This window comes from Panthera uncia, chromosome C2, assembly GCF_023721935.1.
Source record: "Panthera uncia isolate 11264 chromosome C2, Puncia_PCG_1.0, whole genome shotgun sequence".
NCBI classification, from domain to species: domain Eukaryota; kingdom Metazoa; phylum Chordata; class Mammalia; order Carnivora; family Felidae; genus Panthera; species Panthera uncia.
In genome coordinates, this window is record NC_064810.1 from 27,449,333 (window position 1) to 27,592,202 (window position 142,870).

Genomic DNA, 142,870 nt, shown 5'->3' on the forward strand with positions numbered 1-142,870 from the left:
AGGAAATTGTCAGAGTCACCCTGAGCCGGGCAAGCATGATGGCCCAAGCAAGGGCAGCGGGGCAGTGAGAGTGCAGACTGAGAAAATGCAGACCACGGGGCACGTCTCATCCCTCCTTTCTGATCCGCTGTCATACCAGGGATCTAATCAGACTTATGTCTGCCTCCTTCTTGAGGAGGCCAGAGATCCCATCTGACAGCCACCCTACAGAAGCTTCCCACTCCGGGTGGCCCTGTGGGAGCACCAGACCAGGGTCGTCTCCTGAGAGGGACATTGGCAAAGTAGCCAAGTTTATTGGTGCTGGGACTCACAGTCGGGGTGGCTGGTTCAGGGGCTGGCATGGAAAGGTATTTGGCAGCTTGGTCATTGGTTATGCCCAGAACCCATCTCTCAAGCAGAAGCTCTATTCCTATGCCATTCTGGGCTTTTCCCTGTCTGAAGCCCTGAGAGTCTTCTGTTTGGTGGTCGACTTCCTCATCCTCTTTGCCATGTAAGACTCCATGGGGGTCACCGACCCATTCCTGCTTCAGGCCCATGCGTGCTGTTGGAGTGTGCTAAGTTTTACCATTAAACACAACGTTTCTTTAAAAAAAAGAGAGAGAGAGAAAAAGAAAAGAAAAGAAAAGAAAAAAAAAAGGAAAAAGGAAATTGTCAGATTTGGGAAGCAGAAGGACATTTGAGGGAAGAAGAATAGTATAAAGAAAGCTCCAGAGGCAGGATAAGCCTTCACAAAGTGTAAGTGCAGTGAAAAGAGGCCCCGTGAAGGCAGAGAGTACATGCTGGGGATTGGAGGCGGACAGCTGGTGGGCTTTGAAAGCTCGGTGGAGCTTATAAGCTAACTGCATGCACACGGGGGAGCACATCCAAGATCATCTTTGAAAAAGATGAGAATATGAGGCTTAATGGAAGGTGCAACATAGAAAAGCAGCAAAGATGATACCCATATTCTTGGCCTCTTGCCCTGGAAACCAGAAGGATAATAATATTCCTGACAAAATGGAATAGATAAGCAAGAAAAACAGGTCTAAGTAGACAGGGAGTAGATATGGTCACATATTTAAGTAGAAATTTCCTCTAGAATACTGGAAATACATATTTTAAAATATAAACTGAAATGGTATCAGGGTCAGGCCTAGAGTGTTCTGATTTTAGATCTCAGCAACTGCTGGTATCGTATCAGCCTGTTATCAGTAAAACAAACTCCCCCATACCATCTAGTTTTTCCCAATAACTTTCAATTCAAAATCTATGAGGTAGTCACCTGGAATGATTAAAAGCTAACATGTAGGGGCGCCTGGGTGGCTCAGTCGGTTAAGCATCCGGTACTTGATTTTGGCTCGGGTTCCCCAAGTTGGGCTCTGCACTGACACCACGGAGCCTGGTTGGGATTCTCTCTCTCCCCCACTCTCTCTCTGCCCCTCCCTCGCACATGCATGCACACACACACTCTCTCTCTCAAAATAAGTAAATAAACATTTTTTAAAAAGCTAGCATGTAAACATAAAGAGCACTAAATCACAGATGGAGCTCAATGGCGTTATTCTTGCAAAAGAATTTGATCTCTAAATTGATAAACCCAGCATTACACTTTTGGAGCTGGAGAGCGCTTCACACCCCCCACCCCCGGGGAGGGGGGGTGGAGCAGAGGAAGCGCTTCGCCATACTTAGGAAATTCATCAAGCACTGGCTTAAATCATAGTCCAGCTCTGCCTGGGGGAGTTAGGATGATGCTGTCTATGGACAAGCACATTAGTTCCAACCATTAGCATACATAAAACTCTAGGCAATGAAAATGACTTAAGAAAAATTATATATCCTAAGGGGCGGATGGAGTTAATCCTCCTTTAGAAACCTGAATTTTATTTTTTCCTTTTAAAGCAGGATCATGCTCATCATATTGCAAAATAATTTATTCATCATAAGTACATATGTATTAGTAATTTATAGCTTACAAATATTGTCTCTGGGAATCTTTTCTTATCCATAGCGCTGTGTAAATTGCCTTTATTAGGACAAGTGCATGAGATGTAGCTGCTAATTCTGAGGTTAATGCAAGAAACATGTAGGTTGGCCCCTCGGCCCTACTAAAAATATTTCCTTCTTTCTATCTCAAATTTTATTCTCTTTCCCTACACGAGTATCATCATCTTGGCACAACCAAGTTTTATATTTCATATTAATAAAAGCAGAGAGATTTTTTTTCCCAGATGAGAATAAGACACTAGCTTAGTACCTTGCTCAAACTTGCTTTATTCCTTCCATTCAAAGTGTGTGTGTAATATCTTGTCCCAAAAGACATGCAGTGATTGTCCAAAATGGTAGGTGCAAAGTAATTTATCAGCTCTTTCCCCAAGTATTTGGAGAAACAATTCTAGCCACAGTCCAATAAAATCCCTTTTCATCACCAAGAGGGTATCCATCCTGCCAGTGACTGACCAAGCACAGGTGGCATTCACTGGGACTGAGAAATGAAATGCTTTCCCCAGAGTGAACAGCTTCTTACAAAAATATTCAGAGTACAGTGTGTTCCTGGCATGTAGCACCTGTTACCCACTTGTTTAAATGTCTCATGAAGGGGACAGAGAAAAAATAGTTTCTCCCTGTCTCTGGGAACATACATAAATTTAGCATACAATTCTTTTTTGGCCAAGTAAAAGTTTGGATTACCTTAAGAAAGGCCATAGGATATAATTTCTTGAAGATGCTCTTCATGTTACAATTTATTATATAATATGACTGAGAGGAGATGGTGGCAGGAGAAAGAAGGGGGAAAATGAAGATAAAAGAAACGAAAAATAAAATGGAAAGCAACGTTATAAATCCAGGCATGAAAAACAAAACTCATCAATTTATCCCTACTGCTAATGTTTGCTTTATATCCAAGTGTTTGGTTGTCTGTCTCTGTTTGATTATGAAATATGTGAGATCCAGGCAACTGCTTTTTAAATATTGAAAAACCACTCTCTGTGTATGAAGATGTTATTGACCAGCTTTCTTCAAGAAGTAAGCTGAGTTTATATTACATTTCCTGCATTTTGAGATAAACTCTGTCCAAGAAGGCAATCTGAATGCTTTTCCCCCACGAGACAACCAGTCTTATCCTTGTTAACATCATAAACAAAAATACATCGGTCTAACATTATTTTATTATCATCATTGACATTGCTGAAAATATAGGAAAATTAGAATGATTTTAGAAACGAAGTCATTGCTGTATCGGCTTAACTAGTACCATGTTCTTAAGTAAGCGTTATTTACCACGAAATGCACAAAGAAGCGAGTACCTTCTAAGTATGTGCGCGTGGGTTGCACATGTGTACCTATGTGCGCTCACAGGGACACATACACACACTCCACAGTGTTCAGACAAAGCTGTGGATGCTAATCACCTGATCTCTTCAGCCTTTCATAACAATATTGACGCGAAACGTCTCTCTGCACACTTTAGACGACTGTAACTTTTAGAGCACTGTTTATTAATAGCCACCTTGTGAGTAGGTCTCCAGCCTTCTGAGGCTGCTTTCAGAATTACAAACATACTCATAAGAAGGGAATTCAAGGTCAGCCATGTGTGGTAAGCAAGTCCTATATTTATAAAGTTTCTAGAAATGGATAACTTATCATTCTTGCTCTCCATGCTCTCTGGGCACAGGACCAGCCGCTATTTTCACAAAATCTCTTTTTTTAACGCAGGGATGAACATCTAACGTGCGTCTGTGGTTCCAGCTCACCCTGAGGGTTTGTGACTTTGGTGATTGGCTAAGGACTAACACTTTGGAATCAGTCCTGCCTTCTCTTCTTGCCAGTATGGCTCACCTCAGGAGCAGGTGCAAAAGGCACAGCAGCATCCAGCCTCAGAAGAACTCATCCTTTTGGCTGCAGCTCTGTTCAGGAAGTCTGAGAATGTGTGGTTAGAGACATATATCCTTGTTGTAAGCGTGTATGTGCGTATTTTCATGTTACAGTTTTTTAAAATGTGTGTTTTGGGGGGCACCTGGGTGGCTCAGTCGGTTGAGTGTCCTACCTGGGCTCAGGACAGGATCTCACAGTTTGTAGGCTCGAGCCCCGCATCGGGCTCTGTGCTGACAGCTCAGAGCCTGGAGCATCTTCAGATTCTGTGTCTCCCTCTCTCTCTGCCCCTCCCCCACTCACACTCTATCTCTCAAAAATAAGTAAACATTAAAAAAAATAAATAAATAAAAGATCTGATTTAAAAAAAATAATAAAATAAAATAAAAATTTAAATGTGTGGGGTTTTTTTTGGCTTTTTATCAAACTTGAGTTAGGGCTTGTCCTTAGTTTTGAACTCCGACCAGCTCTTTCTTAGCAGACCTCTTCAGATACAAAAATTCCTTTTTTTTTTTTTTTTTTGGTAGAAAAATAAGCGATGGGGATTTTGCACAGTGTTGGACATGCAGTTAATGTATGATACGGGCAAACAAAAGATTTATGCACAGAATTATGAACAAATCCAGAAAAAGTCATTAATTAAAATAAAAACTATAGAAATCATAAAATGAATGTAGCCAGCCACATGTGACACTTTCCAGATATAAGTCAAGTAAATAATTGGAATCTCTTTAATTTCATCCAGAAACCTGGTGCTTCCCTGAAAGCTCGCTCAAAATACGTAAATTTGAATTATAACAAATATGTGACAAAGAATGATGCAATAATAATAATAACTCATAAGACACACTACTATATGGTACACAGTAGGCACTGAATACATGTTGGTCACTTTCTCACCCAAATAATTGTAAAATCTATTGTTATAATAGATACCAGTAGTCTGTATGAAGAATTAAAAAAAAAAAAAATCTTTCTGTGTACTACCAGAATTCTCCAGGGGTGAGAGTTGTCTACCTGCCCCATGTAAGCATTCTGTTTGTCTTAGGAGGCACTTACTTACATGGGGAACTTGGCGTTAGTGTAAGATAATGTGATAATGTTAACCAGAAAGATGACTTAATTTTCTCTAAACTGACTCAATACCCACCAGAAATGTTTAGACCTTAGTTTTTTTCTTAACTTTCCTAATGGGACACGTTTGCTTTCAGCAACAAATAGAAATACTCCAATTCACTTTATGATAATTTTCCCAAGCACCAACTAATATTTATTCTGTGTAATTTTTTTTAATATGTATTTATTTTGAGAGAGAGAGAGAGAGAGAGTGCCAGCAGGGGAGGGACAGAGACAGAGGGAGACGCAATCTGAAGAAGCAGGCTCCAGGCTCTGAGCTGTCAGCACAGAGCCCCACACAGGGCTCGAACTCTCTTGAGATAATGACCTGAGCCGAAGTCGGAAGCTCAATCGCCTGAAGTTCTAGTGATTCTGCTTAAAAATACATTTTGGGGCTTCTGGGTGGTCCAGTTGATTAAACGTCTGACTCTTGGTTTCGGCTCAGGTTCTGATCTCACAATCCATGGGTTTGAGCCCTCAGTAGGACTCTGCACTGAGCCCGCAGCCTGCTTGGGATTCTCTCTCTCTCTCTCTCTCTCTCTCTCTGCCTCTGCACCTCCCCCCTCTCATGCTCTGTGTGTCTCTCTCTCATAATAAATAAACATTAAAAATACATTTTGACCATTTTATAATAGAATACATCCCTCAAAATTTGATTACCAGATTTGTGATTTCCAATTGGGGAAATCAAGACATTTCCATCCCCTCTCCTCTCAAAATCCAACCCCTTAAAATCCATGAAGACAGAACAAAAACAAATCGATTAAAGCAAACAAATTGAATATCTTTTTAAAACACCAGCAGGTATCTATTACCCCAAGCTATAATGCTTGAAGACTAAAGTTCAGAGAGAATTATCTTAGAGGAGTGGAAGGAATAAAATCTTACACATGGATTTACTAATACATTGCACCCTAACAACCCCAGAAAGGCTTGGGAATTGGAAATATCAAGAAGCTATAATTGGAATTTGAAGCTATAAAGGACAGTATTTGAAAAAAAAAAAAGCACTTAGGGAGCAATTAGCCCCAGATCCCTGCTCCCCACTCACTCTGAGTTCAGATAAGAATCCCACTTCTAACACAATTGCAGGCACGGGCACAGGAGACAGCAAGGTACCATATTGGGGGGAAAAGTGGTATTAAGCTAACGTTTGGTTACTCAACTGTGGACCTGAGCCTTTCCTTTTCACCAAATGCCAGAAAGCTGGCAGCCATGTTAATTCCCCTTAGGTAGGTATAAGAGAAAACATGCTGTACTCTACTGCTTCACAGAAAATCCCAGCAGGAATACAGACATTTGGGGTTTTTACAACACAGAAGCTGGCTGGTCAGTCATGGTAAATACAGGAGCTTCAGCAGCACAGAAACACAGCCCACACCCACAGAATTTCCTACGCAATTCTTAGGGCCTTGATCTTAATTAGAAACAAAACCAAAGAACTGAAAGCTTCTAAAATTAAAATGAGAAAAGAATCAAAACAAATTCAGGGAGCAAAAAAAACACTGTAATTAATATCCTTGGAGAGATAAGAGAAGTATTGAACCCATGGAACAAAACCAAAATGCATAAAAAGGAACATTCATGGAACAAGAAATAGATATTAGAGCATAAAAAGATAACCGCCTGAATAAAAATCCAACAAAAGAGTTGGAAGATCAAAAATACAAAGAGATAACCAATAGGAGGGAAAACATGAAAGGAAAATAATTAAGCAAAGAGGCCCAACATCTGCCTAACAGGAGTTCCGTAGAGAAAACCAGGAAGTTCCCACCTCTGATGGATATAAGTCTCGATTTTAAAAAGATCTACCATCAACTGCCTATATTTGAAAAAGCTATACTTGAAAAAAGGGAGGAAAAAGAGGAGACCCTCCAGAGTCGAAGGAGGGTATACACAAAACAGGAATAAAAATTTCTTTTCTTTCTATAAGCAACATAGAATGCTAGAAAACAGCAGAATGATGAATTTCAAAATTTTAATGTGTATGATTATCTAATGTAGTAGTCTACCTCCAAACACACTACCAACCATATATAATATTAAAAATGAAATAAAGGTTTTAAGAAATGCTGTGTCTCAAAAAAAATTGATCTTTCGTACTCTGTTTTTCCAGAAGCTAATGGTGTATTCCATCTGTAGCCAGGGATAAACCAAGACAATGGAAGACCTAGAATCCGGAAACCAACCCAGAATGGAGAGATCAAAAATGGACAGAAGAAAAAGGGATTCTCAAAAGACGGCAGAGCATTCAAGATGACAGCGGGGCAGAAACTTGCACATTGAACAGAGCCATTCTAGGCTGGACAGAAGACCCCAGGAAAGAAAGATGGAGAAAATTGATAGATTAACAGATTTGACTGTATGGGGATTTGAATGAGGCAATATTTTACATAGTTACTAGAAGGTAGATAATTTCAAGGTAAACTAAGGAAACAAGAAAAAAAAAGCTATTCATTTCTGGGAAAAATTCTAGAGGAAGGCACTATCAATCCAGCATGTGCTTGGCTCAACAATGAATAGTGTTTGCATTTTTCATGATAATAACACTGACTATGGATTTACCAAACTGTGAGTGAGTTGGATAATGTTTAAAGTTAATAATCAAAATCAAGCAATATTGTAGGTTATTTAGAAATAAACATTTAAGTACCAGAAGAGCTGAGATGGCATTTCTTGTCTCCAAAGGAGGACCCCTGTCGTGAATAAGCTAGTGGCTGGGAGAAAGTCCTTTTAGCAATAGTTTACTTTGAAAATATATAATCAAAATAAATTAAATTTTTAAAAGCTTATGGTCCCACTAAAAAACAAACTAATAAATGCAAATTTCTAAACGGGCAGTCAAGAGCCAGACTCTGAGCCCCACCAAAATATAGATACTCTGGGAAATGCTGCTTGAAACAGCCCATCAACTTCTCCTTCATTTATCTGGAATCTGTCATTGTTGTCATGCATTCACCATGTCATTGAAGGCTAGGTAGGGAATGAAATAGAAAACGTCCTTGCCCTCATGCAATTTATATCTTGTCTATAAGAGGTTAGATATAAAATATCAGTTCTAATTCAAAGGGGGAACGGGCCAGAGGGAGAGAGAGTTCCTTGAAGGGGCATAAGGGATTGATAGAACAAATTAATGAACTTGAGTACAAAACACTCTTAAGATCCAAATAATTCCTTCGTGGTGAACACATTTTAAAAATGAGTAATATAGAAATATCCAAATTTTTAGAGGAATGTTGTATATTTAAAAATTACCAAATCAATTCCATGGTAACTGTACTGTGGAAGAAAAGAACCCACTTTCTGAAAAATTGGAAGTGAAGTTCAAACACTTTTGGGTCAAACGATGTGGGACAACTTTCCCTAACCTGAACCCTAAGTGTAAATGAATTCTCTTTGGGGAGAAAAAAGATCACAACCAAAAGTACTAATGTGTCAACGTGTTAAGGCAATTATTTTTTAAAGCCTATGCCAAAGTGATATTTAATACCTCATCCTTATTATCTTAACAAAATGAATTGAAATTCACTGTGCACACCCATAAACAAGTGTGCTGTTATCAGAGCACTTCTGTTCCCAAGCTCTCTATCCGCTGAAAGCATCTGAGCTTTAATCAACAGCAGCATCTTACATTACCGTTCATTTGTGTGACACTGTGTGACACAAGACTGTCACTGCAAAACCTTCATTTCACTTTTTATTCATTTATTTAACCGTTATGGACTACTCCAATGCATCAGGCACCGTTCACAGGCTGGAGATAGATGGTAACCAGCACAAAACTCACATTCAAAGACGAGGAAGCAAATAATCCACAAATCAATAAGTAAATATCCTCAAAATCTTCAAACAGAGATGAGCTCCATGAATAAAATACAACGCAGAGAACGATGGTGCTGACTTAAATGAAGTGGATCAAGAAAATACTCAGAGCAGTGGGTAACCCATAATGTCACTTGGCCTGTTAACATGCCTGGTAAGTTCCATGCCTTGGGCCAGGGCATTTCCTTTTTTTTTTTTTTTTTTTTTTTTTTTAAATCACCTAGTAAGCAGTTTGATAAATTATCGTTTTATCCCCATGGTCCAACATAGAAAGCATTTCTTGGCCTGTTCTCTGGACTTTCTCCTCTGAGAATCTGAACTGCTGACTCTCAATTTGCTTTCATCTAGACTTATTTTTTCACATTCTTTACCTAGACAGCAACCTCATGATTTTTGACCCAGCTCACATGTGATTTGATTCTTGCAAAATCCCTTTGGGAACTCAATTCCTTTTGGACCTGGAATTGCATTTCCATATGGCTGTAAAGAACTGCATTCTGAATGGGAGTTCGATAGTTTTCTTACTGCAGAGTGGAGGATGAGAGTTTTTCCCACTGCTTCCCTTTGCTGGTTCAGAACACTCTCAAACTTCCCATGTGGTGTTCAGCCCTTTCTAGCATACAGGGTGATAGGAATTCAAGTCTTATTGGACTTTCATTCCTCAGGGGACTTGAAAGCATTCAAAAATCCATTTTACTAGCAAAATGAATTTTATTTTATTCTTGTGGGTTTTGTAACACTGATGCTAGATTTAATTAAAAGTGAAGAAATCCTAAAAAAATGAATTTTGCTAGTTAATTTTATGGGTTTATATAATTATTATCAACTAGTAAATAGTTGGTTTCTGAAGTGACAGAAAATGAGACAGCAGTGTAAATAATTTTCTACATAAAAGATGCTAAACGAAAAAGGCAATTCAGAGCTTTATAAGCTACCTACAGAAACAGCCCATCACAAATGCCTGGGCAGTGGCTAAGTACTACTCTTAGGCATGCCGTCTGCTAATGGGCTTCCTAACCCCAAATTCTTCTCTGTGGTTCCACAAGGAACATAGTCATGATCTCATTTATGTCTCCCTGTTGTGTCTTTGCCGCAAAGTATAATCTTTTCCTGTCTGGGGTTCTTCTCAAAATGCAAGCCACTACATGCTTTCTTTTTACAAGTTGGATCCCAGGTCTGAAATGCTCTCTCCTGCTGTGTTGAACATCTGTTCAGAGTCTTCCTACTTATTTTTCTTTCCCCACTTGCTTTCCCACTGTTTATTTCCCACACCAAAATTACTTGACGAAATGGGGTTAGCAACATTAGTTTGCATACTTTCCCTGACCTAGGTCTTTTTTTTACATTTGATAATATCCCATAGCACAGAGAATAATAGCATTCTATGCATATTATGATTCAACAATTTGTTGAAAGAAGAAACAGAAGGATGGATGCCTCCTTTTTGTAACTCCCATAAGTGACATTCAACAGAAGTGACCCTCTACTAAATAAAATGTTTGGACCCCATCACCCTATATACTTGCTGATTAACAGAAAAGGGTTTTAAAGGGACTAGACTGAGTCTGGTCAGCCCTACGAATTGGAAAAGGGGGGACAAAATATGCAGCAAGAGAAGGCATTTTATTTTATTTTTTTAAAGTTTATTTATTTATTTTGACAGAGACAGAGACAGCGGGAGTAGGGAGGGCAGAGAGGAGAGAGAGAGAATCCCAAGCAGGCTCCACACTGCCAATGCAGAGCTTGATGAGGGGGCTCGAACCCACAAACCCGTGAGATCATGACCTGAGCCGAAACCATGAGTCAGACACTTAAACGACTGAGCCACCCAGGTGCCCCGTGAGAAGGCAGTTTAAACAAAGATATGTTGAAAAAGGATAAATCGGACTGACTTTACACCACAATAATATACCAAAAATTGCTTTAGGCCAAGTGATAGAAAGTATAGGAGTGGAAAAGGATAATAGGGGTATTTAAAAAAAACAAAACTAAACAAAGCCATCCAAACATTGCTCAGTATTATGGTAAATCAGTTACACAATCACAGTCCAGGGAAAACCTAGAAATCATTGAAGGTGTTATTAATCAGTGGCAGATAATCCTTTTTACAAAACAAAACTCCTTAAATAGAAAATGCTCACAATCAATATAATCTCATTTGAGATATAAAAAAAAATTCAAAGCAGCTATACCCTTCATAATATATAAGAGGAAAGGAGGTTTCCAACAGCCCTTTGGCCCACATCCGTATCCCTATCTGCAAAGCAAGATATAGAGAATCTTTACTCTATTCAAACTTTCTTTTACAAATCATGAACATGAGATGTAGAATTATATTTAATGTAAATATTATCAGGGAAACCAGATCACTTTTTTATTCCTAGCTTTTGCCTAAACATATGTTTTAAGAAATGCTCATCATTTAAAAAAATATTATTGGAATGAATTTCCATACGAAACCTCTGGATCTGATCATGGAGTGCCAACCAGAAATTCCAAAGGCAATCCTGGGCACCCTTTCTTCATTGTTTGACAATGGATACATGGTATTGTGGTTCCACATTCGCTCCAGCAGGAAAAGGCTGCACTTTAACCCCACATTTCCATAGGATGAGTGGATCCCCCCACTGAGCAGATGCTACAACCTTCCATCGCTTTCTAGGTCTCCAGGACCTGAGCTGGAACAGCTGGCCATCAACTTGCTATTGGCTGAGTCCAAAATGTCTAGTCTTCCACCTTAAGGGAAAATTTGCATATATCAAAACCTTACCACAATATAACTAGTCATTCTAAGCCATGGGCTTTGATGAGTTTCCTACAGAAGCAACACACAATATGTCCCCTCAGGCCTGGGATAGGTGTCCCCTGAACCTATTCTAGAGCAACTCCGACACAAAGAGAAGCTGAGTGACAAGAATTGCAGGGTACGTGGGACAGTTCCTGGACATTGGGAGGCAGAAGCCAATGGTAAATATTTCCCTTTTTTTCCCCTTTGAGCAGATGATCCTGAAATATGTGTCATAAGGATTCTCAGGCTATTCCACAGTATTGAGCAACTCATCAGCCATAGCAGTGACCAACTGGATTAACATCCTGGGTCACTTTCCCTTCTTCCATATATTTCTCTGCCTGTTCCTTGTTCCTGTCCCCATGGATTCCGACCCCAAATATGCTATCTAAACGTAAATACTTGAAGCTGTGCTTTCAGGGGAACCCAGGCTGAAAGGGCCATTCTCTGCTTACGCTGTAAGAATTAGTGTAGCAGGACATGAGCTACTGTGAGTCTAGCTGCTCTGTGAGGCACCCCAGGCTTCCCTATGGAATGGTAAGAGAATGGAGATGTACACCACCTCTTGTCCATCTTTGGCTTGTAACGTTTCCCAGGTAAACCCATACTGTGTGTGGTCGTATCATTTGCCCTGACCCTCCCCACATCCTTGCCACACGGACAGTTACACAAGAAGTCCAAGTAGTCATTTTTGTGTCTTCCAAAGCTTTTAACTAAAGTCATACAGTTCTCCAGAAAGGTGTACAGAGCAAAACGCACAAGCGTGTGTGTGTGTGAATGTATTTGTAGACTCGTCTCGGGGTTGATTGGTTTGAAAGTGACTTTTAACTTCAACAATTAGTTAGACTGTTAGAGTAAATTGAAATGGCGTGTTCATCATGAAACCCGAGAATGTCCGTAAACCACAGGTTGCTATCTCTTGCATCTTTAGCACACTTAACCATTTATCATTTACTTACCAAATGGGATAATCTATACAGCATGTAGCACAATGTGAAGCCCATGATAAGCCTTCGTTAAGTTTTGGTTTCCTTCCCCTACCACCACAGTAATTTACGTTTCCTTTCGCCAGCTCTGTGAAAAATAACTGAAAAAGTAGAACTTCCTAAATATGACATACATTCAGAAGTTTGCATTACACTTTTGGCAGGTGCTATTAATGTCAGTGAGCTTCTCCAGAAACCTGTATTGATGTCATTTTAATATTTGAAATGGTTCATTGGCAAACATAAACAGCACCGATAGGTTTGATTCTGTGGCCTGTTGTCTGGATAATGGATGTAACACTAGGTCCTAACGATTTATTATAGTTGTTGTTGTTGTTGTTGTTGTTGTTGTTGTTGTTCTGCTCTAGGTTCTTAAAATTCAGGTAGCACGTCAGAAAAAAATGAAGCTTGTAAGGTCCCTGTTATAGATACTATCTTCTTTAAGGACCAGGAATGCCTTGGGCCGAAAACTTGTTCAGTTTTCTTTTTTCTTTTTTATCTTTCCCCCAACTTCTCACTCATCACTCAGAACTATCCCCCTCTGCCAGAATCTGCCAAGAGCTGGAGATGAAGCTTTAAAACTTGATGGTGCATGGATTTATTTTGTCTTCTGCCTTCCCCTGCCTAGAACCTAGAGTTCATTTGCCCACATGTAAATGACCTTTTTACATTGTCATATCCATGTGGACATGTGTGGTATTTTGTTTTTGCTTATAATAAGATTGACTCTCCCTTTTGTTCCTGGAATACACAGGACTATGGAGAAGTCTTCTTGGAATTTCTACTTAGACCATCATTTCAAATCTAAGATAATATCTACTGATTGGCATCCAGCCTTCCTTTCTGATCAACTCTTCTGTTTGGAAAAATATTTCAAGCTTGACTAAAAGTCTTTAGGTGGCTCGTTGGTCCTCCACTCTTACTCATGACTTATTTCCTTCACGTGCAACTCATTCTATTCTAATGACACCAACTCCAGTTCCTCGATGGAAATAATGGGATTGTCATTTAAGATGATGTTATTTAGAATACATTCAGTTCTGAAGCCAAAATATTCACAGTGAGCAGATGGTGACCACGCTTACCGCAATGAGCATTTTGTAATATATACAATTGTCAAATCATCATGTCGTACACCTGAAACTAATATATTGCATGACAACTATACTTCAAGTAGAAACAAAAATATTTGCAGTGAGGTTTGTTTTTGTTCCATAATAATGAACATTATCGTAATACATGGCCAGAATAAGGCCTCAGTATTGTGTGTACTCCCTAAAGCCATATTCTTTAGAAAGTCTTTGGAATACAACAGAATATCACTTTCAATAAATCAGCCTATTCTTTTCAGTGTATATTAATAGTAGCTGTTTGTTATATTTATTTTTATTTTTCTGGTGATATGTTTCACTCTCTGTATTTCCCTATGAATTATGTTATCTAAGAGAAGGAAATACACCTTACCCATTTAAATATTTATAGCTTTGAGTGTATACCACAGCCTTTAAATGAATTATTGATTTGATGAATTTGGTCTTAGTGACACAACTTGGAATGTTAATACAGAATGGAACAATTTCCCAAACCGAATATTTGAAAGATCATGTACATCCCGCAAGTTAGATATAATCAACAACTTCATTAATTTGAGGATTTCTGTACCTATTAATCAGTCGTCCATGTATAAAATAACATCGTGTACAAAAAGTACAGATTCTTCTATCTCAATGAGTATCTCTCAAAATGTGTCCTAGGAATAGAATCGTATAGGGGGGATCGTTAAAAATCGGTGCAGATTACTTGGCTCCATTCCAAACCTTGTGATCAGAATCCCTAGGGCTGGAAGTCAGAAATTTCCATTTTTAATAAGCTCCCTGGTTGGTTCTTCAAGATACAAAAGTATGAGAACCACTTATCTAAACGCTTACATAAAATAAGTTTAAAACTCTACTTGGCGGTAGCAAGCTGTCACCTTGTTTTCCACACTGAATCTGTTACACTGAGGTACTCTACAACATGAGAATCAGCACTTTTTTTTGCAGAGTAAGACTCCCCCTATTTGCTAAAGTAAATAATAGCAAAATTAAGAATGAGCTATAAATTGTACTAAATGCTGATAACTTGAAATCTCCATAATGGAATAAATTACTGACGATTGCATTTTAAATGGACATTAAGAGTGTTCCAAATTACCAAATGTTTTGCCATTTTGATAAATTGGTTTTAATTTTTTATCAGACTATATTTAAGTACCCTCCTGTAACACGCTCCAGACAGTTCCATTAGGCATCCTCAATTGAATTTATTTTCTTTAACATATAAATTGTATAAACCAAAGATAGTTTGGAGAGCCTGATGCCCCCTACTCCATTGCACCGCTAGGAATAGTGTCCCCTAGGTTTGGCGCTATGTTAATACCGTGAACCCTAGGAAAAAATACTAAAATGCAACAGAAGGATAGGTTACAGTATCATTATTCTTTGATTTGATTTTGCAAACAGTCCTCTTGAATACAGAGAAAAACTAAAACCTGCACCTGGTGAAAAATGAAACAATTTGATAAGGGATGAAAAGAGGTTTCTTCTACTGGATGCAAAAGAAAGGGGCAGAGAACATATAATAAAGGCAGTCACGTCCTGACAGTCTAAGAGAGCGTAATTGACTCCTTGGCACCATGAGACAGACTCTGCCTGTATGTGGTTCACTGCCAGTAAAGGACAAGCCTGGAACCTCTGGCCAAGAAGAATTACAGGCATTTGCTGTTACTTTAAAATATTCATGTTCCAGCTACAACACCACACATTTGCAATTGACAGCTATGGAAAAAAGAAAAAAACAAAACAAAACAAACTTTTTTCCTCCCTTTCCTGGCAAAAGAACCCTACATAATTAACTCTTTCATTTAACAAAACTGATAGTCCCCTTACAAATATGGATTTTATCTTGATATCAACATATTACATGAGTTGTTTTGTTTTTTTACTCACCTTTGGAGATTGAATTTATCCACTTAAATCTGGTTGACACACATTAGTGCATTTTGATTAAAAACCGAACTCTGATGTTTCAGAGATGAAAACCATGGAACTGGCAAAAGGAACAGCCTATCCAGGCTCACTCCCTGCTAGGTTGGAAATAAAAAATGCACAGAAACCAGTGGTCAGAACTTTGAAGGCTCAAGAGACTCGAAACCCAAGCCTGCTGACAGATCCTAAAAACAAAGGATATGATCCGGATGCAAAATAAAGATGACAATATAGAATTTATACACATCTAAGCAAAAACCAGGCTTAGATATGTTCTTCTTTCATTTTTCTTCCTATGGAAAGGAATTTCCTTCCGCTTTTGCATAAAAACTGAAATAGCTTTCATTTCACAAGAGCCAGATGTAATTAATGCACCTCTAAGACTCAGCACTAAGGAAGAAAAGGAAAAAATTGGGGCTCCTGGGTGGCTCAGTTGGTTAAGCGTCCGACTTCAGCTCAGGTCACGATCTCACGGTCTGCGAGTTCGGGCCCCGCCTCGGGCTCTGGGCTGACGGCTCAGAGCCTGGAGCCTGCTTCCGATTCTGTGTCTCCCTCTCTCTCTCTCTTCCCCTCCCCCGTTCATGCTCTCTCTCTGTCTCAAAAATCAATAAACGTTGAAAAAAAAAAAAAAGGAAAGGAAAAAGTTACGTAATGGGAGTTTTTGGTTAGGTTACTAGTTCATCACTATTGATACCAGGTGCTTTGGGGATCAAGACTCAAGGAACAAAAAATCTCTGCTTCATGAACTCTGCATTTGAAGAGTGGGCCTGTAATTGGCAACATTGTCTCTGGAGTGGGCATATAAGGATGATATTCCACTATTTTCTAATAAGGCTCTCCATCTCGGTCTCTGAATTTATTCCTTTTATCTTCAGTTTCAGGTTAATCACTTGGGTTCTTTCATCTGCAGGCCCCTACAAACAAAACCGGTATTCCTTATGGATGCCTTTGTCCATACTTAACACCATACTTAACGATATGTTCTATTGTTAAAAATACTAGGCATAAACATTCAGGAGATGTTGGTATTGTTTTTTTTAACTTACGTGGTTATTACTTCCTTTCAATGAACTGCACATGATTTAAAGTCAAAATGTTATCAGTCACTTAGAGTAGACAACAATAATAACAATTGACTTAGAAAAAAGTAATAATTGACTTAGCATTTTGGTAGAACTCGAAAGTTTTCAAGGTTTCATGGAGATTACCTCCTTTGATGTTCCTAAAAGCCACTTATAATATATATAACACCAACATGATCTCCATTTAAAGAGGAAATCAGATATTCTAGTGGATTATACAATAACTATTATAATGGACTATACATTAGCTATACATTCTAATGGACTATCTAATAACTATATACCTTAATTTATTTGTGCAAAATGAAAGGGAAATTTACACTTTAAAAACTGTTATCTGGGGGACCCCTGGGTGACTCAGTCGTTTAAGTGTCCAACCTCGACTCAGGTCATGATCTCGCGGTTCGGGACCTGGAGCCCTGCGTCGGGCTTTGTGCTGACGGCTCGGAGCCTGGAGCCTACTTCGGATTCTGTGTCTCCCTCTCTGCCCTTCTCCCGCTCATGCTGTGTCTCTCTCACTCTCAAAAATGAATAAATGTTAAAAATTTTTTTAAAAAATTGTTATCTGGGAGTACCTGGATGGCTCAGTCAGTTAAGTGGCCGACTTCATCGCAGGTCATGATCTCACGGTTTGTGAGTTCAAGCCACGCATCAGGGTGCTTGTGGTGACGGAGCCTGCTCCAGATTCTGTCTCCCTCTGTCTCTGCCCCTCCCCTGCTCACACTCTGTCTCTTTCTCTAAAAACTAAATAAACATTAAAAAATTTTGTTTAATTGGTATCTGAATTTACCTGTATTTTAACGAAACGTGATACTCTCCACTCCTCACAAAAACTTTGTGATTTTTTTTTTTTTAAGAGAAGAGGTCTCGACCTCAAACAAGACAAGGTTTCTGGTAATGGTTAGCCTATGCTTTCTCCTACGGAAGATCACAAACACTGGGAAACAAGGGCATATATTCTAAGGGGAAGGGGAGGGGTAATAAGTTCTATGAAGTTTGTATTTTATTTTTTCCAAGTTTTATTTAAATTCTAGTTAGTTAACATACAGTGTACTATTGGCTTCAGGTGCACAATTTAGTGGTTCAACACTTACATACGACACCCAGTGCTCATCACAGCAAGTGCACTCCTTAACGCCCATCACCTGTTTAATCCATTCCCCCTCTGGTAACCATCAGTTTGTTCTCTATAGTTAAGAGTCTGTTTCTTGGTTTACCTCTCTTTTTACCCCCATGTTCATTTGTTTTGTTTCTTAACTTCCACATATGAGTGAAATAATATGGTGTTTGTCTTTCTCTGACAGACTTATTTCACTTAGCATAACGCACTCTAGTTCTATCCATGTCGTTGCAAATGGCAAGATTTCATTCTTTTTGATGGATGAGTAATACTCCACCGTGTATATATACCTATCCATTCATCAGTCGATGGACATTTGGGCTCTTTCCACTTTGGAAAAGAGTATGGGTTTTCCTCAAAAAGTCAAAAATAGAACTACCCTACAACCTAGCAATTCCAGTCCTAGGTATTTACCCAAAGGATACAAAAGTACTGACGTGAAGGGATACATATACCCTGATGTTTACAACAGCATTATCAACGATAGTCAAATTATGAAGTTTTTAATTCCAGATTTTCATTTCACTGGCTATATCTCACAATCTTTTTGCAGGTTATAAACACATAACCTTCCTCGTTTGAAGGAAGAATTTACAATTTAAAGCTTCTGTTTTTGTCAGCTCCTCTGCCATAACAAAGTACCCTAAACTTGGCTTAAACAACAGAAAGTAATTTTCTCGCCGTTCTGGAGGCTACATGTCCAAGATTAAGGTGCAGACTTATTGAATTCCTAGTAAGAGTTCTCTTTACTTGCCAATGACCATGTTCTCCCTATTTTCCCATGGCCTTCTCTCAGTGCATCTACACAGAGAAGGAGTTCTCTGGTATTTCTTCTTATAAGGACAGTAATCCTATGAGATGAGGGCCCCACCTTTATGACCACACTTAGCTTTATTATTTTCTTAGTGGCCCCATCTCCAAATACAGCCACGCTGGGGGTAGGAACTTCAATATATGAATTTGGTGGAGGACACAACCATTCAGTCCATAAAAGCTTCTTTCGTAGAATGTGACTTTAGGTTTTGAAGTAATTGTTTTTCAAAATGAGGACTTAAAACAATTTTTAAGTTGTTCCAAAATAAAACAATTTTTTCCTCTAATAAGTTTTTGTATATTATTTAAATGTGATAAAAAAGGGGTTATTTTATTGATGTTTTCACGGTATGAACTATAGCATAGTGGCTAAGAGTATAGATACTTAGAGTCTGCCTATCTGATTTTAAACCCTAGCTCCATCAGTTCCCATGTGTTGTGGGCAACTTACCTAATTATCTTAGTTTTCTCATCTATAAAATAAAAATAATAGAAATAATCTGTATTAAGGTAATTGTAATAATTAAATGAAATAATACTTAAAAAGGATGTAGCAAAGTGCCTTGGCATATTCTAAGCACATAATACACATTATTAATAATATTTTTATCAAAATGATCCTAACATTTACCCTAAAAGCATAGCAACAGGTTTGTAGCACACAAGCATGGTCACCTCAATTAGCCAAAATTTCATTTTTACTTTCCCTAACTAATGTGTTCACTCTCCATTGATTCTCCATTAGAAATTATTCTTCATCAATCCCATTTATAGGCTTGTTCTCTTAAATAATGACTGCTTTTGGTAGATGAAGTTGTTTCTTATCTACGTAACTATATTATGCCCCTAAATATTCTTGTTTTGATATCTGGCTTTTCAAATATATCTACATCAAGATGATTGGACATACTCCCAAGAATTTATGGAATGACTTGAAATTTTCCCAATCTATGACTAAGTAGCAAAAATAGGCTAAAACATATGAAAACCCCCTGAGTTTGGCATCATGTGAGTAACATTACTATTTGGGGGTCTTAGTGCAACACTGTAGACATTCAGTAAGAATATTCAAACACTAGCTACTTTAAAAGATTACTAAGCACATTCTTCCAATTAAGCGTTGAGAATGATTTTGTATAGTAGCCATACTTTAGTCTAAATATTTTAATCAGTGCTTTGTTTAGTGTGTGGATATTAAGAATATTCTTTAGCATATCACATTCTTAGCAAATCAAAGGCATCTGTCATACAATTATTTGACGTTTGAGTCTCCTTTCTCTAAGCATGGAAATACCTATCTACTACCTATCTACTCACTTATCTTAGAGTTTCCTTCTTCTGTCTCCTATCTCTATTCTAAGAAGACAAGTAGATTAGATCGGACAGAATAGCTTTGAGGTAGTTGTATAAAAGAGTCCAGTGGGTTTATGTGGTCCATATGCTAATGTTTATCCAGTGTTGAATTTTATCTTCTCTCTAGGATACTGTTATTACCTAGGAGATAGAAAGATGCGTGATTCTCCTTTATGCACTACATACCTAACATTAATGGTCATTTTTTTTTTCCTAACACTGTCTCCAATTTTCATGCCAAAATCTCATAGGAAATGCTGTCAAATAATTTATCCTCTGACAAAGCTTTCCATATGTGCTTCGTTCTTTGCAGTCTGGCATGCAAGTGTACAATGAGGTATGTACCCCAAGTCTCTATCAGGTGAAAGAATGTGACCTGGAGACTATAAAGCATGGAGGCATATCTTAGGCATGTCTAGTTATTATGCATGGATTCACATGGTTAAAATAAGAAGAACTTCTTTATTTATCTAATATTTGAATTTTCTTCAATTTGGTGGAAATTACCCCTTAGGCTCTCTGCAACCGTAATAGACCAAGGACGTCCATCATAAATTTCTCTTGAATTTCTCTTCATGAATCTCCTCTCTGCTGTCCTCTTCTATTGGCCCTTCTCTCGCTTGTTAAGAATTCCCCAATCTTTTTAGAATTCTGTTTTGTAGACACTGCTGAATGCCGGAGACCTGAGTTCCAGTTTCCTCTATATCCTTTATTAGCATATGAGCCTAGGTAAATTATTCAATATCATCAGAGCTTGGTGGTCTCATCCACAAAAGGAGACTACTTTATTTGCCTAAAAATAACACCAAATAATTATTGGTCTCTCTTTGATCTAACATATTTCAGTTATCTGTTCCCCACATAGCGATTCTCTACCTTCAGGCATCTTTGCTCTAGTGGATTTATGTCTCTATTTGCATCATCTGCTTCTCCAAATTATCTAGTGATCTCATCTTTGACAAAATTGCATTGAAAACCTATATACCAAGATTAAGTATTCAAAGACATATGAGAAATCATTTCTTCCCCCAGAGGACCATGAATTCTACTTAAAGGTAAACTATAAATAGTTTTAAAAAGATAAATATCAGTACTAAGTGGCATGTGTTTTGTCCCAGTTAGTGACAGAGCATTTTATGCCTTAAGACTTCAGAGGGCTGGGCTGATATTAGAAAGCTTCCAGAGGAGGTGGGATATGAGCTAGGCATATGCGATATGGAATGACCTAGAGAAATGGACAAACTATAAGTGCATGTCTGACTTCTGGGAGAACAGTCACAACAGAGTTCAGAAGCAGAAAGGTAGTTCTTTGCTAGTTTGACTAGAGTGTCATGTAAGAAAAGTGATACAGATACAGACTTAACGGTTTAGAACTGGGCTGTCCATTATAGTATCTCCTGGCTCCATTTGGCTATATAAATTTAAATGTTAAATAATTAAAATGAAATAAAACTTAAAATTTACTTCTTCAATCATGTTAGCCACATTTAAATTACTCAATAGCTACATGTGACTAGTGGCTACCCTATTGGATAATGCAGATAAAGAACATTTGCATCACCCCAGAAAGTTCCGTTGGACAGTGCCATAGTAGACTTTTAAAACACCTGAACTTTTATTTGTGCACAGACAACTTTTCTTCCCATTGAGGGAGAATAACTATCTCTTTATATCTGTAAGACTAAGGAATTTTCAAATTGCTTTTAAAGACCCTAAACCTATATTTGTAAAATTTCCTTTTGGGATGCCTGTCTTATACATATCCTATCTTTGGAAATCTCTTTCTCCTTGTTCTCCAAAAGAGTAGGTCAAGGGTGTTCTTGCTTTAGAGGATCTTTTGCATTCCTTCTATTTTTGGGGGGGAATAGAAATGGATACCTGGACCCTGGCCAATCAGACTAACTCTCCTAGGTATTTCGTATGGGGACACTTAGACATGTGACAGTTGTTGGGGCTCTGCATGTGGGATTTTGCAACCTAAAGCTAGTCTACCACTTTCCAATTTATACAGAAATAAAAAGGAGGGGAGTAAATAGTAGCACTTCTTAACCTGACGCCAGGTATCTGGATTCAGGAATAGAATTCAGGGTGCTCATGAACTTGGAAGGGAAAAAATTACATTGATATTCACAACCTCTAACTATATTATAAATTTAGACAAAACTATAGCAGAATTAGCATTACCTATGATTTTATTTCCAGTAGAAATTACAGAGATTTTTAGATTAGAATCCTCAAAAAAGTTATACCTATTTTGGAATTATGGTACTTACTGACATACTGCCAGATCTTCTAATTGACTGTATTTTAAAGAAGCACAGATATTAATAAATTGCAAAAAATTAAATTAAGAAATCAAATCATATTCAATATCAATATTTTGTAATTGTGTTCTAATATATTTGGTTTCCTTTTTTTCCCTTTTTTTTCTTTTACTTTTTAATCTTTATTTATTTTGAGAGAGCTAGAGAGCAAGCAGGGGAGGGGCAGAGAGAAGGAGACAGAGAATCCCCAGCAGGCTATGCACTGCCAGCACAGAGCCTGATGTGGGGCTAGAACTCATGAACCCTGAGATCATGACCTGAGCCCAAATCAAGAGTTGGAGGCTCAACCAACTGAACCACCCAGGCACCCCATATATTTGGTTTCCGTTCTTTCTTTCACATTTTTTTTAATGTTTATGTAGTTTTGAAGGAGAGAGAGACAGAGCGTGAATGGGGGAAGGACAGAGAGAGAGGGAGACACAGAATCCGAAGCAGGCTCCAGGCTCTGAGCTGTCAGCACAGAGCCCCAGGTGGGGCTCGAACCCATGAGCCATGTGATCATGACCTGAGGTGAAGGCGGACACTTAACCGACTGAGCCACCCAGGCATCCCTATTTGGTTTCCTTTCTAATCCTACATAAGGTTTTTTTTATAAATTGAAAACATTTTCTGAGAAGGCTCCCCTAGGTGTCCTCAAAGGGCCAAGGGCATCCATAGCACAAAAAAGGCTAGTAACCCTTGGTTCACATAGAGAAGAAAGATGAGATAGACATAAAGAGGCAGAGATGAAAGATTGTACCTCAGGGGAAAAAAGCTTCTGGTGAATTTCTACTTTCCATTTTCAATATGGTCCTCATTTTGCTGTAGCTAGGCTGAATCCATCTTTGAGATGCCTTTATACCACCAGTGTCAGTAACGTCATAATTAGCCCAGTCCTTTCATTGTTGTTCAGTGAACATGTTTATCAAGCAAAAGAAATGAATTCATTCAGATAAAGCCAGGTACAGATTCGACTTCCACGCCATTACAGTTCTGCCAGACTAAGTAGTAAATCATCACTTCTTAAGTAACCCCAACTCTTTTTAGACCAGTTCCTTGGGCTATAAAAACAACCCCCAAGAGAAAAATAAACGCAATGGAGTAGGCGGAAGGCCAATATCTATTATGTTTGCTGAAATGCAGAGCTACTCCGAGCTTCCCTGTTTTGTTTGGTTTGTTTGGTTTGTCTTTTTTTTTTTTTTTTTTTTCATCACACAAGCCCATAGAACTTGATTGACTTTTATAGACTCCCTACTTTGTTACATATGCATCATTATCCTCTGTCTTCTAATACTATGACTGTTGAGTTTTCTCTTTAGACTAGTACAGAATCTTACCTCCCTTTTTAAGAACAAAAATTGTTTGTGATGTTTTTCTATTCAGTCATAAATATTCTCCTAAATTTCTGTTTTTCATCTAACACAGCCGAGTCATCGGTTGCTCAACACCTATGCTACAATCCAAAAGGCATTTGACTTTACAATGAGTCAGAGTTGACTACCTACACCTCCAGACAAAAATCATCTTTGGAAAATTAGGAGAGAAGAAAGACAAGAGGGTAGAGGCAATTCACTTTTTCATTTTGACACATTTAAATACTGAATTCCACTTTCCTGTATTAGCGCCTACTTCCCAGTAATGTGTGTGCTGGTCTAAATTAATCTGTCACATACCTTCTGTTTGAGCTGGCACAGCAAGGTAAGCCTTGAACTGCCTGTACCTCCCATAAGCACTTCTGCTCTTTTTTCTCTTTTTCCAGAAAACTGAAAACACTACCAGGGTCTCTCCTTATTCAAGATTCAGCTTAATTTCTACTGAGCCTGGAGAAGAGGAATTTGATCCCTGATCAAAGAGGCAAAGTGGAGATGCACACTGATCATACCAGCGGTAGTAGAATTTGGGCTCGCGAGCTTCCCTTTTAAACAAGAAAATCTGTCTCGTTCATACCATGGTGTTAATACATTTAACTTGTTAAGGTCAAGACTCTAAAAACATTGTCTTGGTGTTGAAAAGATCAGGAAGATTTTGTGGGAGCGAGGGATATGGAGAAGGAAGATGGAAAAGACAGAGGAGGGAAGGACTCTCAGCAACAGAGCAAAGGCACTGACTATCTGGGGGTGAGAGATAAGGCACAAGATAAGATTGAGAAGGGAATGTGGATAGGCAAACTTTGTTTAGTTTGCAAGTTTACCAAGAGCTTTACCTGGCAGAGCGCGTATACTGTTGCAAAAGAAGTAGGTTACTAATTTGGAATATTGCCATGTGATGAGATAGTACTGTTCTTCCTCTGAAAGAAAGAAGGGAAGCAGCATGAATCCAGAATCCAAGTCTGAGTTAATCACCACTAAATCCACAGCAAGGGGCATAGGTCTTGACATGTTATGGGTGCTCTGATGCTGACTAAATGAGAACCACGTCAGTTTTACCTTTCTCCTCTTCGTTACTTTGACTCTAGAACACAGTATAATGAGGGAGATGGTCTGTGTCGTAGGTCATCGCCAAAGCTGTGGTCTTTCGCCCAAATCTAGCCTGCCATCTGTTTTTGTAAATAAAGTTTTATTGAAACACAGCTGTGCTCATTTGTTTACATATTGTCTGTGGCGGCTTTCACACTACAACTTGCACACCGAGTAGTTGCAACAGAGACCGCCTGGCCAGGAGAGGTGAAAACATTTACTGAAAAAACATTTGCTGAATCCTTAAGGGACTGGGAGTTTTCTTTGAGGTTAAGATAATTTGGGAATCAGAAGAGCTTTGGAATGCTTCAGGATAGTGTTTAGAACAGAATGAGGGCTCTGGTTCTCACTGGGGGGGTCGAAAATGGAGACCAAGGAGGGAGACCTTCTGTGCATGCGGAGAGGTGGCTGGAGACACGGTAACTGAGATGGAAGGTTGTCAAAGTTCCCTCCCTTTGCTCTTACTAAAATAAAAAAATACATAAAAAAAAAAAAAAAAAAAAAACTCTGGTTGACCTGTTCTCCACAAACTCTAGGTATCCATACTCTAAGGATTAAGAGAAAATACTACTAAGTTCCTTGAAAGAAAGAACCCTAGCTAGTGACAGGTTCAGGCAACTGCTTTCTAATTAAATTAACCTGCCCTAAAAGAGAAGTGGATTTGATTTGAGTCCCTGCTGTATCTTATATTGCAACACATAGACTTTATTATCAAGGGACTCTGATAGGAAAGTAGAAAAATGAAATTTTGTAGCCTTCAGTTTCCCAAATCCAGAGAGTGAATGACAGATCCAGAAAGAAATCTTAGCAACTCCTTACCATGCTCTCCTCTTTTCTCCCTTCCTCCTAGCTGCCAAAAATACCAAGGATGGCTATGTTTAAAAGTCGTGCTAATTTCAGTCATTTATGTGCACTGCTTGTCTGTTATGCCTTTATTATCATGTAGCACACTTACAATTAGTAATTCTATTAAAGATGTATCCATTAAATTGCCAATGATTTTATTTTCCATTTCTGTGGAAAAGCTCAGCAATATGCAGAGTTGTAAATGCATCGCAGTAAAGTAGTAAGTCAAAGACCTCTATTAAAGTCATGATTATTTCGTTTAATCATGTGTGATCCTCGTAAATTAACTTTAGTTCTAGTTTCTTCAACTCTAAAATGAGGGTCATAATATCTTACCAAATTCACAGGGTTGCTGCAGTTATTAGAGGAGATGATATAAGAGGTGACAAATATGAGGTTAGTGATATTTTGTTCTTAGAAACTGGGGGGTAGGGGGGAGGCGTTCCTCCTAAATATATATACGTGTGTATATATATTTCTTGTGAATTGGTAGAATCTAGTTGGAAATATTCTCTTGCCTTCTTCTCCCTCCCACCTACCATCACTCCTTCCTTTCACCTTCTGCTGAAACCACTCCCAGAGTGGAGAAAGGCTATGTGGTGGAGACACTCCAATCCCTCTCTACCAAACTCCAATCACCACTTCAGGAAAAGATTTAAAAACAATTGAATACGATGAAAGATTATATTTTACAAATGACTGTTGGCCAATTCTTAGACAATTAATCAACGTCAACGTGTATATGCTGATCTAGAGGGAAATGGCTCTAGGAGGGGAGATGAACAGTTGACTTTGAAATGAGAACATCCATAAAATAAGGCTGCTTAAAAATCTTAAGGATATATTTTATTTATTCCAGCACCAGTTTTTAGCTTTCAGGTGTTGTTGTTGTTTTAACGTAAGAACTACAATGATACTGAAAAAAACTTTTATAAAAATCTGACTTTTATAAGTAACTTCTAATAATAAAACTCCAAGTCATTCCATTTCATGTATTAATTAACTTTAAGTTTTTGAGAGGAGACTTTTAAAACTTGGTATCTTAAGAGTTATGCAAGTTTTAAATTCAAACTAGTAAAAATTTTTCTGCATATTTCTGGAAGTAGTCAACCCTGTTAACTTCCACTTAAAGCCCAATTATTCAAGAACGTTATAGATGACTATGGGTCTTTGGGGAAAAATCAGCAAGACTTTAAGTGCCCATTAGCTAAAGCTAAATGATAGTGAAACACCTAGAAAAGTGCATGTGGTATCTATCTATGTGAACACTAAATTAATTCAGCATACTCGCTCAGCTAAGATAAAATATTAACAAAACATTTCCTATGGCATGAAAAAAAGATTGAAAGTTGAAATATAAAAGCGGTTAGGCTATACCACTTGCCAAAGAAAAGTACGTTTAAGAACATTTACTGAATGTTAATGAAATACCAAAGATTACTTAAAATGTTTATGTTATTGAGAAGTGTCCATTCTATAACAGGATAGGCAACTATCATGTAAGTCTTTTTTTTTTTTAATGTTTTTTATTTATTTTTGAGAGACAGAGTCGGGGTGGGGGTGGGCAGAGAGGGAGGGAGACGCAGAATCTGAAGCAGGATCCAGGCTCCGAGCTGTCAGCTCAGAGCCCAATGCAGGGCTCCAACTCACAAACCGTGAGATCATGGCCTGGGCCGAAGTTGGATGCCTAACTGACTGAGCCCCCCAAGGGCCCCTCATATTACAGAAGTCTTTAATTGTAGTGTTCTTAATGAGCTTCATTTTAACATGAAGAAGAGCAGATAATTAAATTCCAATAACACTAAAAATATATATTCATCACGTTTCAAGATCAAGAACTGGGTTTAAGGTTTATTTGTTTTTGAAGGAGATGGAGACAGAGTGTGAGTGGGGAAGAGGCAGAGAGAGAGGGAGACACAGAGTCCGAAGCAGGCTCCAGGCTCCGAGCTGTCAGCACAGAGCCCGTCACGGGGCTCGAACTCACAAACTGTGAGATCATAACCTGAGCCGAAGTCGGACGCTCAATCGACTGAGCCACCCAGAAGCCCCATCAAGAACTATTCTTAACGCTCCAAACACATTTGACAAAACATGTAAGATTTTTTCTCCCCTTCAGGATTCATACAATCTGGTTGGGAGGGGGTAAATACATATATATATGAGAGAGCAGGAAAAATCGTACCCTATAAAGGTGTAAAAATAACTGCTAGCATTTGTATTAGGTCCTCACTACAAACCAAGCACTGAACCAAGTTCATGGAATCCTCTTATTCACCCTTCATAGGAATCGATGAGGGAAGTTCATCCCTTCCCTTGCATTGAGGGAAGTGCAATCCTTCCCATTTTACAGATAAGCAAACTGATGATTACAGAGATCACACATCCACCCCACATCCCCCACCTCGCTGGGAACCACAGAGCCAAGATTCACGTCCAAATCTATAGATACCACTCTTTCCGCATTTTACAAATTCAGAGGCGTGGTTAAGACTGTGGGCTGGGTGCCAGGTTTTGCATTGTAATTTTTCCCATTCCTTGCTTGGTGACCTGCAGAGAACGTTTTAACCTCTAATGTTAGTAATAGGTTCGGATGGTCAGAGGTGAGTAGGAGAGTACAAGCATGGCCCCAGGAGTGGAGACAGGAGGAATGCATGTCCCAGGGATTTTGGCTGGAGTGAAGACTAGATACTTCAGCGCCATGGGAACTAAGTCTGGAATTAGGGAGAAAGCGGAGCATGCTGGGTCTTAAAAGGAAAGGCATGGGATTCTCATTTCATGCTGTTAGCAACTGGGAAGCACTCGAGGTTGAAAATAAGAGCTTGAGCTAATATGTTCTGTATTACTTTTCTATGATCAGGCCTGAACAAAAGTATGACCCTCAAACGTCCTGGGTCCGTGTCTCAAGAGATTTATTTTAAATGCATCCACACAATGCAAGGTAAATATTTCTGTGTTTATTGTATATTTCTATACATTATTAGTTCAAGGCGGGTGTTAAAGATCTAGTGAATGAAGTAGTTCACATTTCAAAAACAATAAAAAAACATTTTCACACACTGTACCTGCTCCCTTGACCCCTAGTAAATGACGGGAGGAAAATACCCAGTGATGTAAATTGTCAGTATAATCTTATTGAACTACTTGTTATATTCTAAAGTATGTGTTATTTTCCAAGCTAGTTAATTTGATTAATAGTCAGTAGACATAAGAAGATAATCTTTGGCAGGCACCTCAGTATCCCAAGAAATGTATTTTCCATGCTATCCCATATATAGCAGTTAAGTAAATACATTTTTACCTCTCCCACGAGACCAGCCTTTGAAAAGGAACTCAATGTATTTAGGTTGTGAGAAAATAAACTGTCTATATTCTCATGGTTTTTACATCATTCATCCCTCAGATGTCTTCTCTATTTTTCAGCCATTGTAAAATGCTGATTGTCTAAATTCTATAATGCAACCTGAAATAGGGAATCAAACCTCTAAGCTCCATCTCAGATTTGAAGAAAACATGAATCCTACTACAATTTGGTCTTTTAAGAAATTGTTTTTTTTAATGTTTATTTATTTTTGAAAGAGAGAGCATGAGTGAGAGAAGGGCAGAGACAGGAGGGGCAGAGGATCTGAAGCAGGCTCCATGCTGACAGCACAGAGACTGATGTGGGGCTTGAACTCACAAACTCTGAGATCATTACCTGAGCCAAAGTTGGGCCGCTCAACTGACTGAGCCACCCAGGTGCCCCCAGTTTGGTCTTTTTAATCATGCAAAGTATTACATGCCATTTGCTAAAGTCATTTCTGAAAAAAGAAATGATCTTGTTTTAAGGTGTTTGCATTGTTTTCCTTGTATTTTATACCACATCAGTACAGTTTAATAACTGCAATATCCTCAAAACACTAAGTTGAGGAAAATATTACACGTATTACAGATTGCTGCACAAGAACTGAAGACATTTTATGATTTCCACTCTAGGCAACAATACAATGGCCAGAATTTCACCTCTCCTCCTTTTTTGCTCTATCCTCTTGCTTCTGAAATCCTACTAAAAATTTTCAGGGTAAAAAACCCTAATGATAAGTTAAGAGAAAGTTTCTCACATCATGCTTCTATTTGGTTTTATGGTGGCAGGAGTAGGAGGGAAGAGTAGAGAAACAAATTTAAGATAAATTCAAAATAAACTTGAGAAAGCTTTTTTTCTAGTAAAACAAAGCTTTTAATCTGTTCTTATACGTTTGGGAATTTAAGTGGTAAAGTATCAGTAGTAGCATTTTTAAAATTTATTTTACCGCAGGATCCTCCTTTCACAGACCACCTGGTGGAACCAGGGTTCCAGGGAATGCACTTTGACAAGTGCTGACGTAGAGTCATAGAGGACACACCCATTTTCTCTCAGGGATATAGAGGAGGCCGACTTGAGGGAGAACTGGTTTCCTGAACTGATATTCTTTCTTAATGTGACCCATGGTAACCCAAGGAACAACCTCCTATCAAAGAACAGCATCTTCCCTTTCCGGTTTTTCAAAACAAATGTCAAGACCACAGTACAACTAGGGCCTTGCTCCAACAGACCTCTTCAGTAGGCTTTGTTCTGAACGATTTCAGAAACGGAACCCCCGCCATCTGCTGAGATGCCAGTCATTGCTTGAAGAAGGGACAGAGCAGTTAATCCAGTTAATAAGGGGAAGGTTCCTCCCGGCATTGACCCAGAACCTGTCTCCTTGGTGATTCTGTGGGCCTTTCAGCTGAGCAAAGGCCACTGAACTCCCCCACTGGATCCTCTGTCAGCATTTTACTTGGGATTCAGTTCCAGAAGAAGAGAAGGAGCCAAGACGTCTTACAAAGTGTTTCTTAACAGGGAAGAAAAATTGACATCTCAGGTGCTTAGTTAGGAATGAAAAAGGCTGTGAGTCATACCTTCTTCCACGTTGCTACATTTTGCTAACTAGGTTGCTTCACCCATTTAGCTTTAATTTCCCAAATATTAAAATGAAAAAAAAATAAAAGTAAAGAAACAACCACCATTCTTCATCTCCTGCTGTGAGGATTTAATGAGGTAATAATATTTGTTACAATTTAAGCTTCTCGTTGTTATAAGTTTATATCTTGAGGCAAATCACTTAACCTCTCTGGGCCTCACTTTCCTGCAAAATGGTAACAGTAACGCTTTTCCAAGCTGCTTTTTAAGGTTATAGTTGAGGAGTTAAGGAAGTGAATGTCCTTGAAAATTTATATATTCGTGGACATCTTTGAGGAATTTTTAAAAAATCAGAACACAAAAAAAAAAAAAGCAAAAGAAAATCCTCCTTTACAGCATTTAGGGTAATAATCTGAGTCCTTTTGGCTGACCTCCCATAGAGTTTGGCTGCATATCACTATCAAAGGAAAAATAAAGTTTATACGGAATTTTTAAAATTTAAGTATATACGCATATATCAAAACAATTGTTTTCTGGAAGTTTTCGTTTCTTGATTCTCTTTGTTTTCTGTTTATTTATGGAAAGATGCAACAGTGAAGGCCAGGATCACTGCACCTTCAGACGTAGGTCACTGTGTTCCACAGGTCGTGGAAGCTGACGGGAACACACATCTCTCGGGCTGAAATGTTCTCGGCTATCCCTGATTCAGGTTCCTCCATTCCTGCCCAGAGCTGCTTAATGTTCTTTTTTGGTGTCACTGCTCCTTCTGATACTCTGCTGGTGGTGTGTGTGTGTGTGTGTGTGTGTGTGTCACAGACTGGATCACCACAAGCCTGCATTCGTCTCACGTTTCCCTGAGATGTGACTTGCATTGTACTTGTGGCTCTGGGAAAGGTTTGCCTCAAGACAATATTCCAACATTAGCCCACTGAACCAAAGGCCCTGCACAGACTTGGAGGAGGCGGAGGGTGGTGGATGGCAGAAGGGATGACTTCACCAGGCATGAGTGTCAATTGAAGGGACATGCACTCACTTCCTACGGCTGCAGTAACAAATTACCACAACCTTGGTGGCTTATCACAACATACTTTTATTATCTTATAGTGCTGGAGGTAAGAAGTCTGTAAAGGGTCTTACGGGCTAACATCAAGATGTTGGTAGAACTGCATTCCCTCTGGAGATTCTAGGGGAGGCTTTTTCAGCTTCTGAAATCTGCCCACACTTCTTGGATCGTAGCCGTGTCACAATTCTGTTTCTGTCAGCAGATCTCTGACCCTCCTACCTCCCTCTTTCCTTTATAAGGCCACTTGTGATTACGTTGGGCTTAACTGGAGAACCCAGGATAATCTCTCCATCTGAAGATCCTCAATTTAAATCACATCAGCCATATCCCTCTTGCCATGCAAAGGTAACATATTCACAAGTTCAAAGGATTACGATGTGGACATCTTGGGGGAGGGGGAGTGCATTACTCGGATGCAAAAAAGAGCTAAAAGTGGGAAAAGAGAACTCAAGACACCTCAGGACCCAACCAACCACAGAAGAGATAGCAGAACTGATACCCTCTGAATGAGTTTTTCCTCCCGGGGGCCCGACTGCCCCCCTTCCCGGGCTCTGCCTAGCTTTGTACTCTGTGATCTCATCCTCTTTTTCCCACTGAACGGAAATTGTTCTGAAGTTCATCTCAAAGATAATGAGCTAATCTAGGCTAATGTGCTCTTCAGGCAGAGCAGCATTATCACCAAGACTTTCTATAGAAGAAGATGCTCCACTTTTATTGACCTCACCACTTAGTGAGTTGACTGTTGAGGATTTGTGGCCAGACAGAAAGGGAAGGAGACCCCACTGGGAAGATGTTTTGCTGAGAAATCCTCTCAAGTCACTGCAGGCAAGGAGTTGCCTTAATAGGCTTCCTCTTATGGAGGCCTGGCTCTGGAGACAAAATTGTTCTTCCTACTGAGCAGAAAGATACTCCCAGGCTTTTTCTGACTACGACTTCCTCATATGTTCATGAGGAAAATCATTCCCATTGGTGTCAGCTAGTGACTTAAGGATCCCCAAAAACTTCAGCCACAACACTTGACTCAGAACATAGAAACTGAGTTCTCGGCAATTTCTCATATACACTAAATGATCCAGATATGGAAAATTATCTATAATTCCCTGTAAACTTGGTTCTTTCACATAGCTTCTGGCAATGCTGTTCCCTCTAAATGCAATGGTTTTTCACCTGACTTTTGCTTTTTTAATCCATAGTCATCATGGTCACAGGGAAAGTTGCCTTGACTTCCTTGTTCTGGAAGCTTGGATTAGATCCAATGCTTATTTGTATACTGGCACACATCACATTATTATTTGCATGTAAGACTTCTGCTGAATGGTAAAGTCCCAAAGACAAGTCATGTGCTTCAGCTATCTGGAGATCCTCATCGGTGCTCCATAATGGCTTGATGAACAGGTAGATAAAGGAGCCCTCCCAGAACTGGCGGTGAGTTGCAGCTGTAGAAAGACAGAGACATGGGGCAACCCACAAAATAGCACTGGGAATCTGTGAAGAGCACCAAAGAGAGTAAGGAAAATTCCAAAAGTGATCAGAGAGGCACAGATCTGGGAATTAGGTTCCCAGTGCTTTTGCTTTGAAATATTTTAATGAGATACTACATGTACTATCCTACATGTGCTTGCTATCTTCCCCATTCAAGCTCCCACCAAATGCCTGGCATACAGTAAGACTTAATATGTGTTTAGTGATTGGTTTCCTATTTCTGGCTCAACATGACCCAGGAGGTAAAGACTAAGTCAAGAATTATATAAAATAAAGCTAAAAATTGCATTATTCTAAGGCCATATAATCAACATGATAATAGATAATGAGCATTTTTTGGTTTCCTACAGTGAGGAGTCCTTCGTTGTAGCTGGCTAGCATCAATAACAAAAGTATAAAATAGATGAAATCTGCCCTCAAGCTTTGCACTGTTTACAGAGGAAACAGGAAAAATAGATACAGTAAAAATGATGCAACAATATATAATAGAAGTTATTCTGACCTTGAGGATACTGGGAAATATGCCCAATTGGCCTCCTGGAGTCTAGATCAGACCATGGCAAACCTGGGTCATGGGAAGAAGAGATTGCATAGATTCCTTCCCGAAATTCCTTCAGGTTTCCTTCATTGGGTAACACTCATGAAATACAGCTCATGCAGTTGTTCCAAGAATGGATCCACCCTCCCTATTAGAGGGTGGCCCAAAGAAATCAAAGCCAGGAATTCTGTTCAATGGATGTAACAAGGCAGCATATAACTCCTGATGTTGTTCATGGCTGTCTTGCAACTATGGAGAAACCTAAAGATGAAGCCAACACAGAAGGAGCAGAACCAAGAAAATCACAAAGAAATGGAACAAGAAATCCAGGTGCACTATGTCTGAAGTCTTCTCTACTCAGGGCTTTTTAAAATCCTTTTATCCAGTTCGAGCTGGGTTTCTGTTGCTTGCTACAAGTTTAGGAAAGGGAATCTATATCCATCCTTATATGTCCTCTAGTTGATCTAGTATACAGAAATGTGTGGGGAGCCTTTTGAAGCCACCCTGCCACAGAAAATATTAAAAGTATTAAATGTCCATAAGAAAAAAATACAACACGTGGAAGAGACAGTAACATTGGTGTAGAATAACAGATATGAATATTACTGAAATGCAAGAGACGCTATAACAAAGTCAGGTGAAATATACGGGGGAAAAAACACTCTTCTATAAAAATCGTCTGATTCTTCGTCTGAGGGTTGAAAGTGATCTCTGTCTGGTTGTTCCTAAAGAACTCAAAATGCAATCACATACTTACGGGAGAGGACAGGAGCATTTAAGGGTCAGTGAAGGTTGAATTGTTTCTCTGTATCCTTCAATCAGTGATCATCACTGACAGGATAGTTGTAGAATTTTTACTAAAGAATACTTTTCATTGAAAACAAAGATGATTCACTAGATAAATATAAAAAAAGAAACAACAGGTGGTGAATACAACTCAAGACATTAAATTTCCATGAGTCACTGAAGCCAGATGGCATGCATTTGAGAATTCTAAAAAAATTTAAGATCAAAGCATTTTGGATAATAACAATATGGGCAATTTATCATATAAAACAACTATCAGACTTAGGGAGATTGCCAACTGTATTATATGACACTATTAGGAGAGCACAAATTGTTCATTCAATTCAATTAAATGCAATGAAACTTAACAGGTTTATTGGCCACCACCAAGTGCAAAGCACTGTTCTAGGCCCTGGGCACTCAAAGGAGTTTAAAACAAGGTCATGTCTGCTTTAACCCCACAACTGAGAAGACAGCACATTGTCAGTAACAGTCAACAATGCAGAATGTCAAACATACATAATGATTTTATAAGAACAGTATTTAAAGAATTCTCATATAAAGTCTCTTTCCATTTGAAAGGTGAATTAGACATCAGATGAAGATAACTGGTACCATTTCCAGGTAGGTTAAAAAAAGAAGATCTTGGTGCTTTAAGATTTGTAGAAAGATGGAGGAATGGACCCTAAAATTCCTCCCAGAACAACGTTATTGGTACTTCCATGGGAGACAAGGCCTCTGTGATGGTCAAGAGATTGGAGAAGCAGAAGGCTGCTAGCTCCAGAGCCACTCTGCTACCTCTTCCACAACCTCTGCCAGCACACCGAATGTCCCCACACTGCCTTTCAACACCGTCAGGCTAAAGACTGGACATTGACAACTCTACTATAGCTGCCCCAGAAGTAACAAACACCCAAGGTCATGGTTGCCAGTGGAAACAGCTGGTATCCACCTCAGGATGTCCACTTCCACCTTCCAAAACTCAGGGGTGTACGTTTGATGAATATCTGCAAGGAAGTCTGGGAAAGGTAGATTTTTAGCACTATTGCATCGTAGCACAGTATGGGATATAGGACAGCTAGACACGTTGAAAAGGGCTGGAATGGAGGCTGATTGAACTAATCCGTATTCTACCACAAAAGACCAGATTCTTGGCCTCCCTACTTACAACCTGGTATTTCTCTATGTACTTCCACTTACGAACTCACCCCCAGGCAATGCCTTTCCTTGACTCTCCTGTTTATTATCTTCAGCATTGGCCCAAATGACTGAGACAGAGAAGTCTTGGAGTTGGCTTCAGCTGCTCCCTCATTCACTGGACTATCAGTCGTGTGGTCAATAAATGCTGTTAGTTCTCTTTCAAATGCCACCGTCTTCGTCCAAGCCCTGTTCACCTTCTCAACAGAGTATTATTAAGTTTCTTTACCAATAATCAGGCAGGTTGTTCCCTTTAAAGAAATCTTCCATGTGAGCTAACTTTCAGAATTGTCTTTCTCTTTAAAAAATATATATTTTTTAGTTTATTTATTTACTAAGAAAGAAAGAGAGAGAGAAGGTGGGACAGAGGTGGAAGGGGGAGAGAAGAGCAAACAAGTAGCGCAGAGCCTGATGCGGGGCTCAAACTCACGAACTCTGAGATCATGACCGGAGCCGAAACTAACACTCCGACACTCAACTGACTGAGTCAGCCAGGCGCCCCCAGAATTATCTTTCTAAGATCAAACTTTCATCATGTCCCTCCTTTGTGTAAAACTCTCCCAAAGCTCCCAATTTCTTGCACAGTGAGATTTAAGCTTCTTGGCAGGGCGATCAGATTCCTCCCAAGTAGACACTTGGCCCACGTCTTCGACCTCTCTATTTCCAGTTCTATAGGCTTTTTACCCTGTCTGGTAATTCTATACTTCTTACTACTCCCCAAGTACACTGGACCCATCCATGACTCTGCTCCCCCAAATATATTGTGGGTTTTTTTTGCATCCTGGATTGTCTTTTTCCACAGTTAATGGGTATAAATGCTACTTCTGCAAAACTTTCCCAAGCAGAGTTCATTTTCTCTCCTCTTCACCGTTATCACATATTTCTCACGCTGCTACTTGAGTGTGTTTCATTATACATACATTTCTCTCATGCTGCATACCCTCCACTAAACCGAGAGCGCCTTTAAGGCCAGGGAAGGATCTCAACTAGATTTCCATATCATTCTCCATCCCAGACCTGCTTCAGGTGTTGATACATCAGAACATTTATGTATTGAATGACCAGATGACGAAAATATAAAGGCAGTTATAAAGAACTTTTAAAATAAAAGAAAACTCAAAGACTTAAAAATATAACAACCCTATTGTGATAAAATAGTATTCATCTTCTCTTATCTGACTCCAAGAGAAAAATATAAAGATGTTAAGGGAATAGGTGTAGTGCTCTTTTTAAGATTTGCTCAGTCTCTAAAAGATGTAAACTTGGCAGCCTGACTTGAAAGAGTCAAAACGAGTACACGGGAGTTTCTGACAGGCAGCACTGGCTCTTGACCCAGAATGAGCCAGCAAAATTCCAGAAGCCTATATACAGTTTTTCTTGGACTGTGGATATGTTTATATTATAGTAGCTGGATGGCTCCAGGGAAAGTTATGGACTTTCATGCAAAACGCAAAAGAAAGATACTGCTCAAATGCAGAAAGAACTTATGTCAACAACTAAGCTCATTTTGTAACAATGAAAATAATGATGAGGCGATCACAACTTGTAAATACAACCAGGAGGGCTCGTAGACCTACATCTGTCCCCCAAAGGAGAAGCAACAATGGGGGTGCCTGGGTGGCTCAGTTGGTTGAGCATCAGACTTCAGCTCAGGTCATGATTTCATAGTTCGAGAGTTGGAGCCCGGCATCGGGCTCACTCCTCTCAGTGCAGAGTCCGCTTCAGATGCTCTGTCCCACCCCCCCACTTCCCCTGCCCCATCTGCCCTTCCCTACTCATGCTCTCTCTCTCACAAAAATAAACAAACATTAAAAAATATTTTTTTAAAAACCCAACAAACTTTGATTGAGTATTATTCTTATAAGCATTAGTTTTATTTTTTTAATTAAAAAAATGTTTATTTTTGACAGAGAGACAGAGAGAGAGAGAGAGAGAGAGAGAGAGAGACCATGAGTGGGGGAGGGGCAGAGAGAGGGAGACAGGATTCAAGATGGGCTCTGCGCTGAGAGAGGAGTGCCCGATGTGGGGCTCAAATTCAGGAACCATGAGATCATGGTCTGAAATCATGGTCTGAAATCGGTGGCTTAACGGACGGAGCCACCCAGGTTCCCCTTGTAAGCATTAGTTTTAAAGCATAGTTTCTTAAAGTGTATGCTAAAGAACACTAGCTAGGGAGTTTGTGGTTGAGAGTACAGGAAATGAACATACTATATTGTCTTCTGGGAACATCGCAAAGACGCTTGGCATAGGAAGCCTCTGAGAAGTCTGGTAAGTGTCCTTTAGATCTAATGTTTCTCAAACATATTTAGTTACTCTTGTTTTCATTTAACAACTTACCAGCATCCAGCAGAGAGCCATCACTTGATATGATGCAGGGAATGGAGAGGACAATGACATGAAGTTAAAGTGGACAGTCCTGTGATGAAAACTATTTGTTTGGAGAGGAGTAGCCCCCTGACTGCAGAGACACAGGAGGAATAAGACGAACTCTAGCGTGCTTAAAATAAGGATGCCCCCCTGCAGTGGCTCCCAGGAAGACATGCCCACATCTTAATCCCTGGGTCCTGTGAATATTAATATTACCATATATGGCAAAAGATGCGATTAAGTTAAGAATCTCAGAGGCAGAGCTCAGCCTGGGTTACAAATATAATCTCATGTATCTTTGTAAGACAGACACACAGGGGAGAATGTGTTGTGAAGACAGAAGCAGAGTTGGGAATACCAAGGCAAGCACCAGAAGCCGAAAGAGGAATGGATTCCTCCCTGGAGTCCCTGGAAGGACCGTGCCCTGTTGATACAATACTTTGATTTCAGACTTCCGGCCTCCCAAAGTGTGAGACAATAAATTTCTGTTGTTTTAAGCCACCAAGTGTGTGGTAATTTGTTACAGCAGCCACTGAAAACTAATACACCCCAGTTAAGCACTTCTACGACTGAGGCACTAAGCAATGTTCCGCCAACCTCCACAATGTTCCCGAAGCTAAGAGATGAGCCTGCCACTTTTGCCTCTGGCATCCCAATTTTGTTTAATAACCTGCTATAGGCCTTCTTGAGCCTATTTATATATAATAGCCAATATAATACCTTGAGGCAATGCGTTTCATAAATTTACTACCCACTGTGAATAGCATCTTGGTGTATGGACTTTTTTATGGCACAGCGCATTTTCATGATGAATCCATTTGTCCCTTTTTTCAACTTTTGCTTAATGCTTCTATCATTAGCTTAAATAAATGTGGAAGACAATTCAACTCCACTAAATAGGACAAAGGTCGGAGAGGAGAGCTTGGAACGGTTAGACCATATTCATGAGACACATAAAAGGCAGTTCCTTCTGAACTTGAAGGCTTCTGTGCAAACTGCCGTGGCTGTTTGGAGGGCCGATGTTCGATGTTCGTGCTGGCGGTGCTATCAGAAGAGGGCCTTGAGGCAAATATTCATCTTGGAAACATTTCCACAGGAGATGGCCCAGAGACAAAATCATGCAGAGACACAGAAATTAAGCTCAGCACAGAAATCCACCTCTGCTGAGCTATAGGACACATTTCCTTTTGGTCTTTAAGAGGAAAATAACCATATCATTAGATCAGCATTGCATAAACCCCGATAAGGTTGGTGGAACAGTCTTAAGGATTAAACCCATAAACACGTCTTCCTGCTTTTTTAGACCCTTGCATTCCACCTGCCACCAAAAGAGTCTAATTTGTAAAAAGGAACAAATAAATTTACTATAAAGAATTGAAACTTGGAATTTATGTATTTAAGTGTCAAATAGATATTATAAAGCAGAACATATAAAATTTTGATTACTCAGCATTAGTTCAATGTAAAATTCAAAGACATTTAGTCCAAATTTTCTTATGCATGAGAATCACCACTTAGCAAGTTAAAGTGTAGGTTCCTGGGCTTACCACCCCCACGCCCCACCCCCCATTTTTCCTGATTCGGCAGCTGAAGGGAAAACATGAGTGATGTACAGAGTGCCATGTGTTGAGAAATGTTGTTTTAGAATGGGTGTGTGTGTGTGTGTGTGTGTGTGTGTGTGTGTGTGTTAAATTTAATAGTGTAGTGGTCAGCCCCCTCCTCTTTCTATACATGCTACTATTTGCCTTGGGGGTAAGACAAAAGGGCAGAAGAATGTATATATTCTTAGAGAGAGAGAAAATTCAAACACCTGGTACCAACACACAGCTATGACAAAAATTAAATACATAAATCTGTTCAAACTATCATCTTAATCATCTTGAAAACAATTGCATTAGACACTCAAATGACACCTCTTTTATAAATCGTTATACTGTTGCAAGAGATTTATAGGCTCAGAAAGAATAAAAGTAATGGCTAACATTTAGTGAGGACTTTCTGCATGCCAACACTGTTCCAAGTTCTCCGTGCCCTGTAACATTTTTAATTCTCGTAGGAATGCAGAAAAAGAGGTGCCATGTTTTCTCCTCTCTTATAGATGAAGAAACAGAGGCCAGAGTTTTGATGGTGCCCCCAGGGTCACATTACTTCTGAGCAGTAGAATAGCTGTCTCAATTCAAGCAGAATATAAGCATCCTTTAAACATTTGCTTTCCCTGGTTTAATTTATTGAATTTCAAACCTTTGTATATCATTTTGTCATTGAAGGAATTCTACACCGCTATTTCAGTTTTCTTTATTATTTTTAGCCACATTTGATTCCCTCTCTTGTGACCTCCCAAGTTTGCATTACTACATAGTACTGTGTTGAGACTCCAGAATACAAGGGGACAATTGTCACATTTCCTACAATCAAGCCTGCCAGGAACTTGAATGTCAAAGACACCTTCATCCCATGTGAGGTGGATGGTCAGGGTGCATTCTGGAATGCTACAACTCCATCTTTTCTGGGGTCTTTTAACATACAGCACTAAGAAATCTCTTACAGTTAAAACAGCATGGGTCCCAAACTACAAGGTTATAAATATCTTTAAGACCACACATCCCTTTCATTAGCAAGAAGGGATAATATCTCTATGACAGATTAAAAACACACCCACATTGAACTTCCCTTCACAGAATTACTGGTCCAACCCTTGGATTTTTTTCTGACTTCCCTCTCACTTTTCAACTTACATTACTTCCTTTCTGAAGCCTTTTTTTTTCACACTGACCTAGTGCAGAGGAGTGATCTTATTTTAATGGGAATAAAAATAGTGTCCCTCTCCAAAGCAAAGCTGATAAGTGTTGATAAATGATGTCTTTCCCTCCCTTCTCTCCCTGTTTTATTTCTTAATGTATATTTCCATTTCATCCCCTCCATTTTCACTCTCTCAAAGCCTCTCTCACATTTTGTTTTATATCACACCTTTAATACAGATTCCATAAGCATCATGTCACTAAACAATAGTCACCTAACTTTTGGAATAGGGACTCCACACGCTCAGAAGCCATCTAGCACTTGCCAGAATAAGGGTACATAGTACTTCTTGATGGTACCAGGTTTACACTAAGCAAAAACATCAAGGAATCCAAGGTCTCCAATGGCCAGATGGATCCCTTTCTGCTTGAAGGATCATCCTGGTGGGAATACAAACAATTGAGATGATAATGACCCTGTCCTCACAGCCTTTACAATTTAATCAGGAGAGAGAATCATGCAGAAAGTACAGTTACAAAGGCAACCAGATGTCAGAGGATAAAGTCCAACCTCCTCAGACTTTACACAAGCCCTTTGGGATATAAACCTCTGTGCCTCTGAAGCCTCCTCTGTGACTAATCCTGACCCAAGTTCCTGTGTTCTCAAGGGCATCAAGACCCTTCCTGCTTCTACACTTTGTATCTGTATCTCCTTCACTTGGAGAGCCACCCGCTCCCTCATTGGCCTGACAAGCTCCTTCTTCTCATTTCAGATTCAGATCTGTCACCTTCTTTGGTGAGTCTTCCTTATTTACCTAGGTAATGCAACACATTTCACCATTTATCTCTTTGCCCACGGGGGCAGGCTGGAACTCCATTCTTACTGTCTCCAGCATTTAGTCTAGCCCCTACTAGGTGTTTAATGAGGGTTAGGTATTTAAGTAGCCAGAAGCACAACAGAGTAATTGTTTATGTTCTGCTTTTAGATAAATCTGAGTTCACATTCAACCCTATACTTATTACTTAGGTGACCTTATGGAATTTCCTGAAACTTCAGTTTTCTCCTCTATAAAAGAAATAATATCTGTATCAGAAAGCTGTTACTATGACAAAAAGTGACATGTGAAGGAATGCGGTGAGACTTGGAAAATGGAAGTTAATATTGTCTTTATTTTTAAAGAATAGCTTAAATCTAATATAGTTAAATTTCACATACCTATGAATAAAGTAAAATTTCATATATTTGTGTTGAGGATGTAATGAATAGGAAGAGGATGGGTCACATGTAAATAAACCAAGTCAGAGTTTCTGGAGGAAGGGGATTTTAAACTTTAATGGTGTCATGCAAATGGAGGTCATGGAATGAAGGGAAAAATTACTGGAGGTAAAAATAATGATACCAGGAGTAGATAAGTAACATTGAAACATATTGAAGGAGAGTATGTTGAGAAATAATAATAATGCTGAGAAATAATGGTGAGAAAATGACCAAGGTGGAACATGGTCCCCAGTGAAAGCTCTTGAGTCATGAAATGAAGTGAGTTTTGACGATTTCAAACACAGTTATGTATAGGTTCTATTGAATCAGGAAGAAATTTGAAGGCAGAAGAACAAATAAAAGACCATAGTATCCGGGAACCCCATGTGGATGCCAAAGGGTTGTCCCTAACAAATGCTAAATGAGTTCACGTTGGCAATTTTGGGTGGAGGGTTTTTCACACTTGCTGACGAAAAGCCACTTATTGACTGAAGTTGAAGCAACCAGAAAAACAGTTTTATTTGAGAATGCCTCCAAGTGAGTTAATGGCCAATCCCAAGGGGAGGAGAGTAAGCACTTTTCAAGCATTTGCTGATCAAGACTTTTGCATATCTGAGCTCCTGCACATCAAAGAGGACTGCCCGCTGGGTTTGCTTACCCCTTTAAGTCCTTGAATTTAAGGACAGAAGTTCCTATAAATGGAGAATTTCCAATAGTCAGAAATTACATTCAGACCAGTATAGCAGTTCTTCCTGTTAGAAAATGGCACAGCTGGTGTTATTAATCAAGCAAAAATACTGCCCACCTAGAACCCAGTGACCTTCACCGGGTGGTTGCAAAATTGGCAGGTTTCAGATTTCAAATGAGAACTGCCTCCTAGCTATCCTGAAAGACTGGGATCCAAAGGTCAGAAGTTCCTTTACCAAGAGGTCAGGTCACTAGGGTCGGGATGTCCAGGGCTGTGTCTCAAAGGTCAGAATGCTCTGCCAACAAGACTTCAACCAGAGTGTGGAACTGGAAGAAACCCATGCGTGAGGGTGTAGCAAGAGAAAGATCAATAGGCTGATTTGCCAAGGTTAAAGAAATATGGGCCATGGAATCTGGCAAACCTAAATGTGTTGGGAAACATGCCTTTAAGTTTAAGCTGGGTTCATAAGAATTTGACTTATTTCAGAGCAATAAATGTGTGCTGGTCTTATCTAAAGACCAAGGTGTCAATTTTATTGCTTGTTGCACACAGTCATGACCACTGGTGCCATTTTGAGATGATTATATTCGTTAGAAGCTGATGACATTAAGACTCGGGGTGCCGACAATTTCCTAGCGTTGTGTGCCATGTATTTACAGAGATCAAAATGAGGCATTAACGACCTTACGGTATTACCTTTAAATATGTATAAAGTACACTTTAAGCAGTTTATGCCTGAGTTTTTAGTTGTGTTTACCTTTCTTTCCAAGTTATTTTGAAGGGAAAAAAAATAAAGTATCAATAAAGTATCTTAATTTTAGGTCTTTTTTATTTCACTTCATATTTTATTGTGAAAGCTGTAGCACCAATAGATTGGATAAAGACAATAATTTGGAATCACTCATTAAAATAGCCAAACGAAAATTTACAAGAAAAAAATACCACATGTATACCACATTTTTCACTTAAGACACACGAGTCCAAGAAAGCTGTTATTATGAAAACCTTGTATTTTGTTCTGTGCTTTTTAATTCACAGAACATTTTAATATATATCGTTCCATTTGATACCCACTAGGCACCAAATATAATATATAAGTAATCAAGTTAATTGTGAAAAATTTTGGTATTAAATGGCACTTGGACAAGTTAAAGACAATGAACTATAGTTCCATTTTTGGCATGTGATTTCAATTAGCTCTAATAAGATTATATATTTTATCCAATGTGCATTGTGTAAAAAATAAATTCATATGACCTAATGTCATTAAAATGTTATCATCTTTGGCTCTTCTCTCCTCTGGAATGTGCTAGGCATCATGCAGAATATTGCAAGTTTGCATAATACAGGATGGCAGCATAAATGTTGAGATGTAATTCTGTTGTCTTTTCAAGATATACTGCAGCACGACTAATGACTATACATCTCAGCTTTAGCAAGATCCAATTTTCTCTTCTAAACTAAAAAGTCACTCCCAAGATTTAGGCTTTCGTTTGACAAAATTGTTCCCTTAAAAATACAGAAGAAACGCCAAGACTGTAAACTAACAAAAATGTGTGGCGACAGACAGTTGGTGCCTCATAATGCACTGGTGTTTCATTAATCACTGTCACAAAGTGTACATTCCGATGTGTATGTGACTTCCAGGGTAATATATTGAGTAGTGAAAGTTGCATGTGATGATCAATTTAATATTTCAGGACAAGGGGAAAAGTTTGTATTTGTAAGGACGGATAATACCTGATCAGATATTAAGATAATGTTCTTATCTTGACAGTCCCTTCTCCAAATGACCTGGAAGACTCCTAAAATCCAGGCTGTTATCCTAAGAAACATGTTTAAAATACTTCCCTTTAGTCAGATTCTGAGGTTTCTTGGGAGTAGAACCAAACGTTTGATAAGTACCTTTGTTTTGTTTCAAAATCTCTTTTGGGGTCAGATGTCTCCACTCATAATGTTTAATTCACTTGAGATAATGTGCCACCAAAGCATTTATCATGATTATGGTGTTTAACCCAAATTAGTGAGTGAAAGGATTTAAAATGATATCATTTGCTAGAAATTTGTGGGATTTTTCTTAAAGAAAGAAGTCTAACTCAGCCAATCAAATACATTCAATGTTCTCCTAGACTCATATTTAATCTTACATACATTTAAATTGTTTCATCTTCTTAAAGTAAGTTCTTAACTTTTCAACTAAGTAAATCTTCCCCAGAGGTAAAATCCCAATTCAGTGCCCATTTCTCTTAGGAAGTCTTACCTAACTGCTCACTTTCACTTAAAATATAGTTTGTACCACCTGTATTAATCATATTTCACTAGTTTATGTATATGTCACATATGTTGGTCATGCTTCCCCAACTAGATCTTAATTCATAAAGGAGAACAAGGAAGAGAATCAGTGCTAATTGACCTGTTATAAACAATGGAATGTGCTACATATTTTGTATATGTGATCCCAGATTACAAGATCAAGGTTTTACACTTCTTGTTGAATTCCAAAATACAGGGCAAAACTGGTATTCAAGAAATGCTTGTTCATTTAAAATCAGTCTTTAAAGTTATTTCCTCCCTAAGATGTTATTAATGCTAGTTCATTCTATCAGCCATTAGTAAAGGTCTTTCTAAGATTAGCCAATTTTCATATTCATAAGAATTTTAGTCTCATCTTTATAAAAGCTAACAACTCAGAGGAGGTATCATGAAGTGAGACAACGACAATAACTTTAATGTGTTTTATGATCTTTTTCTCTTCCTTCCATCCCTTTCAAGGACTTAATGTGGAAGAAAACGTTTACGACACATTCTCAACACAACTGTTAAATTATAAACTCTTGATTAAAAATGCCTGGGTTCAAATTCTGACTCCACCATCATGAGCAAATTATTTAAACAGTGTACAGCCAGTTTCCTTTATCTGTAAAGTAGAGATAACAGCACATTGTCAGAGGTCTCTGTGAGGATTAAATAAGATATTGTGTACCAAATGGCTGGCCCTTAATAAGCACTCAATAAATATTAACTATTTTGTATTGTTACAAATTGTCTTTCCTCATTTCCCCATCTAAAGACTTGAGGAAAATAAAATCACACCTTATCCAAATAAGTGAGTGAAAATGTAATAAATACCTCAGATGCTTCATTCTCATCAAGCTAATATGAAAAATGGAGTGAGGGGCACCTGGGTGGCTCAGTTGATTAAATATCAGACTCTTGATTTCAGCTCAGTTCATGATCTCATAGTTGTGACATTGAGCCCCGAGTTGGGCACTGTACTGAGTATGGAGCCTGCTTGAGATTCTCTCTCTCTCTCTCTCTCTCTCTCTCTCTCTCTCTCTCTGTCTCCCTGTGCCCATCTCCCTCACCTGTGCTCTCTCCCTCTCTCTAAATAAATTAAAAAAAAATAATGGAGTGAGTAAAGTTTATCAGACCAAAGATTAAACTTATACAGTATATGTCAACTTATCCCATACCTCACTTTGATCCTCTTGTCTGATATAACCTATTTCTCATACTTGGTTCACTCTGGTCCAATTTACTAATATAGATAAATCACTCATATGAACGTTCCCCACCATTGTCTCATTCCTGCTTGCTGAAGAGGATTTGACATTTCTTTCTGAGTGTCTCCCAATGCCTTCTGCCATCTGAGGAAAAGCCTCTTTTTCAGATTGTTTCTTCTGAACTTCTGTCATGCACATTCAGAAGCAAAGTGGTAGAAATAAAACAAACAAACAAACAAAAACAGGGCCCAGACTGGGTCTGGGGAAAGCTCTCAGGAAGCTTCAGAAATGAGAAACACGGGGGAAACCGCAGTGTGTGAAACTAGAGTAGAACTGGATTTAAAAAGTCACGCCGTAGACTTGTGTTCTCTTTGTGGTGTTCTAGAAAAAGAAATAAAGATATTTGATTATTTTGAAATGACTTTTTAGTTTCTGAGTTTTTCTTTAACGACGGTACATTCTGAGACTGGACCACAGGCTTCGTGGCTTTATAACTATTACCCAAGTTAAGCACATGGCTAAAACTTACCATAAAGTGTAGGAAGAAAAATTTGAGGGCACAAAGTGTTGTAGTCGTGTAATAAGACAATTCACGTTGCTCAGCTTGGCTAAATAGCTTTCAGCCCTGGGCTCAAGCAAGCAGCAATCAATCACTCCTCTCCACCATCTTAAACAGCTGCATTCACTGAGTCACTTTATCCATCTGCATGTTTAATTTTTCGTACAAATTTCAAAAACACTTAATATTTCTCTTCCTTTGTATTTCAGCTCACGTGTTTCTGCTTCTGTATATTTAAGATGATCTTTAAATCCATAAGCACTTTTGGGAAGGTAGTCTTTTTCCACAGCAATCATTATTAGCCTTTTGAGTCTTGAGAATAAATGGTTCCTAAGAAACACACACAGAGTATAGGTGCATTATCATCTTGAGAATTCTAAACTGGATGTCTCCCCATTCTCCTTCTAGTGCTTTCTCCACAAATCCTGCAGTTCATTATCCTAAAAATGAATTTGATTGCTAAAGGGTAGCAGACTATGCCACCTCAAAATATGCCAGTTTGGTATAAAGATTGTTTTGAGCCGAGGGCAATTGAGAAAAAGCAGATACAAGAAAAGCTCTATGCCCTCCCCCTATTTCTCTAAAAGCAGGACATAAATTGTAAATATGTCTCTCCTCTCCTCTCCACCAGGAAGGACAGAAGTTAATCACTAGAGACAACTCTAGATCCTTATCAGCCCAGAGATGGCACCAGATGAACCCACATAACAAATGTGTCCAACTAGCCTTTATCTTCCATTAGTTCCCCAATACATTTGCCTTCCCCCAATATGCTTCCCTAAAAGCCCAAAGTTGTTTGTCCTTTGTCTTGTCATTTCTCCAAAAATGCATTGTTCTTCTGGTAAGATGTCATATAAGCCCAAGCTCTAATCACCCCTTTGAGTTACTCATCCCTGGGTACTTCCACGTGTAAGCACACATGAATACACTTCTGTTTGCTTTTCTCTTGTTAGTCTTTTGTTAGTCCAATTTACAAGGCCTCAGCCAGTGAAACTAAGCTAGGTAGAGGGAAAAGTTTTCCTCCCCGACATCACCATACTCATGCTTAAAACCCCTGTTGGCTTCCTATACTTATGGAATAACCCATCTCTGCAGATGACCCTTCACAATGAGCCCCAACCTGTCTCCCCAACCACTCTTTTCCAGCACTTTCTGTAGGGGGCCACACAAAACTTTTCCCTACTGCTTGAAGACACTTTACCTGGAAACTGGGGAGGAGCTGCTCTCATATAAACTGTTTCTTGTTTCTAAAATGTTCTTCTGGGAAAATGTATACTGCTAATTACGCATGACTCACTCAACACTTGACTCAGTTCAAGTGTCCTGTCAGTGGTGGCTTTTCCTCAACTTCTCCAGGTAGTGTTAATATTCCTGGGGCACCAATTTTTTATTATCTCCTTTAACCATGACAAGAACCAAAGAGAAATTCTTATTAGCCTCATTGTACAAATAATAAACTGGGACTATAGAATGTAAAGGACTTGTTTTGAGGGTACAACTGGCAAATTTGCCCCCATTGCCCCCACAGCCAAGGAGCTGTCCCTCCTCTGTGCTCTTGTAAATTTCTTTTGCAGTCTTTAGCAGGAAGTATTGAAAATATCTATCTCAGTCTGTTTCCTCTGCAGTTCTAACTGGATTCCTTCCTGAAGTTAAGACGTCCATAGTCCCAGGACTACCTATAGTTTTTGGTGTTCATCTGTTTCTTGAGGCAGTGCAGCAATCAATCAATGAAACCTTTTCTAATTGAAGAACGAAAGGAAACATGAGCTGATAGTTTAATGAGCACCTATGCTATTTACCAGGCATTATGCTGATTCTACAAAGCTCATTCAAACTATTTAATGAGTTTTATCAAAAGTCCACTTTTCTATCAAAACTTATTTATATTACATAAAATATAACACAAATTTCTAACACTTTAACCAGATGAAGTAAATCTGCTAAACTTTCAGGAATTAGAGGCTTGCTTAGGACTTATTATGCAAATTGTTGAAGATGCATTTCTTATGTGTTAATAAAGAACAAAATCAGTGAAAGCCAACTAAGAACCAGAGCAAAAAAAAGTGCATTCAATTTGTTCTCTTTACACAGATGTAAACCCATCAGCCTCCATTTCTTTTTCATTTATTCATGTAGTGGCAGTAAACAGGCAACCCAGTCTTCTGTGTGTTCTGTTGTATTTTAGGCTCTTTTGGTGACAAGTGGAAGACCAGTTCAACCAGCCTAAGCGAAAAGGAGATTTAATTATAAGAATTCAAGAGGGTCTCACAAATTCTACCCCTCTAAAGGAATTGGACTCAGAAATAAAAGCTGCTAGGCAGTGACTCTCTCTCTCTCTCTTTCTCTCTCTCCATGGTCTCTTATCTCCACAATTCTCTTTGCTGGTTTCCATCATTGCTTTTTGTCATTTCTCTGTTTCTCTTTCTACATAGTGGAAGATGGACAGCTCACCCAGGGATATTTTACATGTTGTGTGTCTCTAGCCATGTTTATAGACTAATGAGATGCCTCTAAGAATCAGTTTCTTAGAGAATCTGATTGGCTCAGCATGGTCAGGTGTCCACTCTGGGCCAGTTGCTAGCAGTCAAAGCAACACACACAAAGAAAGAATAACCTAGGGGTGAATTTCTCAGAGAAAACGAGTCAGTGTTAACTGAGCAGATGCCGCAATAATTGTCCATTCCATACATGTTCTTATCCAGCTTTCTTCTGGCACGGAAACCAGTTAGAATGTCTGTTATGTTACAATTTTGCCAAATACTCAAAATACACAACATTGAGGCATCAATTTCTCAATTTGTAGTAGATTCAATCCTAAAAATTTAGACCACTATTTTCTAGCCACTATAAAATCATTAGGAATGATTGAATCCATACCTTATCTGGTTGTTAGGTAATTTTCTCCACTTTCCCAAGTAGATGGATGTTTTCAGTTCAATGTAACTACAACTAAAGAAAATGTGCGGAGGAAATGTCTTTTCTTATTACATTATAATCGTGTTTGTGTCATAACAGAGTGGCTAAATGAAAGGGACATACTCAAATCACTGCAGGACCAAATTAGCAAATTGAATAGTTTTGGTGTGTTCACAGAATAACCGATTAAACCATGTAACCTCGAGAGAGGCAGTTTCCAATACACAGAAACATCGAATAGGAGGGGCCTCTGCTCTGAAGATGTAATTGGACATGGATGAAGGGGTAAGTCAGAAAATGCTCACCTAAATCCCTCCCTAATTTTGCCTAGTTCAAAATGATTAGCCCCTCGCCTTTAAATACAGAAATAAGTATTATCGACTTGTTGTTTTTCACAAAAGTAAATTTGTATAAATAAAATTGCTCCCCAAATTACCAAGTTTCCAGTCTCCAAATCACCACAATTGCTGACGAATAACTCCTATGACTAGGCAATAAACTGAGTGCACGATGTCATCTCCGCCCCCCCCCCCCCCCCCCCCCGCCATTGAAATGACAGTAAGGTGTTTAAAAGAGAATGAATTGGTAACATCATAAATGGGGGGTTATAGAAAGTGCAAGAGGTGGCCTAATTAGGAAATGAAAGCAGATGGGGATCGCAGGGAAGTGTACCCCCAGGGTGAAGGAAGCCACACACTCAAAGGTAATATACACTTGTTGAAGAATGCTGTATTTCAGGGAGGACCCTTCTTAGGTGAAGTTCTGGAAAAACTCTAAAGAATCAACAGATTAGAGGGAAGCAAAGGGCTGTGGAATAATGCCAGTCAGTGTCTAACCAGAAAAATAAAAACCTTGGGACACCTGGGTGGCTCAGTTAAGCATTCAACTCTTGATTTTTGGCTCAGGTCATGAGCTCCCGGTTTGCGGGTTCGAACCCTGCATCAGACTCCGGCTGACAGTGCGGAGCCTGCTTGGGACTGTCTCACCCTCTCTCTGCCCCTCCCCTGCTTTTGCACTCTCTCTCTCTCTCAAACACAAACAAACAAACAAGAAAAACCTTAAAATGAATATAATAAAAGGGGTGGGTTTTCTCTGCCTGGAATTGTGTGGCAATTAAAGAAAACCTTTAAAAGTTATCCTAAACTAGAGAAATCAACTGCTACAGAGAATGGGTTATCCTGATCATGGGAAGAACTGGAAATGCCCAAGATCTTGAGACGGTGATGCAACTCAGAGATTGGCAATTGCAGTAAGCCTCTACCATCCCCAAGGGCTAGAAGAGCCAAAGGACAAGGGAGTGTTAACAGAGCCCAAAGCTATCGCCTTCTAGCAGAAGTTGAAATGGCCTCAAGCCTGCGCGGTTGAAGCTGAGACCATAGAAGAAAGGACGGATTGGCAGGAGAGGTATGAAGAAGGCACTGCCACTTCTGCAAATGCTGCCTGCGATACTACAGCTGCCTGGGACACACAAACAGTGATAAATACCCTGGTTTCTCTTTTTCTTCCCACCCTCCAGTCTTCCACCTGTACTTTCAGCTGGAGGAATCTATCCAATTGACAAGGAAGCCTAAGAAATAAGGCTCAGGTGCCTGGGTAGCTCAGTTGGTTAAATGTCCAACTCTTGGTTTCAGCTCAGGTCGTGATCTCATAGCTCGTGAGTTTGAGTCCCGCATGGGGCTCTGTGCTGACAGTACAGAGCCTGCTTAAGATTCTCTCTCTCCCCTTCTCTCTTTGCCCCTCCCCCACTTGTTCCCTCTCTCTCTTTTGTCTCTCTCTCAAAATAAGTAAATAAACTTAAAAATTAAAAAAAAAAAGAAAAAGAAGTAAGGCTTCTGTTCTGTAGAGCAGGGCAGGAGGAGATTGAGGAATACCTTTGAGATCATATAGCCATATGGCAATCTAGGGAAAATTTTCAGGTAAATGCTTTCCAAAGGAACTAACTCCCTAACAAGACAGAATTCGGGACCCCCGTGGGAGTTAATACCCTAGAGCAAAGCCTCGTTCTCATTATTATTTTTTTCCAAGAGTGGGGAGGAGGTCTACCCCTAAATGGTAAAGTGCACCTGCTGTTTTTTACACACACAAAATTCCTGGCAGAGAAAACCCTCCCCTGTTATTACATTCATTAATTGAACCTTTTACTCACAACTTCGAGTGGACAAACCGAAGAATACTACTTATTTGAGGAAAACCAGGGGGTCAAAAAAAGGGGGCTTGAACAGAAGCAAGTGACCCCTGAGAAACAAATAATCCATGGAATGGAATTAGTCTTTCAGAGAGATTCAAGAATATGTTGCTCACAAAAAAATAAATAAATAAAATAAAACCAAAATCCAAAACCAAACAAACAAACAAACAAAAAAAAAACCCTAGCACATCAAGAAGAGATCACTATGAAAAAATACACAAATAGAAAATGAGCATTCTTGGAAATTAGATGTATGAATGGCAAATTTTTAAAAATAATATAAGTCAAAATAATTCTAATTTGAAACCCAGAGCCAAAGCCTCAAAGATTAAATATATAGGCTATATATATTGAACGGTAAACTGAGGCACATTAAAATTTACACTACTTTCTTTGCACAGACATCCATTCAAATTAGGCAGCACCGAACAAAGTTAAGAGTGTTCCCCTGACAAGCTGGGAAAGGCTTTTGCAGATGGAAGCAAAGTAAGGGAATTATTTGATTGGCTACCGCTTAATCAGTTGCCCAATTTGTGGAAGCCTAGTTGGATGTTTGCGATTAGATGTTCTTAAGTTTCATTTTCTCGGATTCAAGTTCATTGACCCTGACTTAGGTTTCAGTGTGTTATACAGGCTACCGAGATCTTAGACCACCTCAGTTTAAGTTTCCTTGTACATATGTGATTAATATATATGTAGCTTTGTATAGAAATTTATACATGTAATATATTTAAATGCATATAAAATGCATGTTAATTTATAATATATAACTTTTTAAGATATACTTTGTGTTATATATATTTGTATTATATATTATACATATATCTGTAAAGAAAAATTAATAGACATGGAGACTTAATCAAGAGGTTCAATATCCTAAGAGAAATTCCCAACAAAGAGAACAGAAGTGGGAGACATTAAGCAGGAGGCAGAGAAGAAGAAGCAAATTTGCAGGAGCTCAAGAAATGCCCGAGTGCCAACTGGGCATAGGATGAGGTATTCATATCTATACCAACAGGAACTAGTTATATCCTTCAGCGTTCTCAGTCTGAGGACAATTAAAAATGTGAGGGTATAAAATAAAGACATTTTTGAACACACAATGAGTTATCTTCATTTACCTTTTCTTATAAAAAAAAAAAACAGCTGTGGTTTCTTTTCAAAACAACAGAAAAGAAATTGAAAAAAGGGAAGCCATGAGATCCAAGAAATAGTACACCCAACACAGAACTACAGTGAAAAGAGACTCCTTCAAAGCAGGCTCTGTGGAAAGTGAGAAGAAACAATGGTCAAACTTGGCAAATGAATATGGAAGGTTTTAACCACAATGTTTTCATGTTGACATATAATGCAGCTAAAAGGCAGGATCTTTGTGGGGCTGAAATAAAGGTTTATGCTGCCTCTTTAAATAAACGAAAGTAACAGAAAATTAGAAGCTCAAGGAAGATCAAAGAACTCTATAAGGAAGCCTTGGACTAAATATGAAGAAAGGTGCGATGTGGAATAACTTTGAGGTCCTCATGGAGTGGAAGGAAAGAGATCCGCTTGACCTTCATGATTAAAGTGGCCCATGTTTAGTGAGATAAAATTATATCATTCTACCATGTTCCATGGTGGTTAATAATTGCTGCAATTAGAATATTGAAAACACTTATTGGGTCTGAATTCTAGCCTATAAAGTATAGATAAATGGTTAAATATTTAATTAATTATAACGGTAATGCAGAATTTAAATAGTACGAATTTGGTCAGTGTAAAAATAATGACATAGTTTACAGAGCTAAGTAAGTATAGAGAAAAAGTAGGAAAAATTGTGTAAAGAAGCACTAATGTTTCTATCTTAATAATGGGACCTACGGAGTAATGAATATCGATTTTGATGAATAAAACATGAAGTTTAGTAATCATGTGACAAAAATTTAAGGGACGGAAGTCCACTGGAAGTTAAGAGAGTATAAGTTAGCTAATTCATCAGCTTCCATATAGAAAAATAAATATTTTAAGGTATAAATTTGAGGGTTTATAATTGTTAAATAATTTTAAGTGGTTAGTGTAAAATAGAGGTATGAATGTGCAGTTTAGCACAGGAGTTCCAAGTTGATGGCCCATAAGCTAATTCTGCAAGAATCCATTTTTGTTGTTGTTGTTTATTTCCCATATAATGTTTGTAAAACTTGAGAAGCTTAACCAAAACATTCAGATTTCTAATTTATCTTTAAAAAAAAAAAAAGAATGTAAGAAAGATCTAGCAACGCTGAAATTGCATTCCTCCGTGGGAGCAATCGGCCAGAGCTAGCAAACAGGCTTCCCTTAGATGGAGCCTGTGCTATGCCTTTGGCAACATTCTACAGGCTTCCAGGTATGTTACTTATGCCCTGCTTTCTTTGTTTACACCAACTGCCTAGCTTTTGTGAGAGTGAAATCTTTGACCCCTCATTGAGAGTTACAGAGTTAAATATCGGAAGAACTATACCTGTCTCAAGGTTGGTACCTCTGGGGAAATGAGATCAAGGGTGGAAAGATTTTAGTTTGGGAGATAATAATCTTTCATTTAAGGACAGTTTTAACCAGCTCTTTTATTTCTATGTCTATTTGTCCATGTATTTCTATGTCTATGCCTATATCTTACCTGGCTCTAATCTGGCCACAGACTGAGTCAGAGATAATAAAATTTCAGAAGAAAATGAAGAGACCTTATGCTTATTGAAGGGTCAACTATAAGTAGGAAGATGGCTTTCAAGGCAATGGTTCAGTATCTGGGGGTTCACAGATACTATAAAAAATAAAATAAAAAAAAATTAGAACAACCTATCTGCCTAGTGGAAGTAATATACTGTTTCTCTGATTTTGCTTGTGGCCAACTGTTAACTCTCACAAATAACCATGTGCCCCTCTACATTTCCCAGCCGTCCTTGTAGGATGTTGCAATTATGTGACTAGACTCTAGCCGACAGGATGTGGGCAGATGTGATGTAAGCCGCTCCCAAACCTGGCCCATAAACTCTTCCCAAGCAATCTTACATATGTCTTTCCCTTCCTCAGCAATTTGGAAGCCAGGTGTTCAAGATGTCTCAGCTGCAAGACAGAGGGAGCCTATCTGACCCATATTGGACTGTGATGTGAACAAGAAATAAGCCTTGTTGTGTTAAGCAATTGAGATTTGGGGATTGACTGTTCCAGTAGTTATTGTTAATTACCTAAACCAGTGACTCTCAAACTTAGCATGTTTCAAAATCACTAGAAGAGCTTGTTACAATACAAACTGCTCACAGGTGACTTAATATGAAGTCTCCTACATATTAGCATTGAAGCAATACTTACAATAACATGAGTCCACTGAAATGAAGACGTAGGATGAATGGATGATGCCAGATTTCCGAGATCAGCATAATGGTGCTTGTATCTACACTGAGGTGTTACAGGCAGTCTGGAACATGATGACTTCAAGTTACCATGAAGCACAATTTCAATTACAGCATAATTATGATCTGGGAAACCAGAAGGCAGATGGATCAGCCTCCTGTGAGGTCACCTCTGTTAGGGAAAAGCCCAGGTCAGACTACAGGTGAAAAGTATAGAAGAGAAAATGTAAGCAGACACTGCAAACACATACCACGGGGAAGTCACATATTGGAGTCATGATCAGTGTCACAACCTCATACCTACATGTCAATCTCTAACAGTTCCAAACAGGACCTTTTCATTTCTGACTAGGAGCAATCATAAAAAGTTTCCTGCCAGGGGAAGGAAAATACCCAATAGGAATCCCATGATTTTATGTCAAGAACACTGGCAGAAAACAAATGAATTTCTAATGACCTAGGAGCGACAGACTCAACCTTAGAGGTTAAAAGCAGTGATTAGACAAAATTCAATTTTCTTCTTTTCTTTTTTCAGATATACAAAATGTGCGCCTATGCGGTGGGTATTTCTACAGTACTTTTCACAACATTGATTTGATTATGTTGCCTAATTTGTCACTGTTCCTTCCCAAAAAGATAGTTTTCCATCAGCCTCTTCAATAACTTCATATTCTTCTTGGATCCCCTGCCATGAGCCACACAGGCTAGTCTTTCTACTTATACAGAGAGATAATAAAACTCATTTTTCTTTTTGTCTTTGACTTACTAATATTTAATTTGTTAATTATCTCACCATAATATGATAATAAATTATCCATGTTTTCCAGACACTACTTTTTCTGTTTCATTTCTTTCCCTTGGTTTCTTGCATAGATCTGATCACAGAAATTCCTGCTTGGACAATGCTGTTAATATTCTTGAGGAGAACTTTGTTACTGCAAGTTATTAATGGAGAGTCAAATGAGAACGGTATGATTACACTATTTGATTTTTCCCATTCTATTTGCAATCCAATGGGATATTCACTCTTGATGTTATTAACTCTTCACATTTAAATTTTAATCCTCATTTATAAGCCATCTGTTGTCCTTAACTCTACAGGTCAAAAAAAAAAAAAAAGAAATTAGATTTTTCTCTGTCCTCTTGAGAAATGTGACTACAGGAAATGATGAGCAAAAATGAATTTTATTGCAGTCTTGACATTCAAAAATTTTAAATGTCTCAAAATATTCAGAAAAAGGTAGCCTTTAATTCTACTTCATTCATACTGTCTTCACAATAAGTATTATTAACCATCTGCTCTCTACAAAGCTTTGTGCTAGGTGTTGAGGAAGATCCAAACATCAACGAGACACAATCTCCTGTATCTTCTTAGAACTTAAAAGTAATATACATTCATAAGTAGTGATGGTCTTGATAGTAAATGTTAAAGTCTTTAAGAAAAGGAGAACTTAAAAGCTATATATCAGAAGGTAGATTATTTGGAAGAGGAATCAGTGACAGTTGCATGGACATCTGAACTAGTTCTTGAAGAATTGTAGGATAGTGATTGTACAGGAAGAAAGTGTAGATGGGAGAAGGCAGTACTATATGGAGCATGTTTGGGAATGGGGTAACTTTGGAGGAGGCTATCAAGACAGCATAGGGTATCATTAGGAATAAGGTTGACAAGAGGCAAACTGGTACCAGATTACAGATGTTTAAATGTAACATTCAGGAATTTAGAAGTCACCCTGTGGTCCTGAAGGGCGTGACAGAGTGTATGAGAGTGACAGTTTTGTTTTCAGAAGATTGATCTGGTAACAGGCATGTAAAATCTGAAAATGAGATTCAAGAGATATTGATGGAAGAGAAATTGTGTGGGTCAAGCAGACAGAGAAATCAAAGATGACTCTGAAGTTGAGAGCCTGACTGACTGGGTGGGTGGTGACTACGCGCAGCAAAAAGCAAGTCAGAAGAAGCAGCTTGTCTGGGGAAAGGTGTTACTACAGAATAGCTGAGTTGAAAATGCCGCTTGGGAACCCAGACAAGGCCAGTGCAGAAATAGAGCTGAAGCTCGAAAGAGGGCTGGTTGTTAGTGTTGAAGATTTGGAAAGAGATTAAGACCAAGGGAGGGGAGAAGCAGTAATTAAAATCACCGAATGAAAGAATATGGTGACAGAAACGTAGAGAGCTAATAATTATCTGGGACTAGCATTACCCGATTTACTTCATTCACTCACACTAAATTCAGAACAGCTCCTAGAACCTCCATCATAGAGAGAACGGTCAACAATGTTGAATGTTACAGTAAAAGGTAGATCTGTGGATTTCTGTTTGCCTTTGTGATTAAAGTCATGATTCTGAGAATCTACATAAGCAGTCTTTTTATTTCCTCCCGTCAAGTGTAGAATTTGGCAGTTAGGTAGGTCATTTGACATAGTCAGAAATCTAACTGGGTAACTCCTAACTCACCTAACTGGAGTTTGAATCATTCATTTGGATTTTCTAGAAGTGAACACATTGTTTTCTAACTCTGTGTCTTCTGGCTACACTCTAAGCTCCTTAAAGGTAGGGCTTGGGTCTTGCAAGGGCAAGGCCCTTGAAGGAAGCTTGATACTTGCTTTTGTTACGTATAGTAGTAGAATAAAAATTGGCCTCTACTCTGTGAAATCTTCAGCCATTTGCAGGAGTAATTAAGAATAAAAGAAGAGAACCAAGGATTCAGCATAATGTGTGTGCCAGGACCAGTAGAATGCTAAAGAATGGAGAGTTAACAAAGGTAAAGATGACCCTCGAATTTAACAGGAAGTCAGACTTCCCCTAGCTACTGGAAAGACATTCTTTATGGATTAAAAAATAACTATTATTTTCAATTTACAAATGAGTTTATAGAGGCAGACAGGTTAAGTCACTTCTGGAAGATCCTAATGTGTCAGCAGGAAATCAAAGCCTGAAGTTCAGAACTTGCTTACCACTAAAGGGCTCTGAGCTGTAACCTAATAGAGAGGTTCCAAACTTTCCTAAAACTTCGCTTCTCAGGTCATGGGTCGTTATGCTTTTCCCCGAGGTTAGTTTTACATGAAGAATTCAGGGGAAACCTGCACTGTTAAGTGACAGAGAATTACAAATGCTATTATCTTTTTAGAAATCATATGGGGCTTCCTTTCTCAAAGCCGAAGTGGGAATGATCCATGGGAAGATAAAACATCCTCCCCACTACCATCCTCCTCCAAAATAAACATTTACTGCATAATGAACAAATGTGGGACAAACACATTTACTTGCAAAATGATGAAGGCTATTGTTGCTTCCCTTGGAAGAGGTTTATTAGATATTGGTTGAAAAGGTTCATCTCTTGAATAATAACCAGGCATAAACTGTGTCCATGTTACCGTGCAGCTTCTTTTCATTTTTAGCCTCACTGCAATCTTGAAAGAGGGCAGGGAAGAGTTAACCTAAGGCCCAGACAGTCCCCTGCTGATCTGTAATGAGTGAGAGCTGAAGCTGAATGTCAATAGCTCCTTGTGAACTTGGGTAACCCAGCTGAGCCCTCTGCTTGCCAGAGCTGGAGGAGGTAATCAGCTTGACCTGTGTGACCTTCCTGAGGCTGTGCTCTGTCCTGCATCGAGAAGCTTCTTTGCATATGATTCCTACATGCTACTCAGTTGAACTTCTTTTAGGAGAACTGATCCTGAGTCAGCCTTAAGAGGAAACAAAATATAAATTAGTCAATGCTGGTTGCAGGTTGCACAATATAGTAGATGCTTTAAAAAAAAAAAAAAAAAAAAGTAATAGGAACACATCCTGGAAACCTCAAAAAGATTTCCAGGAACAGCTATGACATCTGCCCTTCCAGCGTTATTAAAATAAATTGAAGGTTATGTAACAGTTCTATCAGCACTTCAGATTTCTTGTGGAGTTGTGTTTCATCAAGTGCTTTCACCTTTCTGGGTTTGGTAAGTGGATTTACTTTTGTTTTATTGTTTACTCATCACTGTTTTCATTGCATAGTCCCAAGGATGCCGTACACACAGGGTTTACAGTATAGACTCTAAGTATACTTCATAAGATTTTCTTTGAATTTCTAACAGCATTTTGTCCTTATTCTGTTCAATAAATGAAACTTGAACAATAACTCAACTTCTATCTGGGTCTAAATATGCTGTTATTAGAAGAATATTATTCACTGAGAGAATGAATGTAATTCTGCTGCTAAACTGCATAACTTACATAACCATATCGAAAATGGCACAGTACTTCCCATAAAAGTAAGAGTGATTTGAATCACAAAGATTAACCTATCATAGACTATACAAATCCATACGTAAGTCCCATAACAAATACAGAGTTTATATTCCCAAGAAAATGGGGCTTAAATGTAACAAAAATGTTCAGTTAACTTATGCTCATAGGGGTGTCCAAGTATTCCAAATCAAAGGCACATTATTCCTCGAGGAGCTAGAAGCTTTATTCCTACCCTAAAGCAAACTTACCTCCAAGTATATCTATTATGCATATTCAGTCTTTAGAACTGAGGAATCCTTCATCATGACAAATGAATTTTGCCTGGAAAAAATAAATGTGTAAGCTGTAGTTTTCCCTAGTTTTTATAATAATGAAGTTTAAAATTCTTAGTAAAGAATTGCTCCAGAAAGGTGATATCTTTATCAAATACAATCAGCCACCGTCATAACTTTGCAGGTTAAAGGAACACAGAAGATACTGCTGCAGGGTGGGCAAAGGAAGCCAGTAAAGTGGGAAGTCACAATCTGTCGTCAAATATTGTAAAATACTTTGTCGCCTTCTTTGGACAAATGCACATGGTGAAACTGTGGGATGGGGGGGAGAAAAAAGCCTCCAAACAGTTCTATATTAAGCTTAACATTATACTCTCAGCTTGGTCCTAAGAGAAACAACACAATTATGAACCCTCAGATGAGCCGAGGCAACAGATGATAAAGATTACTTGAGGGAAATGACTCCTATATATTTGACCAAAACTGTCAAACACACACACACACAGAAAAACTACATAACCACTGCACTTTACCCAGACTTGCCCATTTCTGGCTCAAGCGTCGTGTTCACTGACAGCTTGCACATCTCTGGATAAATATCTTAAGAGGACAATTCCCAAAGGAGGTTGATTTTTCAAAACACATGCCACGTGCCCAAGTAAATCATGTATTGAGACTGGACTCTGACAGCCAACTTAAACGAATGAAATATATTTTCCTTGCCGATTTTTAAAAGCTTGTCAAGATTGGCTTGCATGATAACTCGTTATTTTAAGCAAAGTCTAAATTTGTATATAGAGTTAGCCTCTAGAAAGTATCACGTTTGTTTTGCCCCTAGAATATTTTCTTATTACAAAGATGTGTGGAATTAATCTCTGTGAAAGTAAATGTAAAAAGCAAATCTTCTTTATCTCATGGAATCGCATTATAACTGCACAGGAGCACTTCGCTGCTTTATTTGGAGTGACGTTTTTTGCTCCCCTGTCCCATGTCACCAGCTCTACCACCCACACCTCCCTGAAGGGAGAAGAGCTCTGTCAAAAGACTGCCTGGTAAATCAAAGAGCGCTTCGTGGACAGTCATACTGTGTGTTGCACCAGAATGAGCCCTAGTTATGCAGCATTCTCCAAATGACTTTCTGCTGGCTCTCTCTTCAATCAAATGCCTGATACCTGAAATGAATGAGGAGACTTTGGAAATTGCTACAGTAGCTAGGTTAAGCTAAACAAACACACTTAAGTTTTGCCTAGTTCCATAGTTCTATAGCCAAATGTGACTTGCACAGATTAGCTGCCAAAATATACTTTTCAAGCGATCTTTACTGAGCTCACAAACATGACCATTGTGCTAGGTACTAAGCAACATGAAGACTGATAATGCTACCATCCCTCAGACATTTTTAAGGGCCATACATGATGGAGACTCTGTCACACTCTGTGTGATGAGTAAGGGGAAAGAAAGACAATTAAGATAAGATGTCCAATCTACAGGAGTTTCCACTCAAGCAAGAGGAAAAGAGAAGTAATAATTATAATAAATTGTACACAAACCATAAAAGAATTATAAGTCATGTACTGAGTACCCAAAGATGGGAGAAGTCGTTGTTGTTGTCTGTTTTTTCTGAGCCACTCAGCAGAGGTGGCCTGAGTGAGGCCTTCAAAGATGGCTTTGAACTAGGAACTGGAGATGCCCAATGCTACTTGAGGATCCATATATTAGTAGGTAGCCCACTACTGGAAATGCTGAGACTCACCCTGGGTAAAGGGGAAGAACAACAAAAGCTAGAAGACAGGGCAACCAATTTTTATACTGTGTTTATTATGAAAGATTCCTAACATTCACAAAAGGGAGAGAATAATAAAATGATCCCTCAAATAAATGCCCATCACCCACATTTAAAGATTATCAAATTGGTGGCACATTTGTTTTATCTACTAGTTTTCTTTTCTACCTGAGTTTTTAAAAAAAATTTTAAGTGTTTTTTATTTATTCTTGAGAGAGAGAGAGAGAGAGAGAAAGCATGAGCGGGGGAGAAGCAGAGCAAGAGAGGGACACAGAATCCAAAGCAGGCTCCAAGCTCTGAGCTAGTAGCACAGAGCCCAATGCAGGGCTCGAACTCACAAGCCATGAGACTGTCACCTGAGCTGAAGTCGGACGCTCAACTGACTGAGCCACCCAGATGCCCCTCTTCCTGAGTTTTTTGGGGTTTTTTTTATTTTTATTTTTTATTTTTTTTACCATTTATTTATTTTTGAGACAGAGAGAGACAGAGCATGAACGGGGGAGGGGCAGAGAGAGAGAGGGAGACACAGAATCGGAAGCAGGCTCCAGGCTCTGAGCCATCAGCCCAGAGCCTGACGCGGGGCTCGAACTCACGGACCGCGAGATCGTGACCTGGGCCGAAGTCGGACGCTCAACCGACTGAGCCACCCAGGAGCCCCTTCCTGAGTTTTTTAAAAAGGATATCCCAGACATCTATCAGTTCACCTCTTCTGATTTCAATATGTGTCTCTAAAATGAATGGGCATTATCTTATATAATCACAATGCGGTTATCATGAACAAAATTAGTGATAATTCTGAAGTATCACCTAATAGTAGGGCCATATTAAATTTCCCAATTTTCCTCAAAACTGTCTTTTTACATGGCTAATATTAAGTTGGTGATGGGTTTTGTTTTCTTAAGCTCAAATGCCATCCCATGGAGTTGGGTAGTATCTCATAGGCAGTGGGATTTGCTGGAGGGCCTGGACTATATCTAAATCCTTATTGAATTGCCCTGTACCTAGCACAGTTCCCAGCCCAGGATTAACCCTACACAAATGTTTGCTGAACTGCACTGACTTGAACTGAATAAAGCTTTTAAGTAGATTGGCATCTCATCAATACTCAGTTTTAACACAGTGTTAGTGGCGCTAGGAAGGGGCATTGGAAAGCCTGTCCTCACAAAAACTCTGTACGCTCAGGAGGTGGTAAGACATGTGGTCAAATTGTAGGTGTCAAAGTCCTACAAACCATAAACTAGAACTTCATAGAACAGAAATTTCTCAGTTTATAGATTTTCTGAAATGACAAGTCTGTGCCTTCTGGGTAGAGGCCATACTTTACTTACCCTTGCATACCTGAATAGACTAATATCTGAACAAACAAATATCAAAGATAGATGTTCCTCAACCAGACCAAAATATTTCCTTCTGATGATTAAAATTTTAAAAATATTTCTTTCAACAATATTTCGGGTGGGTTTTTCTTGGACTAGCCTGTGTATTCTTAGTACCTAAGTAAAGAAACCACCTGAAGAGAGAGAACTCTATCCAGGAAGAATGGTACTGATCACTGTAGCAAAGTTTCATTGCCTTATACTTTGACACACACTTATACATTTCTTATCCCATTGTTTTGCTTTGTTACTCACAATTAGTGGAATATATAAATAGTATAGTATTGTCTAACATTTAATAGGTAAGTAAACTGAGGTCCAGAGTAAGGGAGTGCTGTAGTCAAGGCCTTGAAGCTATTTATTGGTGGAGGCAATTTGAAGTCAAGTCTTTGGATACCAAGAACAGCGCTGGTGGTTTTATGTTTCAACAATTTTCTTGATTTTAATTTTCCATTCTTAGCATTGTTTTGATTTCAACTGTTCGATGGCACCAAATCTATTGAGCAGAAGAAGCTGGAAGGCAGCGAAGGCTCCCTGTCTTTGTGGGTGAAACAAATAAATAAACTTTAAGCAGTTTGGAGTATCTTTGATGGCTGACAATGTCCTCTTCATATAATTTTTATAGATTCTTCAGGATCCATTATTATTTTTGAAGCTCTCTTCCAAGAAATAAACAGAATCCTATTTCCCCAATACAGTAGGCCTCTACTTGTAATTAGTGATGTGTTTAATTTGTTCATAGTATCCATAATATATGTATTGTATGAATAGATAATCAGATATTAATACTGCATTGACTTGACATTAAATTTTACTATGAAAATCTTTATAAGATCGGGTTATAGTATTAAAATAAAATGCAGAGAGCAACAATTAGTTCTGGTTCAGTTATCCCATGGCAAATTATCTTCAATTATTATGAATAAATGTATATGGATCTTGCATTATTAATATGCAAACTATGAGTTCTGCATTCAGCTTTGTATTGTTGTTCCTTGTATGACATCCATTTTGGTCAGCTCGTATTCTTATTTCCAGTGCTACCTGAGTTTCCAATTTTTAAAAAAAATTTCCCTTGAGGTATTTTATTTTAGAAGGTTTTCCCAATTTTTGAAAATGGAATTGTTTTGCACAAGTACCTGTAGAAAAGACTGTGTAATTGTCAAGTGCTGTGATTTCTAAAACCTAAAGAGATTGGTGTAAGATATGAATAAAGATTATTTTGGATTTTCTTTTATCTAAAAAGCCCTAGAAATTTAATTGTAAGATCAATTGTCTCCACTTATGAGTCAAGTCTGCTTATGGGGGCTATATTTAGTTCCAAAATCTCATTGCAGAAGCTTCTGATTGAGATCACACTCTGTATTTTCACACAGTGATTTCTCAGGACACTCCACCGAGATAGGTGCTAATTTCTATTCTTCTTCATTTCCTACAAGTGGAATTAGAGTGAGAATGTTCAACCAGCCTTTTTTTTTTTTTCCTTTTAAATTAACTTTTAGCACTTGGAACATTCTTGGAAATGAAGGAAATTCATCCACCTAGATCAGGGAGGTGTGCAGATTTACAAGACTGAAGTTTTTTTCCTCATTTTGTTACAGGATTTGTTACTGATGGGTACCAGGGGAGATGTCCATTGACACTGAAAATATTCTTTAAGGAAGGGGAAGGATGGATGCTATTTAACTTATCAGAGTTGTTGCATTTTGAAACAAAAGAAAAGATTTTCTAGAAGAGTGGAGTTAAGTTGTACACAAAACGTATATTATACACAGTATGGGTGGGGGGGGGGCCTCTGGTAAGGTTCAGGCAGTAGGAAGTTTATCTTACAAAAAAGATGGTATTTGGGAGGGATGCTGAGAGGCTTACAGTGACTATGTTTCATCTCTTTCTGTCTTGACCACAGCACTGAACCAGAGGCCTTGCATAAAGTAGGTGTTCAATTAAAGCTTGCTGCATGAATAAATGCATGAGCCCAGGTTTATTCTGAAAGAAAATTTACATTCATATGACATAGTATCTATTGGAAGCTCTCAATTTCAACCCCTACCTCCTCTGGATATCTAGAAGATGCCAGTGTGAGCTTTCTAAAATGCAAACCTGGTCCTGTCATTCTTTTCGGTGATCACCTTCAGTGGCTCCCATTTGCCCATAGGAATCAACCCAAATCTCACAGTGTGACATGGGAAACCCTTGCCTGGGACTCCAGCTTCATCTCTTACTCCCCCTCCCCACATTCCACCCCCCGCCCCTGCAAATAAATTAGATGCATTGACTTGTATTCTCTTTCTGTGTTTTCGTGTATGCTGTTCCCAGCTTTCATATTTTTAAGGTACCTGGCTAATCACTACCTATCTTTTAGTGTCAGTTCAAAGCTCACCTCTTCTGAGAAGCTCTCCCTGAAACCCTACTTCCTACGGCTTGGCTGTCTCTGTCTAGCTATGGAGAAGGTTCTCTGTATCCAGTGGGGTTCTCCATATCTAGTGTGGCTTCCTGTCCTGGGTCTCTCCCTGATTTGCTCTCTGAATAACCCAGGTCTTTTCACCTTTAAATTCAAGGCACTCGGCATTATAATACCAGGTATACAGTAGGAGCTCAAACATGTTGGAGAAAAAAAAAAGGGAGCATGGGAAAGAGAAAAAGGAAGAATGTGAGAAGGTGGGGGAAGGGAAGGAGGAAGGGAGAGGGGGAAAAAATTACTATTTGTTCAGACCATTTTTCTAGGCTCTCTAAGCCAGAAATGAGCTCTAAGTGGAAAACAATGCCCAAAATTAAAACAAACAAACAAACAAACAAAACTTCTAAACATAAAACATACATTTTAAAGAATTAGCTCTTATATTTTGTAACTTGTTCATAAGGCTTAAAAGCAATAGTTTTGATACAATTCCTCTTGAGTGGCTACATGATTTAAAAAACAAAAGCAATAATTTTCTCATTAAAGCCTGCACTTTGAAATCAAAGAAAGCATAATTATTTTCAAGTTTATTTGACTCCGATGTTAAGACATAAAAACAATTCAGAAATAACCGAATTCTCACTCTAAAATAGTTTGCTTAAATACCAAGTAAAAAGTCAATTAGTTTGCAGTATCCGGTGTGTTTTGGGGTCATGAGATCAGTCCATTTTACTTCCTCTTTAACATGGGCTGGAGGCTCTTAACTATTTATGGATTTCACTGATCAGCAGGCTCGGCGAAATTCCAAGTAGCTCTGTATTTTAATAGAAGTGGGGTTTTCTTTAAACAGGGGTGCATTTAAAAAGAACTTCAGATAGGTCTGAATATTTTCCTTTATGATATGTAAACGTGCTATCATTTTGAGAAAAATACGCAAACTAGTCTTGTTAATTATAAAATCTAACACTACAATATGAATTCCTAAGGAAAAATTAAGACCTGGTGCTGGGCGTGGGGCGAGAGCATGCGCAAAACACTGAACACTGGCAGACTGTGAGTAGATGATCCCATTTGCTCCTCACGCACACTCCTACCCCTCTCCAGACTGCCGAGGTTATCAGAGACCTCAACAAAACAAACAAACAAACAAACACATACACTGTACAGGGCCGAGAGGATTGGGGTTTGACTTTAAATGTGCCGGTGAAGGTAAAACTCCTTGGACTGATTGTTCATGTATGACAATCTTGCTTTGGTTCTAATACTGCCCTTCACCCCTTTGCCACCTGTCCGCTTACAAACATTGAGCCCGGCAGTCGGGAAATCTGCCTATCTCTCAGATCAAGAAACCCTGCCCAAATCCATCCAGCCCAAGGCCGTTCAGTGCAGAACAGCAAGGCTACGGCAAAACTGAGAACCCAGGCCCTGGATTCCCAGTTGGTCGGACCACTAGACCACATTGCACCATCGGAGCAAAGACAAACATGAATTGTTCCAGGGCCGCCTCTGTTTGTTTACGAATGTGTTTGCAGCCGTTCTGAAGCTCTGTTGTCCTCATTTCTCTTTCCTGTTTGCAATTTGTAAGCATTTCTGTCTTCCTTTCCCCTTACCTAACCTATTTCTATGATCACTTTCATTCTTCTGTTTTAAATGGATTATGGAGCAAGTGAAGAATAAACTAGAACCCAGTAACAGGTTCTGGTTGTCTGGACGTTTCTACCAGGGCATTGATACCTATCTTTCTACGGATGATGTTAAGGAAGTGCATCAGTACCAAAGAGTATCTTACAAAACAAATAAAAAAATAAAAGGTGCTTAGAGCGAAAAGCAATCTCCAACTTTCTCTACACTTTGTGAGTCAAAGAAACTCAAGGCAGTGAGGAGGTGATGGAAGTTAGATCATCGATTATGCTTCTTTTAACCCAAATGCAATGGTGAATTTACCCAAACTTATAATGATGTAAATGAAACCTTTCTTTTCAAAGTGCCTATTTAAACACACAGGGTGTATCCAGTATCTGGAAAGATAGACCCACAGGCAATTTGCAGCTTTAAAAAACATGACCAATGAGACAAAACTGAAAAGCCTCGAAATAAAGTAGGGGGAAAAATTTAGCACATCATGACTGCTAACACTTGAGGGAAAAGCAGACACGTTTTAGAGGAGGTCAAGAAGGTAGACAAATTGCTGTTGAACTTTGAACTTGAACCCTAAGCGTCCAAGAGATTTTCAGCTTAGGACACTGGTTTTATTTATATCTAATTTCATCTGACTTTATTCCTTGATAAAGGAATTACAGGTTTATCTGAACACTGTAATTAAAAGCCATGGTCAGGTCAATATTGGGCTCATGAATGTAACGAATATATAATATTTCTATCAGAAATCAAAAACATTCTCGTAAAGGCAAAATTGTTTTCTCTAGTCTGTAAATCTTAGAGCACTTTTCTTATTCTCTCTTGGTTTCTAAGGTCTCTTTCTATTTCTCTTGGTTTCAAAATCTGTGTTTCTGGCCTTGAACCCAGGAGCACATGAGGAGGGCCGCTCAGTCATTGAAGCATCCATCTGGTCACCATGACAAACTGGTCCTATAACTAATAGAGCCGGACCCCTAGGTCTTTGCCCTTGTGTATCTGTAATCTGTGGCTAGTGGCTTCAGCCTGGGCTGAGTGGCAGCAGACAGCCACAGTGACCTCTTATGAGTAACCTGGCCAATAGCCCTGACCCAAGGGTGGGGCTGGAGCATTTCAGTCACGTCCATTGCCTAATCCTCCCAACTCCAGCAGAACCTAAAAGAAGCAGGAATGGGGATGACTCTTACCTCAAAAATGGGTGTAGAAGGAAGAAGGAATATGGCCAAGTAGCCCTAGGGGGTTAGAGGTTCCTGGCCTCCATGTCTTCCCTCTTGGGACAGGCAGAACACTTCAGCTCTAACCGATGGTTAAAGAGGATAAGACCTTTGGAACTGGGAGCTAATGGCCAGATTATTCATTTGTCTTAAAGGAAACAATTTAATTAGGAGCTAAACCACTCCTGATATCCACTCCTGAGAGGAAAGGGGCTCTCAGGATCCCTAGGAACAGAAAGAAGAATGAAATTCCACAGTTGGTTAAAGATTTTAGGAAGCCAGTGCTCCCTGTGACACACCCTGGTTATGATAAAATTGTCAGACTAATTCCTTGTAGTGGGAAAGCTAGAAAGAGACCAGAGAGCAGTATGCTGGTTTACTAATTCCCATGAGAAGTTTTTGGTCCCTTTCGTGTTCCTGATGGCTCCCTGAAATATTTTCACAGTTTGGTCTTTGATGATCTTATCTGGTCCTGGAGAGAAGTCCCAACAATTGCACATAAAAGAAATCTCATGAAACCTTGCTATCATAGAATATTCTTTTGTGTCCTGGTGTCCTTGGTGTTTGGAATCCCAGTAACTACACAATTATGAGCAGAAATTCCCCCACTCAAATTATCCTGGTCATGGCCGTCCAGAATGGACACACCTGGAAGAACCAGCTAGTAGAGCTCTGAGTTCTCAGTGGGCATGAAGAGAAATAGAGAGACAGTGCTATTTTGCTAACAGAATTCCCCTGAGGCTCACTTCTTGGTGACTTCCAGCAGACCTCTATCAAATTCTCTGATGTAGCTACCCAGCCCAATTCCTTGATGTCGCATATGGTCTGGAGGAAGCTAGTGCTATCCCAAATAAAAGGGGAGGAAGATTCACTCATTCATCCTCTTGACTCAAATGCCTAAAGAAAGAAGAAGCCCTTCTAAGGTCGTAACCCCATTCCGTCTTTGCTTTCTCTTCTTCCCTGGGCTTCAGCTCCATTTCCAAATAAAGACAAGTTGGAGAATCTGGTACTTTTTCATTTCTTTCCTAGAATCTAAGGACATGAAGAACCCATAGAGACTGGTTAACTGCTTGTTCAATTAATTCATTTATTCATTCATCCATTTAGCAGGCATCTCTTTAGGACTTGCTGTACCGTAGGCACTTTTGAGGGGGGGGGGAGGAGTGTGTTGAAAATGCAAAGACAAAAAATATCAGTTTTTGCCCTGGAGAAGCTCATATCCAGTGCCGGAGGCAGATATGGAAACAAATGCTTTGGGTGTGGCTCATGACTCACCAACTGAGGTGTATGTGCAATAAACATCATGTGTCTGTTTTTTCGTTTGTTTGCTTGTTTTGTTAAGGAGATTAAATGCTACTCTGAACTCTCATCTTACAGAGCATCTGAGAGGTTCAATTTCAGTCATCACTGAGGATCCCTTCCTGCTTTGTCCCTCTGTCACGCAAAGGTCCTGTGGTTTTTTTTTTAGCCCAGAGCATGTGAGGAGATCCCCTGCAATCTGTCCACACAGACTATCCTGGATGCCCATGGTCTAAGCCTGGTTGGTTGCTTCAGGTCTAGAAGCCCCATTACTTCCATGGTACAGATAGGCTACTGGATCCTTGAGGACCTGGGAGCCAGATCCCTAAGATCAGGTTCTTAGATATGAAGGTAGCCACCCCTTCCCAAAATGTGGTTCTGCTATCTTGTAGGGGCCCTGCCAAGGTCCTGCTGCCCATAACACCATCCAACTTTGCTCTCTTCCTTGTGTGGGGGCATAGTTTTCTCTGTCTCCCCCATCTGTATTTTTTCTACCCTCACCCTAACAGAATCTGCTCCAGGAGATGATATGTTCAAGGAATGAATAAAAAGTAAGATCTTAGAGATTATTCTGCCCCTGAAACCCAAGAGTGAGTGTCTCCTCAACTGTTCTGACCGTGGCTCATAGCCTCATCCTAGTCCAAGGCCAGTATCAGAGTATAAGCTTGAGTAAGTGATGCAGGAAGGGAGTAGCTACCTGTGGAGCATTTGGGACTCAGAGAAGTTGATGTTTCCTTGAAATATGCAAGGGCACGGGGATGGTATCTGGGGTCAAAGAACAGAATGTGGAAAATAAACAGAGATAAAAGAGCCTTGTGTATTCCAGCCAAGGTGAAAATACTTCTGTAGCTAGTGAGTGTGTCTACACGTGTATGTGTGTGTATGTGTGTGTGTATGTGGTGGGGGTGATAACAAGAAACGAGGCTAGAAAAAAAGGTTGTGACTAAATTCTTATGGTAAGTAAGGGGGTTTTCAAGGTGAGTTTCTAAGGTAAATAGTTTAGGGTCATTGCCTACACTACAGTATAGAGGGGAATCCGTGAACTTTGGAAGCTGTCAGATGTAGCTTGAAATCCAAGCTCCAGTGTTCTCCTGCCATCTGGCCTTGGGCAAGCCATTTAACCTGTGCTTCGATTTCTATGATCTGTCAAATGGACATAGATGATGGTAACATCTACTTTCAAGGTTTTTGTGTGTGTGTGTGAGAATTGAACAAGACAGCATATGTAAAGCATCTGCATAGTCCTAGGCACCTAGAAGTATTAAATAAATGTTAGCCCAGTAATATTACACTTGTAAAATTATTTTTATGCCACTAGATTCACAGCAACATGGAGAGGTAGGGCTGGCATGTATTACAGTACCATCAGGCAGCTTATAGAAGCATCCAGGGATCAGAATTTAAAGTGCTCATTGGACCAAACATACTGGCAGACATAAGATTTCATGTGACATTATGGATGACAATGGCCCCAAAGGTCAGAAGAGATGTACTTCAGGAGCAGCAGGTGGAGGGTGACGGGGGTGATGATTTCACCAGTGGAAAGGCAGTGTCTGGCACCCAGACACTACCCAAGTTGTTTTGAGATTCCCCAAAAGAACATGATAAAAACAAAAATGAGCAATCAAAAGATGGCAAGTGGTGTCTTCGTTTCCAAGGTCTGCTGTAACAAAGTACCACAAGTCAGATTTAAAACAGTAGGAACTGGGGCGCCTAGGTGGCTCAGTCGGTGAAGCATCTGACTTCAGCTCAGGTCATGATCTCGCAGTTCGTGAGTTCGAGCCCCATGTCAGGCTCTGTGCTGACAGCTCAGAGCCTGGAGCCTGCTTTGGATTCTGTGTCTCCTTCTCTCTCTGCCCCTACCCCACTCACACTCTCTCTCTTTCTCAAAAATTAACATTAAAAAAAAATAGAAATGTATTCTCTCACAGCTCTGAGGGCTAAAAGTCCAATATTGAGTTGCCAAGAGGACCATGCTTCCTCTGAAATCCCGGGTAGAATCCTTTCGTGCCTCTTCCTAGCTTCTGGTGGGAGCCAACAATTCCTGGGACACCATGGATTGCCTCTATTGTTACATGGTGTTCCCCCGTGTGTCTGTCTCCATGTCTTTTTTCTTCTTCTTCTTTTAACCTTTATTTCTTTTTGAGGGAGGGAGAGCATGAGCAGAGAAGGTGCAGAGAAAGAGGGAGGACAGAGGATCTGAAGTGGGCTCCATGCTGACAGCACACAGCCCGATGCGGGGCTCAGACTCAGGAACTGTGAGATCATGACCTGAGCCAAAGTCAGATGCTTAATCAACTAATCCACCCAGGCACTCTTCTTTTCTTCTTCTTGTCATGACCTCAGTCATATTGGATTAAAGGTCCACCTGCTTCATAGGACCTCACTTTAACTTACGTCTTCATCATGTCTACAAAGACTTTTCCAAATAAGATCACATTCACAGATGCCAGGGCTGAGGACTTCAACAAATCTTTTTGGGGAACATAATTCAACCTACAAGTGATGTTATGGAAAGAGAACTGGGCTGAGAGCTGTGTCTGTGGTAAAGTTACCTCTTGGGGGTCAGGTGTATATTTGTGAAATTAGGAGTGGCTCCAAAATGCTGTGATTGTCTGAGCCTCTCTTGATCCTAAAAATGAAATACATCTAGAGGCAAAAACTGAAGTAACTAATTGAAACCATGTGTTCAAATCAAAACTGCAGTTTGAGGAACCAGGGATTACATAACTAATAACCTAAGCCCTTACTGACCCTGGCTACATTAGGAAGCAGTGCTTATGAAAGAATGCACTTCATTTGAACAATTTCTTCAGTCGGGCAGAGGATAGATTTTCTTGTGTAACTGACATTTCCCACCCCTCCCTTAAAATGTGCTTTGGTAAATACATTTGAAAGAAACAAATGAAGTGCAAGAAAATTTAATTTACTCTCTAAATCTCATCTTCCTATACAATGGAAGTATAGGAATTGTGAGTGTTGGAATAAAACTGTTTTCAACCCCCCCCCCCCACCTTAGGTTAATTGTGAAACAAAGACCACTGAAGACCTTCCATTCATCATTTACATCTGCCTTCTCACCTTCCTTAACTTTCATCCCCGATTACAGTAATATATACATTATATATATATATATATATATATATATATATATGTAGTTTTCTCAGTAGTACAACTGATGCGTGGGTCATGTTTTCCAGTGTGATTTTTGTCCTCCGAACATGCCACATTGTAATGGAATCTTGCCTATTGATATCCAGCCAACAATTCCCACATCATATTTTCTCATCATTACATGTTTTATGATTTGATTGTATATTTGAATAAGGGGCAACTGCTAGGATTCCATCTTGGGTTGACACTTACCCAGTCTTCCTAATAAAGATATAAAAGTTTGGTAGATCTTAAAAGGTAGTTCAAATGGGAAGAGAATTCTTTTAGGGGGATAGTTTGAGAAGAGACTTAGGGGCTGAAGAACATAGCACGTTTTTGAAGGAAATTGTTTTATTTCATTAGTGATCTAGTCTCAGATGAGCCTGTAAAAGGCATGGTGGGCCCCAGTTACAAAAGGGCTTTGTCTGCAAGACTGAGAATGTTGGAATTTATTCTGTAGGCAGCAAAGAGCCCATGAAAGTTTTGGGGAAGGTGGTTAACATTTGAGTGTTTTAGGAGGCTATCCTGTTAGCAACACAGAAGGTGGGCTGGTGAGGGAGAATCTGCATTTGCAGAGACCATCTGTGAGGTCATTACAAAAGTCAAAGCAAGAGGTAATTCCAGCCCGCACCAAGCTAGTGATGTTGGGAGAGAAATGGAAGGTATAGATATAAGAGACAGGGCAGACCCAGAAACAATTGGCCATTGGCACGAAAGTGGGACTTCTGGTCCTAGCAAACGGAGGAATGATGTGACCCCATGATGTGACCATGAATGTGTGAGAAGGACTGTGTTCTATTTTGGACGTGTTGAGTTTGAGGTGACTTCAGGACAACCCAGTGAAGATGTTCCCTGGGAAGCATGAGGTCACTATCTCTGCTCTGGCATGTTTATAAAGAAGAATCCCAAGGGCACAGACTACAGCTCAGTGTCCTTTGCTGAATTCAGATGCCCTGCACTGTGTTTATTGAACACGTAGGGGTCACACAGAAAATCCAGGTTAAGATCTTTACACAGCATTTTTCATCGAACATGCAAGAAAGTCATTAGCAACCCCACCTATCTATTCAGCCATAGATGCAGAAAACTTGTAGTTCTAACATTCTTAGTGTAGCAACTTTTGAACAGGACATCCTTCTAAAATCAGCTTTTTACTGGGGAGTGAAAAGTGATGCAGGAATAGCCTGAAGTCACGTGTTCCATATCCCAAGAAATGGGAGTCGATTTCAGAAGCCTGAACTCCCAGATGCCTACTTTCATCAGGTTCCTTTTTTTTTTTTTCCTTTGGTAGTTGATATATTAACATTATACATTACAGTAGTTTCAAGGATCCTGTTTGAGAAGAATGATGAGAAAAAGTGTTTTTTACCCATAAAATGGTGGTAAGAGGATGGGGGGAGAGAAGGGTGGGTTAGATGCCAAAAGCGATCATGTGTTCTAGATATGCCCTTGGTTGGTATGCTCATAAAAATAATTTACAGGGGGAAAGTTGACATGGGGCCACTTTGTGTCCTTACAAGCAGTGCCTTCTGACTTCAGTCAAGAGAAACAAAAATATGAATAGGGCAGAGGTAAAGAAACAACATGACATGCTGACATGTGGAGACGCAGCACCAAAAACAGTTATCTTGCCCCATTTGACAAAGGAAGTTCATTTGCTTTTCTGTCCACTCAGGCAGGATGGAATTGGAGAAGGTATTCTGCACCAGAAGCCAGGATCTCTGGGTTCCAGTTCTGACTGTGCCCCTAAAGAGAAGTTCTGCTACTCACCTTGGGTAAATCACGTCACCCTCTGCATGGTGGCAGTTTGGCTATAATTTTCTCTCCTTCACTCGTCACCTTCTCCATTGATTCTCCAACCCTTCAACCTTCTTTAAGTAACCACTCATGAGATACATAAAATACCTCTATATTTTTGGATGTTGTATATTTCCTACTGAGAGAAGCTCCTCTTCTTGTGGCGAATAATGAAAATTACAAGTGCCTGGCTCATTTGTGTCAAGATGATATGAGGAAACTGAAGGTCACTCTCAGCATACTTTACCATGCCTCCCAGGCATTGCTGATAAGAAAAAGACAGAAGGACAAAGACAAAATTAACTTTTAATTTCCCATCCAAGCTACAACTAACAGAAACAGAGAGACGGGGAAGACTGTCTTCTAATATACAAGGGAGAATTATATATTAAATATCTTATCTGATTTAACTTATCAGAGATAACCAAGCATGCGACTATTTAAATCTATATTTATAGGGAAGGTCTCTAGCTCTGAGCTCCAATAAATTTCAGTGACACATTTTCATATCTAGTATCAGTCCAAAAATCTTTTGGCCCTAAATTAGATGTATAAATAAACAAATCAGATACATTAATTTTCTCTTTGGAGTAGTTTTCTTTCCAAGCAATCACTCAAGTTATTTACATGCTGATAGAAGACATTACTTAACATAATGAGTAATTTTCTCACTCTGCAAGGTATTAGCCACCAAACAGGCTTCAGTAATTTTTTTTTTAATTCTATAGCCTCACCAGGTATCTTAGTAAAGAACCTGATTTTTTTTTGTATCTGACTTATTTTATGAAATTGGATCAATAATTATGACAGCTAAAGCATTAGCCATATAAGCCACCAGACAGTATTGTCGAGGATATATATTAACTATGGGCAATGAATTAATTTTGCAGAATACCCCACCCATAAATTAGCTATGAAGCTTAAAGAAAAGGACTAGCACTTTCAAATGATAGATTTCAAGACAATTTTTGTGTGAGGTCTTCTTATAGAAACTTTTCATCTTCGCAAAGCGTGTCTTAATTCCACCCATTTTATGACCGCAAGCAAGGCACATCCTTGGCTTCAAAAAAGTCCAATTCAGCAACAAAGTTTAAACATATATATAAATGAATTAATTATCACTTTGTTGCTTACAGATTTATTCTTTATTTTACAAATGTACAGTTTACTCTATTGCATTTAAGTCTAATCTGATTTCTATAATAATGATTGCTCAGAAGCCCATTTATTGTATAAAACAGGTTTTACATTTGCTCTAACTTTTTCAATACTCAGGATTCCTACTGAATAGCAATGCACCACTCAAGAAATATGTACGATACCAGCTTTAGATTTGACAAGCTCTGAAACAGGCAAAGGAATAAGCATTCCTCCAAAGACAGTAGTCAAAAGCTACATAATAATTCTACTTTATCCTAAGTCAGTGCAGTGTAGGAATTCACAATGAAACAAGAACTCCAAGGGAAATAATAATCTTGGACTCTATAGTCCAGGCAGTATACATAGCACATACAATCTGACTATTCAGAGTTTCAATCTTCAAACTTCCCCTTTGCTGAGAGAACGTTAAATATTCTTTTAGAAGTCATAGGCTTAGTCTTAAACAGTAGAAATAGAGGTGATATTTAAATAGAGAACTATGCGAGGAATTAAAAGTATTTTCATTTTATGTTTAAACAAGGTGTGTAGGTTTCTGAAGCATGGACTTTTACAAAATAACATTTAAAATTGTTATTAGTGGTAATAGTCCATCGTAGAAAATAACAGATAAGCAAAAAGAGTAAAATAAATGTCGTCCATAGTTCCAAAATTACTAATATACATACATTCTGTTATAAGTTGAGTTGTGTCCTCCCAAAATTCAAATGTTGAGGTCCTAACCCCCAGTACCTGAGAATGTTCCCTTCTTTGAGGTAGTCTTTACAGACACAGTCAAGTTAAAGTGAGGGTATTAGATTGGGTCCTAATCCAACATGACTTACAAAAAGGAGAAATTTGGTCACAGACCTACTGCACATAGGAGGAAGGCAATGTGGAGAGATATAGATAAAAAACACTGCCTACAACCCAGTGAGAGAGGCCTAGAACAGATTCTTCCCTCCCAGCCCTCACAAGGAACCAGTCTTGCTGACACATTAATTTTGGACCTATAGTCTCCAGAACTGTGAGACAACAAACTTACGTTGTTGAAGCCACCTGGTCCGTGGGGCTTTGTTATCGGCAGCTCTAGAAAACTAATACACTGTTCATCTTTTTGCTGAGTATATATATATATATATATATACACACACACAGACACACATACATACATGCATACACACATATGTATAAATATTTTTGAGTTGATATAATAATTTAATACTGTTTTATAATTTTTTTTCATTTTACATGTAGGAACATCTCCCTATGTCTTAAGATATACCGATGATGATGATGATGATGATGATGTTGATGATGAAAAGGTTAACTTTGAACGAATATTTATTAGGAACCAGGCACTGTTCTAAGTATTTTAAGTCTACTATTTTAATCTTTGTGGCTTCCAGAAGAACATAATTCTTATTGACTATATAGTATTCCATTATATGAACATATCTAGATATTTGAAGTGTATCTTATTATTAAATATTTAGATTTATTCCATATTTTGGCTTAAATAAACATCTCTACCATAAGCATTTTTATATCATAGTCAAGATGCATACATATTACCTTCTTGGGATGAGAGTCTATGGATTCATAAATTTAAAAGTAATTTAGCAAAATGTACATATTTAGATAATACATATTTTGTTTTAAATTATATGTAAATATAATATATACTTGTGTGTGTGTGTGTGTGTGTGTGTGGAGAGAGAAAGAAAGAGAGAAAGAAAGAAAAGAAAGAAAGAAAAGAAAGAAAGAAAAAAGAAAAGAAAGAATTATCTTCTAGGATATTCATACAAATTTTACCAATTTTTATTCCCTCAGAAATAAAAGGAAGTACCTATTTCCCTTTATCCTCTTGTTTCTTAAAGCCCAGTCAATTTGTAGGTAAACAATTATCTTACTGCCTTAATTTGTGTGTTCCTGACTTCTAAAAACTTGAACTTTGAAAGTCTGTGCTTTAGTCCTTCCTTTTTTATTTTTTGGTGAATGTTTTGTTTGTTTACTTTTAGTCTGAAGTCACAGCAACAGTCTTTCTCTCTGGGTTATTTTTATGATCCTTCGATTTCCCAATGTCTTCTCTAGTTTAAGAGTTAACATCAGTCATTCTTTGGTCACTTCTAACCCACAATGCTTCTTGTCCATTCTAGGGTTTCTGACAACCTCAATCAAACAGAACACAAACACACACCAAGAGATAAAAAATAAAGGTCTCTACAATGAAGGAAAATGCAGTCATGAAGTTCACGCGTATTGCTCCAAAACAGACCCTTATAACAGAGTTTGTTTATGCAAATTTTCGTGACAAAATAGAAGAATCCGAGAGAGAAAACGAATACATTCTGCATCATTTTGCTAAGATGACTCTGACGCTGGCTCACATTAAATGCAAACACTCTTAACTTCTTGTCTGAAATTTTCTCTCTGCACCGTCTCTTCTGTACCCTCACTTCATCTTTCTTACTCCCTTCTCCAGGATTCAAATGTTACTATAGAGATTTAAATATGATTTTTTCTGCACTGCCTTCATTGATTTTCTCCTCACCTGCTCTATGGTTCCTTTTTCAGATGCTAATATCACACTTTACATAAATCTCCCGTTGAATGTCCCTTAATTATTTACTTCTATACCTGTTTCCCACACTGGACTGTGAACATCTTTAGATCCTTGTGCCTTTCAGCTTTGTAGTTTTAGTGCCTGATCCCAGACAAAGGCTAGCATGGAATAACCACAGAACTGGTGATGTCATTCATGGTAGGGGTATATTTGGATTGAGGGTAGATCCAAATATTTACTCTTATGTCTAAAGCTAAATCGTAGCTTTGTTGAAATTTGTTGATGTGCAGAGTTACCTCTTTGGAAGGCCACAAACATACTAGCTTACGCACAAAAGAATGATATGTTCCCTAAAGGACTTAGTTATATATCCATCCATGCATATGTGACAATTATAAATATCACTGGTCTCCGTATCTCCCCTGGTCTTAGGCTTTTGTTGTTGTTGCTTCATCTGTAAAACAAGAGTGTTGTGACACGATCTCCAAGGGGCTCTGCAGTCCTAAAAGTCTGTGGTTCTCATTCTACTTAGGCAAGACTGGGTGTGAAGCGTCTTCGCTGCCATTTTGGGGGCAGGTTGAACCAGAGCTGCTCCTGTCACAGTCTCGAGTCTCAGAGATAGCATCCTGTTTACACACAGCAGTGCTGCCCTGCCTCTGATAGCTGATCTTATCAGACGTGGTTACTTCCAACTGTCTTCAGGAGCAGACAGCTGCTGTGTCCAAATTTGCCTGCCTCACCACTGGAGAGTGTAGTAAGACGTCACATTCCTTTTTGGGCTCCTAGACTGCTAGCCAAAGACTTGAGAAAATGCGAACTCACAGGGACAGAGAACCACATGTGAGGGCTGACCTGGAACCCTGGCTGCTTTACATTTTCATGAAGTTTGCAAATTCATTTGGCGGCCAGGTGGGGCCAGAATTGAAGGATATCGTCAAAGGCAATTAGAAACACATTTAGTAAGAACAAATGAGCCTAAAGAAATTGAGGATGTGGCACAAATTTATAATCTGATAATAATAATAACAATAATTATTATTATTTATAAGCATATAAAGTCTACAGATGGGGATTTAAAATTTTTTTTTAATGTTTATTTATTTTTGAGAGAGGGATAAACAAAATCAAGTGGGGGAGGGGCAGAGAGACAGAGAGACAGAATCTGAAGCAGGCTCCAGGCTCTGAGCTGTCAGCACAGAGTCCGATGCAGGGCTTGTACTCACTAACTGTGAGATCATGACCTCAGCTGAAGTTGGACGCTTAACCAACTAAGCCACCCAAGTTCCCCCAGATGCGGGTTCTTTTTGGTAAATATGTAGATACAGTAGAGTAATGGTTCAAAGTGAATACCATAAGGAGCTGGAAAAGAGAGGGCAAAATACCCAATAATTTGGAGGCACCCTGCGTCCTTCTACTGCTCTGCATGCAGTGCTGGCTAGATACTTTCAAGGTCTGGGTACTCTTCTTAGTGCTAAAGCTTGGGCCAAACATTAAAGACTTAAAAATGAGGAGAAGAAAATGATACTGCCAGTTGGAAATGGCGAAGACTTATTAATCATATTATCAAAGTGATTTTCACTTACAAGGAAGCTCTGATATGCATGTTGATGTTCAAGTTGACAGTTTTGAAGATGGAATCAAGGCATCTATCTTGCCCGGAGCAAAGCTGAGTGACACCACGTTAAAAAGTGATCACTTCCACCTCAACCTGGGTTGAGTCCCTGGGGCCAAAGGAGCCTTGAATCTGACTGGGCCTTCCTGAACAGCTTCTATTATGTGTCTCCCTGCAGTAGGACTGTTTGCAAAGGGAGTGACAGGACCTGAACCGAAATGACCTTGTTTCCAAAGGAATACCAACAGCTCCCTGAGAGGAAAAGATTTCCCTGATTTATGTTGAATTAAGAAGTTTAGATGTTAGCTTCTTGCCGTGGCTCCAAGGCGATAAAGAATTTCTTTACATGGATTCCGGCAATACAACAGATTTAATTATACAGATTATTTTAAATGGCTTTTGTGATGGGCAAAGAGTTGTGTTTGGCATGGCAGAGGACTCTAAGGCCTCTGGGAAGTCTCCATAAAGAAGTCGCCCATGACCTAACCTTCCAGAGGAAAGAATTACTTTGGGTAAAACACACATGTCATAAAAATTTATCACAGACGTGAAACCCAAGTCATTGGCAGTTTCTCTAAAGTTTCATTAAATAAATTTGAATAGTATTGAATTTTCATAATAAGGTCTAGTAAGAAAAAGAATATTTGGGTATCTCCATTGAAAATAATTTCCTTGTTCATATTCTGTTTTTTAATTTTTTTTTTAAAGTTTATTTATTTACTTATTTGGAGAGAAAGAGAGACAGAACAAGCAGGGGAGGGGCAGAAAGGGAGGGGGACAGAGGGCCAGAGGCAGGCTCTGTACTGACAGCAGACAGCCCGATGCAGGGCTCGAACTCATGAACTCTGAGATCATGACCTGAGCTGAAGTCAGATGCTTAGCCAACTGAGCCACCCAAGTGCCCCTCTTTGTTCATATTCTTGGGCAATGTTTTACAAGGTCATAGATAATGGGAAACATATTACAAGGAGATCAAGTCCTTGATTTTTAATAAGCACTTACAATAGGTATATAAGCTAATGATGGAGTCTTACTTGGTTATAAACGATTGCAGGATATTTTGTAATAACAACCACACCATCATCTTAGTATGTCTGCCAAGTACCATGAAGCATCTATCAAATATATTTCCAGCCTGAAGTTGTTGGGAAAATGTAGTTATTTTTAGAGACCCTTGAGAAATTTATTTTCTCAGATACTAGTTTTCTAGCACTTGGGGAAAACCTTAACTAAACCACTTGGTACGGAAATTACTAAAATGGAAGAGATGCCACAGTGCTATGCTGCCCTTTCTGTTTTTAAAAACCTATCTCAGTGCTATTCACTGAGATAGGGCAGGACATATCTCTTGAACAAAGTTTATCGCCTGAAATGCAAAAGCATTTTTTTCCTTAAATATTGACATTGACCTTTTTGTCTTTCCTATGGCAAAGTACATAATCATTAACACTTTATTAAGTGCGAGAAACTGTGTTAAGTATGTTGTATACCTAATGCTGAAAAAGATCCCATTATATGAATGATAACATTTGGCCCATTTTTACAGCTGGGGAGACTGACGCACAGGGTGTGAAGTAACTGACCCAAGGTCATTCAGGTGATTAGTGGTAAGACAAACAGCATCCCAAACCCAGGCAACTGGATTCAGAGTCTGAATGCATCACCACTATATTGTTTGCCTCATCGATACAATTAGCAAAAGTTATAAGGATTCAGGTGTTTATGTGTATGTAGGGATGTGTTAACTATTAAAGATTCTATTTAAGGCCTAATTCATAGAAAATAGGCTGCCACTTTGCTACCTTATCACTCACACTGCTACAGATGAAAATCCTGGTGCCATATTTTAGCTAACTTAAAAAGGTTTAAGTGCTGTTTCAACTGGGAAAAGTAAAAACTTGAACTGTATTTGAAATAAAAATGTAAGGTGAACACAGCTTGAAACATTAAAGGATAATCCATTGTCTCCAATTAGGGTTTTTTTGTTTGTTTGTTTGTTTTAATTTGCAAGCTTACAGAAAAGCTGAGAGATTGGTATATGAAATAGCCATAGAACCTTCATCAAAAAGGTTAATATTTTGCCACATTAATGCTAAATATTTGAGTAGATATCACGGAAAAAATAAGAACAATTTTCCAATTTCTCACAAAACTTTCTCCCAAAGATTCTCCTAAATCTTGATATTATCACATTTAGGAAAATTAGAGTAATTATAATTCCTTAATATCATCTAATAGTTAAGCTGAATTCAAATTTTCTGCAATTGTGCAAGACAGATATTTTACAGCTATTTTTTCCAAGCCAGGTCAAAACAAGTTCTGCTCATTGCATTGGCTTGTTATAACTCTTGTCTCTTTTTCTAATTTACTTTTTTGGGTTTTTTTGTTTTTGTTTTTGTTTTTGTTTTTTTTGAGAGAGACAGAGAGAGAGAGAGACCCTGCATGCACATGGGGAAGGGGCAAAGAGAGAGGGAGAGAGAATCCTAAGCAGGCTCCACAAAAAGCATGGAGCCTGAGATGGGGCTTGAACTCCACCGTGAGATTATGACCTGAACTGAAATCAAGAGTCAGATGCTTAACCAACTGAGCCACCCAGGTACCTGTCTAATTTACTTTTGAAATTGCTTCATTGGACTTCTATAAAGCACTTCTTAAATATCCCTTAGAATAAATGAGTGTTTTTTTTAAGTCAAAAGCAAAGAATGCATTTAGAGTTGTTATCCTTTTTAGAGAAATTAAAACAAATAAAAGATGGCCATCTGTCTTATAATTATCTTTTAGACATCCTTTAGAAATTATCTAGTACAATGACTTTTGCTAGCCTCTTACCATGGTCTCATCTTTTCCAGCCTATGTCTAAGATGGAAACTAATGAAACAAAGTTAATACTTTGGAAATTCAGAGCTGAAAGATCAAAAACATTGGTTGGAGATCAAACTATGTGACCACCGCACTTAACACATAAGAACCAAGTTCCAAAGAGGTGACATAAATTGCCCTCAGTCACAATTACAAATTAGCAGAAAATGGAATAAGAACAGAAGTCCAGACCACTTTCCAGCAATACCACAGTAGAAGAAGATCATATTACCTGGCCCCTGTCCTTTGAAAAGATTGCAGAACAAATGACTTTTCAGATCCTATGCTCTGGCACAAAATCAATAAAGCTCTTCTTGATATTCCAATCTGCATCTGTGACAGCACATTTTATCAAATGAGTCTGCAGTTAAGCTCCAAAGACCCAGTCAAACCTGTGGACTGACCCAGTTCACCTGCATACCTGATAAAGCTCCATACAGGACTACGGCCCCCAGTAGAACCTTGCAAAGTCAGCCACTAACAAAAAGGCTTAAGGAGACCCAGTGCAACATCCACCCCCAGTCTGTTTCGTAAACCCAGCTTTTCTTCTTTCATTGGGGAAGTATTTCTTCTCTTTCCGTGTTTCCTGTGGTGGTCCCACACTGCCAATCAGGACTTGTCTCCACCCAAAGGAAAATCATAATCGAACTTAGCTAATCATGGAACTTCATTCCCCTATTCACAATGATTTACAGGGTGCATGCGTGACTCAAGCAGAGCCAACTCAGCATATGGGAATTGGGAGTAAGGCTATTCTCTTCCTTTTGGATCATATCCTGTAAGGGTAGGGGTTTGACAACCTTTCCTGCCACATGGTGAGAAACTTTAGGTCAACACTGGAAGAAAAACCAATTCATACAAATCTGAGGTAAAGAAAAAGAACCTTAATCACACCCCTTAGGCCTACTTGGAATTTTAAGTTAGCTAAATTAACAAATTCACTTTTTTCCTCTGTGAGATGTTAGATTTCTGTCATTTACCTCCAAAAAGGGTCCTTATGAGTACAAAGTTCTGCTTTACAGAGAACTGTGAAGCCCTGAGGTTTCAAGGCATCTAAAGATAGTGGTTTGTACCCTGATATGTCTATTTATAATTTTGAAAGCAGAAGCTACATATGTACAGGGTTGCTCTACCCAGCAGTGACCAATCGGAAAAAAAAAAAAAATTGTGTTTATCCTTTTTTTTAGAGACAGAAGTGCCAAAGCCTTCATAATTTAAGCCAGGATGAAAAATCACCTTGGAGTCACAGAAATCAGCCTGATTTAGATATGGCACCTTGAAATTACTTGGGGACCTCCGTTAGAAGGATATATCACCTTGGCTAAATCACTGAGGATTGCTCCTCCTGAGAAATGTGGGCATGAGATAAATCTAAAAGGGTCCAGTCAAGATCAGTTACTCCTCCTTGGGTAAGTATGAAGAGAAATAGGGATTGGGGCGACAAGAATGCAAGGCTCAGGAGTTAGTTCACATAAGGATTGATCTGCCCTGCCTCACTCCCTCAGAACTAGTTTGCCTTTAAAAACTCGGATTGCTGATGGGGCACCTGCATGGCTCAGTCTGTTAAGTGTCCGACTTCTGCTCAGGTCATGATCTCATGGTTCATGGTTCACAAGTTCAAGCCCTGTACTGGGCTCTGTGCTGACAGCTCAGAGCCTGGAGCCTGCTTCAGGTTCCGTGTCTCCCTCTCTCTCTGCCCCTCCCCTGCTCTCTCTCTCTCTTTCTCTCTCTCAAAATAAATAAATGTTGAAAAAAAATATTTTAAAAACTGGAATTGTTGGGTCTCTAAACCACCTTTGACCAAACTTAGAAGTGAAGAGGTAGAATGGCTGCAGCCTTCTGGTCTAGCAACCACTGCTCTAAATGTGTAGGGTGGTCTTCAACCATGAGAAGTAGCAGCAGATGCAGCAGCAAAGCACCAATCCCTTCCATTTCTCTCTCTAATTAACAGTACCTGGAGTTGCCCCTCTTTGGACTGGGTAGGGAGTTGGTAGGTAGAAGAAAGCAGAGAGACCTCAAGAGAAAAGTACCAGACCTCCAGTTAAGAAGGCATGTGGGTCCTACAGTAATTAATTGGAAATGAAGGAAGAATGGCTAAGTGACTGCCTTTGTATCTGGATTTGGGGAACAGTTTGCATTTGTTAGAGACATCCCTAGCTGCACCTCTATAAAAAGATATATCTAAGGGGTGCCTGAGTGGCTCAATCAGTTAAGCATCCAACTTGATTTCAGCTCAGGTTTTGAGATGGAGCCCCACGTTGGGCTTTGTGCTGATAGCGTGGAACCTCCTTGGGATTCTCTCTCTTTCTCTCCCTCTCTGTTCCTCTCCCACTTATGCACCTTTTTCTCTCTCTCTCCCCCCTCTCTCAAAGTAAATAAATAAACTTAAAAAATTGTTAAAAATATGTATCTATGATAGATAGACAGATAGATAGATAGATACAACATATAATCAATCCCATTTGCTAAAAAAAGATTTTGGGTATTCAAAGTTTAAACCACATTCTCTGATATTTGATCTGCCAACTATGAGGTGTTTAAGAGTGTATGGCCTCAATTGGGGCCAACACTGGGCTCTCTTTACTAGGTTCTGGGTAGCCCTTCTGCAATATATTTAGTGCAAATTTTTGTACACACACAGTTACAATCCCAAGGGAGGCAATTATAGTTTATAAACCAGAAGAGGGAAATAACAAATTATTTGTTTTTACCCATAGGCAGTAGATACCTCTAAGTAACTATATATAGGGAAGACAATACTGCTGCTACATTCTCATCTCAATGGATAAATTTTATTTAGAAACCAAGCTGTGAACTTCTCTCGACTATTGTTTTACATATTCCTCTTCTCGTTTACCTATGCCACTGTTCCATAGCCTGTGTCCTTTCTAATTTTTTAGGTACTTTTCACAATCTGTAACAAATTCCTATTGTCTGGTTTTTTTCCCTTTGTTATTCTATCTACCAGAAACGTTTATCAGGCTGCCCAAGTGAGCTCAATCTTTCTTCAGCCATCACTGTCAGACTCCCTAACAGAGATTTCTCATGTCACCCGCTGGGATCTTGCTTCACCCTCCAGTCTGAATGTTCTGGAAACAACATTATTTTGGGTTTCAACATATGCAATTAATCATGCACATTTATGACCCGTAATCTCCAAGAAGGCTTCAGCATGTACCCAATGAGAGGGTTCATGGACTAGCAGGCAAAATGCCAGTTCAGACTTCAGGATACTTGATACTCCAGTATTTCTAGCTCTAATACATATTGCCTGAATCTGTGTAAAGAGAGACACGGAAGCACTTTGCCTTTGGGGAAAGATAGGAAGCAGAGAGATATTTTTAGAGCACCCCGGCCCAAGCCCCCAATCATCTTCAATCTTTTTCATCCTGTTCCTTGGGATTGTTCCTTTCCCCCTTGACTACTCCAACCTGAAAGTTGGCTCAGCCTAGAAACAGTGCTGGGCACAAAAATCTTAATAGGGTGGATGGTCATGGGTAGAAAGGTGGTTGCAAAACATATTAAGGGGATGGGTTGGGGATAGGACCTGAAATCTGGGAGAGATTTCATTAGTCTAGTAACAGAAACAAAGAGTGAGACAGAAACCAAAATCATTACTTATTATAAATTCAGATTCGATCTTGGTCCAATAGTCATTTCCAAAGTTACTATTTTACAAGATTTTATCTCATAACTTTATTATTTTTCTTTTACAAATTATAAAAGCAATGCCCGTTCCTTATAACAAGATCACATAATACAAAAGTCTAAAAAATGCAGAACTTCCCAAATCTAATGCTCTGGAAGGAAAAATTGATTACAACTGGGTAATTTTTTATTGCCAGCAAATATTTTCTTTATATACATGTATTTTTTCAATAGGTAATGCACACATATAAGGGTTTTTTACTGAAGTGGGGTTGGAACTGTTTTGTTCTTTTGCATGAGTGGGATAACAATAAACATATGCTTCAACATATTCCTTACTCTTATTCTAGTATGAACATCATAATTGTTCATTTTTCAGGTATACAGATTTGAAGTCTAATGGGTAACTCTCTACAGATTATTATTTATAATTGATTCAATATTTAATTAATTTGTCAAACAAACAGCAAATAAAAAGCATGATATGGGGCTTAAATTCTATTAGGGAAATAAAGCCAAGCCAAAAAAATATGTAAACAGGAAAAATATCAGATAACAATAACTGCTATTCAAATAATGAAAGTACATTGCTATCATAGAGTTACTGAGCATCCCCTTTATATTTTTATGGTATCTCTTCAAAGTCTCATCCACCAGAAAAAAAAAAAGGATGATTTTTATATCATGGTTTCAGTACAATTAAGTCCTCAGGGTTCAAAAATATCTTCCAAATGCTAATAATCGGTGCATAAACTCTAGTAGGCTTTGAGCAATGGTATCCTGTAAAGCTCGTACAAGGAGAGCCCAAGTCAATAACTATGGGTTTGATTGACCTTGGCAGTATTACATAGGGTCATATTTTTACATGGCTGAACTGTTCTTGTCCTAGAACTACAATGTCCCAGGTACAAATAGCTTTTCTTCAGCACCAGGCATGCGTGTCTTATCTTCCCACCTATTTTCCCCCCACCTCATTCTTTCATTACTTTTATAAAAGAAACACTGTTACAGAGTATGTAAAGAAAACTCATCTCCATTGACGTTTTTCTTTCAGGCTCTCCTCTCTTCAAGCGATCTTATAGTTGAAATATTACACTCATGGACTTCTGGTTTATTCTTAAGAAAGATTTTTATTTGTGAGTTTATCTTATTGTTTTGCGGTTCCAAAATCATACAGAATAACCTCTTTTCATTTTATTCCTAGGATGGACAAGAGCTTGGAAAGGGATGTGATTCTATCAGTAATTCGCCTAGGAAAAATTCCTATCTTTTTTCTGACCTGTCCTGTAAAGAAATTGCAATGTCATCACAAAAGGGAATGAAATTGCTGTCCATTCTTAACTATCAAAATATTTCCAAGAAAATATAATTTTTGAAGAAAAGAGTAAAACTCATTCCCATGAAAGCAATCTTTTTATCTCCATGCTTCAACCCAGCACAGTGTTGGGGGGTAGGGGGGGAGAGTACTGAACTAGAAACTAAGAGTCAGGCAGGATACCAGCAATGTCCCAAATGGCATATTCAAGCAGAGTGATTGAGGAGAGTTTAAAGATGGAGCAGTTTACAAAAGGGTAGACAGGGTACAGTGAAACCAACAAAAGATGGTGAAATACCGAGGGGGCTAGTGTTGCCACCTCTAGGGCTGAAAGGGCAGAAGAAAGTGAGATAACTGTATATCTAGATGCAGAAGAAGGTGCGTGGGTCTGCTGGAAGCTGCAGACATCATCATCACCATTATCATTATTCCCGTTCAGAGAATGAATACCTCAACCTTACTTTCCCCCAAAATGGCGTCTTTCAATGGCATCTCCCCTTGGTGGAGCCCAACAGGAAGCCTGAGGCCAGGAGTGCTGGTGCTCACAATTCATACAGGTCAGCCTCCCATGGTGGCGAGATGTGTGGTGAAGGTTGCTATGGAGCTTCCAGGAAAAGAAAATAACCTAGCACAGCAGATCTTGCCACAGGTGAAATCTTGGGGTCCTGAGACTTTTCTTCCCTCTCTGAGCTAGATGGCGGTTGGGGATCATTCCAAGGACCAAAATCCTGTGGATATGTTTTATGTGAAGAGGGAGATGTTAACGGCTAAGAAGAATAGTTGAAAATTATACCAAAAAGCTTTTTAAAAATTCTCAACATCTTTCTTTCATATCTTCTTTGATATATTCCCAGGGTGATTTTTCCACATTAAAAAAAAAAAGTTTAATGGGTAATTAAAATGTTTTGCGTGAAGTATGAATGTGTTACATGGAGTAATCTAAGTGTGCCATTTTGGAAAAAATTATTTAACTTTTATGCGGCATTTTTTGAAACACCAATATGAGTCTGAAATGTTTATAGTGTTTATTTGCCATTTTCACATTTTTCTAGATGTAGTACGTTTATCGAAATTAAATAGCATTTGGGTGCCTGGGTGGCTCAGTTGATTGAGCGTCCAACTCTTGATTTCGGTTCAGGTCATGATCTCACAGTTTGTGGGTCCAAGTGCCGCATCAGGCTCTGTGCTGACAGTGTGGAGCCTGTTTGGGATTCTGTCTCTATCTGCCCCTGCTCCCCCTCAAAGTAAATAAATAAACAAAAAAATTATAATACAAAATTAACCAGCATTGACAGGTTTTGGTCTCCACTAAATTGTAAGCTCCCTGAGAAGGGTCCACATGCATTTTTGTGTCTCCCAGTGTCTGTGCAATGGGTTTAGCAGTAATTTCTTAGAGTTATTTGTATGCTGGGTAGTTGCTATGTGTTAAACACTATGGTAATGCCTTTTAAATAATAGTGTTCAGTCCTCAAAACAAATATAATAGTTTACAGATGAGAAAACTTAAATTCAGAGAGGTTAAACAAGTTGCCCAAGTCACACAGACAATAAGTGTTACGGCTGAGCGCTAACCTGGGTCTGGGTGACTGATGTATTTTTGCTTTTAACAAGTATATTGAACTGCCACTTGAAAGTAAGTAAGACAAGAAGGTGTGCAAATGGCTTTCTATCCTGTCTAGTAGAGAAGTGCCACAGACATCGTTGTCGGTATTATTGTAAGCAATATTATCATTCTGCTGAGGAATATGAAAAAGTTTATACCCTCAGGTACATTAAAATGTGGTGCGGGGTATTAGATACTTACTCAAATGACTACAACGTAAGATAGAATAAAGCAAGGATCACCAGACAAGTACATACGAGGGCGGTGGCCCACCGAACAATAGGGTTTCAACAGTTAAGAGATGAAAGGATAGAGAGAACATCATGAACAAAGGCAATGAGGTTGGAACACACAGGGTGTGTACAGGAATCAACAAGGAATCTAATGACTGGAACATTGGGAAGTATAGGGGAGCACTCAAAGAAAAGACTGGAAAGGTAGGTTGCACGTAGTGCCTGATCTACCCAATTGTATGATCATCAGTACATATTTTTAGAACTTGTTGACAAGCGAGTTCATCAAGTGCCATGATGAAATCTAAAAACATGTTAGCTACTGGATTTCCCTGATCTAGCAATTTTGCAATCTTGCCAAAAAGAAAATGAAGTCAGTATAACAAACCACCCCCAATCCTGCTCTCCTCCAACATTATTTTCTACACTAGAGTCAGTGTGAACCTCTTAAAATTCAAATCCAATTATGTTACATTTTCCTTAACATACTTGGCTGGCTTCTCATTCTCCAAATTTAACATGCTGGCCTCTTCAGCCATATCTCTCAACAGACCCCATCATTAAAAGTTTCCAAACATACCGAACTTCCTAAATGTGCTCTTCCTCCTGGTAGGACCCGCTTCCTTCTTACCTCTGTCCCTAGTTGAGCCATCTTCTAGGCCCCAATTTAGCTGTCCCTTCTGGGATGCCATGCCTGTGGCCTGCTTCATAGACTTCACCTTGCAGAGCTCCCCTATGTCATTTGTTGAATACGTCTCTCTGTGCATTTGCCACAATATTTTGTTCTGTTAGATTTCAGAGGCTTTTTCTTATTTATTTAAAAAAAATTTTTTTAATGTTTATTTTATTTTTGACAGAGAGAGCATGAGCGGGGGAGAGGCAGAGAGAGTGGGAGACACAGAATCCGAGGCAGGCTCCAGGCTCTGACCTGTCAGCACAGAGCCCAATGCGGGGCTTGAACTCACAGACCGCGAGATCATGACCTGAGCTGAAGTTGGATGCTCAACAGACTGAGCCCCCCAGGCACCCCTCTTATTTATTTTTATATTCCCAGTTCCTGAAGCAAAGTGGGAACACATAGGTATTCACTGAATAAATGGATGAATGAAGGAAGCAGCAACATTTTTCTTGTAGATAAACGTAGTTTGAAAGTTATAGAACCAAGAACTTTCATGTTGGTCTGTTCTTAGATGGTAAGACTTTCAGCAAGGATGTGAATAGCTCACATCTTCTCTCCCTCCTTTATTCAGTCTCTGAAATGGTTGTTGAGATAACCTCTGTATCTTTAATCCATCCAGGTGGCCATAATATGCTCCCACCGAATTTGTATGCAAAATTCGTGTTCTGTTCTTTTACATGAAACATCCTCAAAGGTGCTTTCCCCACAGCTTGTGAATTTTTGAAGATTTCTCTTCTGAAAGGTATACTCTTCCTCCTCTTCAAGACTGTGTCCCATCCCATTAGGTTTAAAGATTACATTCTCTGTTCTGTTTTCTCCCAAGAATTACCAGAAATCACTTAAACCACTCTTCTTTGGAATCATAGTTGAAAGATAAGTCGGCATTTCTTTTGAAAATTTCTTTTTTCTTTTCTTTCTTTCTTTCTTTCTTTCTAACTTGTTTTAATTTTTATCTTTTTTAAATTTACATCCAAATTAGTTACCATATAGTACAGCAATGATTTCAGGAGTAGATTCCTTAGTGCCCCTTACCCATTTACCCCATCCCCCCTCCCACAACCCCAACAGTAACCCTCAGTTTGTTCCCCATATTTATGAGTCTCTTCTGTTTTGTCCCCCTCTCTGTTTTTATATTATTTTTGTTTCCCTTCCCTTATGTTCATCTGTTTTGTCTCTTAAAGTCTCATATGAGTGAAGTCATATGATTTTTGTCTTTCTCTGACTGACTAATTTCACTTAGCATAATACCCTCCAGTTCCATCCATGTAGTTGTAAATGGCAAGATTTCATTCTTTTTGATTGCCGAGTAATACTCCATTGTATATATATACACCACATCTTCTTTATCCATTCATCCATCGACGGACATTTGGGCTCTCTCCATACTTTGGCTATTGTTGATAGTGCTGCTATAAACAGCATACCTCGTATCCCTTGGATAAATACATAGTAGTGCAATTGCTGAGTCATAGGGTAGTTCTATTTTTAGTTTTTTGAGGAACCTCCATACTGTTTTCCAGAGGGGCTGCACCAGCTTGCATTCCCACCAGCAATACAAAAGAGATCCTCTTTCTCCGCATCCTTGCCAACATCTGTTGTTGCCTGAGTTGTTAATGTTAGCCATTCTGACAGGTGTAAGGTGGTATCTCATCGTGGTTTTGATTTGTATTTCCCTGATGATGAGTGATGTTGAGCATTTTTTCATGTGTCGGTTGGCCATCTGGATGCCTTCTTTGGAGAAGTGTCTATTCATGTCTTTTGCCCATTTCTTCACTGGATTATTTGTTTTTTGGGTGTTGAGTTTGAGAAGTTCTTTGTAGATTTTGGATACTAACCCTTTATCTGATATGTCATTTGCAAATATCTTCTCCCATTCTGTCAGTTGCCTTTTAGTTTTGCTGATGGTTTCCTTCATTGTGCAGAAGCTTTTTGTCAAAAATTCCTTCTAAGCCAATCTCCGTTATCCTCAGAATTTGGTGTTAAACCATTTGGGAGGGGCATGGTAAATTCCTCCTAATCAGTGCTTTTCAAACTGCATGCTGCACACTCTCTCGATTTATATATTACTTATACACTGAGCAAAACATGATTTGAGACAACTAATTTCATAATTTAATTTAATGCTTCTCATTTAAGAATGACAAATCAACTAATTAAGAATTGAGTGTTATATAATCCCTTTTCAAAGATAATTTCCTAAACAGTTAAAACCTTATCTTCATTAGATTTTATTCTTTACTATTGTTTCTCCCTGGCATTCAACAAGTTTGCTTTTTTTTTTTTTTTTTTTTTTTAAATTCATCTTAATGTAGGTCTGCAAAAGGGAAGGAAGCAAACTGCTGGTCCCTGTTCTTCTTATGGACCAGGAAAAGGGAGGAGTTGGGAAGACTCCCAGATCCAAAGGCTTAAGTTTTACTTATGCAAGTATTTGTGTAAATTAAATAGACTGGTCAAATTGTGTAAATATATCCTGTTATCCAGACCTTATTTTGAATTATTTTAATCATCAAACCTGCTACTATCTAATATCTGCTGACATCTGTGATTAAGGTTCTGGAAGAATTACGAAAACAGATTGGGACACAGAGATTATAAGGTCAGGTCACTTGATGGGGTGAGGGTGGGTGGGTTTGGGAGGAATGTCTTATGACCTGCACAGTCAGGAGTCTCTCTGCTGCATCTGTCACCTTCTAGCATGGGGTCATCTGAAGGTGAGGCAGGAAGGAGGGAGAAAGTCACACTCAAATAGTTGAGTTTGGAACGTGGGGATCTGGTAGCTATAACAGCCTGTGACTTGTTCAGTAGCATTCAGAGTGACTCATCAGGCACACTTTTCTTAGGTCATTTGTTTATTCTTGAAGCCAATTTTACTTGTTCTGAAGAAAGAAAACATTAACATCTCAAGGACCTATTGCTAGGGCTCATGAGTAGGTAATCAACTCAGACATTCTGAGCCCACATTTGGCCTTCTGTAATTGTAGATTAATATCAGCAGAATACCCGAATATTATTCTGTAAGTCCATAGTGACCATGAGATCAATCTTATGTATGTATTCATATGTACATGTGTATGTATCCATTTAATGCCCAATCCCCTAGGTATGAAGTATAGCCTTCTTATTTGGAAGCAATGTGGCTCCATCCCCCAGGTATGGACCTTTTTGTGGCTGTCTCACTTTATCTGACAGCTTCCAAAGAATATACAGTCTTTCTTCACACAGCATTGTGCCTGACGGTAGATGCTAAATAATTATCTCATTTAAACAAAAATTATTTTTCCTACAGATAAATCTCAATTAACCAAGATAATTCTTTCCAACGATACTTACATCAAAGCCTTCATTATACAACTAAAAATCATACAAGCATAATTATTATAAATGAAAATATTTACTGAGTGCCTCTCTGTGCTAGGCATTCTACATATGGTCTTTTAAATTCTTACAACCACCTTTCAAGGTGGATGTTATGATTTTCAATTTATAGATAAAGAACCAGGGATTCAGTGAGATCAAACAACTTGTCTAAAATCATTTAAGTAATTGTCAAAATTCTGGTTGGTCTTCAACTGCATCAAATTTCAGACCTCCTGTTCTTTTCTAGACCATTCCTGTTTAGCAACTTCATTGGATCTTGACAGAGCAATAGTCTCCTCTCTTCTCCTTATACTAGGAGGGGAGTTGATCCCCAAGAAATTTGGCAAAAATGGAGGATGCTTCTACTCCTCTGGGTAGATCCTCCCATCAAGTGGCATAGATGTCGTATGGCTATTGCTGAGCCATTCTTCCCTCATTTTTACTTGCCAAATTGACCCAATTATAGGACCAGTAAGTTGGCTCTAATTCAGCAAGCCCAGACCCAGCCAAGACTCAACTTGAGTTTGAGTCCTGTTTCCTCTTCCCCATTCATCCGCCCATCCACTCATCTATCCATGTTCAATCAACAAAAATTGTATTCCAGGCACTACACGATGTGCTAGGGATTCATTTGAAGAAACAAATCTTGCCTTCAGAGAGCTAAGGGTCTAGTAATGGAGAATATAAATTTGTGCAATAAAAGAAGTATGTCTAAGGGCTAGTAAAGCTACAAGAAGGGCAAGATCAACTTTTTGCGGATCAAGAAAGTTTTTCCAGAAGAAATGTTTGAGCTGGCTCAGCTCCCATGAAAGCACTGAAAAATCAGGAATTTTCCCTGACCCAGGCCAACTTTCTCCAAAGCATTCCCCCCATCCTCAGAGGATTTTTGAACTGAGGCACCACTTGCTTTCTTGTCAGTGCATCATGGGACAGAGTGTTCATGAGAGGCACTTTTCATCTCTGCAATACCGTGGAGAATCTTTGCTTATGTGGAGGTACACATTTGCTTGGGATTTATCATCACTCTGGGACACAGTGTTAACTCCTCAAAGTGATCTATAATCTTTTGTATGACATCTTGCATGTGTGCTTCAAGACCACAGCCCTCACGTTCCTGAAGATTTTAGAGGACTCTCCCACAAACTTGTGATGACATGCCTAAGCTCAAATTAAAATCAGTCTGTAGAATGATGGCCTGCCAGGACACAGTGGAGGCAGGCAAGCATCCTGGTGCTTTTTAAAGCACCAGAGCAGGGAAGAATGTGAATCTAAGTGGAGTAGTTGAAAATAGCTGTATGCTTGGCCATTAGCAGCTGTGGCTGCAAATCAAGGGCCAATCTCATCTAGGCAGTGTAGACAGGCCTCTCCGACATGCATCATTCTTATCTGAGCTCCACACATACATGCTTGATTGGTGATAGAATGATTAGCACTGTTTTCAAACACAAAACCAAGTTATGCATGTGTGTTGGTGAATATTATGAAATGCCTGGGATAAAATCATATACCAAGTCTATTCATTCTTTTGAGTGCTCTCTTATTTTATTTGTGGAGTACAGACTACATGCCATATAAGAACCGTTGAAGTTTTCAGATTGGTGTTTCAAGCACTATACTGTCACTTTGATTTAACATGATTCATTTGCACTAGGCAATCACATTTTCCCTAATAGATATCTATTGAATAAAGTTCAAAAAATAAGCCCAACTTAAAAAAAGAAATGTGCAATATTTAAATTCCAGTGTATTTAAATTAACAAATCCCATGGAAATGTACAATTTTATGAACATACTGAATCTTGAAGCAATTTTAAAATTTGGTGTTTCCATACTGTGGAATACTACTCTGTAAAATGTGTTTGCCAATTGTTATTGAAACCATTTGCATTAGTTACCTTTCAAAAAAGAGGTAGAATATGAAAGGCTGTTATTAAGTTTTCAGGTGATTTCATTGGGAATCATTATCAGAGCTTCCAAAAATGGTCTGAAGTAGGGATTCCCAGTTCTGGTCCTGAATGAAGGAGACACTGGACACTGTTGGGTTAGGAGATAGTGGGGTTGGACCCTGTGATGACTAGCTTCTTGAGCATAAAGGTCAAGCCTTTTAGTTCATCACTTCACACCCAGCTCCCCAGAGGGGATTGGCATAAAGAAGAGGCTTGGTATACATTTGTTGAATGGGTGTGTGAATTAATATACTGTTGAGAAGCCAACTAATGGCCAAAGAAATAGAATCAGTCATGTCTGGGGTAAATATGGTGAAAATGCATAGGGGTTGGGGTCAGGTTTCTTTATCTCTAAAACAAGAACAGTAGCTTCCTCACAGGGGTGCTGTGAGATCAAATACAATAGACACATAAAATGTTGAGAATAATGCTTGACGCTTAGAGGCCCTTTAAATACCTGTAGCCTCTATCTCTATTCAGCCCTATATGTACTTTCCCTTGTCCAACCCTTAGCCTACATTTTGTATGTATGTGTGTGTGTGTGTGTGTGTGTGTGTGTGTGTGTGTAACAGTATATATATATATTTCTGTTATGGAAAACACATTGAGTGGGAAATCAGAATTGGATATCTGTCCCAGCCTAATCTCTTAATCTCTGGGCTTTGGTTTTCTCATCTGTAAAATGAGGGGATTTTACATTCTCTTTCTCCAGACCCCTTTTACCTCTAGGTTTTAGCTTTTAAGCCTCCTCATTCTCTTTGAATTCTCATAGACAATTTGCAATTATCTAAATTAATAAATACTATGCACAGGCTTGACAGACCTACTAACATTTATACTGTTATCTTTCCACCTGATTTTAGGTATCAGGTAAATATCAGGTAAATCTTATTAGAATAATTACACTTTGGGTATTCTTTTTTTTTTTTTTCTCAAAAATCTTAGCCAACTGAGAGTTAGCCTAAGTAAGGCAGATAATCTATGAGTTAATCAATATTTTGATGTTTTAGAGAGTAATTCAGAATCTTTGAAGCTTTCATTTTCATTTTCAGGCTGTTATTAAATTTTGTGCTAGGACACTGTGAACACAGGGGGAGGTGGGAGGGAGAGTAGATAATTGTTGGTGAATAGAGAGTTTTTATCAATAGCATCCTGAATAGCAGAAAGTTCCCTGCAGCAAGAGGAGAGTTATAATGGCATGGCAAAACAAAAAAAAAAAATTCAGAAGATTTATTATATTTTTCTTTGTCTTAAAGTCTACATATAAGCAGTCATGACCATCTTGAATTTCTTCAACAATGACAGTCTTTTTGAAAGAGTTGTTCTAGGTGTAGGAAATATTTGAAATTTTTCAATCTCTTCATAATTCTGAGTCACTGGAATTTGTGTTCAGGAAGTGTCAGTCTTCACTCATTAGAAATGCGACAAGAAAAATAATGCTTCTATTATTAATTCATGGACTGTAAAAGAATAATTAAATTCTCTTTATGTATTCCTTCTATCCTGTAGTATTGTTTTATTACTATGATTAAGTGCGTGACTTTATAAAAAGTCTTGCTGTCCAGGATGATTTTAGAAAACTAAATGACTAAAAAAAATCTAACACAAAAGTGAGAGTAGGAAGAAATCATCTTTGTCTCCTTTGGGGTGCCTACAAAAAGAGATTCTACCGGAGACAAATGCCTTCAAATTTTTTAACATAGACTATTTTCTTTCTTACTAGGAACTGAGTTGTTGGATCAAAAAGCATAGCTGATACAAGATGGGGTGACAAATTATCTGAAGTTTACTGAGCACAATCCATGTGGTTTTGGTTGGAAAACTCTTTTTCCAATATAGAAGGTAGGGTTACTTGATTGAAAGCTTTTTTTCTCCATTAAGACACTGATTTCAAAGCTCATATATTCTGCTTAATTCCTTCATCAGATACTACTTGGTGTCTAATAGATGCAGTTATTAGAGATGGCCCTCTAATTAGGACTTTTGAAAACAACACATTTTGGCAAATCTCGTCTAAAAATAAGTCAGCAAAAGGCAATGGAATCATTGAGCCAGTTTCATTTCTTGAATTTTCTTTTGCATGTTAAAAACTTCAAAGTTAAAACAGCTTTTAATTGCTTCCTGGAATGAATCCTGGACCTATAATCAAGCACACGGAGATCCATGTTTCATATTGCTTTGGGAGACCCGTAAACGACAGGTCCACCTATATTTATTTTTAAATTATTGCGACCTGAAATCATCAGTCTGAATCAATGAATTTGCTGGGGAGTGGGGAGAGAAAACATTGCATTTATGCAAGATTGTTTGTTTTTTTTTTTCTGGGTAGTGTTCTTTGAAATGATTATGGAGTTAAGGGACTCAAGTCTTTTTGTGGCTTCCTGGGGTGTTTCATATAGATATTTTTTCTCTTCGACATACCCTTTAAATAAACTTCCACAAAAAGTGCTTTCTAAAGCTGCTTGGTAAATGTTTAATTTTCACCTTTTGCATAGTAATGTGTTGTGTTCCTTTCCAGAATTTGAATATTCTAAAACTTTGATGTACTGTTACTTAAAAAACAAAAATGAAAGGATTTCAAATACTGAAGAAAGATTTTGGTGTTTCTGCTTCAATTCAAATACTAAGGACTTTCTTTATCTTTTGTTGCAAGCTTTCCAGCACTTATCCGTGATTTTATTCATTCATTTATCCATCTATTCATTCATTTATGGAGCAGTTACTCAGGTCTTGGAGAATCCAGACTAACATATATGCCCATGTAATTTCTGTTCTGTTTTAATGAAGTGAAAAATATTATTGTAGTTTCACATTCCTATCTCAGAAATCTGCAGTTTGAAAAGAAGACTTTAGTCCTCATACTAAAAAATGTTCTTTCTCTTTATTGAAATGAACTTTGAGGTCACAAGTGCCAAGTGAGTTCCATAGCAGCATTCAGCCTCAAAATTATCTCTAAATAGAGACACTGCAACTTTTAAAATATTATTATTAGGAATCCAAATATGGCATAGAGAATCCTGGTTTTTGATAATCTTTGGGGAACATACTTCTTTTTAACGTTGGAATTTCCTGGGGCCCCTCGGTGGCTCAGTCGGTTAAGCGGCAGACTGCAGCTTAAATCATGATTTTGTGGTTTGGAGTTCAAGCCCCGTGTCGGGCTCTGTGCTGACAGCTTGGAGCCTGAGCCTGCTTTTGATTCTGTGTCTCCCTCTCTCTACCCCTCCCCCCTCACGCTCTGTCTCTCTCTCAAAAATAAATAGCATTAAAAAAAAATTGAAGTTGGAGTTTCCTTAACTTCATTCCCCCATTAAAAAGGAGAAGAAAGAAAAGAAGAAAGAAAGAAAGAAAGAAAGAAAGAAAGAAAGAAAGAAGGAACTGAGGGAAGAGAAGAGAAGAAAAAAAGAAAACAAAAACACTCAGAAGTTCAAAACGGTGAAGTTTGACCAATGTCAAATAACTGGTAGATGACAGAGCAAGAAAACAACTGTATTCTCCTGAGCACTGTAATCTTTCATCAGTGCATTAGACCAAGATTTAGAGCTTGGAGCCTGGAGACCAGAAAAGAGATTTTCTTCAATTTATTTTTTTTTGATAGAAAAGGAAGCCAGGAATGACCATCAGGAAAGTTTCGTGTGTCAAATTCCCCCTTGTCCAGCCCTCATACCTAGTCCAGGGCTCCAGTCCATCCCTGCGGTTCTTCCTTCATGGATGATTCATTTTGCCTTGACTGGTAGAAAATAATGATTTCTTTGTTCTAGCCGAGTTGTTATGCAGATACAAAAAGGACTACTAGCATAAGATAGGAAGTCTCAAAAAAAGAGAAGACACATTTGCTAGGTCACTCACGATAAGTGTTTTGTAAAGCCCAAGCCAAGATAATCTAGTGTGACTGGGTAATCTCTGATAAGCCTCCCAAAAATATAAAAATTGAATTAATTTTGTTAACTAATTGGCTTGCTGAAAATAATGAAATTTCGATAAAATTGAGGCTGTCCTGAAAAGAACAGAATGTACAGTCACCATAAGCAGAAGGGACACTAAGATGGAATCCTAAAACCTGCTACTCAAAGCATAGTCCTTGGACAAGGAGCAGGACCTGGGAGCTTATTAAAAATGCAGACTCTCGGGCTACAACTCAAGTTTAACAAAATCAGTGTGTGCACTTTTGATGATCCCCAGGCAATTTGTATGTACATTAAAGTTTGAGAGGCATTGATTCAGAACACCAGGAGAAAGGCTGTTTAAGAGAGTCTAAAGGCTAGCCATCATAGGATGGATGGTCCCAGCCCTTCTATTTTTCTAGTTTCTTTTGCCCATAATTTTTTAGTCTTCAATATAGGAGCTCCTTGGGTAGCTGTCCCTGTGACTCATAACATTCGTGAACCATTGAAGGTACTATGTTCTTACTCAGTTGTAAATGGTTATTTTATTGCAATTCTCTTGACAACCAAGCGAAGCAGAAAATCGCACATGCCTTTTTACTTTTCTCAACATTTCTTAACATCAAAAAAGGCCACTGAAGTGAGTTCTTGATTAAAAAGTGCTAACAGAGTAAAAAAATGGCATTGAGAGGTTCATAAAAAAAGAAAAAAAAACCTATTAGTCATGATTTTAACAATGAGGGTTACCCTAATCCCTCTTTAACTTTTTCAGGGATTGCTAATAATTAATAAAATTCATAGATTTTTTGTTTTGCCTTCTGTCCCTTCTACTATTTACCGATCTGATCCAATTACTAAAAGGTAATGGAATTAATAATGATTAGGAGGATAAGCGAAGAGTATCAAGGGTCCCTGGACTGGTTAATTGAGAGGAGTTGTTAAATTATCACTGCCACTAATATTTATTGAGTTCACTCTGTACGTAGACGCTGTGCTGAGGGCTGAATATTTATTATCTGGCTAGGTCTTCATCTTCCTGGGACCAGTCAGGACTCACTATAGACTGATGTGGTTCCAATAGATGGGCTGCTGGATAATGCCAGGTTCTCCTCATCTTAATAACGTCTGGTCTAACGATTTCTTTCTTTAGCATCTCTGTATCCTTCTATATCTTGAAACACATGTGCATTTGATTCCCCTTATTTCCCACAAAAAAGGATGCAGATTAAGAGATAATCAAACCCTACAATTAAAAATTTGACATAAAAACTTCCTGTGCTACAAAAACACATTATTAATTAGCTGCCTCACTGCTTTGTGCAACAGAGACTCAATAACATGTATTCTGGAATAAGTATTAGTTTTTGAAAAGTGTAAATACATCTGTAGCTAATGTTGAATATTTTGATCACATGTAAACACATGAAGTATAGTTCCTCTTCCGGAAACCAAAGGCACTGTTTTGTTCATTAAAAACAACTTGAAATTTGGATTTGTCACATTAAAAAAAAAAAAGCTAAAAATGTTTGGAGAACCTGGGTGGCTCAGTCAGTTAAGCAGCCAACTCTTAATTTTGACTCAGGTCATGATCTCACAGGTTGTGGGTTCAAGCCCTGTGTAGAGCTCCACACTGTCAGCGTGGAGCCTGCTTGGGATTCCTTCCGTCTACCGCCTTCTTCTCTCAGTCTAAATAAATGAATACACATTAAAAAAAAAAATTCCCTGTGTCCCTCTCCTTCACATTCTCTCTTTCTAAAAAATAATTAAAAAAAAAAGCTAAAAATGTTTGAAATTTGAAAGATTTAAGACACAAATTGAGAACATTGGAGAAGTTTTAATTATAACTAATGGCATTACGGTGTTAGCTGTAAACCAGATTTATTGTTATGAAGCAATCTTTTTGTTTATTAATAATATTTTCATTTTATTACTTATAACCTAGATTTGAAAAAAAAATAAAATAAAATCAGGGACACCTGGGTAGCTCAGTCGGTTGAGCGTCTGACTCTTGGTTTCTGCTCAGGTCATGATCTCACAGTTTGTGAGTTCCAGGCCCACATCGGGCTCCATGCTGACAGTGGGGATCCTGCTTGGGATTCTCTCTCTCCCTCCCTCTCTCTGCCCCTCCCCCAACCTCTGTCTTCTGTTTCTCTCTCAAAATAAATAAACTCAAAAAAACTAAATAAAATAAAATAAAATCAGGTAAAGCATGCTATAACTAGAATATATTTTTAAAAGAATTTTTTAGGGCCACAGGGGTGGCTCAGTTGGTTAAGCGTCTGACTTCAGCTCAAGTCATGATCTCACAGCTCGTGGGTTCCAGCCCCATGTCTAGCTCTGTGCTGACAGCTCAGAGCCTGGAGCCTGTCTTTGTATTCTGTGTCTCCCTCTCTTTCTGCCCCTCTCTTGCTTGTGCTCTGTCTCCCTCTGTCTCTCAAAAATAAAAACAAATGTTAAAAAAAATTTTAATATTTAAAAATAAAAGAATTTTTAAAAATTTATATAGTACCTAATCTTGGTATCCTGAAAATAAATTCTAGTTTTATATTACGTAACACATAGTCCAGCAACGGTGAATTTTATGTCTGCTTTATCATAAAGTGCCAGAGACACTAACTCCTTTGTACTTGACTATCAGTGAGCCTGAACTAGGTGCCTGGGACTGTCCCAGGCTTAGGACTGAAGACCTGCCTCCTGGAAGATTCCATCGTCTGAAAAACTGGACAATTGGGCATCCTATCTGAAGCATGTCAACTCTGTGTATGTAAGGTAATTTATGGAGGCCTCCTGTTCTTTGTCATTGTCTGCCTCCTGAACAGTCATATTCCAGAGTTCACGCTTTGACTATGCTGACCACAGTGAGTTATGATCGCTAGCCTTTAAAGGATTCCAGTTGCTTGGACTTGTTTTCATCTATTCCTTATGTGCTACAGCCACTTGCTTCAATATCACCATAGCTGATCCCTGCTACCACCGTCCCCAGGTTTTTTCTTCATTCTCTCCAGGGAGGTGGACAAATAACTCAGCTAAATGCCTCAGCTGTGAGCACTCGAGATGGAATTTTTCTGCCAGAGAGGTAATGAGTGAAGGTTAGAGCTGATTCTTTTCTCTCACCCGGGAGAATACTCTCCCCATTTATAATGTTACTTAGTGCTATAGACTGAATGTTTATGCACCCCCTGCCCCACTCCAAATTCATTTGTTGAAATCCTAATCCCTTATGCGATTCTATTGGGAGGTGGGGCCTGTGGGAGAAGATTAAGTCATAAGAACGGTGCCCTCAAGAATGAGATTATAAAAGAGATGCCAGAGAACTCCCAGGAAGTAGGCCCTCACCACACACAGAATCTGCTGGTACCTTGATCTTGGACTTTCCAGCTTCTAGAACTGTGAGAAAGAAATAAAGGAAGCAAGGAAAGAAGAGACAAAGAAAGAAATTTCTGTTATGTATAAGCCACCCAAACTATGACATTTTTGTTATGGTAGCCAGAGCTAAGACACTAAGTAATACAATATATTTTTATGAAGAGAAAAGACTGTTTGGCCCTCACTTTTCAAAGAATGCATGCATTCTTTATATCTTACAGGTATTTATTCTTTAAAAAGAACATAGAGTTGCAAGACCTGGTTCATCATCGCCTCTTCAAGACACTTAGGGTATTGAGTCCTCGTATAGGTGAGGATAACAGCACCCACCGTTTTGGGGGGGCCTCTTATGTTCTGGTCACACCACTAGGTTTGTTACTCACATTAATACACTTTGTCATCACCTCAAGTCAGTGAGTAGGTATTATTACATTCGTTCCGTAGATAAGAGAAATGAGATTCAAAAGTTTGAAGTAGTTTGCCCAACTTCCCAGGAAAGCGGAAGAGCCAGAAGGCGACAACAGGTCTGCATGAAACTCTTGAGTGCATTTCTTCGTCTGTAATGGGAAAAGCTAGGGGTGGGCGATTTATATAACATGTGCCGTTTGACCAAATTATCCTGTTAAAGAGTCTTGAAAGCCGATTAAAACTGCTGATTGATCTGTTGAAAAGCATTATACCTGGGGAGAACAATCAGCCAAATAAACAAGATGTTCTGATGAACAATTGCCCTCACATGTAATGATTACTCTTATTTTGATAAGTAGGTGATGCTAACTCTGTAAGAAACCTCATAGTGGTTTATTTTAAATTAACCTCCTCCTGTTTCCTATTTGGAAAAACTATATCCTTATTTGTCATTCGAGAGCTGTTTGCAGGCCTCTCTTTCTAATGTTTCTTATCAGGAATTGTTTTGTGATGGCTGATTGCCCCAAATCAAGGATGACAGGATAACTTTGCCTCAGTTAAAACTACTTGAGTGATTGGCAGAAGTCAGAAGGATATGCCAAAAAAACAAACACCAGATGTGTAAATAGTGGCATCATATAAAAGTTCAGTTTGTCATATATACACACATACATACGTATGTCATACAAACATATGTATGTATTTATATACATATATACATATGTGTATATGACATACGTACATACATACATATGTATATGTATGTATCTGTATACATATATATGTATATATACATGTATGTGTGTGTGCATATTTTTTTTTGGTAAGTAGGCTTCATGCCCAATGCAGAGCCTAATGTGGGGCTTGAACCCTCAACCCTAGGATCAAGACCTGAGTCAGACGCTTAACCAACTGAGCCACCCAGGCAGCCCCAGTTTGTCGTATTTGAACATGATAAAAATATACTCATTTAAAATGCTCTAATTTCATTAGTGGGAAGGCACATGACAGTTATTTTTATTCCAAATCATTGTTAAAACAGGTTTTGAACATGGAACTTCTTTTGTTAACCTACATTCACTTAAATCTTAGGTAATATTTTTAATAATTGACTAATTTTACCTGTTAGTTACATTGTAAACCACTATACAAACATAGCACATATTCTCAAGTTGTCATAAATTGCCAAATGTTTGAACTGGGAAATAATCTAGTTCAACATTCTTATAGCAGAGGAAAGTGAGTACAGAGAAATTACATAGCTATTAAGTGTCAGTGTTTGGACATTGACCAAGGCATTTGACTCCAGGGCAAATGCCCATTCTAGTAAACCATATAGTGTCTCTGAAATGGCAAAATTATCATTTTACTTAGGTAATACTTGTTATCTATTAGGATAATATTTCATGACATGACACAGAAAATTGTCATTCTAATAAGTTAGGAAAATCCTTTACGGTCGGAACCGTGTTATATACAGTTTGATTCTATATAGTGCTTAACCCATTTCAGGGGTGCTTCTCATGTTGTTGATTTTTGAATTTTACTCAAATCCTTCCTATGAACATGATCACATCTAAGATCAAAAGGGAATATTAGCTGGTGGACAGTTCTTTCTTTTCTGTCCATCCATATAAAACATAGTTCTACATACACTGGAAAACTAATCTATTTTTTGTTACATCTTATATCAAACTAGGATTTTGTGATCCTTTACTGAAGAAAAAAATATTTTATCCTCTATTCCTGAGGCACAGGGTTGAAAGCATTTATAAATTGAGTTAGTTATTTTGGTTGCTTGAACATCAAACACATACATGAACTGAGATATTTTTTCCAAGATATTTTGCATCAGTGACCATAAAATCACTTAAACACAGTGATCTTAAATAAAAAATAAACATTATTTTCCTCTGTAAGCGGACTATGTAGAGGAACAAAGACCTATACTATCTACTTAATACTTGTTCTTAAATGACCCTTATGGACTTTCACGTTAGCACGTCCCCAAAGCAAATGGAATTGGGGAAGGGACGGCTTGACACCTTAGCTGTTACTACTCTCCTGTCAGCTGTCACTGCAGCCTGAAGCGTCCCAGCAAACGAGAACCACTCTTAGCTAAGCCCAGTTGCTGCCAGAGTGAGTGAGGAAGGCAGGAAAAGATTGTGTTACTCAGTGACAGCTGAATCTTTCCAAGAGAATTAGCTACCTAATTCCTCTAATGAAAATGTACCTTTTATATAAAATTGGAAGAGGAATAAAAATGGAAATAGAATTGGTGCTTTTACCAAGACTCCACAAGCTTCCTATTCTGATGCTAAAGCAATTAAAAAAAAAAAAAAAGAAAAAAAAGACATAACTATCTATATAGTCTTTGATCCAATAGAAGCTTTAAAATTTCCATGCATGTGGTTATAAGTGCTCAGCCCTCCTTGCTAACTCTGTGTTAAGCATTCCTAATCCAAACCATAGAAAATTTAACAATTGCGTTTCTCAGAAGAAATTTCTTATTTTATTTCTTCCTTCTTTTTTCACATGGGATCTCATAATGACCTTCACGGGAACTATTACAAAAGGGTAGCAAAGTCATCTATAAACTCAATGACATGTCATCATGAAATCTCTCACTATCTTTTCTGCTTAAGGATTTGAGAGTTAAACTGGATGACATTTAAAGTCTTTCTTGCCCCAATGTCCTGTGAAATTCAAAGTTTAACTGTATAATTACATATCTTCTCTGCTTCTTAAAATCAGATCTATCCTTTGCTTATGATCTTCCTCTCCATATGAATAGTTAGTATCTCATTGTATGGGTATGGTGAAGGATCATGTTATTTTCAGCACTTTATGCTAGCACATTTAGTGTAACCATCATGAGCCATGAATACAAACATTATTCTGCCCTGTAGAAAGATTGGGTTCTTTTCTCTAAATATTGCTCTTCACCAACAATAAAAATACAAAATCCTAACTAATCATCTAGAGAATACATCCTTATCTTTCTGACTTTGAGAAATGCTTTTAAAGTTCAATATATTTTATTTATCTTTTGCCTCGCTCGTTTAGGTTGCTCTGTATTCTAAGTAGTTGTTTCCATATTTGGGCCTCACTGGGATTTTCTGTTTTAAATGATGTATTTCTTCCAGATTAAATCATTGCCTGAATAGGGACTTATTTTCCAACGTTTTCATCTTCAAACTTTGATATATGGGAATTGCAAAGAGTACAGGATTAAGCCACTAATGAAGTCTTTTCCTCTTCCTTCAAGATACTCTAGGGTGTTATAAGTTCCGATAGTGGGACTCTCTTAATGAAATTACCTGTAGTTCTCATCCTCTGAAGGCAACAATTATAGAAGTAAGATCCCCAATCATCTTCTTGTCTCCTCCACAGATCTGGGGATATATTGTTCTATTTGTTGTGTGAACATCAAGCTAGGGAGTTCTATCAGGTTGTGAGCTGAGAGTATTGACCGAGGAGTGGGGACCCACTCTTAATTTCTACCTTCTTAGAATAAGAATTGAAGACCATGAGGTATCTTGTTTTCAATTTAAAAAAACTCTGTTCTCTTTCATCTTGTAATACCATTAGACCTCATATGGGACTGGTGGAATCTTATTGCTAACTTCCCCCCACCCCCATCCATCTGCATTTATACTAAATGATGTGTTTATGAAAATAGGTAAAATTTTAGTCTCTTGTTCCCTTATTATCTTGTATAGAAGTGTTGTAATTTACCTTTACTAAATGGTGGGACAGCAGATCCTTAGCCTTTTCTTCACTTTGGGAGACTGATGTGCTCGGTTTCTACTCCTTACTTATTTATTAATCATTTTTTCTTAATTGTATGAAAGGACTGTTTTCTTCTCTAGCAGAGAGTATGTATTTCCCAAGCACCATTGAATTTATGACCTCTTTTTTTTCTTTTTAAAATTAAAACTATTAATTTATCAAAAGCCTATTGAGTTCTTATTATATCTTTTAAAACCTTAACATGCTTAAGTCTTAGTACAGTTAATACTAGGCACTTAATAATAAGAGTAACAAAGAAAGTGACAAAACTGGAATTTATAATATCAAATATTCTGAAGAAACTTTGTCCTAAACATTGCTGATCACCTGTCCAACATTGGTTCATTTCTCCAATTCCAACCACACCAATTTCTTCCTTTCTTCTCATATCTACCTTTCTTTGCAGGCGTGTACTTGAAGGGAGTTGAATCCAATCCACGTCTCAGGGGGAGGTCCTAACGGGTCTAAGACAGACATGATGGTCCCATTGATTTTGTCAATGACTGGTTTAAGCTAATGAGCTAGACATCTACTGGGAATTTTTTTTTCCTCCTGAGAACTGTACATGGAAAAGGTGGCCCCATTTTTCTGCACTGGCCACTTGTCTTTTCTTTTTTTTAATTTTTTTTAATCTTGATTTATTTTTGAGAGAGAGAGAGACAGAGTGTGATCAGGGGAGGAGCAGAGAGAGAGGGAGACACAGAATCTGAAGCAGGCTCCAGGCCCTGAGCTAACAGCACAGAGTCCGATGCAGGGCTCGAGCTCATGAACCGTGAGATCATGACTCAAGCTGAAGTCGGACGCTCAACTGACTGAGCTACCCAGGCACCCCAGAACTGGCCACTTTTCTATCTGGATACGTCATCCAGACCTGCTTTAACCATCTTGCGCCTTTCCAAGAACTGGGTATAAAAGAATCAAAGGCACTGAAGAGTTCAAAGCTGGGCCCTGACTATACCATGTCTTAGGGCTACCCAATCTCTGGACTTCTTGCTATAAGAGGTAATTAGTATCTTTATTGTTGGAGAAAGTTGAATCAACATTCTATATGGCTTGAAGCTATAATTATCCTGATAAAAAGTTATTCTATATTTATATTTTTTCTGGAATGTCTAAATATAAGATTTTAAACAGTATACTCAGTCCTCCTTTGGGATATTAGGTCTTGTAGAAAGCTATGAGGAAAAGTAATGAGGAATAAGAATTAGGTTATATTTTCATAAGTGTAGCAAAACATTTGGATACGACCAAAATATTTAATCTAAAAGGTCCTCACAATTTCAAAAAATTGGCTTTAGAATATAGCAATAAAAATTCCATGTTTCCTGATGTTTATAACTTCTGATCAAAGACCATGAGAATATGGAACGATGGAGTCCTCCAGTCCCCATTGACCACTACCAGACCCACAGGAACATCCCAATCCAGCATGGAAAATCAGGAAGCCTTTCTGTGTGCACTACAGGGATAAGCAAGAGCTAGATATTTCATTTTTACTTTTCCTTATGGTGTCACTTAGACAGGGAGACCATCATCAAGTAAAACACCCTTCAGTTCCCAAGTGAAGAAAGAAGATCTGTATCATTTCACCTTAAAACACGCAGCAGAAGGAACTTGATGCAGTTCCACATCTAGTTTGGCAAATCTGCTGGCATGAGAAGTCTTAGTAATGGATTTGAATGCATCCCAGAGTTTATTGTGCCAATATCAATTGAATTAAGACTTCAAACCTTTTCAGGGAGCTTCCCATCCTTCATTTCAAATGAATGCACAGACTGCTTTCAGCTACTGAAGTGCTGACCCGAAATGAAAAATGACTACCTCTCAGCTAAGGTGGATCGCAGAAACCCACAACATCAAATTTTGATCAGGATCCAAAATGATTTTTTTTTTTTTAGTGTAAACCATGATTTCCACTATTTCCAGAATTTTACAGTGGGCTGCAGCGGAAAGAGCACTGGGCTGGGACAGGTATCCTGGACTCTAGAATTTTGTCCTGCTGCTGTCACCTTACTTCTGTGTAACTAGACAAATAATTTACTTCCTTGAATTTCATATTAAGAAACTGACAATACAGTGACAATGATCAGTTTTGCCAAATAGTTTCTAAAAAGATGGTCAGAAAAATCACTATGATAAACACAAAAGTACTATAAAAATATCTGGTACCATTGTTGCTGCTGCTGTTGTTCTTCTTATTGTTACTATTACTTTTATTTGTGAGGAGATTTGAAGACCTTTCCAAACTGATTGCATTCGAAAGGACTGAGATGCCAAACTTTAGTGTAAGGGTACCTGGGCCTCCTTATGGACCCCCAGGTGTATACTTCCCAAGCATCATTAAATTCATGATCTCTTTTTTTTTTCTTTTTTAAAATTAAAACTGTGTCAATTTATGAAAAGTCTATTGAGTTCATATTATATCCTGATCTCATCCGGGGCACTAAGGATACCAGGACATGTAAGAAGCTTATAATCTAGTAAGGGAAAGGGCCCAGCTAGAAAATACAAACATGAGATGGTAAGTAGGAAGACCATGGCAGGGGTAGAGAGCTAGAGGAAATTAGAGGCAAGATACCTATTCCAAGCTGGGGTTCTTGATCTCAAGTGCTGAGGAACATTACCTCATTTCTCCCTAGTAACCAGTTCTCATTAATTTTCTCAACTTTCCCAGAACCGTACAGTCAATGTGAATCCCCATATAGACTTCCAAGGTTCTACAGATTTCCCCCACCCCTGGCAGGTTTTTAAACAGATGCAGGAGAAGCCTCACTAAATGATTAATTTTCGTCTCAACTTTCATTATGCTGAGAGCATTTTTGAGGGCAAGGGATATACCAGAGCCCTCTGAATGCCAAAAGGAGAATGAGGTTGCTGGCTGAGGGTGTGCTGAATAGGTTAGGAGGTTATGCCTGAAATAGTTCTTTTCTTTCCTCCTGAGAATTGTGTACATGGCATGTTTTGTGGGAGTCTTTAGTTGGAAGAGAAGTTGAGGCAGGGAGAATGTGCATTATTTGCAAACTTCTACTCATGAGAATAAGTGAAAAGGAAGCAATAGAATTAAGAATCCTGATTCATAGCTTGCTGATTACCACTTATAGTTTAAAAACAATTATTCCAAATATATCTTTTTGTAATTAGCAGACTTATAACCAAAGCAGAAGAAATGGAGTGTTTCTTTCTACCATCCATTCCTGTAGTTTCCGCTAACATGCTACTATGAAGTTGAGAATAAACGCACAAAAACATATATCCCATCTGACTCACTGGTCATATCAGTATGGCAAATTCCATGCTACCATTTGGAGCTTTTCTTACCTCCTGAAATTGAAGTCAGGAAGTGAACGCGTGTTTAGATGAAAACTTGAGCTTCACAAAAAATTTAATCGACTATTTTGAGATCTCACACTGCTTAATTATGCCGTGAATAGTGAACGGACTCTTACGGACAGATTATTTTACTGGTGGCCCTAAACTAACTTCCTGTGGGACTCACTCTCTTCCCGCCCACACTGGTGTCCTTCCTGCCATGTTTCAGCAGTCATTCTTACGCTTGCAATGGGAAAAGAGGAACATGGGTGTTGGAAACCCAGTGAGTTCACCTCTGTGGTGTTCAGGTTACTATTGCTGCATACCAGTTAACCCCAAAATTGGGCAGTTTGGAATGACTGGTGTTTTTTGCTCACAATTTTATGAGTCGGGGATTTGTAAACTCTTCACCGGGCAGTCCTTGCTTGGGGCTTCTCATGAAATTGCGGTCAGTTGTTAGTTATTACTGTCATCATCCAAAGGCTCCACTGGACTCAGTGGCCAAGACAGCGCATCCATATGGCTGACACTGGAAGCAGACTGTTGTCTGGACTGTTGTCAGCTGCAGTGTTTTGACCAGAATGTCCACATGTAGCTTGCCAGCGTGGCAGTCTCCGGACAGTTGTATTCTTATATGGCATCTCAGGGCTGTAAAACATGAGTGTTCCTGCCAACGAGATAAAAGCCACATTGCCTTCTGTGACCTAACAAATCACGTTAACATTCCTTCCGCCACAATCTATGGGTTACAGGGAAGCAACAAGCTGACTTAGTTTCAAAGGAGGGGATTTAGACTCCACCTCTTGTTGAAGGAGTAGCAAGGCTCTAGAAGAACTTTAGGGGATGAAAGATATTGTGGTGGACATCTTTGGAAAATACAATGTACTAAAAGTGGTGAGACACTGCTCGGCATGAATCTTAATTCTATTTATTATTTCTGTTGTTGAATATTCTATGATACTGCTAATGTTGCTTTAACTCACTTTAATTGTGTTTCTAGTTCTTTCGATGTTTACTTTTCTTCCTTTTTTGGCTAAAAAGAATCACTTAGTGGAATCCAATTTGCTGGTTTCAGATACAGGTTAGTCTCTCTAATAATGTGGGGCTGTATTATTAAATTGTAGCAGATACACGATTTGTTAGAAATACTTGCTCTCTTCACTTCCCCTTTCCAATCAGGTGGCCTGCTTGTCTTTACCCTCGGCTTGTCTCACTGTGATCACGCTATGTCTGGGAAAGAATTCTGAAAGTTTCTGCAAATTGCAGAACTCCTGGCACACCTGGGTTTCCCAATGTCTGCTTTTCAGAGCCCCCGTCTAGATACAGAAATACTATGGTTCAAACTGGCCTGTAATTTAGCCTTTGGATTTCTCATATTTTTTAACCTGGGCTATGTACCCGGGTGTTGTTTGAACATCTGGAACTCACCTGCTCCTTCTGATTTGATAACATTATTGAACTTGACCTCTGGTATCAGTCCTTATCTTGTGAAACCTTAGTTCTTAACCCTGGATAGATCACCTTAGGCATGAGAGTAGGAAGTCTGTTCATAGTTTTTTTTCTATAGACATTTCAGGATCAAATGTTATCTTAATATAAGATTGCTTTGTGATAGCTGAACACAGTATTTTATATTCTCATTAGAATCTAGGTTCTCGTGTTGACTAAGACCTTAGCATTAAGAATTAGATAGTCTAAGAGTTGAATCCTGGGCATGTAACTCCCTAGGTCTCAGCTTTCTCATCTTCAAAATGCAAATAATATGAGAACATATACTAAAGGGTTGTTGTGAAACATATAGGAGATAGTGAAGTTCTGCCACTTGGTCTGGTAACTACACTTAGTAAATGCTCAACCATACTAGTTGTTATTATCATCATCCTCATTATTTCAAGTAGGAGCTTTACTTTTTTCAGCTTTGTATATCCAGCACCTATGACAATACCTCTCACAGTAAAGCCCTCAGTGGTGAATAAATAAATGCGTATCTGTTGAATCTTTAAAAAAAGATAAATTGGATGAAAAGTGTAAATTTTTTTTAATGTTTATTTATTTCTGAGACAGAGAGAGAGCATGAATCAGGGAGGGGCAGAGAGAGAGGGAGACACAGAATCAGAAGCAGGCTCCAGGCTCTGAGCTGTCAGCACAGAGTCTGACACAGGGCTCGAACTCACAGACGGCGAGATCATGACCTGAGCCGCAGTCGGACACTCAACCGACTGAGCCACCCAGGCACCTCCAAAAAGTGTAAATTTTTGTCAAAATCAAAATTATTCTGATGACACACCTACCATAAAAAAAAGTTAGTCGTACCAGGATTGGCATCACTGGGATGATCTGGAACCTGTGGTGTGGAACTGAAGAAGCAGAGAGGAAGAAGGCAGGTTCAACAGTGGTGGAAGTCAGTCCAGCCAGACCCCTGGAATGCTGTGTCTTGAAAGACACAGACGGGTGGAGGGCATCTGGATAGGCATATGACATCACAAAGCCCAATATTATGACAAGGCAACGCAGGAAGAAGTCCTGAGTAGGGGTTGGTGTCTGGAAAGTATGTCCAAGACTCAATCATAGTCAAGGACCAAATATTTATGCCTGGAAAATCCCTGAAAAGCCAGGCAAGACCTTGGTCCTAATATACTCAGTATTAGGCTAAGGGATTAGGCTTAAGAGAAAAAGGCATGAGCCCAGAAATGCGAGGGCGACTTGGGGATTTAGACTCAAGAATAAGGCTTACATGCAAATGCCAGATCAGAACCAAACCAGCAGAAAGGTAGAAATCATGCTAAGTCCTTGGAATATTGAACTCGAGTTCACCAAATGTCCTCTAATCAAGATCAAAATGATTTTTAGATCCCGGGGCAGGACTGAATCTGCAGACAGAGGCCACATGACACCAGATGTGAGGAAGGGAGATTTGAGAAATCATCATTTTTGAATGAGATTTTCCTCTCGTTTTGCATCTGCAGCAAATCTCTGTAAGAGCATCATTTCAAACATTCTCTAACTTAAAATTTAAGTTACGAATAATTTACTTTTGCGTTGGTCTATGGTAGTACATTCATATGTCCCCACGGTAACCTACAGATATTACCCTTTCTCTCTCTCTCTCTCTCATAATTTATTTATATATAATTCATAATTCATGTACCATACAATTCATTCATTCACAATGAATCAAAATTCACTCAAAATCAATCTGCAATTCAATGATTTTTTAGTATATTCACAGAGTTGTGCAACCATGACCACAATAGACTTTGGGAACATTTCATCACCCCAAAAGAAAATTCGTATCCATTAATGGTCAGTCCCCATTCCCATCCCTCTTCTCTGAACTCCTGGCAATCACTAATCTACATTCTTTCTCTATGGATTTGCACATTCAGGACATTTCATATAAATGGAATCATACAATATGTAGTCTTGTGACTGGCTTCTTTCACTTAGTATAATATTTTCAAGGTTCATCCATGGGGTGCCTGGGTGCCTCAGTCAGTTAAGCATCTGACTAGGGCTCAGGTCACAATCTCTCAGTTTGTGGGTTCAAGCCCCATGTCGGGCTCTGTGCTGACAGCTCGTAGCCTCAAGACTGCTTCAGATTCTGTGTGTGTGTGTGTGTGTGTGTGTGTGTGTGTGTGTCTCTACACCTCCTCAGCTTGTGCTGGTCTCTCTCTCAAAAAATAAATGAACGTTAAAAAAAAAGGTTCATACATGTGGCAGCATAAGTCAGTACTTCATTCCTTTTAATGGCTGAAGAATATTCTGTTCTATAGACATATTACATTTTATTTATCTATTCATCAACTGATGGACATTTGGGTCATTCTTATTTTGGGGCTACTATGAACATTTGTATACAAGATTTTATGTGGACATATGTTGTCATTTCCCTTTGATACATATCTAGCAGTATAATAGATATCACTCTTTACAGTTCTTACAAAACTAACTGATGTCATTTAAAATTTATTTTAACAAATTGTTTGATAATTTCCTCTTCCATCCCAGGTACTCCTTTTTAGTCCTAAAACACAAAAATCAACAAAATGGATAAAGTACCTGCCTTCATGGAATATATATTCCACCAGAGGACTGTAACCCCTTGAGAAAAAAATTTGTAATTCTTTTATTTCCTGACCTCTCCACAGTGCCTAGCATAGCTCTACTCAATAAGTTAACATAGAAAATTAATTTGCATGCCCACGACCTTTGGAAAAACCATAAGAATGTTTAAATAGAATTTGGTGCATCTCTCATCTACGGGACTATAGAAACTCCAATCCCTTTTAAACTCCTCTAATTTGTTAAGGAAGCTCTCATTTTATGTGTGCTCCTGAATGTAGCTCTCCTGCCTACCATGAGGCATCCACTATTTCCCTCTCCATCTTGGAATGTGGACTCAAGGGGACCCAAGCTCCTACTTTGCTATCCTGACAGTGAAAACACTTGTGGCTTTTGTTCAGGGTTTTTAGAACTCCTGATGCTCCTGTTATGTATTTAGGCCTCCCTTCTGTTTTTCTGAATGCCAACCTGTTCTACAGCTACCTCTTCCAATGTGAAAAACATCCTCCACTCTCCTCAGGTTATACATTATAAAGACTACAGCCATACCCCCTTATCTATGGTTTTACTTTGGACAGTTTTGGTTTCCCATGGTCAACCATGTTGGAAGCAGATAACCAGAAGGTCAATGGTAGCTTAACACTAAGTCCAATGCCTATGTCATTTACCTTACTTCATCTCACGACAGTGGCATTTTATCATCTCAGGTCATCACAAGAAGGGCAAATACAATACAATAAGATATTTTGAGAGAGACCACATTCATGTAACTTTTTGTTACAGTATATTGCTATATTTGTTCTATTTTATTGTTATCGTTAATCCCTTACTGTATCTAATTTGCAAATTAAACTTTAGCATGTAAGTATATATGTATATGGTTCAGTATAATCCTCAGTTTCAGGCATCCACCGGGGGTCTTGGAATATATTCCCTGTGGATAAGGGGGAACTGCTGTATTCTATTACTGAGTGTCCATGGCTAGCCTTTACTTTAAAAAACTCATAGAGACATTTCTGATCCTGGGATTTTATTGCTGCTTTCTTCTCTTCTCTTCTCTTCTCTTCTCTTCGACCCAGAATTGCTGGGGTGGGGAGGTCAGACCTGTCCCCGCTTTGCCTTCTGACAACAGCCAATTATGGAACCAGTTTTGTGCATCTTGAATCTCTGTTTTCTCACAATAAATTTCTCTACTTGCTGGTCTCTGGTTGCTCATGCAAACAGACCCTTGAAGGATCCTTCTTGCAAAGTTTCCAGACATCAGCAAAAGGTCTGAATTATGAGGATGAGCAGATTAAGTCTCAAACTTTGTTCCTGCTGTAGTAGCATTTAGTGTAAAATGTGATCCGACAACATTCTGTTCAGCATGTCTTGCGACCACCCACAAGTGAGTCTGTTTCAATTGTGGCTTTGTATCTATGAGTTTGGAAATAGATTTAGGAGTGGGCCAACAGTTCAGGTGATTTCAATACGATCTGGCAGCACTCTCAATCCAGTGATTTAATTTGTATCTTTTGCAAGTCACTAAAATGCTCTGAAATTCAAGCTCCTCTTTTGTAAGAAGGGGGTTAGAGTGATAATGATAATAACTTATGTTTGCTGTATACTTCTGGGAACTACACACGATTTCACATCATCAGCTTGATGATCTCTCATCAATTCCATGAAATAGTTGCTATTTTTCTGCAAGGTAGAATCATTCCAACTAATATACATGGATTACAAAAAATCATGCTTATTACTTTTAAAATGAGACACAGACAGGATTCATTCACTTCATGAAACTTTCTATGCTATTTTGTAAATAACTAATTATGTAGTCAACATACCCTTTCCATAGAAAACAGATTATAATTGTTTAGCAAACATAGATCCCTTCCATAAATACTCTCATACACATGTAACTTAGGCTCCACAGACTATTTTGACTTCTGCTAAGATCCACGCTTCCTCAGTTTTATTCCACACTTGAATTCCACCCAGGAGATAAAATTCAGAGAGAAGAGCTCTGAAAAAAACCTAAAATACCACAACTCTATTAAGGCGGACTGAGCAATGACAACTCACAAGGTCCAGCCCAGGACCATCTACCTTGTCTCACTTTCCCACCCAAAATTGGACCAGTGTTCCCACGCTGATGAGTCTCCCTTGAAACTTCAGTGAAATAGATCACAGGGATAGTACAAGTCCACTCTATGGGCTTTCTTTCTTCCTTTAGTCTTTGCCATGAGACCAGCAGGCTCTGGACTTTTATTTCCTTTTCATACAAGTACCTGTATTATTTTCTTCTTGATAGTGAAAAGAGAACCACTTGGTTAGGCATCAACTTGGTGCATGCTTTACTGCTTGACTGCATGCTTTACTAGCTGCTCTGAGATATTTGGCCAGGAATTTCGTTTTGATTGACACAGTCTGTTATATGATTGAAGAAAAGATTAATTTGTTAAGAATTATAAGCACAAAGTGGGTTGGGGGGAGCCAGGGGCCAGAAGAATTGTTGATAATCATAAATTTTTGCATTAAAATTCTAGCTTATTAAGTAATCAGCATGGGGGTGTCTGATTGGCTGATTAGATGCAGAGGCAAATGATTTGTTGCTTTTTTAGGGAAATTTCCATCAAAGTAGTTCCACCTAGAGAATTTAAATTAATGTATTATTTTAAATCCATGTATATTTATTTCAAATTGAGTTATCCTGCATAACAAAGGAGTTGTGGAGTTTTTTGGTGGGTGTTTTTTTTTGTTGTTGTTGTTTTTTGTTTTTTTTTTCCATCCAGAATACTCTTGGCTTCCAGGATGGTGAAAGGGCTGAAAGAACCTTTTTCAGGCCTTAGCTCCACACCAATGACATAGTTTCACTCTTTCTCTCTTCTTCCTCCTCTCCTTCCCTCTCTCTCATTTTCTCCTCACCAACCAACCAAAATCCTGAATCCTAAAGTTCCAATCTCCCTCCACAGGCTTATTAGAAAAAACCTTGGGTGGAAGAAAACTGACAAAGTGTGGACCTGAGCTTAAGGCAAAGTAGTCTGTGTTAGTATTTCTTACAATTCTGTTTTGTTTTGTTTTGTTTTTTTCTGCAGCTATATCCTTTGAATTTAATTAAAGTGATTCAGTTGGTAGTAGTTCAACCAAGGAACTCACATTTTAGCTCAAACTTCAAAGATGAGAAAGGTCAACAGTGGTGGTTAAGATGATCCTTAGAAGGGCCTTGGTCTCTTGAGCAGTTACATTTAAAAAGTGGACTGGGGGCGCCTGGGTGGCTCAGTCAGTTAAGTGTCCAACTTGAGCCCAAGTCATGATCTCATGGTTCATCAGTTCAAGCCCTACATCGGGCTCTGTGCTGACAGCTCAGAGCCTGGAGCCTGCTTCAGATTCTCCGTCTCCCTTTCTCTTCTGCCCTTCCCCAACTCACGTCTCTCTCTCTCTCTCTCTCTCTCTCTCTCAAAAATAAACATTAAAAACAAAAAAAAAGGTGGACTTGGAAACAAGCTATCCCCCTTTATCCCTAGCTAGAATTTCTTCAAAAGGGCTACTGAGTCAAGCTACAGGTAGCTTTTGAGAGTTCAAAACCATCCCATCCCTTAGGAACATTGAGGACATGTAGGGGAAGGACATGTAGAGTCAAGGACACTCTTCCTTATCTGCATATGCCTGACCTAGGATCTTTTCAAAGGCACCACAGGAACTTCCCGCTAAGATTCCATTTGGAAGGCTGAAAAAAAAATCACAATTTGCTAATCATGAAGGCTCTGGCAACACCCCCAGGGGTCTGAGCCAAGGAGGGTAGGAAACCACTCTGTACCTCTGCTCTACTTGGAACCTGGAGAGCAGCTAATCCTACCAGACCTCACACCCTTGTTTATTCTCAGTCCCCGCCCGACATTCAAGTCCCTTTGACCATCTACCCTCTCCCCTACTCTCCGTCCCTAACTTCCCTCTGCCTGTGCACTTCTCTCTTGCCTTTACCATCATGGCCTCCAATTTCCCCATTCTGTGACACCAAAACCCCTCCACTATACCTTCTTGTACCTTCTTAGCTTAACTAAAACCTAATAGTCCCCAAAACTAATATTTCCCATGCAGACCTTTATAATGAAAAGGAATGGTGGTTATCTCCTCCTTCCCCCATTGAAACTTTTACACTAAACCATTATTCCCCTACATGTCAAAGTCTGCCCTTTGGGGCTGAGGTCAACTAGCTATTCTCCTTGTTAGTGCCTTTTACTGACATCCGGTTTGGGCACCTGGAGCACATATTTCCTTTTAACTTGTGAACTTCTTAACTTTTGCTATTACCCTGGTTAAGTTAAATAGCCATTTAGGTGATATTTCCAAAACATTTTCCTCACAGTTTCATCTTTAACTCCAAATCTTCCATTTCCCCTGTACTTGAAATACCTTTCACATATAGCCACATAGTGGCCCTTGAAATCATCCCCAAATACTCCATGTCTGAAATGTGCCTCCTATTCATGGACTAAAACTTCTTGACATTGCTGCTGTCTCCATCGTTTACTCCCATTCTGCCAACTGAGCTGGTTTATATCACCTTGACCATTCCATTGTCTTTCAGTCAGCACTTCTGGGTTAAGCCAGGCCCATTAGCTTCCAGAACCTTTTTTTTTTTTAATTTTTTTTCAATGTTTATTTATTTTTGAGAGACAGAGACAGAGTGTGATTGGGGGAGGGTTAGAGAGAGAAGGAGACCCAGAACCGAAGCACGCTCCAGGCCCTAAGCTGTCAGCACAGAGCCAATGTGGGGCTCGAACTCATGAACTGTGAGATCATGACCTGAGCCAAGGTGGGACGCTTAACCGACTGAACCACCCAGGTGCCCCTAACTTCTAGAACTTCTGATGTGATGCACCTACCTAGTGAAACCCCAACACTAGCTCAAGTCAACAATCCATCTCCAATGCCCTAAAAATCAGTTTGCTGAGGGCTGATACAGAAAATCATTCAGTGGGATCGTACCAGCAACTGATGCCATGTTCCATAAAACCTACTTCATGCTTTCTCAATTCTCCCCCAGGCCTGATGTTTGTGCCTTTCATATTGCCATGCTTTCCACCCTAAACGAAAATGACATGGTTGGAGTGTCTCCATCATTTTCAGGAAAAGGTTCTCATATGATGTTGGGATTGTTAGGAATTGATCTCTTGGGTTCTTATATCCTGGCCAACTAAAATCCTTCCTGCAATAGAGTTCCCTGAACAAAATAAATAGAGGTGAGAAACACACTCAGAAGAAAGGTATTATCTGCATAATATCTGAGCAGTTATGGAAGTTGTCAAATCCCTGATAAAATCCTGAGTTTATTCATTTTCCAAATATGTACATTTAATATACAAAATATGTAATAATATATGTATAACAAAAATATAATAAATACAATGATTTAAACAAATCTTATTAAGAACTTATTAGAGGCCATTCCCATTCCTAGTAAACCCTGTATGAGGGAACTATGTTTCTTTTATTGCTGTTTTTATTCCCAGTGCCTAGGGCTTATAACTGTGTACAGATTCTAAAGTTATTTGAATATTCAGGTCTTCAATGAAATACTGTAAGAGCAAATCACACACCTTTTCTTGAGATCCTCAGCTATCCCAAGATGGAAAAAAAATCAAGTAATCATAATTGTATGCTACTTTCCCTTTCCCTATGATCTACATCAAGTCAAAAAAATATATCTATAGGATGGATAGTTCCCATTTTGGCAACAATTTCAGATGTTTCTAATGCCCTGGTACCTGGCACCATGATTCTGGTGCCCAGAATCATTCCCTGTTGATCGGATCCAGTTCAAATAATGTAATAGACCTTCCCTTGAAGGCATTTTCTCTCTGCCCAAAGACTTTGGATCATATCCCTTGGCTCTCAGTGAGTCTGGGAGCAGCAAGTGTTGTCCAGGACCTTATAGTTAATGGTCACTAGCAAAATACCCTTAGGAGTCATACTTCACTTTCAACCTTACTCTCTAAGGCAGAGTATTCCGAACTTTGTGAGTCTCAAAATGTCCCTGTGTCCATCAGGTAGAGTTTCTGAATCCTTGGAAGTTAGACTTTACATACAGCTGGGCTATAATGAGCTATTTGCTACCAAGACATATAATCATGGTACTGCTCTCCTGCCATACGCTGACAAGGACCACTTTTCCCCAGTTTCTCCAGAAGGTATCCATGAGCATTTATTTCAGAGCATTACCAGTCCATTTACATTAATTAATCAGATGTGTGGAAATGCACCGGTGTTACTTTTCTAAAGCTGACCTCAGTGTACCTCTGAATCACTCTTTGATCACTAGCAAAAGAATAATAATAATAATAATAATAAAGTATGTACCTTTAAGGTAGTCTATCTGGTCACATCCTGTTTAAATTATTCTCTTTGAGGTAAAAATTTATGCCTATTCAGGATTTAAATTTATTCAATTCATGGTTTAATCTCCTTAGCATGGTTGTTCTAATCTCTCAAAAGATTTCTTTGTCCTTTTGCCATCCTGCAGGGCGCAAGAGGAGCTCATCTAATGTCATAGTGTCATCTGTGTGGGGTGTATGTGTAAGGAAGGCGCCAATCTTCATTTGATCCTCCAAATTCCCATTAGATGACTGAAATGTCTCTTGCTGCATGGCCTATGGTTATTGGTTGTCAGCCTCTGCTCTTGCTACACTGGCTGCTGCTGCTATCACTTTTTTCTTCATTTTCACCCTTACAAATTTGTCCCTGCCTTCACCTTTACTCACAAGGACTGAACACTGTGCTGTCCTTATCTCCATCCCAACATCTTGCAGTCCCCTGGCCCCCTCAGCATTTTAGCACCCCCACTAACTTTTGTAACAGCTTCCAAAACTCTTCCTCCAGGCCTGCCACATAACACAGGGCTCAGGGCAGAAGTATAAATGGAGGCCCACATATCAAAATTCTAAACATTACCAAGCAAAAAATTTATTAAATATAATATATTCTATACTTTGACCTGGACAAATATACTTTTATAATGACTTAGGTCATTTGAATTTAGAAGCATTAGATTTCTCACAGTTCTACACTGAAATGTGTTGAAAGGGAAAGCAAGACCCAGTTTCTGGGGCACTTTCCATTCTCCTCCCACCAGTGGCTCCTTTCCTCTTGACTTTGAACACACCTGTGTGGAAATCCCAGCCCACATATTTAAGCTCTCATCTACACCCAATGCCTACCCCACCCCCACAAGCTCACAAATAACCATGTCTTGGCCACCACTCAGCCCTAGGGATGTACACACGGGTAGTGCGACTTGCCCTCCAGAGACGAGAGCCAGGGAGAGATGTACAAAGCCTGACGATTATCTTGGTAGAATTTCTAGCACCTCAAGGATCTAGAGTACAGCCCAGAATGTAGGAGTGGAGTGAGCTCTGGGTGGGCAAGTCTCTTTGGTCCCAAGGGCTTCTAGCCTTGTAGAATAAAATTTGGTCAGCGAAAAGCCAATGTGTACCCCTTTAAAGTAAAGCGTGAGCCCCATAGCAGGGGTCTCAGAACACTGTTGGTCTCCTCCTGCTACAGGAGATCATGACAGTTGAGAAGGTGGGGAATATCTCAAGATCTTGCTTTCTGCCTCACACATCATTTCTATTCTTCTGTGGCCACCAAGGTTAAAGAGAGGCACTCACAGTGAAAAATGGGACATATCCTCTTTTAGTGCTAAGATTCTCAAGCCATTTAATGGTCCCTACCTGCCCCTATGGGTTTCAGACTTATGTCTGAAGTAAGCAAAAGAATCAGCACCAAACTGGCATCTCAACTTATTTGTTCTTCCCCCCTCCCTTTCCAGATTTCTCCAGCTAGCCCAGAGAGGGTGTCATGGTCTTCCACATAATAGGAAGCTACCCTTATATCTTGCATTCTGCATGGTTAACTATGTTGATGATACTCTTGTTGTGTATGTATTTGGGTTTTATTTACACATGCAGAGTTTTAAAGGGTTAATCTATTCTAAACTCTTATTACAAGAGTCTTCCATTTTTCTTTCCCCAGAGCTAACTTTAATTCTTTAGCTTATTTTTTCTGTATTTGTAAAATTCTAACAGCATTTAATATTATCTTTTACTTTTTAATTTTAGACATTAATCTGAAATGATTTACCAATTTCTCCCCCATTTCCCAACCTCCCCCAATGCATACTTCTGTCTATATAATAGACTCCTGATGGCAAAAATTCCTATTCTTATATCTTCCCCCCAAACTTCTGTTTCCTTCATAATTGGCATTCATATTTATAATAGAGGATCATGAAGTGACAGCTCTGTTCCTTGCATCAAACAATTCTCTAAATTCACAAGATCCCACTCAAGATGACTGAAGATATTATCCTACCATGAAGAGAGAGAAATTTTCCAGAGTAGAATGGATGCCACCATGAAGTTAAAGGGAGTCTCTGAATCTACTCTTCTAGCAGCATTGGAATCTCTGAATGGTCGTGTTATTAGGATGGGATATATTAGACAGAAAGTAAGATACTTGAGTTTATTTTCTTAAAGTATTTTGAAGTGGGAGCAGGAAAAAGAATCAGCAAAAATAGCAGACAGAAAATCAGAAGACTCCAGAAGCATGGGAGCTAAGAAAGTAAACATTCAGGGAGTGATCATTCTGTCAGATGCTCAAAGGCCAAGATCTAAAAATCCAGTGGGTTTAATGGTTGAATTGCCAGAGTTAGACAGCAAATGAGTTTCAGCACATTTGTGAAGATAAAAAGAAGCCTTCAAGGGATGAGGAGGGTGGGACTATAGAGTGAAAATGAAGAGTGAGTTTTTTTGAGAAGTCTGTTGAAGGGAGAGGAAGAGAGGAAAATAGGAGACAGAATGAGAAAATATGAGAGAAAAGTTTGAGATAATGGCAGGGCAAAATGTAGACTGGACAGTAAGTGATATTTACAGCAGAGTGGAAGATATCAATAGACAGTAAGATATTGAAGATGCAAAGAAAGTAGATAATCAGAGGTTCAAGGTCATAGACAGAGGTCAAGGGGTTACTTTTGAAAAGGAAGACTATCTCATCCACTGAAGCCAGAAGTAATAATAAAAGGCAGCTGAGGGGATAAACTGAGAAAGAATTCAGTATAGCTGAGGATGTGGGGAAAAGAGCTGTTTAAATGAAGAAAGGAAAACGATAGAGAAGGCTCATATCAGATGACTTGGCCATTCTTGTCAATATCCATAGTTTGACACCAGAGGCCAGGAGGGACAGACTTGGAGGTTCAGAGAATTTTAAAAAGTTATAGAAAATTCATAGTGAATAATTTTTCATAGGAAATCAGTAAGAGGTATACATTCCTACCAGAAGAAAAGTTTTGTGTGATGTAAACTCCTGTCCATCATTCTTTGAGGATGTTTCAGGCTAACCTCATAATATCCCTTTCAACTTGTCTCAGGAAGTCAACTCAAAACCATGAACAGTTTATGTAGACTTGATTCTCCATTACAGAGACCTAGAAAGCTAGGTTTGAATTCTCGATGCTTTCTAGCTATTTCATTTTTTCTACATTGCTTCATGTTCTCCTATGGAATCATTATATGTCATTTTTGAGGCTCAAGGGAATCTGTTATTGTGTACACAGGCACTGCCAAGATATTTTCAGGTGATTCATACAGGATCAGTTTTAGAGGTGACAGAAGGCACAGAGAATGTTTGCAGTTGGGTAAAGATAAGTGTGCATTACTAGGACTGAGCATGCAAGAACAGGAGAAAAAGGAAATATGGGATGAAAGATCCATGCCTTGTGAATCTAGGGCTATGATTCCCAACTAGGAGTAATTTTTCCTCAGGAGGTACTTGGCAGTGGTGGTCACAGCTAGGGGGTATATTACTGGCATCGGGTGGGTAGAGACCAGGGCAGCTGCTGACCATCCTGCAGTGCCCAAGACAGCCCTCCACAACAAAGAATTATCTGGCCCAGGATGTGAAGAGTGCCAAGGTTGAGAAACTCTGGTCTGGAGACCCTGGAGGAAAGCAAAACTTTGGCAGGCACAGTGTCCTTTTTATCCTGTGCCAAGCAACTGACAATGATCCTTGAGGACATTGATATTAATTATAATATAACATAAAATATTCTCATTATTTCCCCAAGAGACACGATTAAGTAATGCTTGAGTACTTACTGACTTAATTCAAAGAAATTATACATATTTTAAGGTGTGGCGAAAGCCAATTTTTGTACTGTGTCCACACTGTGACGTCTTTGGCTGTATGCCACATAGCTCATGATCGGATGGTAGGTTGGGAGTGTATTATCTATACTGACAATAGATACCAGAATTATTATGGAATGGCACATCATACCCACTGGTTGCACCCTGGCCTAGTGCTATTATCTAGGTGCTAAGAGGTCAGGTCCAGAATCTGAAAAACTAACACATCTTCTATTACTATGTTCCATTACAATCTCGTATTTGCCATGCCCCTCCACCCCTCTCCAAAAAAATTTCAAACGTATTACAAGTCTAGAAGGAAAGGAAACAGGGGCACCTGGGTGGCTTAGTTGGTTGTGTCCAACCTCGGCTCAGGTCATGAGCTCACAGTCTGTGAGTTCGAGCCCTGCATTGGGTTTTGTGCTGACAGCTGGAGCCTGCTTCAGATTCTGTGTCTCCCCCTCTCTCTGCCCCTCCCCACTCATGCTCTGTCTCTCTGTCTTAAAAATAAATTTAAAAATTTTTTTAAAAAGGAAAGGAAAGATAATTTTGTTTTTTGTGGCCCAAAGATTCTGAGGTATTCAGCTCAAGGGGAAAGAGCTATGAGATAAAAAAAAAAAAAAAAAAAGAAAGAAAGGGAGGGGGAGAGAGAGAAGAGTTCCATATGGTGTGTGAGGAGAGGAGGGGAGTTAAGGATTGAGAAGAAAGAAGAAGGACCTGGCAGTTTAATAACCTTTTCCAGCAATGGATTTATAGAAGTTAGTGATGCTTCAAGAAAATAAAGTAGTGTGCCTGATGCCTTTTGAAACAGGAGTCTGTTCTCAGCTTTTCATCTTCTATGCCTCCGTTATATGTAAATTGGGTTTCATGGCATATTAGAGCTGTGAAGATAATTTAATATGCCAAAATGCGTTATGGATCATTTGTGCATCAACTCTGCAGTTTAAATAGCAGTCACTGAATCGGAACTCAAAACTTCCCTTGCCAAATCACAGAGAACTTGAGGATGAACTCAAATGAGTGCAGCACCTGTGTCTGAAGAGAGCCACCGCATTCCTCCACCTGTTCCAGGTACATACCGCAAATGGTGGGTGTGCTTACTTGTTTCCATTGCAATAATGCAAGCAAGACTAAGAAGAAGAAGTGTCTTCATGCAGTGTTGTCGATAGAGTTCCTAATTCTCTTACTGTGTCATCTTTGCCTGGTCATCAGAAACAGAAGTTAAGATGAAATACAGCACCTAATTACACTAACCTTTTCAAAAGCAACCTGCTAGAAAATAATTATTCCTGGAGAGCAGGTCCATCTGACTAAGTAGAGTGCTCCTGGTTTCTCTGTATTATCAGCCACGTCTGCTTTTTGAGCAATCTCAGTTGAAGAATAAGCAAATCATCATCCTTGTCGTTGTCGTCATCATCCCTTGCGATTATTTTAAAAGAAATTCTTTAAAGACTAGACTTTCAGGGATCATTTCTACAGTTTGTTAAAATGAATTCTTTAGTCCTTTCTTTTTAGAAATGTTTCTTTTCGAAATAACTGGTTTCAATTAGAGAGAAAAACACTACACTCTGCCTACTCCACAGATGTTTTTGTAAACAGAAGGTGTAGCCCCTTCTGTGGCTCTGTCTCAAGTTCTATATCAAAGGCTGGATCTGTTATATAAGGCGGAAAGACAGGGAGTGTTTGATCTCCAGTTTTCTTTTTTAGTTTTAATACCTATACTCACATAAAGTTGGTTTGAAATATCCCATGCAAATGATCGCAAAAAAACCCTCAAAGATTGTGGATGAAACACGGTTTTAACAACTAAGTTCATTTCATGAGATGAACTGTCCCTTGTCTTGGCTAATTATGTAATGCCATTTGTACAAACTCACTTTTACGTTATTGTCCCATTAATTCTAAGATCTTTTATTATACATCATGTTCTGCTTCTATACTCCGAACTCTCACTTTAACTTATCACGTTCACACCAATGAAGGAACCACGGTGACAAGGACGGACTTGGGCAATGTATGGGCTGGGACCACAAAGGAATGTTTCTCCTACACATTCGTCTCACTTGTGCTCACTGGCCACATAGTTAGAGAAGTAGTCAGAAGCTGACTAGGTCACACACAGACCTCTTGAACACATGACCACAACCTGAAGGGAGAAGATGACTTTAGGTGGATAGCTATAGGGTTGATTCAGGGTTTCTTATATGCACAGAAAAACTCAGGTCCCAAAGTTATGGCTGCCCTTATGGTTATCAGCTCCTTAGATGCTCAGCTAGTGATGGTGGTGACACGTTTGTCCTTGGTGAGGTTTTTAATGATTTCTTCTGGGGCCATTTTGAAACATGAAATCACAGTAGCCAGGATATGAAAATTACACATGCTGTAGGTTGGTGTGGGGACAGATGTTGGAAAGTCTTCATGTGGCACAGTGCCATAGAACTTCCAGTGTTGATGAACGTGTTCTCTATCTACATTTAATATAGTAGCTACTAGCCACGTGTAGGCATTGAGCATTTAAAGGTGCTAGCATGACTGAAGAACTGAACTTGAAATGCCATTTAGTTTTAATTAATTTAAATGTACGTTGCTACCTGTGGCTAGTGGCTACTGTATTGTACAGTCTAGCTCTAGATATCTTCCTTTTTCTTTGGATGCTTATTCACTTTTTCACAAATATCATCTTGTCTTGGACCATTATAACTCACCACGCTCTTCCAGAGAATGAAATATGGCAAATGCTCCCAAATTTATTTTGGAAATATATCCGCTAGAGCATTTCTGCAGTATTTAAGCTACTAGTTAATGAATGAACTATATACACTGGTTGAATAAAGCTAATGATAGCTATTGTGGATGGATTCCAACACGTTTAAATAATATAGCTGGTCTTATTCTGACCGCCTTTGAATTCTGAGTTCTGTGTCCTTAGCTATCCTCTCTGAGCTCTATCCTGAACTGCAGGATTAATTCATGTAATTCTCATTAGCCTCAGTGCAAGTTACCTGTGGAAATCTTCTAAGCAACAATGAGGGAAGCAGCCTCCTTGCCTTTTCTGGTTTTTGGCTAACCTGTATTGTTAAGAAACCCCTCATGCATTGTGCCACACCCGTGCTGAAGGAAATCACAGGTTCAGGAGGTGAGGCTAGGCAAATTCTGTGTGGTAAAGTTGGGTTAGCTTCTTCATTCCTTGACTTGACATTTGTGTCTGGTAATATTCCTCTTAAAAAGCTCTAATGGACTGCTGTTCTGAGCCTGCAGAGGATTTCTTCAATTCTCAATTAAATGTTAGGCAACATGCTGTTAGAACCGCTGTGGTCATAAGCACGGATATTAAGCAAATGTCCTTTTTGGTGGTTGTGTCAAATCATGCCCATGACAATTACAATTTAAAAATTAGGAACTGATAGGATTAAATAATAAACATAAGTGTTAACAGACTTTGCTCCACATGACATATGTGATTTTTGTTTACCTGATGCTTCCATGTCCCACATGAGTGAAGGGCTGGAGTTCTTGGTTTCCAGACATCTTTGGTCGCAGACCCCGAGTCACGTGATGCGAGATCAGCATATAGAGGAAGGGGGGGATTTTTAGAAGCATTCAAATGTTTGGTCCAATAAAGGACAATAAATGGAATAGAACATGAAAGAATTCGATTCACATTCTGTGAGGGATGGGTTTCTGCATTGTTCCAGGCCCAGAGAGAAAGCGTGGATTCTTCTCTCTTCCCAAAGCAACTCATCTAGCCTTCTGCTTTGACAAACTCTTTATCTCCTTAATCTTAGGAGCCCAAAGACTTGCTAATTTCCACATTTTCTTTAAGATCTTGTTTCTTCATAGCTTTTCTGGGGTCCAAACATACTTGCCAAACTTTCTGCATTCAATTCCTCCCAATCATTTTCTACTATGTCCTTGGTCTCTCTCCTGCTGAACTGGAACTAGATCAAGTTGTGACAATTTCTGTAGTTGGTTTTTGAAACCATTCCTCTGCCTGATTAGATTATTTTTTCCAGATGGTAAATGTTATTCCAACAGTGCTATGGGCAGAAGAAAAGACAGAGCCATCCATTTAGGATATTAATTCTACTGACAAATTCTTCATGTTGTTATGACAGAGTAGGGACTGAGTCACTCTTTTCAGTGGATATTGACCTTTAGGGGAAATCACATGCACAATGGAGTGCAAAAGGTGGGAAGATGAGATCAATGTGCTCTCATCTGCCTTGGTCATCAGGGTTAAAGGAGAGTGAAATTGGTAAAGTTAGTTTCCTCTAAGTTCTCCTTTTCTACCCAAGAGAAACTTTCCTTGTCTCCACTTAGCAGCCATTGTCTACAAATACAGAATTGACTCATTCTTTGAGCCCACTTGGGCTGCTATAACAGAATATCATAGACTAGATGGCTTACAGAAAGGAAAAATTTTTTCTCACCATTCTGGAGGCTGGGAATCTAAGATCAGGGCACCTGCAGATTTGCTGTCTGGTGAGAAATCCTAGTTCCCACTAGAAATCCCCACTTCTTGGTTCATATCCTTACATGGCACTGTATCCTCATATGGCAGAAGGAATGAGGGAACTCTCTGTGGTCTCTTTTATATGGGCACCCATTCTATTTATGAGGCCTTCACCCTCACAATCTAATCACTTCCCAAAGACTCTAACTTCTAATAACCATTCCTTTGGGGATGGTTTCAACTTATAAATTTGGGGAGGACACAAACTTTTAGTCTATAGCACTAATTTTACTGGGTATTATGTGGGTCTGGAGAAGTTTCTTCCACCTGCCACCAACAGGTCATGACTAGTCTTCCTGCTTACCCCACTCAGCTCTGTCTGCCTTAAGAGGCAGAATTATCTCACCTCAAGAGGTGGTAGGCATTACCTGACTTACTGGCTAGAAAAAATATTGTTTGGAAGGGGATAACAATCTTCGATCACTGAGGCATAATGCAAATGCTACCCTCTTAGAACAGGCACTCTTCTACGAATTCCACAATGTCAAAGAGGTCACTTCACAAACAAACCTGTGAAGCTCTAAAGAAGAGAGCTAAAGGGATTTTCTTCTGCCAAAATAATACACAAGCATTTTACCTCTGCCTTCTTGGGAATCACACCTTCTGTAGGGAATTTTCCATTTCCAGGGCTTTTCTTCTGCCACGCTGAGAAGAGCTGGCCACAGCGGGAGAAAGGCAGCAACACAGTAGAGCTGTGGGAGAGAGATCCGGGTGCAAGCAGGCCTGCAGATTCTCACAGGCCACACCGTGCAGGTTGTAAGGCACTTACTTCACCTACACGTAGGGTCGCCTCCATCCAAACAGAGGCAACTGCATTAAAAATTGAAAGCAACAAAAATTGAATGCATCATGTCAACTCAGGCCTCGGGCACGAGTTATTCAGCTTGCTAAGTCAATTCCATCTGACTTAATCTGCCTTTCGAAGGCAGTGGACAGTGAGAGGAGCAGTCTGAGTACTTTTCTCATTTTATCTGCTTGTGTTGCTCTTTGGAGTCCTTCCAAAACGTCTGCAGGTTGGGTGCTAAAAGACCCCAAAATGAGTCCCCCAGAATAAGCATGATCTCAGCACATCACGCTGTCTGCACGCCCGCTTTCTCATCAGGTTACCCTATCCCTCTTTGAGGACAGATCAGAATATCCTGGTTTTTCTTGTTGCCCTATCTTATTACTTGCAAATGGCAATCTAATTTATTGTCTCCCAAACACCATGCATCCCTTAGCTATCTCATTTTTTCTGATTTATTTATCTTCATCTCTCCCCCCCCCCCCAGATTTTATTCATTTCCATTTTCCTTAAAGTACTTCATTATGTTATCTCCTTATTTAGAGCCTCTTTGGATGGAGGGAAGCAGGAAGATGCAGAGGACAGCAATAGCTTCGTGACATTATTTGGAGGGTAATTTTTATGCTGCTAATGAATCCCTAGATAACCTCTGGAAAGTCAGTGAGCCTCTTTCAGTCAGAATTTCTTCACCTTGAAAAAATGAGAAAAGAACAATGCACCCCTTGAGGTGACCATGGGGAATAACACAAAATGAAATCAGGGGCACCTGGTTAAGCTTCCAAATTCTGCTCAGGTCATGATCTCACAGTTTGTGGGTTTGAGCCCCGCATTGGGCTCCATGCTGACACCTCAGAGCCTGGAGCCTGCTTCGGATTCTGTGTCTCCCTCTTTTTGCCCCTCCCAGGCTTGCGCTCTGTCTCTTGTTCTCATTCTCTCTCTCAAAAATAAACAAGCATCTAAAAAAAAAGAAATTAATAAAGTGAAAGTGATTTACAAATAAGTATTTGTGAAGATCACAGGAATCTGTTCCCTTGCAGATCAATTGCAATCTCTCTTGTTTTGGAACATGACCATTTCTACAGGGTGGAGTGGGAGAGACCTTTAAATTTGTTAAGAAGTTCATCTCTTTGATGCTTTGTGGCCATAATGCCCATAAGGAAGGTCATAATAGCACCTTCGACAAAATCAACTGTTTTCATTTGTACCTTAATTATAGTCAGGACTGATTTAATGATTGGAGCATGCTGATAAAGTTTCTACTCCTACCACAAAGTATCTTCCTGATTCAGATGTGAAAATAATCTAAATCCTCACCTTAGAAATGTTGTTCCTTTAGGCCTTAAAGGCTTTTGGTTCTTTAGTAATCCTCAAACTCAATGATAATAAATAAATATATATACACATATATACTTAATATATATTAATATGTGTTACTTTATTTATGTACATATCGCTCATCTATATCATATATATCACATCCATATACATCATATGTAATGTATGTAAACTCTCATATGTCTATTATCTTTCTTACATATGTATAAGTAAATACACAACAAACATACATATGAAAGATAACGCTTTATGGATTATTGTCAAGTAACTAAGACTAGAGAAGACTAGAGAAGTTGAGGAATTAAAAAGAAGGTAAGAGGTCAATAAATAGCTTGCCTACATTATAGTTTTGCCATGGATTCAATTTATTAAAAATGATTTTTAATATTTAAGTGGACTAAGATTTCTAGGAAAATTGTGAATGTAATACAGATAGCTCCTGCATACTCAGTTTCCCCTAATATCGTACAATAATATGGTATATTTGTTACAATGAATGAATCAATAATGATGCATTATTATTAACTAAGCCCACTGCAAACATCACACTTCATAGTGAAAAGCTAAAAGATGAGGAACAAGACAAGGATACCTGCTCTCCACATTTTCATTTATACAGTGCAGGACATCCTACCCAGAGCAGCAAGGCCAGAAAAAGAAATACAACACATCAGAATCAGAAAAGAAAAGTACAATAGTCTCTATTTGCAGATGACATAATACTGTACGTGGAAAACTCTAAAGACTCCACCAAAACAGAATTAATAAATGAATTCAGTAAAGTTGCAGGATACAAAATCAATATACAAAAAGTAGTGAGTTTCTTATTCTAACATCAAACTATCAGAAAGGGAAGTTAATAAAACAATTCCATTAATAGTTGCATCAAAAAGAATAAAATGCCCAGGAATAAATTTAACCAAGGAAGTGAAAACTCTGTACACTGAAAACTATACAACATTGATGAAAGAAACTGAAGACACAAATAAATGGAAAAATATTCTGTGCTCATGGATTGAAGGAATTAATACACCATATACTAAAATCAATTAAAAATGGATTAAAGGCTTAAATTTAAGATCTGAAATTCCTAGAACAAAACATAGGAGGTAAGCTCCTTGACATCTGACTTGGAAATGAATATTTTGGATTTTACACCAAAAGCAAAGGCAACAAAAGCAAAACTAAACAAATGGGACCATATCAAACTAAAAAGTATCTGTACAGCAAAGGAAACCATTAACAAAATGAAAAGGCGACTTACCCAATGGGAGAAAATATTTGCAAATTATGCATCTGATAAGGGATTAATATTTAAAATATATAAAGAACTGACACAATTCAACATCAAAAAACTAATCTGATTAAAAAATGGGCAGAGGAACCGAATACACATGTTTCCAGAGAAGACATACAAATGGTCAACAGGACATGAAAAGGTGCCCAATATCTCTAGTCATCAAGGAAATGAAAATAAAAATCACAACGAGATAGCATCTCACACCTGGCTTTCATCAAGAATAGCTCTCATCAAGAAGACAGGCGATAACAAGTGTTGGCAAGGATATGGAGAAGAACAGATACACTGTTGAAGGCAATGCAAATTTGTTCAGCGATTATGGAAAACAGTATGGAGGTTCCTCGAAAAATTATATACAGAAACACATTTTTATCCAGCTAGTCTACTCCTGTGTATGTATCCAAAGAAATGAAAACAGGCTTTCAAAAATATATCTGCAATCCCATGTTTATTGCAGCATTATTCACAGTAGCCAGGATGTGGAAACAACATAAGTGTTTGTCAATGGTAAGTGAATAAAGAAGATATGGCATATATATATGCATGTCACATCTTCTTTACACACACACACACACACACACACACAGACACACACACACTGGACTATTATTCAGCCATGAGAAAGAAGGAAATCCTGCCATTTGTGACAACATGGATGGACCTTGAGGGCATGATGCTAAGTGAAATAAGCCAGATAGAGAAAAACGAATACTCCGTGATGTCTTTTATATGTGGAATATTAAAAAAAAAAAGGCGGGGGGCTCCTGGGTGGCTCAGTTGGTTTAGCATCCAACTCTTGGTTTCAGCTCTGGTCATGATCCCACAGTCATGGGATCAAGCCCCACATCGGATTCCACGCTGAGCGCAGAGCCTGCTTGGGATTCTCTCTCTCCCTCTCTCTCTGTCCCTCCACCACTTGCTCTCTCTCTCTCTCTCTCAAAATAATTATATATATTTGTACACCCAAGCTCATATAAAGAGAGTGGAAAAGTAGTTGCCAGTAGGCTGAGGCAGCAAAATAGGGAGAAGTTGGTAAGAAGGTATGAACTTCCAGCTGTAAGATGAGTGAGGTCTGAGGATCTAATATATAACATAGTTGATAGCATACTATATCACTGAAATTTACTGAGAGTAGAACTTAAATGTTCTCATAGAAAAAAAAAAAGATAGAGGTGCCTGGGTGGCTCGGTCAGTTGAGCATCCAACTCTTGATTTCAGCTCAGGTCATGATCTCACTGTTCGTGAGTTTGAGCCCCACATCAGGTTCCGAACTGGCGGTGCTTGGGATTCTCCCCCTCTCCCTCTCTCTGTCCTTCCTGTGCACACATACATACTCAAATAAATAAACTTAAAAAAATAAAGATAAATTTGTGAGGTGACAGATGTGTTAATTAACTAAATAGGAGAATCCTTTCACAATGTTCATGTATATCAAACCACAATGTGTAAGTATCTTACCATGCTGTCATTTTTACCTCAATAAAGCTAAAAAAAAATATTCCACACTTACTTTGGATTTTCTTAGTTTTTACCTAGTGTCTTTTTCTGTTCTATGATCCCATCAAGCATACCATATTAAATTTATTCACACTGACTCCTTAGGCTCCTCTTGATTATAATATTTCTCATATTTTTCTTGTTTTTTGATGACTTGGACAATTTTGAGGTGTACTAATCAGTATTTTGTAGAATCGGTGTTTGTCTGTTGTTGTTTTTTTTCTCTAATACAACTGGAGTTACGGGTCTGTGGGGAGGAAAACCACACAGATAAAGTGCCATTCTCATCATATTGTATCATACCAAGGGTACATACCATCAACATGACTTACGGCCAAGAGGACTGTATCAAATAGGAGAAGTAAATGTCCCTCTATAATAGGCAGCTGCTATGGAGCTCCATCTGATGGCTACTCTATGGGAATTCTGCTCAGTGTTTCTTGATCTTGATTTTTCAACAGAGGCTAAAAATCTCAATGTTTATGGGAAATATCCAACTTTTAAAGATTGACAACCAATTCAGATTTAAAACACAATGGTTCCATACTTGTATGGGCCAAGTAAAATGTCTGTGGGCCAAAGTTAGTCTATGGTCATTGGTTTGTAAACTCTTTTGTAAATAGATGGTCATCATTAAAGTTTTTAAAACAAGAAAGAAGCATTACCAGATCTGGCTCAGTTTATTTCATCCTTTACAAATTATTTCTATTAGTGGTAGGAGTGAAAGAGATGGGCGGAACATAACTGGAGAGCCATTGTTCTATCACTACAAGGGATAATAATGACTTGAGCCAAGCTATGGGTAAGGGGATTTGGAGAAGGTGATGGCTTTGGAGACATTCTAGAGATAAAACTATGAGGATTGGTAACATGTTGGGTTTACCCAGTGGAGGCGAGGAAGACATCAAAGATAATGCCTAAGTTTCTGATTTGGGAGACTAAAGCAATAAAATGGCATGGTCCAAGGAAGAAATATAGGGGAAAACTAGGTTTGTAGGAGTAGATAGAAGTCTCCGAGTTCCCCAGTTGGATACATTGAATGAGCAGCTGGAAACACAAATCAGTATTTGCAAAGATCTAGGCCAGAAATCTAGGTCAGAGTGTGTCTTCGAACTGCAGGTGATAGCTGCAATCATAGCAGGGTATAAGAGTACATATAAATCAATGAGAAAAGTACATAGCCCTTCATATAGGTGGGTACAGAGAAAAGGGAGCCAGTAAAAGATGACATTAAAGATGCACCTTGTTCATTCAACCCTTTCTCTCCATTGTCATGTGTTACAGGGTTTAAGAGTGCATACTTGGAGCTTTCACATTTGCTTCCTACTTGATCATCCACCTATCGCATTACCTTTTGGTTTCTGGCCTCCATGCCTCTGTGCCTTTGAACATCTATTCTCACCCAGAGACCCCCTTCCATCTTACCATGCAGAAGACAACATATTCCTTGTCTTCTTTCCTTTCCGATAATTTATTTTCTCTCTTTGCTTGGTTTTATTTTTTTTACAACCTCTCCTTGGGTGGAGAACTGTGTTCCAACCTGTGGTTTGCTCTTTACAGGCTGTGTGGTTTTGGACAAGTATCTTAACTTCACTGAGTTTCAATATAGCTATCTGCAAAGTGGAGATAATCTCTACTTCCTGGTGTGGCTACGAGAATGAAAAGCTTTAACAGCAAACTACCCATTCCTGTGCCTGGTCCTGAGCATGCATTCAGTAAATGAAGACTCACTCGTAACTCTCACTGCTCTTCCTAATCCCTTACCATTTTGTTTGCATCTCTCTGTTGTCACTGGCTAGATACATTCCTACTGCTTTCTTCCTACTGTAGTTCAAGCTCTTTGAGGACTAAGAATGGAATGTATCTGAATTTATATTTGAGCCCTTTTTCTAGAACAGAGTGTGGTGCAGTAAATAACTGAAAATATCTGTATATGTAAACACCTGCAAATAAATATCTCAATAATTATCTGGAGCATGGTAGGCCTTGACAGATAATATCAAAAGAATGAAAATGGATTATGATTTTTAAAACTCTATTCTAGGAGTGCCTGCGTGGCTCAGTCAGTTAAGCATCCAACTCTTGGTTTTGGCTCAGGTCATGATCTCATGGTTCTGTGAGCTCAAGCCCTGCATCAAGGTCTGCACTGGCAGTGCAGCCTCTACTTGTATTCTCGATCTCTCTCTCTCTCACACACAATAAATAAACTTTAAAAGTAAAAGTAGGGGCACCTGGGTGGCTCAGTCAGTCACGCGTCCCACTTTGGTTCAGGTCATGATCTCACAGTTTGTGAGTTCCAGCCCCACATCTGCTGCTCGCCGCCCCCCCCCCTCCATCGACTGTCAGCACAAAGCCCTCTTCAGATCCTCTGTTCCTCTGTCTCTGTTCCTCCCCTGCTTGCACCCACCCTCCCCCACCCCAGCAAAATAAATAAATATTGAAAACAAGAATAAGAAGGGGAAAAAAGTAAACTCGATTCTAATGTAGAGAAAGTCCAGGGAAAGGAAATCATCGTATCCTGATTGTATGAATCACAAGTAACAGTTTAAATTCTAAGCCTTTGGGGTTCTAGCATATCACCAAGGGCTGTGCTCCTTTCTGAGGTAAAATATTAATCCATGCTATCACTGGAAGGAGCAGCACCCTAACCGACTGACCGGGTAACCAGTCTAAAATCCTGCCTCCTCGGCACTCGTGGTCAGGAGGAACATGAATCGCAAGAGCCTGGCACTGGGGCCAACATGGACTCAGGATCTGTTTTCCTCAGCCCCCACCTGAAGTGCTGCTCCAAATCACGTTTCCCAAACTGCCTGCCCCCCTCCATGTTTCATTTGGATTCCATTCACTTCCCTAAAGGCAAAGAATGAAACAGAACTATGCCCATTGAAAGAAAATTGGTGTCAGAAGAGGCAGCAGTGGACTGGTAGAGAAAGCACCAAGGGGAAAAGCAAACGAGACAGACTGTGGTCTTGGTTCTGCAATATTTTAACTCCGTGACCGCAGAGCATGCTGCTAACATCTCTGAGTCTCGGTTTCCTTGTCTATAAAATGGGGATACTAATGAATTTTGGGCTGTCTTCCCAAGATTCTTTCCAGATCAGTGCAAGCAATGGGAACTATTTGAAAAAGTGAGTTTCTTTCTGAGTCTTCAGTGGGCCAATAAAAAGAACAATGAAAAGAGGGGCACTCTGGGGCACTTGGGTGGCTAAGTCGGTTAAGCAACCGGCTCTTAATTTTGGCTCAGGTCATGATCTCCCAGTTCGTGAGTTCCAGCCCCACATCACAAGGCTCTTATGCTGACGGCGGGGAACCTGCTTGGGATTCTCTCTCTCCCGCTCTCTCTCTCTGCCCCTCCCCTGCTCGTGCTCTCTCTCTCTCTATCAAAATAAATAAATAAACTTAAAAAAAATGAATTTAAAAAGGAGTGCTCCATCCAGAAATGAATAATGATGGACTGTCACACAGGAAAGGGGTTTGCTGGGTTCTCAAGGGTAAATCTAGTATTTATTTGATCTTTGATAGGTGCAGAGGGAATTCTTTCACCTGTCTGGAATATCCCTCACAAGTACTTACTTCAAAGGGTCTCAGTTTTGGGGTGTCTGCTTGGACCTAGTTATTCCTTGGAAATACCTTTTTGACCCCAGCCTTTCGGACGGCATTACATATCAGTTGCTTCTGTATACCCACAGATTGTCAAGAAATGAGTTTGGCACCATTTAAGCTTGCATATAAAGCATAAGTGTAAGAATCTCGGAAAATAATCTGTCAGTTGTATGTAATAATCGTCTTAAATAAGCAGTCCGAGGCTTATCTAAAGCTCGCCCGAGCTAAACAAAGAAAGCAGTCAGCAGAGCCTCAGACGCTGAACTCTGAACCCTGGTCGGACCTTGCACTGGGCAGCCTGGTAACAGGAAGGCAGCAGGACATACTTTGAACCAGGGGTTCTAAGGCTGCGGTGGGGTTATAGACAGGGTGACAGCTGCATTTTGCAGCCTGAACTTTGTACCTAGACACAGGGGCATTTAATCTCCATAACAGGCACTTTGTTTCATTACTTATTAACAGCTCCTCCCTGAGTAAAGTTCTTTGTTAATGGAGCTTTAAAATCCGATCCCTCTCCCCTCGATTCCTGCCACGGGGATGGGCATTTCTGCTTGTTTGCACTCCCCGCCCTGCACAGGGGCTGATCTTTCCACAGGGATGCCTTTTCCTCTGTTCAGAATGGGCCCCGTGGAGGTGCCACTTTGCCATTACTGCTCCGAGGGCCACACGCTGCAATCTGGCTTCTATTCGGAGCCGGTAACCATAGTCCCGGTGCCGTTCAATGTCACACCAGGCAATGACTGGTGTCACTTCACCTCTTCCTCCCATAGCACCTCTTTTTCCTCTTTGCTCTTTTTGTCCCTTCTTTTTCCCCTTCCATCCCCCCCCCCCCCAGCCCCCACTTCTCATTCCTTTCTGCACGTTCAGCCGCTCAGTGGCACTAAAGTGAAATAATGGTGACCCTGTCACATACATCATTTCCCCTGCCAGGGTAGTCAAGCCATGTTTTGTTGCAGCTGGAAGTCAAGGCAATTGAAGTGCACATCCAAGTATCCTCCTTCTCCAATAAACACGTTTGTACTTAACTGCGCCGCACCAGTGACTGATACCCAGTAAGCTTGAAGGCTTAGCTATTTAAAAAGAGGCCCTAGACTCCAGAAAAGGGAAAGTGAGGTTGTTAGGGAGGCAAGCATTAATTAGTCTCCACAAAATAAATACCAGTTCTACTGAAAATGCCCAGACTTCCATGCCCGCAAACCAGAGACTATATAGACTGTCTCAATTGCCACATTTGGTTCAATACTGATCAATAAATAAGCTTTGGTTTCTGGGACCCAGGAGGCAATGACCACAGGCTATTCATTTAGTAACTAACAAGGACCGAGGAGCCCCCTGAAGCTTCGCTGGAGGGTTGGGGGAGTGGGGGGTGAAGAAATTAACCTTTCACCACTTGGCTACTTTGTCTATTTTGGGAGTAGCTGAGCTTGGTTCAGACAATAATTCACTCTCTTCTCGTTTTTCTTTTTATGTTTAAAAATGCCTGTGTGTCTAGCTCTCATTCACAGAAGGGTCAGCACTGGAGTCAGCCCTGTCTGGGCACCATGCATCAAAACCTGCCCATCCTCCCTGCCCTCCCTCACTCCCCCAACCACACACAACCCCTCCAGGGTGGTTCCACCCCACTCGCCTGCCTGTTTCAGTCCCCAGCCACCAAGTCCCTTGATGCCTAAACTGCTTGGCCAAGATGGTTGTGAAAGCCAGAGTCTATGTTTACACATCCCTGCCTTACTGTTCTCTAGTTTTCCCCGAGTTTTTACCTCCTCTCCTCACTCTCTCTCTCTCTCTCTCCCCTTCTCTTTTACTCCCTTCACTGTTTTTTTTTTTTTTTTTTTCTTAGCTTGTTCAAACACATACTCATCGCTGGAACACAAGTGAAAACATCCTGGAGCTGGTCTGGCTTTTCTATGTGCATTACCCTCCCTCATCCCTACTATATTTTTGCAAGCCTGTGGTGCCATAGGGCTGTGACCCAGTCATTTATCCTGGTATCTGGATTTGGATTATTTATAAGAAAAGAAAGGAAATTAAAAACAAAGAGAACTCCTTTGGAAACACTGAGCCTCCAGCTTTTACGTCCGGTGTCATCCCTGGATGATCTGCAGACCCTACATCTCTCATTTTCTGGACTTGGCTTTCTGTGTACCATCCATGTCACAAGCGGGATGGCAGGAGTTTCACTGTTCCCACATCAACAAGGTTTTGGTACTGAAATGCTGCACTCTGGGACCTGGGGGCTTGATCCTTCCTGCAGCATTCTGTCTGCTCACTACTTTGTTCTTGGAGCACTCCAGCACCCGCAGCTGGCTCTCCAAGGGCCCCTCCCAAGGCCCTGGATTAGGACTGCACCTGTTTGGGATTTACTCAATCTGAAAAATAGTAGGACTCCTCAAGAACACCTAATTACCTTTGCTCTGAGAGCAATGTAGTCAGATGCTTTGGCAGCACACTTAGGACAGTCAGGGTCGGCCTCCAAGTTCAGTCCAATTATCATAGACAAACCACCAATTATCCCAAATAGAACACAGCAATTGAACCTTGATTTATATCCCCTCCTCATTCCCCTACCTGCCTCTCAATCCCAGAATCTTGCCACCTGCACAGGCAGGAAGGTTTAACAAAGTACAAGCAAAGGTTATTGTAGTTTACATAGCTGACAGCTATAAAATACAAGACAAAATTAGTCTGACTTTATATCCTCTCTAACAATCCAAGCTTAAAGATGGGAGACATGAAGCTTATTGAATTTGCCTTTCCCTCTTTCTGTTTGAGTAAAGAGGAATGGCGAAGCAAACACGATTATCCCATTTGGTTCCTAGTTCCTGACCAACGATTGAGAATTTACAAACTAGTATGAGTTCAGTATTTCATGGAAGTCCTATGTAACAATGACTCCCCCCGTCCATATCCTTTAGCTCGTCTCCCATGCACGGGAACACCCAAGAGCACAGGAAAGAAGAAAGGGGGAGAGCAGACAGTTATCTTGCTGTAGATTAGAAAGAGCACTGGACAAGATCAGCAAAAGAGGACAAGTGTCTGTACCAGGATCTCTACCAACTGCCTGAGTGACAGAGACTTGCACTAACACTTGGAGTGATAATTATTTTTACCTGTAAAATAATGCTTTGGAGGATGCAGCCACTGGTTCCCAGACTGAAAAGTTAAAGGAAAAAGTGAAGAAAAGGAAACTAAAAGGACCAACACATTGCCACACTGAAAGCAGGAAGGTCACAAACAGAGGGAAAGAACATTCTCCAAGAGGGATGCTATTGGTTTGCTTTCTCTGAGACATCACGCCAGTCTCTCCTGTAATTTCCAAACAAATCCCCTTTCCCTTCATCATGTTCAGATTCCTTTTATAGAGAAAGTGCACTGATACCATAAGAAAAAAAAAGAAAAAAACAGGAAGGGAGGGTAGTGGTAAATTTCCCTAGCATTAAACCATTCACAGTACAACTAACTACGGCTTCACATCATCAATCAACTCCACAGCCCCGTAGTTTCCACCCGTAATTTCTTCCTTGTGCTAATTTTGCATTTATCTTTGGCATAAATTAAGGTTAACTGCCTTTGCTTATCCAAAGAGAGTTGCTCTGGGTGCGAAAAAAAGAATAACATATCATCTAAAAGGTCATCTAGGTGCTGGTTCTCAAGACCAGTGCATGCATGAATGCCTAGTTACTGGTTATCACCTTTTACATTAGTTACACTACTCCTAAAAATAGCACTCCAAAATCATTTGATCTGAAAGATGCAAACTTCATATATAATTTCTCATCTCTAGCTACCTTCATCCCTTATCTATTTCAAGCTGCTTTTCAGATTCTCACTTTAAAAAAATTGTTTTAATGTTTATTTTTCAGAGAGAGAGAGAGAGAGAGAGAGAGAGAGAGAATGAGCGAGGGAGGGGAAGAGAGAGGCGGAGACACAGAATCTGAAGCAGGCTCCAGGCTCTGAGCTGTCAGCACAGAGCATGACGCGGGCCTCAAACTACGAACCATGAGATCATGACCTGAGCCCAAGTTGGACGCTTAACTGACTGAACCCCCCAGGTGCCCCTCCCATCCTCACTTTTAAGCTATCTATTTCCTTTTCAGTCACTTCTTCTATTTCTGAAGTCAATATAAAGGTGGAAAATAGCTCCATTTCCTTTCATGCTTCCTTTCTGCACTTCAAGTCTTTGAAACACTTATTTACCGGCATAATTCTCAACACAGTTTTTCATCTTTCTGGATATAGGTTTCAGTTCTCTGTCCATTGCTGATAGACAGTACTTTCCCTGAGATCTGTCCATCCATCTTGTAGTAGCAACAGTCCTTTGGTTCAGGCTTCACCTATTATATTCCTTAAGGGTCCAAAGAAGTTAGCAAAAACATATTAGCTTTGGGTTGTTTTGGTCTGAGAGGAAAGAGTAAAGAGAAAATCTGGACCATTGACCGACTTACTCTGCAGAACTTCTACAGGGAAAGAAGAAAGGAGTCCAGAGTCCCCAGAAAGAAAAGACATTTGCCATTTATTAGGCGCATATATATAGCAGGCACTATGCTAGGCTACAGAATTTCTACGTATATTTCTACCTGGGGATAGAAAGCTGAGCCAGAAATCTGCACAGAACATACAACATGTACCAGAAGTAGAGATTTAGCCAAGAACCAACCCAATCTAAACTTTTTTTTTTTTTCCTGGCCCTCAAATTCCTCCACAAATTAGCTTCAATGACCCTTCCAAATTTACTGTCCATTGTTATGCATAATGTACCCTCCCCTCAAGCCACACCATCACATTTTTCTGTGCTTATTCTCTTTTATGGTGGAAAATGTCATCTTTGGAGTCAGCTGGATCTAATGGTCCCGATTCTGTCATTAGCCAGCTGTGACATTTTTGAGCCTCAGGCATTTCATCTTTAAAATGGGGCTAATGATTCTTTGCAGATTTCAGGTAATTTAATGTTGAGGCTTAGAAATGTTCATAAAGGACTTGGCTTCTAGCTAGCATTCGGGAGCCATCCAGTGATCTGTTACTATGTCGTCACTATGATTAATATTGAATGCTTCTCCACCCCCATCATCTTCCACATTGTCCTCATCAATCAACAGTGTAATAGTCAAGTTTTCTTTGAAGATGTTTCACTCCTGGTTCAAATCTATAGATTTATTTTCTTCAAATATTTCATATTTGACTATACACTCATAGATCTAGTTTAAATCCCTTAAATCTTCAGGAATCTTAAATTCCTTGAATGCACTGGCCAAATCTTTTGGGTCTCTGTTGAGCACGAGCTTTCAATAATGGGCAGTAAACACTTGTTGAATTTTAACCTGTTAGTGTTTGTACTTCGTGAGCTTCTGAGGATCCAGCACCACATTTCACAATATGAAGTCACAGACAGCATGCTATAAGCTCTTAATTTTAAAGAAGGTAAAATTATATAATGAAGTTACCATAAAAATATAACATTGCAGGGGCGCCTGGGTGGCGCAGTCGGTTAAGCGTCCGACTTCAGCCAGGTCACTATCTCGCGGTCCGTGAGTTCAAGCCCCGCGTCAGGCTCCGGGCTGATGGCTCGCAGCCTGGAGCCTGTTTCCGATTCTGTGTCTCCCTCTCTCTCTGACCCTCCCCCGGTCATGC

General features: G+C 39.1%; 2 long non-coding RNA genes and 1 pseudogene across 3 annotated transcripts; 2 read left to right on the forward strand and 1 right to left on the reverse strand.

Moving 5' to 3' along the window:
- Positions 1-85: 85 nt before the first annotated feature.
- LOC125922092 (ATP synthase F(0) complex subunit C1, mitochondrial-like) lies at positions 86-494 on the forward strand (annotated as a pseudogene).
- A 57,761-nt stretch (positions 495-58,255) lies between these two features.
- Positions 58,256-112,416, reverse strand: LOC125920811 (uncharacterized). Of its 2 annotated transcripts, none has more exons than XR_007457209.1 (5): positions 112,277-112,416; positions 110,228-110,652; positions 74,248-74,539; positions 59,596-59,668; positions 58,256-58,803 (listed from the first exon to the last, which is right to left on the reverse strand). It is a non-coding gene; the product is annotated as an uncharacterized LOC125920811 (long non-coding RNA). The 2 variants fall into 2 exon arrangements; XR_007457210.1 differs by having other exon boundaries at positions 58,257-58,803; positions 110,363-110,652.
- Positions 112,417-112,532: 116 nt separating this feature from the next.
- Positions 112,533-121,026, forward strand: LOC125922093 (uncharacterized). The gene is made up of 3 exons (XR_007457572.1): positions 112,533-112,755; positions 112,836-112,960; positions 120,556-121,026. It is a non-coding gene; the product is annotated as an uncharacterized LOC125922093 (long non-coding RNA).
- Positions 121,027-142,870: the final 21,844 nt, after the last annotated feature.